This window comes from Xenopus tropicalis, chromosome 7, assembly GCF_000004195.4.
Source record: "Xenopus tropicalis strain Nigerian chromosome 7, UCB_Xtro_10.0, whole genome shotgun sequence".
NCBI classification, from domain to species: domain Eukaryota; kingdom Metazoa; phylum Chordata; class Amphibia; order Anura; family Pipidae; genus Xenopus; species Xenopus tropicalis.
In genome coordinates this window covers 92,182,751-92,321,714 of record NC_030683.2, presented here as the reverse complement: position 1 = coordinate 92,321,714, position 138,964 = coordinate 92,182,751, and the positions used below count along the sequence as shown (strand labels likewise).

The window sequence follows — 138,964 nt, the reverse complement described above, 5'->3', positions numbered from 1 at the left end:
ATTTGTCACTAGAAACTTGTCTCTTGACAAAGAAAATGTACATGGTTGGCAATAACAATAACTATCTTTTTATCTTCTACCAACTAAAATTATACAGAAAGTCAAATGAAATATTATGTCAATGGCTACAAATTCAGTTGTTAACAGAATAATTTTAAGGCAAATGTTTTTTTTTTTTGCTTGTGTCTCTTTTGTTTTTGCTTTTGGTTTTAATAGTTAAGCTGAGAGGTGTTAAATGGTATAAGGCCTATGGGACACACAGCAGGCCTCACATTTTGCCTCTTGAGTTTTCTTCTGCCGAAAAACAGGTCTTTAGAACATCTGCTCCTGCTGCTCTTGTGTTTTAGGATAGCCAGCTGAATGGCATAATCATGCAGAAATATCTGGATAGGGTAAGGCCATTTCAATTCTTCTTAATACAAAGGAGTTTTGTGCATGTGAAATAACAAGTTTGTTAATAAAAAAAAAAGTTTCAATCCCTTTCATTAATAAGTTTAACCTATAAAAACGTAATTATTTTAGCAGTTCAACAAGACTTAATTAAATACGACGGTCTTGTGCTATGTCTGTGAGCACACTATCATTCTCCTGGACTTAAATCTGGCATTGAATGGCGACATAGACTGGAAATGGATGGCACAAGCATGCACACTCAGATTTGCCGGTGAGCAGGGTAAAGTAACATGGCAGAGATGACCCCCCCCCCCATCGATGGATGCACCATACAAAGCTATAAATGAAAGATATGGGGAATGTTACATTTATCAGCAGGGAGTTTTGAAAAGATGCAACTGGCCCTTTGAGGGGTAATTCAGTTTTGCTGAAGCTGAAAAATTCTACCTGTGCACACGCAAATAATGTCACAGAGTCTTTAAAATCAGGTAACTCCTGAAGATATAGGGGGTTGATAGCTCTGTCTAAATGATTGTATTGAGGCCAAGTACAGGACAGGACGGTTACCCTCAGAAGAAAAACATTTTACTGTTACCTTGTTTAACTGAAATTGCCACTAACAGTAAGGTTATTGGATGAGTACAGTAATAGTTACACGTCTAGAAAGAGAGAGTCAGACAGTGAGGTACACTATGTCCAGTACACAATAATAATCCCCAATTATTTCCTTATTCACTGACACTTATAAATAGGGTAAAATAGCAACAAAAAATAAAGACAAGCATTAATTTAGTAGCTGTGAGAGAAAATAATAATGGATATAGGTAAAAGAAAAAGCCAATAAAAACAAGCTAATTTAAGCAATGACTTTATTGAAATAACACACAGTTATGTGGAAAAGCTTTTTAATTTGCTTTTGGCAAATATTCTGTCAGAAGGCTGCCTGCCATCACTGCTACGATAACTCTCTGTAAATAACACATTTCCATTCTACAGCTGCTCAGGCTTAATATACTGTTAGGAAAAATAACAAATGAAGTGTTTCTTTGAAGGGTAAATCACTTTATTAACATTAAATTAGCTGAAGCAATCTTTTTATATAAAAATACATATTTTTTTTACATGGAGAATGGACATATTTTGAAACATCTCTCAGCATGCCCATTATTCAGATACACACAAAATGATATGGAACCTGCTGTAATGTTATCGTCCACCAACACCACCAATAGTTTTCTCCTATTTACTATAAAAAAAAAGGAATAGGGGCCATTTACAAAATCCTGAGCATTGTGCACAATGTGGCATTTTTTTGCACATTGCACACTGCCTTCTGCTATTGCTGCACAGGTACCTGTGGCTACCCTATAAATATAGTGCTGTCTGTGTTCAATGAAGATATAATCATAAAAGGTGGGAGGTACGTAGGTGTCCCCCCTCCTGCCCCCTACCCATCCACTAACTTGCACTTCATTCAGACACACAAGTTAGGGAATGGCAGGGGACCCAGGCTGCAATTGAGCTCTGTTCTTACCAGCTGCCTAGCTCCCACTATCTCTGCACTCTCCATAGCACAGATATGCCCCAGATACAAGTGCTTCTTAAACGGGCACTAAGGGGCATAATTTTTCTCTCCATGCTCTTGCTTTATGGTATTAATAAATATATACAGTATGCTATTATTAATGATGAATATAGTATTAATATATGAATATAATTCATATCAATTATTATTATTATTTATATAGCGCCATCAATTTACGCAGCGATTTACAGAATAGAGGGATACAAAAGACATAACAGTTAACATGTACATATAAACAATACACAAAAATGGTTTGCAGTTACATTGGATGAGGATCGGAGACACTAGGGGGAGGGCCCTGCTCACAAGAGCTTACATTCTTAAAGGGAGGGTTATCAATAGACTACTATGTAGTCCCCGGGCTGCCTTTCAAATTCCAATAGGGCTGTAGGGCCCACATTTGCATAGCAGAAAACAGATGTTTAGAACAAAATATTTAAAGCCCTTAAGGGAGAACCTAAACCATAGGCAAAAGCCCCATAGGCTGCCCTCCATTGGCTTCATGCTCCTGCCCAGCAGAGTCTATTAGATGCAAATATGTCCCTGTCTGATAACCTGACGTATAGATGCTGCATGGCTCAGCGTACTTCACAGGTGCCATCTTCTAAGTCTTCGCATTTTGTTCAACGAGTTTGTGGACAGGGCAGCTTTAAGGTACCAGCAGACCCTGGGAAAAATTTCATTGGTGGGCCCCAACTGCCCCAAGAAATTTGTCATAGAATAATTCTCAAGCACATGAAGTTTAATATAGTAAGATAGGTACTGAAGAAATGTCAATGCTTACTGAAGTAGACATGATCCCCGGCCGGCCAAAACCCACAGGGTCAGGCAGGTTGCTTGCAGGTTGTGGACAGGTTTGGGCTGCGCTGTAACTTACAGCCTCCCCACCTGTGACCCTTCTCTGCCTGACTTTTGCCTCTGGCAGGCTATATTTACAGGTGCACGCCTGTCCACACATCACTTATCCTCAGTTGTAATGCCCAGGACCAATAGCCATGGCAGCAAAAAAAATGACAAAATGGTGATGCTACAAGAAAAAAGGCAAAGGAATTAAAGTCATATTGTAGTGCTCTTCCATTTGATTAAACTGAGGGGTCTGCAATCTAAGTAGGATGTTTCTGCCAAAAGTTATGCCCTTTTTTCCCATTTATTAAAAGGGCCCCGACCTAATGCACCAAAAGTTTGCACCAAGTCTAGTAACCCTCAGCAACCAATGATCATGGAGCAATCATCTCTTTGAACGCAAACACCTCACTGGTTCCTATATAGACTATTAGACTTGGTACAAATTATACTTGGTACAAACTCTTAAACCAATATGTAATTATTGACGCAAAGTTTGCCAAGGTGCAGTAACTAATAACAACCAATAAGATGTTTGCTTTTGAACCAGTGACTTGTAAATGCTACCAGCTGATTGGTGGCTTTAAGTGCACCTTTAATAACATAACCCTGCAAGACCTTTATTTCAGTGCCACAATACAATTGCCATATTTACCTGAAGTTCAGGCCTTAGAAATAAATTACAAGCTCTAATTGTCTCTGGCTCTGTATTCCCGAAATAATTATTATATTATACAAAATGAGCAGTTGAAACTGTAGTATGGGAATATGCTTAAACAAGAACTTAGAGTTTATATAATTACATTTAAAAGGTTTGCTACTAGTAACCTATAGCAATCAATCAGCAGGTAGCATTTACTGGTCATGTGTTTAAAAGCAGATATCACATTGTTTCTCCTCTGTGAAGGAAAGAAATATTTGTTTCTGGAAAATACATCTAAAAGTGAATTACTTATATAACTTGAAACTTTAAAATCCTCAATAAAAAGGTTGTTACTGGAATGCTTGTAATCTGCCTTTTCCTGTGTTTAATCAATTCTTTTAGCAATAACCAACCGGTGCAACCACAGAAGCAGAACAAGGGGTAGGCAGAATAGTAATGTGCCTATGGTGCAGTAATGGGGGCACTAGGCACATACCTCTTCTGCCTTCCCCTATTCTCTGGCTGTCTGCCAGAGAATACATCCATGAATCTCCTGACAAGGGGAGAGTTTCAGAGTCCAGGCAAGTGGGTGGGGGGTGGAGTTTGGATTTGGGGCTTGCCTTGGGCACCCACATCCTTAAGTCTGGCACTGGGAAAGTGAAATGCACATCACGTGTAATTTATTTAATTTTGCCTTTATAGGGAAATCCAATGTTTACCACATGTCTTTACCATTACCTTTACCATTGCCTTTCCTGGTCAAGCCACATATCATTCCAGTGTCCTAAACTGTACCCCGAGCCATTTCGAGTGCAAGGAGATTGCCACAATAGAAGTTTACATGGATGTTTTGCCAGGGGTGGCAAATATCTGCCCCATGCAAATTTAAAGAGCTGAATTCCTATTTTGTCTAATCTATACAGAGAGCTGTGGGACCCCACACTGAAAAGCACTGGCTCCCATGTCTCCCATTCACCTGATTGAGAAACACCTAAAATCTATGCAGCACCACAATATTTATAGTCTTGTAAAATTGGGAACAGATTTAAGATGGTGCTGAAGCAAGGGAGTATTATGCAAACATGCACCATGCTAGCCTCCCTACAGTATCATTTGCATAATGTTTCTCTTTTGGCTATATGTAATTGGTAAGGAAGGAAGTGAAACGTGACGGCTGGAAGCTTTCAGGAGCTATATAGCTCAACACAATAATGATCTTCATTTAGCCACAGCACTACATATGTTTCTGTTAGTTATCCTTGTGGATGAATATTTATTCACACCGGTTGGAAGCAGGATTATATTTTTAATTTATAGAGCCTTCAGTGTATGAGAAAGAGGCGTTTAGATGATAGAATAGGCATTAGTGTAATCACCAGCATAACTGCCTTGTTTTTCAGCAGCGATTCAAAATGAACAATGACATAATCAATTATGGATCAACGAGCATCTTCCCACCTCTTTGTTCAAGGGTCCTTGCACACAAGTGCATTCCTCTTCTGCTCTCAGTATGTTCCTGTTTGTGTCGAATTAAACTATGAGCCAGCGGAAGTCCATTCACAGTGCTGCTTTCTTTCCATTGTGCTTTCTCTAATTCTCTGCAGGGTATTCCTAAATGCCTTTTTTCCTGAATCTACAGAAAAAATAAAGTAAAAAAAATTCTTGTAAAAATGTGGTATTTATAACCCTATTTATTTGTAATCATTGGTGTATTTTTCTATATTATGCAAAAGCCAGTAATAACCTAGATATTATTATAAATGGAGCTTGTTTTACATGGTTTGCTAAAGCTAATGTATTATAATTATAATATATAATTAACATTTTGCTTTGAAATATAAGGATGCCTTTCTTGTATACAAACACTTACCCAACAGCCTCGTCTTAATGCGATCATGGAAGTGACTGGTGACTTCTAATATCCTTATAGTTTACAACAGAGGGGTACATAATTCCCTATACACTACAGGAGTCATTTACTATGCCTTGAAGCACAAGTGCTAGATGGATGAGGGGCACAAGTGCGCACCTTTTAGTGCACTTTGCCCTGGAGAAAGCTGCACTTTGCTCATCATGGTGGATTGAGGAGCAGAGTTCAGTCTCTGAATGACATGCAAGTTAGGGAGTTGGGGGGGTCATGCAGGGGCAGTAGGAATTTGGGGGGGGGGGGGAATCACCCAGGGGCATCCCTTTCTGCTATCTGAAGCTTAATATAAGGGGCATGCCCCAGGAGAACAGAAGTCTTCGGACATTCTTCAACTGCACTGAGCAGTGTGTAAAATGGAAAAGAATTGGCAAAAATTGTAAATGACCCCTTATATATATATGCAGGTACATATACGCACAGCACATGGCTCTCCCTGTCTGGTTGCTGACACTATGGTAACCAGATATCTTTATTTTAGCATTTTAAGTTTCAGATTAGGTTAGAAAGAGACTGAATATAAAGACAATACGTAAATAAAAAATAAAAAAACTGAGACTAATCACTAATTTTCTTCTTCATACTTGGAGTTATTTCTAAGGTGATCATCCCCATATTTAAACATATAAAAATCTGCTAATTTTGCCAGGCTGGCCTTTGTGAGCTGATCTTCACATTTGCCTTTTGGATCAGCAGCTGGATCCCACATGGTGCCCATGTGAGCCTTTACCTAAGGCTGGCCATTATTCAAGTAGATTAATACTGATACTGAGCAAATTAACTTTGAACATTTAAACTATTAACATAGCCTACTGTGTATAAAATGGCATTTCAGATTGGATTACCAAAATTACCAAAGTTTTGGCATATGTTCTTTATTTTCTGTGCATGGCTTTATAAAGGAGAGAGAACCTCAAACAAATGTTGTTGCTTTTTTTTTTTGATAAAGTAAAAACTTGGAACAATAAGGTTGAAGTTAATTTTGCCAAAGCATTTGAGACAATGACTGCTTTCTAAACTAAGGTCTATTGGCCTTAGTTAGGCTGTTGTACATAAATAAAAAAATTCTAATGTAAGCCATTTGCCATCTAAAAGCTTGCAAGTTCACATAGAAATGAATGGGAGTTGTCCTCCAATAACCAATTTCTTCATATTAATTTATATTGATTTTTTTTTTTTTTCAAAGTTTGTAGACCCATTGAAAATAATGAGTAGAATATGAATTCGAGGCATTTGAGTTTTTTTTCTATGGTTTTTTTCAATCAAATTTTTTAAACTTCAAACTTTTTAATCAGCAAACATTCCATTTTTTTAAATTGTAATTTAAATGAAAAAAAACTCAAAAAAAACTCAAAAATTCAAATTCTGAAAAATAAGCCTCCCTGTCTCTAGTGCTCAAATGGAATATTATTGAAACAGAGAAAGTCCAAGGAGGAGTGACTAAGTAAGTAAAGGCATCTCTCAAGCCTTTACATATCCAAAGCTCAATGATGAAATATTAATCCCGACATTACTTAATGTTTGTGTGGCTTTCCCATAAATATTAGTTTGCCACAGACACAACTCACAACATTTCAGTCTAACCAAGGCCCTTTGGCAAGTAATAAGTTAGCTAGGAGTGAATTAGCTTATTTACACATTATCTGCACATCGTTATGAAAGGGAGAGCTCCAGTGTAGCACAAGGGCTATCCAATTGGAGGCCAATGGCCCAGATGTGGCCCTCCAAAGGTTTTTGTTGCCCTCCAGTCTGCTTAAAGGCTCCATAGATTTCAGTGTATGACATCATCATTTTAATTTAATTCAATCCTCAAAAATATTATATGAGAAATAATTGGCCAACTACATGAGATAATTTGGACAACACTGATTTAACATAAAATGGGGCCGATTCACTAAAGGTCGATAACGCTTATAACGCTTATCGCATGCTTCTTTTGCGTTAAAAAGCATGCGATAATTAAGTCAAAATGCACTTTACCTCGCATTGCGTTAATTCTTGCATAGAAATAATACTAAGGCATGATTCACAAATATATATATAAATATCGCATTAGTCTGTGCGAATATTAACACCTACTTGGGGCAGGCGGTACTTAAAGGGGACCTGTCACCCTAAGAAATAACTCCACATTTTTTTCTTATTGTTAGTTGAGCAAAATAAACTTTACTTACTCTATAAAAATAATAAAAATCCTTCTGTATTGGAATTACTCAATCAAAGCAAGCAGGCAGGCACCATTTTGTGGACACTGTTATGAAGGCAAACTTTGTATCATGCCAAAATCTTGTTTATGTGCCAGAATGGGGGGGGCCTTATTGCCATGCCCATGCACTGGCTACACAGTTAGATGAGGAAGGGGAAAAGTGAGATGTGCAGTGACATCTACGTAGTGTTGAACGGAAAGCTAAAGTTATTGTCTGCCCCGCCTCTATGCCTAAGGCATAGAGGCGGGGCAACCAATATATGATTGACAGCTGGGATTTTTAAATTCCTTTACAATGGGTTTGGATGTGTTAATATAAAAATGAATTTGGGTTTCATGTTTAATTTGAAAAGGACTTTTATTATACAGCTTTTTATGTCTGGGTGACAGGTCCACTTTAAAGAAAATTGTGGTTCGTGAGCTTTTGGCAACACAATATGGACTTTGCAGTGGGATTTTTTCAAGTATGTGTTGGCCCTAGAGTGATGCAGCCTCCAGTTTTCAGGGAAATGGTCATTTTCAGAACAGTAGTTTTCTGAAAGTAATGGTTACATGCGTAATATCGTGCGCTAATATAGCAAGCGGTGAAATATACCGAGTGCAGCATGAAATAACGCATGCGGCGGGAAATAATGCAAGAAAAACACTCCTTGTGAGTTAAATAATGCAAACAAAATTGCATCTTAATTATGACGCCTGTCCTTTTAGTGAATCGATCGTTAAGTCGCAAAAAATAAGAAGTGATAAAATTTTTAACGCATGCTATAAATAGCGCTCGTTTTATCGACCTTTAGTGAATCGGCCCCAATCACATTTAACCAAATTTATATGAATAGTCCTCAGAAGTTCACAAAGCAGTACGACATAGTATCCATAAATACAATCTGTTGCAATTCTCCATTCTCATTAGTGTCCATAGTGTCTATAGTGGGACACTATGGCGCAAATGTATCAACATTTCAATTCAACTTTTTAGTGCAGAAATTTGAGTTTCCAAAACTGAAATAGTCAAGATTTATTAAGCGCAATAAAGTTGAAAACTCAGTATAACACTTTGGCATCTAAAAGCTGGTGAGTTCATTTAGAAGTCAATGGGAGTTATATTAGCAGAGTTCACTGCAGTTTTCATTTCGGGTTTATGATATTACTTTGACATTTGGCTGACTCATTAAAAATCATTGTTAGAATGTGATTTCATTGAGTTTTAGTTGTTTTGTCACAATTTTAGGAAATCCAGTTTTTTTTTTTTTTAAATAGATACACATTCAAGACTTTTCATATATCAGCCTCCCTGCATCAGATGGGGATTCTTTCTCTTGAGCATAGGTTGGCTTCTGGGTAAGGAAGAAAATACAGTTCCTGAAATAAATTCTTGCCATAAAATTGATCCAAGAACTGGTCTTATTGCCTATTAGAGTTAGGAAGGGTATTTTTGCCCACTAAGGCAAATTGGATTGGCTTGAGATGCTGTTTTTAACTTTTCTCTGGGTCAATTAGCAGTTACATAGGTATATTTGGACAGAAAGGTTGAACTCGAGGAATTTGTATTTCTTCACCCTAAATTACTATGTTACTATGTGGGAGTAAGGACATGCAACCCATCAGACCGTTCGTTTATTCGACCATAAGGTAAAATAAAGTTTTCCATCTTTATATGGTGTTCATAGTGGAGTCTTCGGGGCAGATTTATCAAATCCATAGAACTCAATGGCACTCTGCAGCTCCAACTTGGCCCAAGGAAAGTCACGATACCGAAGCTTGAACGCTTGAATGTCACAGAAAATACGCAAAAGTTGTAGCCTTTAAAAAGGTTTTTTGTGTTCGGACCTGTCGTACTGATGAATCTGCCCCTTCATATTGCTTTGGCAAAGGTAATCTTCACAGCCTGCAATTAGAAACTGAATTCATGACAACTAGTGGTGCTGCTGGGTTTATAGTCTATAAAAAATATTTGAAAATAAGTGAAAGAGGAATAACTAAGTACCTAACCTGACCTTATATCTGGCTACTTTTGAAAAAGTAAAAATGTAAAAGCTAACCCAAGGCAAGACCACAGTCTTACAATATGGCAATATTAACAGCATACCAACAACAGTTAACAACAGTACCACTTGTTAGCCTTCTAAAAAAGGGTTAAAGAAGAATAACCATACAATTTTGGGGGAAGGGGAGTTGGCCAAGAGTTAAAAGAAACTCCTAACAACAGAGAACAGGAACATTGCTTAATGCAGAAATGGCAACTCCAAAGGACGTTAAGAACCTGTGCAGTAGATGAACATCTCTCCTTAATTTTGGTGCATATCGTAGCCATTTACATTTGAAAAACTGTTGGCCTTCTAGTTGCTCAATATTTATTGTTCATAATATTCCAGAGCCTGCCCCAGAGTTAATATAGGCTGATTCTGAGGAGTAGAGGCTCTATGGGTTCACATTTACTGCTTTCCACGTATCCGCCATAATAAAAAAAAGCTACAAGCCTTGCTGGGACTGCAGGTTGGCTGTTATGGCAATGACACATAGCAAAGTGAATGGTGAACTTACTGTATCTTGTGAAACCTGGGCAAAATTAGCTACATGCAATGATGAAGAAAAAACTTATAACCAGGTTATAACCTTCAAACAACAGCCCACTGCTTTGCTAATTATAGTTTGGCCCAAGGGACTTGAGGAATTAGGTGGCAGTAAAATTACAGTGAACTCAGCATCTCTCTAAAAGAAAACTTAATGTGCTGATCCGACAGACACGGGTAATTAATCTTAGGGACAAGATGTCTTTACTAGAAAGCAAGCTCAAGGAATTTTCCTTCCAGGTAATGATTTGTATCCTTTTCCATGAAACAAGGTAAAAATCGTGGGAAAGTTCTAGAAAGTAAAGGTTTCAGAATTTAAAGGACCACTAAAACTGGGTCTATTTTTTTTCTTTGTCAAATGAAAGTAAACAAACAAAGTGTCCATTGCAAACAAACAAATGTACACTTTATTATCCTACCTCATTGATTGGTTTCTATGGGTTACTGCTCAGAGGCAAAGTGTCCATTATTAGTGAACAAGTTCCAATGACACTTTAGTTCAGAATTAGCAAGAAAAGCCAGGAGCTCATTTAAGAAAGCTAGGGAAGCGCCACATAAAGATTCCTATCGACAACCTGCTTATGAGACCCCGGAATTTCTGCAATGCTAGTGAAGATTCCAGGGATCCTAGCATACAATCATGCATGGAATCATACAATCTTACAGCCTTACAACAAAGATCCCAAATGAAAGTTTGTCAGCATACCTTTTGGGGTGGATTATCATGATCTTCTGCAATACAGTTAAATTTCATTCAACAACATACATTTCATTTTTTTTTTCTAAGGGGCAAAAAATCATAACACAAAAAAAAAAAAGACTTGAAACAATGTAACCAATGTCAGCTGATTAACAAATCGTAAAGAAGCATGCAAGGCATTACTGGAATTAGAGTCTTGACTAGAGCAGAATTGGCATCTGCTAAATTGTTTCAAGAGTCAGAACCAATAATGCAGTAACATAAGAAAGAATGTTACTGGATATGGAATCTAAGAGGTGTAAAGCCCACATAATTAAATGATGACAAGTTTAATGATGAAGAACAGGCATTTTGGCATTTTATTGCCAATACATTAGCCACATTAGTGCCACCTACAACACTATATTTATTCTACAGAAAGCTTTACCATACTTGAGTAACCAGTCCTAGAAGCTCCCTCTGTTTATTTAAGATAGCAGCTGCCATTTTAGCTTGGTCTCAGTAGTTTCCAGATGCTCTGGATGCTGGTAGCTCAGATTACACAGCACAGTTGGAAGGAGGAGAGAGTTGAGATGGGAAGGGGAGGAGGAGAAGGGAGGGGGAGAGAGGAGCAAACTGAGCAGACTCGTTCTATGCCTTGAAGGATTTTTCTGAGAGAAGGAAGCAAATACATGCCTGGCAAAAAATTTGCTCATCGCTAGTGATAAACAGTGAGATAAGTTTTTCTGAATTGAATTGCATCTTGCTCTATCAGAAAATCTGGAAATGAATTAGGAGGAATTATGTTTTTTGTGTAAATATTTACTCAGTTAAATGTAGTACTTCCTACACAAAAGGAAGTTGAACCCAATCCACTCAATGCCAAGAAGCAGCAATGATAACCATTACACCTATCCTTCTCATCCAAGCAAGTCCAAATCAAGTTGGTCTGAGTTCCCAACATTAGTATTTGTTCCATTGAAAGCTAATTAACCTGCCTGTTTGTTCTTGGAGTGTGGGAGGAAAGCAGAGTACCTGGAGAAAACCCACACAGACATGGGGTAACAAACAAAAGAATATATCCGTAAGAATGAGACCCAGGACCCCAGTCCTCCAAGGCAGCAAAACTAGACACAACCTCTAAGGTGCATGCATACAAATAAACCATTATAAACTAGAAATGCACACAAATACTCGTATAATAAATGTCATCTTATACTTTTGTGACTTGTATCCTCTGATGCTCCCTAATTTGAGATTAAGAAATGTCCACGGGGAGTCACTTCCTGGTCATAATTAGTCTAGAGAAGATTATGCTTTACCAGTCATGCAATTTATCCCACAGGGCATAGATTTCTCATGAAATTTCACTCAGTGAAGGAGGGAAGGGACTTGAAAGGAACAGACAACCTCTACTTTATATAACAATTACGTTTACAATTAACTTTAAAGTAAAACCAAAATTTGTTAAAGAGCCACACACAACACAGAAACCCCTAATATACCAACACTGTAATCTGTTCCAAAAAAATAAATAAATACAATTTTTATATGCTGCAATCCTGCTGAAAAACAGTTCTTCTCTTTCTGAATTGTTTGAAATCCTGGCAGGGGAGGAGGGACTAAATCATTGATGTGACAGATTGTAACAACTTCTCCTCAGCTTACCGACAGCATGCAGGCACTACACAACCCACAATGCATTGCATTGATTTTACTTTCCTTATTGAAATTACATAAGTGGAGAATTGTGGCATTTGGAGGATGCAGGCAGGCTGAAGACAGTTGTTACTGTTACATTTTTTTTGAGTCTTAAAGTAGTCAGCCAGATCAGCAGAAGAACAGGGGCCTGGGCTTAGGTAACTTTTTCAAACTATATTATTGCATTAAAAATCATGAAAAGGCTGACTATTTTTTGACAAATATACAGTGTATTGCAAAGTTGCTTGAAATTATGTTTACTTTTCAAAAAGCTTACATTGTGTTTGGGTGGAGTTCCCCTGTATTGGAAACAATTGCACAATGTTATTTACATGCTTAATCAAGGGCCTCAAGGGCTAACATTTAAAAACTATGGAGTAACAAAAGAAATGTTCAGTGCAGTGCCCCCCGACATGTGTTGACCTGTAGAATAAGGTTAATGCCCCAAAAGATAACCCTGTCTGGTATTGGGCTGCAAAAGCTTAGTTGCTGTCCCACTACTAGCCATAAAAACTTACCACTGTGCCACCAGTGCTTGACTGTGGCCATAGAAAAAAAAAAACACCGGAGACAACAGTTTCAGAACAAATAGGCAGGCAGCTTTATAGCTTTATTAAAGCTGGCAGTGAAACTTCATTCTTCCCACCAATGTTTTATATAGCAAACCAGTGCTAAAACTGGAGTTTCTCATGGTGTGAAAATGGGTTCCTGTGTTCAATATTAAAGGCACCTCATGGGTCAGCAGAGCAGGTTCTAGGAATACTATAGGAATATCTAACACACGCAAATCAATAGGCAGTTAAATTACATTATTTTAAAGGAACAGTAACGCAAAAAAATGAAAGCGTATAAAAGTAACTAAAATATAATATGCTGCTGCCCTGCACTGGTAAAAGTTGTGTGTTTATTTCATAAAGTCTACTATAATTTATATAAATAAGCTGCTATGTAGCCATGGAGGCAGCCATTCAAAGGAGAAAAGGCACAGGCACATGGCAGATAACAGATAAAACACTATTGTATTCTACAAAACTTATCTGTTATCTGCTATGTAACCTGTGCCTTTTCTCCTTTTTTCCAGCTTGAATGGCTGCCCCCGTGGCTACACAGCAGCTTATTATATAAATTATAGTAGTGGTACTGTAGCAAACACACCAGTTTTACCAGTGCAGGGCAACAGTGAATTATATTTTTATTACTTTAAAGCTCTTTAATTTTTTGGTGTTACTGTTCCTTTAAAGCCTGCATCCACTATGCTCTTTTCAAACCCTTATTAATTTCAGTTCACATCTAATAAGAAAAGTAATCTCATAGGTTTAGGGATTACATACAGCTGTAAGAACATTGCAGGAACTGGCCTTAATTAGTATCTAAGTGCAACTGGTAATTGGCTGCAAATATGATGTCTCTGCGCAGTTACAGTCTTTCAGTATAAGGACAGAGATGTTCCATCAAAGACGATGGTGGAAAAACAACTGGAATATAGGTAGGTTACACTTTTAAAAACTGAAAAATACTTACTAAGGGTAGTAAATAATTCTACTTTACTTTACTGGATTGTCTCAATTTGGCACATCCTCTCCACTACAGGTGTGTTGCTGGGCTTGAAAATCTTGTGAATATAGCCCACACTATTCCAAGTCATAGGTTTCCCCAAGATTGTGATGCTGCAATGCATCTTGATTATTTCATAATCCAATTCTGAATGCATAACTCTAATGTTGAATTTGTGTTAATAATCTAAAAATTTTATTTCTAAAGCAAAAATTATCTGCAGCTAAATTAATGAGCCCACAAATCAAATAATTCTTATTTTTAAAAATGATTCCTTTTTTCTCTGAACAGGAATGGGACCTGTTACCCAGAATGCTTATAACCTGGGGTTTTCTAGATAAGAGATCTTTCTGTAATTTTGGATCTCATGCCTACTAAAAATCATTTAGACATTAAATGAAGCCAATAGGACTGTTTTGCCTTCTATAGGGAATAATTATATCTTAGTTGGGATGAAGTACAAGGTACTGTTTAATTATTACAGATGAAGGAAAAAGGAAATAATGTCTTAAAATAAGAATTATAAATGGGATGACCTTCTCATAATTCAAAACTTTCTGGATAACAGGTATCCGATCCCATACCTGTACTAATAAAACAGTACATTGTGCTTGAACAAAGCTTCATCAATCCATACTGGTGGCCAGAAAATCCTACCAGGTTTATTTAATGTTCAAATGATTTTAGCAGACTTACAGAAAAATCTGGAAAACCCCAGGTCCCAAGCGTTCTGGATAATGGATCCTATACCTCTACCACAAAGTTCTTATAGTATATAATATAGGAATATAAGTATATGGATTTAAGGACATGGTAAATAATGTAACTCAGATTATTATTTGTCTGTTTGACATTTCTAATGGGGCAGTTATATGTTGCTATTCAAGGTCATGTATGTAGTTATCAGAATAGTTTTATGATGAACAAGTGGATCTTGTGGAGCAGTCAGGATGAACAGTCTTGTTAGATATGTGGTTGACAAATGTCTCTCACCCCAAAGAAGCATTGTCAAGATTTGCTGTCCAGATGGACTAATGACAGGCTATAGAATTTTTGAATGGTAAGAGCTAACGGCCTGACCATTTTAATATACAAATTAATAAAAGGAATGGAGAATTTTAGTTACAGTATAAGGATGGGCTGACAAATTTTGTATTGCTTACACGGTAGAAGAGTCACACTTTAAAGGAAAGTACAATAAGGTATCCAGATACTCTAATGTAAATTGCATGTTTCAGTTGGAACTGCCAAACTCCATACTTTCTCTGGAAATAATGTCAATACATGAACTGTTCTTTAGGAGTATGGGGTTCAGAAAAAAATAGTCCACTTCTACAGAGCAGCACCGAACACAGCCGATACAATGGGCTGAATGCTCAAAGCAGTCAAGCACAATCTGCAGTATTAACATATCTGTCATTCCTGATAAAGGTGTCATTATTTGTTAAAATGTTCCTGACTGTTGGACCATTTTCCTGGAAAGTTATAATAAATACTTAAATTGATGGGCCTGCTGGGAATCTTTCTGGATTCTGCAGTTTAATCTTTTATAAGCCCCTTAACTTTAATCTAAAGTGAAATCTCTTAATAATTCTTGAAATACATTGACTCAATTTTTCTCATTGGACTATCCACAGCAAACCCCACCAAATACTGTGGAACCCCACCTTTTAGTATCATTATTATCGTTTTATTGCAAACAGGTTTTAAATATATACAAATCAAAAGTGCCTACCCCTTAAGTGTGCAATAATCTATATTTCAATATCTATTTACTTTTCAGCTGTTCCTGTAAAATGTAACTAAATCTGAAGAGCCATTGAAAGAGATTGAAGGCTGAAATGACTTCTATATCAACATCAGCTATTATATATGCCACTTTGGTCACGTTAGCTGTATTTGGCAACCTTGCCGTGCTGATAACTGTCACTAGCAATGCGATAAAGGAAAGAGTGCTCCAGGCATCTGATCTAATTCTTGCAAACCTATTGGTTATTAATTTTCTGATCTCCATTCTGAGAAATGTATTCGTTATTACCCAGCAGATTGGCTATGATTTTGTTTTCTCTAACGACTGGTGTAGGGTCTTTATGTTTGTATGGACCCTGCTCAAGTCCATGTGTTTATGGAGCACATTTGCTCTCAGCGTTTACCACTATATATGTATCAGGAATCATCACTTAAAATTCAAAAGGAATACCCTCAGGAACACAGTTAAAGTATTGTGTGGCCTGTGGGTTTTCAACTGCTTTTATTTCATTCCTTCTTTCTTGTATACAGCCCGCGGGGACAGAAATGTGACCTTTACTGTACAGTTAGTAAGCAGTGCAACAAGACCTGCAATGGGCTGCACGTGGAGCTTTCCTAACCCCAATATGAGCCTGGTTTATGTGACAGCTTCCTTGGTTATACATGAGATAGTACCTATTATTCTTATGGTCAGTACAAATATAAGCACATTATACATACTCAGTCGCCATTCCAAAGCAATATCAGCACAGAAGACCATACGCCGGATAGCTTCTGAACGCAGAGCAGCTTTTGTTATCACTATTCTTGTTGTTCTCTTTGTGGCATGCTGGGGAACCAATGTTTCGGCTGTTAATATCTACAACTTTACTATGGGCTCCTCAGTGTTTCTGCTGAGCCTTGCAAATTTTGGATCCAGCATTTTCATGGCACTCAGTCCCTTAGTTTTACTTGGAGGACACAGTAAACTACGTAGAAGACTGATGAGTTTATTTCGCATGCAATGGAAAACTCAAATTGAACCCACAGTGAATATGCCTTCTAAGTGTTATGTTACCACTGTGAAATTTTAGATCCCTTCACAGAAAATACAACTGAAAATATGAAGAGGCTTAAAACAGGGTTTCTCAGCTCCTATCTCATGGTGGTTTTCTCTGACTGTCCTTTTAATTAAAATTGGTCCTTTTTAAAAATATGTTTGTCAAGTGAGTAAACAACTTACAAACCAATAAAGAGACTTAATCAACCCATACAGCAGGGATCTTGGATCCTGGTCACCAATATAAGTTTTGGTTTTTAACTACTAGGCTCCTAGGGGGGCCCTGATAATTTTTTGAACAGGGCCCTATGATTTTTGATAGCAGTCCTGGCTTTAGATGGTAGCTTATGACTTGAACAATGTCTTTCTATGGAGTTTATTGTAACTGCAGATCACTCACAACTAAGTGCAGTAATAGCTCTGCAATATATATTTATATTGTTATTATAACAGTCCATAGATGCCCAATTACATTTTAAAAAAGCCAGTGTTCACTGTTTTTAGGATACCACTTACAATCTTACAGTACTGACATTCTAGCTCTACTCTAAGCTTGCTTTAAAGTTTAGAACCAAATATTCAAATTCAAAAGATGTATCTGAACAAAGGGAAGTATGCGAAAGATGTCAGGAAATTAAAATGGCTAACAAGCAATGGAAATACATAAGGAAAACAATATATGACTAGAATGGAGACTACATTCTATGGTCCATGGCTACTATTGTGTGATTTTACCACTTTTATATTTGTTATATAGTGCAAATAATTCTACACATAATTGAAGTGATTTTCCTGTATAGATCCCTTTGACCAGTTCACATAGACCAATCTGTGGACCAGTTAGCCATATAGGCATTATTTTTTACCAAATATACTGTAACTGCTGTATATATTTCTGTTTTTCTTTGAATTGATGGACACGTAATGCTTTGGTACCATTGTTCATATGAACATTTATTATGTTAACACCTCTTTAAGGAGAAGGAAAGGCTAAGTCATTTGGGGGTGCCAAAATGTTAGGCACCCCAATGACTTTAATCGCTTACCTTGTACCCCAGGCTGGTGCCCCTGTTAGGAAAAAACCGCACCAGCCCGGGGTACATGTAGTGAGCGCTTCCTTGCCCGCCCAGGCAAAATCCCTGGGCGGGCGCATGCACATTAGAGTGAAAATCCGAATTTCTTGTTAAAGTTTGGCTTTTCACTCTACTACGCATGCGCAATGAGCCAATGCGGAAGAAGGAAGTGCTCGCACCTACCCCGGGCTGGTGTGGTCCTCTCTTAACAGGGGCACCAGCCCGGGGTACAAGGTAAGCGATTAAAGTAACTTGGGAGTGCCTAACATTTTGGCACCCCCAAGTGACTTAGGCTTTCATTCTCCTCTAATGCTCACCTGGGATGATTATTATAGACCATTATTTTGTGTCAATGTAAGTATATGTTTCTCTTCACTGTTCTGTATGCATATAAATTGATTACAGCTTATTGGCTATTAGTATCTAACAAAGACCATTGGGTTTGGCTAAATGTATTGCTCTATGTGTCTTGCAGCTAAATAAAATGGGGATCATGCCCTTCATTGAAATGGCATAGGGTTTGTATTTTTTGCAGTTGTATAAAGCCCTTGATGTGGTGCGATGAAAAAATCTATTCTAAACAGGTATCAAACACAGGAATAGCTATAGTACAAAATAAAGTACAAACAGATGAATGTACCACAAACACAGGTTCTTCTGCTGCCGTCATGATATTGATCATGGGATGCCCTTGTATGCCTTTTATTTCTGGAATTCCACATGGATGTGACATCCATTCAACATATGTCTATATGTTTTACAGCTGGCAAACAGATAAAACTGACCATGGAAAGTCAAAGCTAGGAGAGAAGGATATTCCTTAGGGCATGGAATGAAAGGCCTGGTTGGCAAGCTTTAATGATAGTCATACAGCAGTCTTCAGCCAACATATTAAAGAGATAGGGGATCATGGATGATATTTGTTAATTCAGTTGTTTCTAACTTCCCACCACAAACACACTATGGTTTGCTGCAAGAATAGTGCAGTTCACTTGTTTGTGTGTTAAGGGCCAAATGGCACATATTTACAAATGTTGGGAGGCACTTCTTGCCATAAATATCCAGCTGGGCAGCTTTGTTCTAGGCAATTATTATTAAGAGATCAGAATTCCTAAACTGATTGCTAATTTGGCCATTACAGAGATTTAACAAACCTTTTCTCACAATAATGTAATACCTACGCCTGCCAACAATTTATTTTTAGGAAGAAAGTGCTTTCTAAATAATAATATAGCAAACTGTTTAAAACTGGTGTAAATACAGTTACTGCACTTGTTATGTAATTTTTGCCTTGTAAGGTTCAAATTCATATCTATTTCAAGCCCTCACTTCAGGGTGATTTTATTGCTTTGGTCAGAGAGGAATAAAAAGATTAATAACTCACTGAACCTAAAATCCAGCAAAATTATATGATTTAAACAAATTCTTATTTTTCATATTCACACGCTGTATTGCAGATTTAAACTGCTATTGGGAAAGAATCTTTTTAGAATATCAAATACCTGGTTGAAATTGAGAATTACAGAAATGTGTAATGCCCCTGCTCTGTGGCAAAAAAGATAACCCTGCTTATGTTATCTTAATAAAGGACTGACATAAGTGGGGATGAATATTATCCATAATGTGAGCGTACTGTAGCAACGGTCTTGGTGACATCTCTTGTCATGTTATATTGTATATATTTATATTATTATATAAAGAAGGCAAAGCATCACATACCCAAAATTACTTATAGAAATTACTTTTCTGCACTCACCGGCTTATAATTAATTTGCTGTTATTGCTGGGTGCTGTAAACCTCTTACAGCCAGATCAATCTGCATGCAATAGAATAGAGACATGAATGGAATGGCTTTAGGTGGCTGCCATCTCCCTTCCTCATTTGTTGCACTTCGAAGAGGGGGAAGGATGGGAATCCCCCCAAATGTTGTGTATGCCATGAAATGTTTGTACTTTTGTATCCTCTTTAATGGAGGGGTATATTCTCCATGAGAATTGGTGTCCTTGCCTCTACTCTATTGCATGCAAAGTAGAAGTATCCCTCTGCCAGAGGTTAGCATCCATTGAAGTTAATCATGTTATTGCAGGAGGTCCAGTTGCAGGGGTTTCACCAGCAAAGGCCAAATAAAAGCTGTTTTTAATTGATAAAAAGACTTGTACTTGATACATCAGGCATGAGGGTTCTCCTACAAAGAACATGGTTGATATATTCATGCAGATCAAGCCTAGCAAAATAAGAAAGCTAATGAGCCCACCAGACACAATGCCCACTGGCACACAACAATGATAGAAAACAATTGCAGTTATAATGTGAAACATTATGTTCAAAGATAAAGGTAGGGGGTTACATTGTCTGCTTCCTGGCTAAGACCATTTACCTACAGAGCAAGGAGTGCATTTTGTCAAATCCTGGGGTTACTAAAAAGAATAGTATTTTGGTAGAGTGAACAGGGAACCATTTCCAGCAGTTTTATGTAAAAGGCCTATTTTAAGCAACTGAACGCCATTCTGCCCTATGAAACGATAGTGTTCATGCTTGGCAGGATATTGTTACACACAGGAAATCAGATATGGTAGATAAAAACTAAAATAAAACGGTCTTTCAGCTATAACTTGGAAATGAGCTCATCTGTTCTGTAAAGCGCTGCGTAAATTGATGGTGCTATATAAATAATAATAATAGAAATAAAGTAGATGTCTTATTTGACTTATTAACAAAGGGAATGTATGGTAACATGATAAGATGTATAGTAACATGATAAGAGTAAAGCTGTATTGTGTTTGAACATCCTTAGCGTAGGTGTATGTAAACTTTAGCACTCAACTGTAAATTTTTAGGCTCCTGAATTCTGCACAATTTTATTGGCAATGGACACATTAGTTTTAGATGCAACCATTTATTTAAAGTGAAACTCTGACTTTGGAACCAAAAGAGCCCCATAAAATACTAAAGAGCCCCACACGACACAGAAATCCCTAATATATCTATCACTGTAATCTGTTCCTTGAAAAAGTATGCATAAATACCATTTTTATATACTGAAATCCTGCTGAAAAACAGTTCTTCCGTGTCTGCATCATTTCAAATCTGGCAGGGGAGAAGGGACTAAAACATTGATGTTACAAATTTTAAAGGACAATGAAAGGTTAATATAAGTTAAAAGTAAGTCTAAAGGCATTCTTTTTAAGTACTTTTAAGTACTGCATATCTAAATTCCCAGATCCCTGCTTGCTTCTCTGAGATATGGTGCTGGCAGCTTACAGCAGTGTGAAGACTACAGTGACATCACTGAAATCTCTCCCCCCTTCCTGTAGGTGCCAGCGGCAGCCTTCCTATTCTCTGAGCATGTGTGTAACTTGATCCTGTCTCCTGTTCTGAGCTACACATGCCCACCAGCCAATCAGAAGCGGATCTGGCAGAGGGGAGGTGGGGGAGGGAATGAAACACATGTGCAGTATGAAGCAAGGAGGGAAAGGAAGGGAGAATACCTTTTTAGAGATGGCTGCCTGTTCTAGAAAATGTGAAGCAAGTGTGACTGAGTAAATATTTAATTAGGTGAGCCAAAAGTGTGGCGTTTTTACTAAACAATAGGAGGACTATTGGGCAGTATGCTTTTTAAATTTTGACTTGCATTCTCCTTTAACAACTTCTCCACAGTAACTTCACAACCCACAATGCATTGTCCTGAGATGTTCCTTCCTTTATTGACATCAGGTGCATAGGGGATTGTGGGATTTGGAGGTTGCAGGCCAAAGGCAGGCCGGAAACTCATGAAAAGTCATGAAAAGGCTGCATATTTTTTAAATTGATGTATGTTGCAAATGTGCTTGAAATTATGTAAAATTTTCAAAAAGCTTAAGGGGCATGTTTACTAAGACTGAAGATAAATATCATGGATGATGTTGCCCATAGCAACCAATCAGAAACAGATTTGAACAGTCACCTAAAAGTAAGAAATCAAAAGCAAAAATCTGATTGGTTGCTACAGGCAACATCACCAGTGATATTTATCCCCAATCTTAGTAAACACCCCCTAAATTGTATTTGGGTTGAGTTCCCCTTTAATAACCTTTACACCTAAGTAGTATTGCACATTTCTCAACATACCTCTTTTATGAAGTAATAATAAAGCTATAAAACCCAAATCATTAAAAAAAATCTAGGTACAGTTTATTAGTTTTAGATTTATAAGACAGCATTATAATAATATAAACATATAATAGTATAAATACTTGTAAATTTTATAGAGGAAAGCAAAGTTTTTCCAAAATATTAAGAACACATTGCTTACCTATCATGTTATTTCAAGAACACTGTGCTCTCAAGCTATAGATTAGAGTGGCCCCTGCAGTCTACTCTCTGATTAAAATCTAGCCCCATATGGGCACCCATAGGTGCAGGTGTTTATGCTCCAGGATAGAGATCAAATACCTGTGCATCTTCCAATAAACAATGATGCCTGTCTAGTTTGCATGCAGGGTGCAAAGTGCAAACAAATATGGCAGTTTGAACATGGCTGTATTTCTGCTTTGAGTCCTACTGACATCCCCATGTGATTATTCACTTTCAGATAACAGTAGAGCACACAAATAATCAACCTCCAATATGCGTGTGCATTCATTGTAATTTATATATATAATGTCTCAGAACATAAACTCACCAGCATTAGAATATGGTCCAGGCGCCAGTGCCTGAACCCATAGCTTAGGGAATACTTCAGACTTTAGAATGTGTGTCTCACACACAGAAGAAACTTTATTTCATATCAAGGCAAAAAAAAAAAACACCTAGGCATTAATATGACCGCTATTTTTTTCCCTGCATTTGCGGCCTCTTAATCCAGTGTGTGTGCCATGCATTGTCAGTGAGAAATACTACCCATACTCACTGATTTTCTTTTATTTGGGGCTAATTTGATAAAAGATTACTATTTTTCCATGATTTGGCAATTCCAAAATAAACACTATTGAGTTTTAACAACCTTTTTTTAGATTTATCAAATTGCTCACCACCTAAAATCTAACCTAAAAACCTATGGCCACAGTGCCACAGAAGCAAACAGGGTGTGTGTTTTCAGCATTTAGCAAGTTTTTAGCAATGTTTTCTTATCAGCAACTGCATTTTTAAATTGTAATGGCTTTGTTAGTGGTCAATGCTTTCCCACAATTACATTTTGTTGGTACAACAAAACTCAATCTCGATGAACCCATTATAGATTTTTCATAAATATAAAAATCACAACAAAACTTGATTGCAGGAAACGTTGTCTTGTTTACTATTTAAACTTTAAAACTTGCCACGGGAAGGTTGATTTACAGGTATAGAATCTATTATTTAGAAAGCTCAGAATCTGGGGGTTTCCAGATAAGGGATCTTTATGTAATTTGGGACACCGGACCATAACTTTGCTAAAAATCATTTAAACAATAAATAAATCCAATAGGATTTGTTGCCAACAATATGGATCCATGCAGTTTAGTTACTATCAAGTACAAGGCACTGTTTTATTTTTAAATAGAAAAGGGAAATCACCTTCAAAAATTATAATCATTTGCTTGAAATGGACACTATGGGATTGCCTTCCCGTAATTTGCAGCTTTCTAGATAAAAGGTTTCTGTACTAATTTTGTGGTAGAGAAACAGAACCATGATCACAGAAAAAACACAGCAAAACATGCCCAACATTTTTCTCTAAATCACTTTTTTTCCATAAACACTAGCTTAATTAAGAAAATAATTGCTAAGGAATGTTCAAGGTCATGTTGTTTCATTCAAAAGGAACTTGCACACATAATGAGGCTGAAAATCTCAAATGTTTTCATAAACAGGGATTATAAATAAAGAAATAAATTTGTTAGACAAAGTTTACATTGATTGCGATAGAAACTCACCTGCTTTTACTTGCAGAGTTTTTTTCTGGCATTTTATTTTTCTTTAATAAATTCCAACTATTCATGGTTTCGGAAAATACTCTATAAATACTCCTATTTTGTCGCATGTTCCCATTTTTTGTTGCATTTTTTCTAGAAAAAAACTAACATTTAGAATTTTGCTAAATCTGAGCCTTGTGGCATATGTAATGGGCATATGTATTAAAAATCACTATATTTTAAATCACAATTGACCAATGAAAATCTGTCAAGAAACCAAAGACGTCAATGGGAAATGTCTCTCCAACTATTAAACAAAATGATACTTAAGTTTTGTTTGGTTTTTTTTGCAGTTGTGTTGTGTTTTTTCCCATGTACACCTTTTTCATTACTGAGATTAATTCATTCAAGATTTTTCTTAAATACGAAAATCATTGGAAAAAAACTCAAAATAGTTTAGTTTAATTTTCCAAAACCTCAATGCCTCGAAATTCCACTATGTATTATAACTAGGCATACCACATATACCAAACAAGGTTACTGCTTTACTTCTATAGCTCTTACCTAGTTCTGTTCATAATGCACACCCCAATTCAAATAAATAGAAGCACTTAGCCAATAAATGATATAGTGAACTGCAGCTACATTTAAACATTCAACCTGCTGTACTTTTTTCCAAACCAGTGGGTAAAACTCTCCAAGAATTATTTAAGCAATTGTTTTAAACCATCAGAATTTCTACAGAACACTCTGTCCTTTATGGATTTCACTGAGTGGCATAATACTTGATTTACATTTAGAGTGAATTCATGCTGTGTGACATCAAAGAACAATATGATAATTGAGCCTGTAAAATAAATGTTATTTTTATCCACACAGGCAAAATTAGTTGGAAGATAGAATTTTTTTTTCTATTATACCAGGAGTCAAAGGCAAAGGGAAAGACTCTTACCGATTACACACAGTGCTTTCCTTTAGATGCACTTGCCTGTAAATGGAGAACAATCTCCTAAGGTGACTTCCCCTGGCGAATGAAAATTTCTGTGGTGCCATCCAACCCCTTTAGGATGAAGACACACAGAGCTACTTAGTAGCAGCTACTTGTCAGGGCTACTAAACGCCAGAAAATACTCTGCCATAGACAATACTGAGAATTGCCTTATCTAAAATACATGTACAGACAATTATCAGTAAAAGATCAGTATTGTCTATTTTAGTAGCCACAACAAGTAGCTGCTACTAGTAGCTCTGGGTGTCTTCACCCTTAGGGTCTATAAAATAATGACAATTACGGTACTGCAAAATGAAACAGCCACTGGAGCTTGACATTGTAAATGTTAAAAGTGACAGCTCTTTTAACATGGAAATAATCTATTATTTTGTTCAAGTGTATTCTGCTTTCCATCTTGATTGTCTCAATGAACAGGTTTACAAGGAATAGGAGTTTGCAGTGGCTGGTGAGCGGATTAAATGTAAGTATGGTAAGTACAAGCCCTATTCACTGCGCTTGTTGAAAGAGCAGGTATACTGTCCCTTTAAGACAGAACCTCTGGAGAATATTCAGGGAATAACATTTTCATAGTTTAGAGCTGCTGTTGCTCACAATGGAATCCCTGTTCTTATCATAGCCAATATGTGTGTATGGCCCTTTGGAACAATAACTACTAAAACTGCAGGGTCACAAGCATCTTCACATATTGGTAATATATGAGTAGATAAATAAAACAATATAGAGCAATATGTTAAATACAAGATATTACACCATAAGTGTATGTGTGACACTTTAAAACCTTTTTGAAGTGCTTGAGGTGCAGTTTAAATCCCTCCACCTGAATGGTTAGGTAAGTATGCTCACTCACCAGATTTGAACAATTTTTATGCCAAAGGGATATAACAACAGAAGGTCCAACAGTTAGGGGAGAATGAACTCCTCCTCTCCAACAATGCGATAAAAGAGAAAGAAAATATATATAGTGTAACACAATTTATTAAAAAGATAAAATCCTGTATAATACAGGCTACTCACATGTGATAAAATGATGCATATCACAATCCAGGCTCAAGTAGCAATCTTAGTCCAATGTGGCTATAGCTCAGCGCGTTTCACGTGATGTACGTCACGCTTCCTCAGGAGCACAGAAGAAAAGAATATTCTATAACCCATATTGGGTTTAATGTATGACCGTTACTTCACTTCCGCCTATTAAATGGAAGTGAACCTAGGTACTATTGCACATGCTCGTTGCTGCATTGACGCTCTAACATGAATGGGCAGAAAAGGTGCGTGCGTATATATTCGCATTTGCTTACGTCTTAAGCGTTTCGTACCTACATGGTACTTAATCATAGGCTCTCAAAAAGTTTCCCACAGGGACAAATTAAAAGATATTCCACATATATAGTCTGACAATTAATGAAAACCCCCTCTACTACTAATTTTTTGGGTGCCACAAAGACACAAGTGCTGCATCTCTTCTTACCACATCTGTATGTGCCTCGAACCCCTAATTTATTAATAGGTAGATCCTTTTTAAAACAGATAGTCTATGGTGCTATAAAATTTCCCAATCTGGTATAACCCCCAAGGATGGGATCAGCTGATAGAACTTTCCAATGTTTGTGTATGATGTTCCTGATGTTATAGGCCGCTGTATTGTACTTGGTATAGAAGTTAAATCTATAAGGAAAAGGCCCAAAATGTACTTTCTTTGTAAATAACTGTTCTCTATTGACATTACTCGCCTGATTCCTGGCATCAATAACCCATTCTCTTTTATAACCTTTCTCCATAAACCTTTCCTCTAAAGTAGAACATTCATTTATGAAGTCTACTTCTCTGGAACAGTTTCTCTTGGACCTCAAAAATTGGCCCTTTGGGATATTTCCAATGCAACTAAGATGATGATTACTAGTAGTGTGTAACGAACCATTATGGCCACTTATTCTCTCTATTCTACCATCCTCACTAAAAAGTGTCACATCTAAGTAATTAATTTCTCTTTTATCACTCCCTGCTGTAAAGCTCAAACTGTAGATGTTAGAGTTAATATATCAAAGAAAATCCTCAATTTTTTTCTCTCAGACCATCCCAAATGAACAGGAGGTCATCGATATATCTAGTGAAGAACACTACATAATCCTTAAAGGGGTGTGAACCCCAAATAAATTCATCCTCCCATGCCGCCGTATAAATGTTTGCTTCCCATGGCAGTGCCTTGCTTTTGAAGAAATAAACACTATCAAATGTGAAATAATTGTGTGTTAATATAAACTTAATATTATTAAGTAAAAAAATTTGAAGAGTGTCTGAATAATAACGTCAGTGCTCAATTTTAACCTAACTGTTGTATTCATCTTATACTGACTAGTTTACCAGCCTTGATAATGTAGTAAGAACATCCTAAGTTAGCAATTTATTTCCCTTGGGGGAGTCATATGGAAAGGCTACCCCATATAGATACCGTTTAACAGTAAAGATCGATACCATTTTGGTACCTTATATACATTTAGTTTATACAGTTAACTCACAGATTGAGAAACACTTATTCCTTTAGAAATACAGGACACATAATAGTAGGCACAGACTCATTATTACAACTTATATATAAGTTTCCCTTTCCTTTATATTACTGAATAGTGATGAGTGAATCTGTCTCGTTTCGCTTTGTCGGAAAATTCATGAAACAGGAAAATTCAGGAAATGGTGAAAAATCGGCAAAACGCGTTATTTGCATGATTTTTTCGTTGTGCGAATTTTTTGTTGTGCATGGGTTTTTTGCCACACCCGTGTCTATTTTTGACGCTACTGCGCCTATTTTGACTCTCTGATGCACAGCTAATTTTTTTAGCTCCATTTTTATGGAACTTTTGCCATGCCTGGCAAAAAAAATCGCTCACCACTATTACTGAACCATCTGATTTGAAATTAATGTATTATATATTCAAAGAGGGGGACACAGTTTAGTTAGACCTAGTATCATAACTAGTATAGATACTAGGGTTTATTTAGAAAGACCCTGCAGACACAAGTGCTAGAAAACTAAGGGTTCAATATCTGGGGCAAGGTACACAGGGAAGTGCTGGTAGCTGCAGACAACCCTGTCATTATTGCCTTTTGCTAGTACTCTCGCATCCCTGGAGGAACCCAGTTAGAGGGAAGGATGGTGGATGCCAATGCCTCACACCCAGGCTTTCTGAAGTGATCCTTTTGAACATGTTATTGTGTGCTTACAAAAAAGTATGGATACTGAAATTAAAGGCTATTTGATTTTAAGAACCTTGTCTCTGAGTGAGAGTTTTTATACATCAATTTGTGCTGGACTAATAGGCTGAGCTGCATATCTCATCTTTATACTGGAGATGGTGTAACAGGGAGTCTATTGTGTAAAGCTGTTTTGTTCCATCTGCACATTTGCTTTCTTGTTTGTAAATTACATTTCTCTAACTGGTCTGTTCTATAATTAAAGGTAACTGGACTGTAGATAATCTCTCTCTGTGCTGGATGAAAATTACTTTCTAAAGACTAAATGCCTTTATAACGTGAGGATACCATTGTATTAATATTCTGTATGTGCTCTTGTGCTTAGGAACATGTAGCAGGTTATTTGTTCTTTCCTTGCTTTTTTTGCTTTCATTTTGTTACGCTTTATGGGAAGTCTCTTTACACATTACATTACACCACTGGATTTAAAGGAGAAGGTAAAATCACTTGGGGGTGCCACTTACCTTATACGCTGGGTCAGTGCTGCTGTTAGGAGAATACCACATCAGCCTGGGGTAGCTGCGAGCTGTCTGTAAAACAGACGGCTTTTTTGTTAAAGTTTGGATTTCACTCTACTGCACATGGGCAAACAGCGCAAAGACAGAAAAAGTAAGGTAATCACTCTCTCGCAGCTACCCCGGGTATAAGGTAAGCTATTTAAATCACTGGGGGGAGACTAAAATTTTAGTACCCCCCAGTGATTATACAGTTCCTTTTTTAACATTACGAATGTTTTTATAATAATTAGGGTCCACCCTGCCAGTTTTTGACCTGGCCAGCCAGGCAATGTAATTGTGTTTAATTTTTAATACATTATAAATCCCTCCATTCCCTAACCATCACCGCTGCCAGATTCCCCCTTAAAAGGATCATCCCGCCTATGCCACGCTGATTTTTTGTCAATTTCCATGCCTACTCCATCCATTTCCCTGTTCCTGTGTGACATCACCTCCTAGGTAGGTAATTACAGCAGCATGGTCTCTTCTATTTGGCCTTCTCCTAAACTATTTCAGGTCTGATTCAGAAATACGAATTTATCCCAGTATGGGATCTGTTATCCAGAAGGCCTTGAACCTGGAGTTTCCAGATAAGGTATTTTTCACCCTTAATTTGGAACAATATTGTTATCACAAAATATTTCTCTTCTCCAATTCAGTCTACTGCAGGGATTTAAAAGTACATATAACTAGAATATTCTCTAAGGCCTTCCTATAAGGGAGCAGCCCAGGTAGGAAAAGACTTTAGACAACAAATGAAATAAACTATTAGTCTATTAGAGCACATTTATAAAAAATCTGAAAATGTTTTTTTTGAGATATCCATTAGAAGCTTCTGAGCCTCTTCATTAATACAACATAACATCATAGATTTCCAAGCCTTCTGCTATTTACTCTCTGAATGACTCATATAATGAGTTTGTAGGTCTTCTGGGAAAATCCTAATATTTAGTAACTGCTAGGCTTAGTGAGACAAAATGACTGAAAAATTAATATTTGTATAATGAGAAACACAGCGACATTAATGGTGATATGTGATCAATAGTGTTCTTCTTATTTACTGTTCATTCAAGAATTTTGGCTTTTGACAACCTATATTGTATAAGAGGAATATATCATTCAGTCTCAATGTGAGACTATAAAACTGCAGTACAATCAATATTACTTTCACAGTTTCTTGGAAAATATTGTAAAAGCTTTTTGCTTTTCTTGAAACCACCATGACAGCCTATTGTGTGACACAATGACCATGTAATCATCAGGTCATGTCGATGTTGTGAGATAGCTACACTATCTTCTTTCTTGTACCTTTGCAACATGGATTTCTAGCTTTGAACTTCTATCTGTGATTGAATGGTAGCTTCTAGTATTCCCAGAAATCTACTGGATACAATACTGGATACAATAATTGGGTATTCCCACAATTACTAAGCACGTTTCCCCAGGTACGTGCTCCCAAATGTAACTTTCTTTAGCCCTTCAGCTGACTTTCCCCCGCTCCATTTTAATATCTTCCTCTCTGCTCCATTCAACACACTATTGCACTTATACCCTATATAACTTTTTGAAAAATCTAGTACCTCCAACTACTACCTTACAAAAGCTACTACTACCTCTTCTGCAATTACTTGCTGCAGGTGATATCTCGCCGAAACCTGGTCCATGACATATACTTATCTGCTATCGCTTCACTTATGTTCAAACCCCCACAAACTACTAACCTGTCTAGCCTTTTTCAAATTCCCACTCTCTTATCTCTAAATAAATCTCTATCGCTGTTCTACCCTCTCTCTGTGCAGGTGGCAATTATTTACAGACCCCCTTCTACAAAATCCTTGGCTATATTCCTCTCTGACTTTGAATCCTGGCACTCTTTTTCCTATGTTTCCACAGGTGAGTGGTAACGTGATGTTTCCATGTTTGGTGTTTAGAAGAACCAGAAATACATAGTGTGCTCAGAACTTGGTTTACTAAGAAACATAGACAGATGAAAGCGATGAAACAGAAGACTAATGAAAACCAAATCCAAGTAATAGAATAGAGGATACAACCTGAAGATTGTCCCTATAACAAGCCAAAAGTCGGGGGGCAGGCTGCAAGCTGAAGCACTAAATTATTATAGTTGAACACTGAGCAATAAGCATTCAGTAACATCACAAGGGAGCATATGTGCATATCAGTGGCTTCAGGAGTGCATGTGGCCATGCACATATTGTCACTTCTGGGTGACTTCACTTATGATTAGCAGCAAAAATTTTTGGTGCTGCAGGGTCCCCTGAATTCCAATCTACCAGGGCTCTGTTAGCCACCTCAGAGAGGTATCAAGATGAGCCAAGTAGGGAGCTAGGGCTAGATTCATCATGTTGCCACATAGAGGGCAACCCTAATCCAAGCTGTTTCCTGTGCCAGATACCTGTGAGCCACCTGACATAAAGAAATGAGGCAGTAGGAGGAAGCCAAGCAGCCTGGGAATCTTTGTACTGTTTAATATTATTATTATTGGAACTTACGTGAATAACTGCAGTTGGGCATCTGTGCTACTGACTGTGACAAAAGCTGTTACTGTGTTCGTCTGCAAGATTGTGTGGACCTCCAGTTTATTCTAATTTAAGTGTAAAACTACAAGTCTCCTATTTGCTGTAATGACGGTTTGCGCCCTAAAGGGCCAATTCAGCAATGTATAATAAAAGTTACAAGGTGCATTTAAAATACTATAATTTAGAGAAGAATTAAGATATACCTTATACGTATGGGTGACATTTATGGATTTTATATAAGAACTTGTTGGTGTGATAATTTCATATTAGTAGTAAAAGTGCATATGAAGGGGTCTATTAATAAATGGGCAATGTCAATTTTATTCCAGAGAAACCAAGCAGGAATCAAAGCAAATTTGATTACCCATTTCTATAATGCAAGTAAAGAACACAAAGGTTACCTTGCACATAAATGCCAGGGGTAAAAGCTCCCTTGTGCTTACTTGTAAGTGCTGTTCTACCACAAAATACCGCACGTCTGTCTAAATTAAAATCATCATCAAATGTACAATGAGATATAAAGGTGCCTAAAATCAGTTTTACATTGACTGTATCGGGGGAACTGTAGCAAGATCAATTAGAATGCATTTTCTGTTTTGTGCTTCTAGAACATCTTTTTTCTTTTTAAGAATGTAGAATAGCGACATTGCCACTGTTTGAACACAGGCTTCTATGAATTTGCCAGTTAATCTAGGTGATATCCAGTACGAGGACAAAAGACCATATGAAATTTCAGTACTTTCAAATAACAAGGCAAGCCTTATGCATCAATACTTTTTATCAAAGGATATATAAACCCTAGAAAAAAAACTAATTCAAAATTGCTTTGCTTAGAGCTGACCAAAGAATGGTGAGAGGATTCTTCTCTGTATATGCACACTAGAAGCCAAGTATATATGTATGTATAACTTTATTTATAAAGCGCCACAAGGGAACGCAACGCTGTACAATCTAACAGAATACAAAATTACACACAGGGAGGACAAGTGATATAATAAATAAATACAATATATATATATATATATATAGTCCAACAAAAGGTAGCACTCCACTTACATAGAGTCGAATGCCCGGGTGCTAATGCAAAAAAATACAAAATACTGCAAAAGGAGCCAGCACTCACAGGACTTATAAGTAAATCAACCGGAAAAAATAAATAAAATTTTCAAACCCAGTGATGAAGCATGGTTTTTTATTCGTCCGACGTTTCAGTTCCAAACTGGAACTTTCATCAGGGAGAGCAGCACTGTGCATGTACAAACATATTTAAAGGTACAAGATGGCGCCAAAACTCCGTTGCTAGGCAACCACCGAGTTGTGTTACACCTCAAACAAACATATAAACAACATAAACACACCACTAGGGGAGGAAAACAAGAGAAAAAAAAGGGGGGGGGGGGGAATAAGATAGACACATAAGACAAAAGAGAAAATCAAGGGAGAATATTGCACAACTTACTATCTAGGAGACTGCTACAGGGCATGGACATATCGAGTCATTCCAGATACTGTTTAATTTGATCGAGTTTACCACCAGCACAGGCAGGAGATGAAAAGAAAAAATAGATAAAGGCAGAAGGTGGACAGGTCCCGGTTCCCCAGTCTCCAGTAATCCTCAGTGCCAAAAGTGAGCCCCGCACGCACGGGTAGAGTAAGGTTTCAGGCGCGCTGAGTCAGACGCGTTGCCTAGCAACCAAGGGAAGCGGCGGCCCCATTTGCATTACTATCGCTGGGCTCAATATTAGAACCGGCAGGAAGCACTCTGCTCTAAACCTATCGGTAGCACAGAGTGCTTCTGCCAGAAAGACAAAAAATGTTTTCAGCCGCTGGGGTTTAAGGTCAGCCACTACCAGGCTACCACATTGGAGGCACATTTTGAGAGGACCCCCTTGCGCAAGGGGATGGAGTATTCCATGGGGGCCAATAGGGGAACGTCCCAGATAAGCATGAAGTGATGAGGTTAAGAGAGAGAAAAAGTGGTAGTCGGGTCAAGCGCAGTCTGTCCAGCCACTAAATAGAGCTCTAGAATGTGTGCAAAAAATATAAGAAAATAGCCCCAAAAGAAATAGCAAATATGGAAGAGAGTAACAGAATCAATGAGAGGGGAAGACAAGGGAGGCAGGCCAGAGATAACATTAATACAATACGACGGGGGTAAGATAAACACGTAATAAACAATAAAATGTATCTGTCAAGAATCAAATGAATACTACATAATGCCAGAAAAGTGCCAATGGGCAATTAAGGTTATTAGATGAAACACCCAAGTGGTAGTGTTTCGTTAAGGCCCCGGGGGGCCACACAGTCCAATGTGTGGATCCATCTGGATTCACGACGTAGAAGAGCCAAGTCTCTATCTCCACCTCTTTGAAGGGGAAGCTGCTGGTCTATCGCCATACATTTGAATGTAGGAAGTGGATGCCGTTGCTGGGCAAAATGCCTAGCAACGGGTTGGATCGAGGTCCCCTCCTTGAGAGCTTTGCTGATCGCGGAGCGATGATTGCCGATTCTTTCCTTCAGCATGTTCACTGTTTTGCCCACGTAGTACAAACCACACGGGCATGTAATTATGTAAACCACAAAACTGGAAGTGCAGGATAGACGGTGTTTGATCTTAATCCTCTTGCCTGTGTGGGGGTGAGGGAAATCAGGGCCAGAGAGAAGGCAGCGGCATGTAACACAATCCGGGCACCTATAGCATCCCATCTTTTTCTGTGTTGATAGCCAATCCGATGGGCCTATCCTATAGTCCTTATAATCAGTTCGCATCAATAAGTCTCTAAGACTGCTATTTCTCCTGTAGCCCATAAGTGGTTTGTTCGAGAGGTACAAAGAAAGGGATTCATCTTGGTTGATAATTGGCCAATGTTGGTATATACTCTTAGACAGTTGTGCAGATGCAGCTGAAAAGGTCGTTGTAAAAATCAGTGGTGGGTCTACTTTCATCTCCTTGTGTCTCACCAAAAGCTCGCCTTGTGTGTGTTGCAGAGCCCTCTGTAGCTGTTGTTCCAGAATATTTTCAGGGTATCCACGTTCCAGGAACCTGGAAAACATGTCTCTTAATTGTTCCACAGCAGCCTCTGGTCTGCTATTGTTCCTTATGGTGCGTAAAAATTGAGAATAGGGGATCCCCCTAATGGTCCCCCTAAAAGGTCTACGCGTTTCGATCCATATAGGATCGTCATCAGGACGACGATCCTATATGGATCGAAACGCGTAGACCTTTTGATTTAAATAAATTGTTCTATTTTTATATTTTTCCGTGAGTGCTTTCTAAGAGATTATTTTTTATATATTTAAGGTCAGCACCCGGACATTGACTATTAGATTGGTGAGTGCCGATGCTTGGACTGTATATATATATATATATATATATATAAGTGCCATGTGGTATGAGACACAGTAGGAAGGAGGTTCCTGCCCCGTAGAGCTTACAATCTAAGTGGTTGGGTAACATACAGGCACAAACTGGAAGGTAAGAGTGCATCAGGTATGGGCGTTTGCCCTTAAGTGCAGGACTGGGCAAAATAATGTTTTAGTGCTCCAGAAGGTAACAGCTGAGCTTTTTCTTAAAGAGAGTGGGTGAGTTTTCCAAACGGAGGGATTCAGGGATAGAGTTCCAGAGGGAAGGAGCAGCGAAATTGAAAGGTTTAAGATGAGAGAGCGCAGTGGGTGTGGATGGTGTAAAAAGACGGAGGCTCTGAGAGGAGCGGAGGACCAGGAATTTCAGACGTGACATAAGTGTGCCTAGCTGGTACAGAATTTGCCATTCCCATAGGATTAACTATGGAATGGAAGAGAAAGGCATTGCACCACTAAACCCCCCTTAGTATCCCCTATCACTATAAAGCATTCATCACTAGGCATCCCCCCTCTGATTACAAACTCATTGGCCATTCACATCTCATAACTGCTATCTCATAGTCAAGGTGCCAACATCAGGCTATTTCTTCTCTATAAACAGAAAAGCAAGTTTTTGATGCCTGCCTAAATTCTAAAATAAGAACATTTCTACTTTGGGGGTTTAATGGGTTTAATGGGGCATACTTTTTTTTAGACGTCTGCAATAAGAGACAACTCCTGCTTTGACTTTCGTTTTAATTTGATTTTCTAAAATATACTTTTATAATTTTGTAAAATAAAAAATAAATTTAAGTGTATTTCCACTTCACAGTTCAGTGAGGTAAGTAAAGACGAAGCAGCCCCTGTGGTTGCGGGTGGGCCCAGGTTGTGGGGTCTGTTTCCTCTATAGCCTAGAACAGTGCTATCCAACTGGCGGCCCTCCTCTGTGTGGTCCCTCACACACCTCATTTATCCTACTATTAGTAGTCACCAGTTTTAATCCAAAAACTCAATTTTATGATAAGAGAACTGATTATTAATTATTCTTGGTCTTGGAACATTTTAGTTCCACCCTGCCAGATCCAAAGCAAATCATCAATGTATCAAATATATATAGAATTATATTAGTTTTTATATCTGCAGAGAGGTGGGACTCCTTCCACCAACCCATGTAAAGGTTGGCAAAGGAGGGAGCAAATTTTGCCCCTATAGCGGTCCCACATCTCTGCAGGTAAAACTCAACAAAACTACGGTAAAACTCGGTTCGACAAAACCGATAAAATATCCATTCTGTAAAACAACGTCAATCAAATATCTGGGCCAATAAGAAACAAGCATATTCATTATCCAATAATATGCAGGTTTTTACTGAAGTCAGTGACTGGATATGAGGAATGAAGGGCAGGGCAAGAATCCCTAGTGCTTAGGATACTGTCTGGCCTGCTATAGAGGGCGCCCTCTAATGTCTGCTGTGTTGAAGTTTTTTAACTAGAAGAGAAATACAGTGCTGTACTAATGCTGTGCCATAACACTGATGTAATGACATTTCTAAGGATTTTGTTACTGATAATGAGCTTTAAAGAAAACAAAAAACATTAATATGATAACTTAAGGTGAGACGCTATTCCTATTATCTCCCAGCCTAACCCATCATTATAATAGGCCTAATATCCCCTCATTAAAATACAAGTAAAAAAAAACACAATATCTTAATTCTATCATATTAACCCCCTAATATAAGCAGCATAACTACTTAGGGCAGTGACAGACGAGGAGATTAGTTGCCCTGGGACAAATCTTTGTTGCCACGGGTGACTAATCTCCCCACAATGCCATCCCACTGGCAAGGATGTAAATCGCCGGTGGGATGGCATACACGTTGCTACGATTTCCAGAAGTCGCCCGAAGTTTCCTCTCAAGGCAACTTCGGGCGACTTTGGCATATCATAGTGGCGCGAATGCCATCCCACCGGCGATTTACATTCTTGCCGGTGGGATGGCATTGTGGAGACCCCTTCTTCAGGGTATTTCACCTGAAGAAGGGGTCACCCCCGAAAGCTTGTGCTGTTTGTTCATTTCTGCAAATAAATGATTTACTGTAATCAGTAAATGATCAGCATTGTCTATTTTAGTAGCCACTACAAGTAATTTATACTAGTAGCTCCATGTGTCTTCACCCATGGGTTAGGGACCCCTCGGTAAAGTACAATACACCAGATATTTATAGTAGCAATGTAACTTAGTACCATCTAATGTAAGCTCCTCCCTCCAAGCATACCAGCTGATTCACATCATTACACTACAACATGAAATTTCACAACTTATATTAATTAACATAATTTCCCGTGCTGTAGTAGTGACCCTAAAAACATTTGTAGTTGACTGTTAGACTCCAATGTTTGGCTTCCTCCTATCATTATGTAATATTGTACAAGTTAGCTTACAGCAGTCTCTTAATAATGTGCTTATCTATAGTTCACATAGTACTCATTTATGTTGTAGTTGAACTACAGCTCACAAGGCCTACACATCATACTATACAACCAGTTCTGAAGTGGCTGAATCCCATGGCTACGCATATTATGTAGTAGTTGAACTATAGCTAAGCACATTATTAAGAGAGTGCTATCTGCTGCTAACTGGTGCAATATTATGGCTAGGAGGAGGACAGACATTGGAGCCTAACAATCATCTGCAAAGCTTATTAGGGTCACTACTACAGTGGGGAATTATGCAAACTTGTTCAACTTTACATTGCAGTGTAAAGATATGAATCAGTTGGTATCCTTGGAGGGAGGAGCTTATGTTATTTGGGTTTGTGCTCTACTCACTGGTGTATTTATACGTGTCTCACATATACTGAGTTACACTGCTACCAAAAATATCTTTTTGTATATTGTACTATACTGAGGGCACCCACGAGTGGTTATTCTGCTAATGTTAGGGTTTTTTTTATTATATTTTTTTTATTGCCAATACACACAAGGTTTCTGTTGCTCGGCCTTCAACCAGCCCACCTATATTACTGGTCCAACTCCTTCTGCATCACAACTCCTCCCTTTACATTTTTGTCTCACCCCCTCCATGTCACCAATTTGCTCCTCAGGTTCCTACTCCCACTCCCTTAGCTTGAGCAAGAATCTTTCTAAAAAAAAAGGGGGGGGGCAATCATAATGAGGGGATATTAGTCCTATAATAATGATGGGAATAACTAAGGTTATCATACTTATGTTTTGAATGCTTTAATTTCAAATTCATTTTTAGCTGCACAATCCAGAGAAACATCATTAGATCAGTTTTGTACCACAGAATAAGTGCAGCATTATAGCTCTCATCCATCTGTAAGACATTCCATTTAAGAACCTTAGTGTTACAGGGTAACCCTTTTGAAATAAAAAATAAAAAAAGTGGTATAAAGGTGATAAATTTATTGGCTAACTAAGATAACCATGGCAAGCTTTCAGAACAATTTAGTTCCTTTTTCAAGCTGATTACTTTAGTGTTTAACAGCTGTCCTTTTAAGAGTGTTTGTTCTTTGTTTTATGGTGTTTGTTCTTTGTTTTATGGTTATTGCTATGCAGCACAGCCAACATTAGAGGGCGCCCTTTATATCAAGCCACACATCAAGCGTGTGGGGGGGGGGCATATGTGTATATATATATATATACAAATGGTTTTTAGTCTTTGGAGCCTATGACTAAGTGCTGGGTAAGCATGAAACCCATTAGGCCGTATGCATGGAGTTTGAGTAATTTTTAATGGATTGCAAAAAAGGAACGATTTTTTAATTTTGATATTGGTGCAGATCTATATTTGTTTAGCATTTTCCTCTTTGGCCACTAGAGGATATTTTGCATTGATTCTGCATTTATTTTGCATTATATAGTTAGCACTACTTCCTTTTGATTTGGCGTTTATTAGTATTTACAGAGAAATTCCGTCCCTCAGTACCACATCAGTTGGACAGCAATGGCCTAGAAAATCCCCCTTCTCCAGACACTCATTTAAATATCTGTGGCATTATTAAAGCCAGCAGGCAGGGTAGGAGTAGTTAGTGCGGGAGCTCCTGTGCACACCTGGCTTCATGAAGAATTGTTTTTCCAGAGAGGGGAGGGCTGGTGCCCACTTGTTATGCTACTGGCACTGTCTGCAACCCCCAGCACATAATTACACACCTTAGGGACCATATAATAACTATTTCAAAATGCTAACAAACTCCCAGAACAAACCGCTGCCAGGTTCACCTTCTAAAGGCAGCATAGGGCATGCAGAGTATGGCACACACAGGCAGTATAGGGCAGGTATAGTATGGCACACACAGGCAGCATGGGGCAGGCAGAGTATGGCGCACACACAGGCAGCATAGGGCAGGTATAGTATGGCACACATAGGCAGCATACGGCAGGCAGAGTATGGCACACAGGCAGCATAGGGCAGACAGAGTATGGCACACACAGGCAGCATAGGGCAGACAGAGTATGGCACACACAGGCAGCATAGGGCAGGTATAGTATGGCACACATAGGCAGCATAGAGCAGGCAGAGTATGGCACACACAGGCAGCATCGGGCAGGTATAATATGGCACATACAGGCAGCATAGGGCAGGCAGAGTATGGCACACACAGGCAGCATAGGGCAGGTATAGTATGGCACACACAGGCAGCATAGGGCAGACAGAGTATGGCACATACAGGCAGCATAGGGCAGGCAGAGTATGGCACACACAAGCAGGGTACTGTGTACTAGCACAGTCTGTTATACCTTAAAGGGGAAGGAAAGGCTAAGTCACTTGGGGGTGCCAAAATGTTAGGCACCCCCAAGTGACTTAGATCGCTTACCTTGTACCCTGGGCTGGTGCCCCTGTTAGGAGAAAAAAGCACCAGCCCAGGGTACCTGTAGGAAGCGCTTCCTCCTTCCTTTTTCTTCTGCTAGCGAAATACGTTGGCCGGCGCATGCGAAAAGGAAGGAGGAAGCGCTACAGGTACCCCAGGCTGGTGCTGTTCTCTCCGTACAGGGGCACCAGCCAGGGGTAAAAGGTAAGCGATCTAAGTCACTTGGGGGTGCCTAACATTTTGGCACCCCCAAGTGACTTAGCCTTTCCTTCTCCTTTAAAGGAAAATTATACCCCTAGAATGAACACTTAACCAACAGGATGTTTATATCATATTAAATGGCCTATTAAAGAATCAAACCAAACTGGAATATGTTTATTAGTAAATATTGCCTTTTTAACTTGCATTTTATGATGGTCTGGGTGGTTCCTGAGAGATCAACTGACAGGAAATAATATAGCTCTAACTGTAACAGGAAGAAGTCTAGGGAGTAAAAGACAGAACTTTGTCCATTAATTGGCTAATGTGCCTAACATGTATGTGTGCCTTTTGTTTGTGAGCTACTTGAATGATTTGATCCTAGGGGGTGACCTTTAGTACTTAAAATGGCACATAATAAAAAGTATATTTTTATGAAAAAATTTTTTTACATTAAGGAGGATTTTACATATGAGCTGTGTTATGCAGTATATTTTTAGAGACCTACATTGTTCAAGGGTATAGTTTTCCTTTAAAGAATTGGGAGGTGCAATTACAACTGATCACTTTAATCACTTCAGATAGAGAAGTCATAAGGCGTACATCCCCTTTTCACCCAGCAGATGGCACTGCCATTACCAAGATTCCCCTTGGTGGGGGCTAAAGTCCCTATAGGGTAGAGGGGAGGTGAATGGCTTTGCTGCTGGCACACGAATGTATTTAATTAGAACCACAATATACTGAGTGTTTTACAAGGCATATAAACAAAAGCGGTGTATAGTTATAATACATTAGGTTATAATAAATAAATGTTTAAGTAATTTTAGATTTCAATGAGGCCCCTGTCCCGAAAGCTTACAATCTATTATATAGGTTTGCGCAATTGCTAGAAGCTCATGCTTGCTTTGGTAACTGCTCTTTACCCGGCTGTGATAGTGCTGTTAGGTTATGGAGCTGCAGAACACGGACTGGGAGCCGAGCAGGGGTGGGGGTGCTTAGACGCCACAGCTCCGACCTGCAGCAATCACCCGAGCTTTTACTCCAACGTCCAGGTGCCATAAAGTGAAGAGGTCACCGCCACCTTTTTAGAATTCACGTGTTGTCATAATCGTTCAGGTATATAAAGCCCCCTTGCATTTCGTTTTGGTAGGAATACAAGAACCAATACTAAGGCCTCATGGTGGGAAACAGGTACAGAGCCGAGTAGCACCCCACACGCACAGCCCAAGAGCCCATACCATACGCTTTGCAAACAGCCCTGTGACTACAGAGTACATACTGTAGCCGCTAATGAAAGCGACTTATCTGAGCACAGCACTGCAGATAGCAATAGGGGGCGCTGCAACTCCGCTCTGTGCGCGTTATTCTGTTTGTTTATAGGGGATTCTGGATAGTGTAGTTTTGTCCTGCGTTACTGATTATTTCCTCTCTGTCTCTGCGAACTACAACTCCCAGATGTCCTTGCGCTGTTAGCTTAGCCGTTCCATCTGTCAGGAAAAAAAGGGAGCAAGCTGGAAGAGCAGGCACAACTGCTCTGCCCCTAACCACAAGGGATGCGTATCTGCCTGGTGTCTGTTACGCATGAGGAAATAAGGTAAGTAAGTATCCCCTTCTTGCTCAGTTCCCTGCTGGGTGCCTCTGGGCATGGCTTAGAGGTGCCAGACCTAGATAAGGAGCAGAGGGGCAGGGTACTTTTTGGTGGCAATGGCACTTTCCTCTGTCTGCTCAGAACTGATTATTGTCAGCAATTCTTGGAGGGACACATGAAATATTATGCCATGTGAAATATGGCAGCAACCAGCTCTGGGCATTATGCATATAAAAATGGCAGTGATCATGGCAGCTTGAGGCTCTAGAAAATGGCATAGGAAATGTCATGGTAGGGTTAGGAAGCAATGGGTGCTGTGCTTCTATACATGCTACACAACACATAAAGCGCCAATGTATTGTGCAGCACTGTACAATGAAAGGTACATCAGACATACATGAGGTATACATGAGTGATACATGAGGTAAAGAGGGCCTTGCTCTTAGTGCTTACAGTCTGAAAGGGAAAGTGGGTACGAGACACGATTTTACCACTATACCCATGTAGTGGTCATAGATGGACATTTCAGTTGCATATGTTGCAAATTACTTTAATTTGTTTATCTTAGGTCACCACATATATTTACACTGTTGTCACTTCCGTCCGTGCTTATTCATTTAACAGAGATTATTGTAAGTGCCTGGTATTGACAAATCATCTGTAATTTACATTTATCATTGCTTTGTCATGTATTCTAATTTCTAAATTTAGTGAACAATTGTTTAACCTGCCCAGTCCCAGAAACAACGGATGTACTGTGTAGGAGAGCTAACGTGTAATAACTGACAATAGGGCTCATTTATGACTTCAAGTGCAGTTGTGGTTACACTAAGCTGGTCATAGTGGTTGCACAAAAATCCCATTGATTCAGGTAACTGTAAAGTTTGATTCAGGGGGTTAATTGGTCTGGAGCTGTTTTCCATAGTTTGGGCTTAGGCACCTTGTTCCAGTTAAAGCAAAGCCTAAAACTGCATTGTACATAGACATTGCTTAGTTTGTGGTAACAGTTTTGGGAAGGCTTTCTAGTTGCAGCACAATAATGCCCCAGTAAACAAACCAAAGTCTGTACAGAATTGGTGTGCTGAGATGGGAATGAAAGAAACTGACTGGCCAACCTCAACCCAAATGACTGCCTGTTGGATGAATTGGAACTCCGACTACAAGTCAGACCTGATCCCCAACATCAGTGCCCAACCTCAGTAACGTTTTTGTACTGTATGCAAGCCAATCCTACCAACAGTGTTCTTCATCTAGTGTAAAGCCCAGAATGGTAGAGGTTGCTCTGGCAGCAAAGGGTGGAACAACATTATATTTGATATGCTATGCCACATAAATATCAGTTTTCATGACATCGTGATATGGATCAAAATGCAGGCCGTAAACATAATCTACAGCGGTGACACTATGGTCCTTTAAAGCCATCGCCATAGAGTCTGAAACCCATGGCTTTAAAAGGGTTAACATGCTTGGGGGGAACTGATCATTTTATATTGTATATATTTAGTCATTTTTCATACCTAGTAGCATGTGTAGCACCTGCTGAATAATGAAAACTTACATTTTAGTGAAATGTTGGTGCTTGGCAATAAAAAAAAAAATGAACAGCTGAGCTAAAATCATTTTGCAAGCAATGTAGGGTAGACTATGATAAGTTAGCAGGCAGGGACTGATTAATCACTATCCGTTCCTTGTTAAAAGTAAAGGCAGTGATGTAATTCATGAAATCAATCCACTGTCAAATAAACTTTCACCTGCAATCAGTATTCTCTGGATGGCCATTTCCTCTAAAGAGCACATTTTGGTAAATCATGTACGTTCTGCTTTAGTAGACCTAAATAGGTGGTGCTGTTGATTCATGTGTTTAAGAGTCATGGCACCATGCGTATGGTGTATATTTTCAGCAAGCCGAAAAACTCTTCCCGAAAATATGCGCCATACGCTCCTACCTATGCCTGCACCCAAATGAATGGCATAAGCTCGGGGGCAGGCACATGTAGTCAATATCCGCCTAAGAACGTGATAGAATGCAAAGTCTCGCATTTTTATGCAGATTTCAACTACATGTGCCTGCACCCGAGCGTATTCCATTCATTCAGGTGCAGGCACAGGTAGGAGTGTATGACGTGTATTTTGGCATGGTGTGGCATTAGCCTAAGATGTATGCCTCCGCACAGTTAATCAGTATGGTCGTCCTAGCCTTACTCTATACATCCTTGCATACTTAAGAGTTAAGTTCAGTTTTAGCCAGACCACTTTTGCTGATTTTTGAGGCTTACTTTAATCAGGTATGGTACCTAGGGTTTGGAGGAAAGATGATGTAACTGGAAATTATTGGCCCATAATTTTACATTATTGTACATTTTACAAGTCATTTGAAAGGTTGTTAAAGGATCATATTTAACATTCTATTCTAGAGAGTGGCATTATGAGTAGTAATCAGCATGTCACAAAAATTTGATTGGTTTTTTATAATAAAGTAAGTAGGAATTTGAACAGGGTGGTTGCAGGGATCTATTTGGATTTTGCCAAAGCTTTTGATATAGTCCAACACAAAAGACTGTTTTCTAAATTAATTATATCATTTGTACATGGATAAGAAACTTTCTAAAGAATTGTGTACAGAAGGTGATACATGGAAAGGAAACTGGTTAAAGAATTTATGTACAGAAGGTGGTACATGGATTAGAAACTGGCTAAATAATTGTGAACAGAAAGGAAACTGGGTAAAGAATTGTGTACACAAGGTGGTACATGGATAGAAACTGGGCAAAGAATCGTTTACAGAAGATAGAACATGGATATGAAATTTGGTAAAGAACTGTTTACTGAAGTTGGTACATGGATAGGAAAATGACTAAAGAATCTTGTACAGAAGGTGAAGCATGGATAAGAAATTGGGTAAAGAATTGTTTACTAAAGGTGGTACAGGTATGGGACCTGTTATCCAGAATGCTCGGGACCTGGGGTTTTCCGGATAAGGGTTTTTTTTCGTAATTTGGATCTCCTACCTTAAGTCTTCCGAAAAAAAAATATTTAAACAGTAATTAAACCCAGTAGGAGTGTTTTGGCTCCAATAAGGATCAATAATATCTTAGATGGGATCAAGTACAAGGTACTGTTTTATTATTACAGAGATAAAGGAAATAATTTAAAAAAAAATGTAAATTATTTGATTAAAATGGAGCCTATGGGAGATGGCCTTTCCATAATTCTGAACTTTCTGGATGATGGGTTTCTGGATAAGGGGTCCGATACTTGTACTTGGATAGGAAACTGGCCAATGAATTGTGTACAGAAGGTGATACATGCAAATAAAACTAGCTAAAGACTTTCCCTGTATTTAAGGGTGGGTATTGTAAGCAATCTGTCCTGTTTGCTGATGGCACAATACTATGCAGGCCAATTAATTCCATCCAGGATGTCGCATCCTTGCAGCAGGATTTGGACAAACTGGAAATCTGGGGGGCTAAGTGATGAATGAGATTCAGTGTTAAAAAATAAAAGTAAGGTAATTCCTGGGATGTGAAAATATGCAATCACTTATAAGCTTAGTCTTGTGCCACACAGGGCTGTTTCAGCCCCCACACTGCCACAAGCCTCCTTCCTTGCCTGTACCCATGTGGCACTAGCCTTAATGGGACTGCATTAGGATTAGAAATGCTTTTTAGGGAAAGATGTACCTGACTTGTAGATAATAAACTTGCAAACAACTAGCAAACAATGCAGAAACTGCAAGGGCAAACAAGGTTTTGTCCTGTATTAAAAAGTGGTTTCTCTTAAGGGCCATGGCAGATGGGGAGATTAGTCACCCACAAAAAATCTCCCTTGTTGCGGGCGACTAATCTCCCCGATGTAAATCGCTGGTGGGATGGTTTATGCGGCGCCAGGATTTTCCGAAATCACGGAAGTTTAAGGCAACTGAGATTAGTCGCCCACAATAAGGATTTGTTGCGGGTGACTAATCTCCCCATCTACCGCGGCCCTTACAGAGTGTTGGTAAGGCCCCCTCTAAAATATGCAGTTCAGCCTTGCTCTCAGTTTTTCCGCAGGCTGAGAATCAGCCCCGTGTGGCATCAGCCTTAGCACAGATTTGATCCAGAGACTGGTCCAATTGCTGTCTTGGGCTACTGCTACATGGGGCGGATTTTCAGCTGCAGATAAATGCAGGCCAGGAATTTGCCCCCTGTGTTACTAGCCTAATAGTTGGTAAGAAATGTTTCCCCCTCTGAGGCAAATTGAATAGGCTTTATATTCAACATACAGGTTTCATTTAGATCTAAAAGGTTGACATCGATGGACATGTGTCTTTTTGTCAACCTATATTACTGTGTTACTATGTTACTATATATGTACAAATTCAAACAAGGAAATTGCTTGAGTATGTAATTCTATGTGGTTAAAGTGTGTGTACATTGGACTAGCATAAATCAGACTAATCCGATTATTGCCTTCAGGTAATTTCTGTGGAACTTGCAGTTGCTTATACAAATTGATCTGTCTGCCCGATATTTATAAAGCTGTGTATAGAGCTGTACTTCAAAACTGAAGTAGAGTAGTGAAATAGTTCCAGTACCTCCCAGTTAGTCTCAGTTAGTAGGCATAACTGGAGTACAGGCCACTTGGAAGACATATTTCATGTGTGACTTTGAAGTAGAATATTTGGGCCACTGTTTGAGCCATTGAAAGTAGAAAATAATAACATATTGTAATAGGTTTAATGTTGCACCATGTTAAAAGAAAGCATTTACGGAGTGAGGTTTGTAAGCTCTTTATTGTGTAGCTGGATCTTTTATGAGAGTATTACTATTATGAATTGGATGGTAGGCTTAGCAGCAGCAGCTGCCCAGTCCTCACTACAAACCAATTCACAGAATTCATAATGTCACAAGCATCAGCTTTACTAACAGGAACACAGAGGTTAGCAAATACCAGTGAGGTCTTTGGAGGCACAATTGCCCAGAGCCTCTAAAAAAAAGCTGCTGTGTGCAACTTTTAGCTATGGTGTGAATAGCATAGAATGGCCAGGGATCACAGTACTCTGACAACATGGCACATCATCCTCCCATCCAAGCATAACAGAAACACTCATAGGCCGAGAATGAGCATTCTTGCTTCTAGTCATTGGTCACATAGCAACTAGCACGAGCGAGGTGCCACGGCTCTATCTAATTTAAAGAAGTGTTTATATCTTGTGTATAATTATAAATTAGGTAAAAAAATCTGTAGTGTTAGAAAACACTGTGCTACATTGAAAAATTCCAAAATTAAAATTACAAGGCTCAGCTGTGTGTGGCTGTGTAGCTGTTGCCAGCTGCAATTCTGTCTTTGCATTATCGCCAGTGGTTCCTGTGCTGTTTCTGAGATTTGAAGTTTAGCAGCATTTTAAGAACAGATTACACAACAACCAAAGCATGCCAGCAATACAAAGCAGTATGTATTCTGTGCGTTCCATGAAACCTAACCGTGCTATTAATTCAATAGGAACAAAACCTTGAACATTTAACCATACTAGCATTGCAGTGCAAGAAACAGATTGTCCACATTGCAAGCACCAAACTTTTGGTACATGTATAGCCAGCTTTAGGGTGCTTTGATGCAGAAATAGTTAAGAAACAAAAGAAAAAATGATCTTCATTTGGCAAACCAAGGTTGTGTGACACACGGCACACAGCATTTCAGTTTTACTACTGTGTCATATAGTAAAATTGTTTAATTTGGCAGCTCGGATTTCAAATCATATATTTTGAAACCAATAAATGTTTTTTGTATGACTTTTTTTTGCTGCGTACATAAAGCTTACAGGGAATTTTCATTTTCAAAATATATTACTAGTAAATGTCAAGCATTAGCAACTAATTCCAATATGTGTTTATTGACATAATGGTAAGGGATTGTCTCTGGAAACCCATTATCTAGGAATATCTGAAATAAGGAAAGGCACATAATTAAGTTGCATCAATCCATGTTGATGGCTAAATAAGTTTTTGTATTTCATTTTTAATGGAAAATCCCAGGTCCCAAGCATTCCATATAATAAATCCCATACCTGTATAATGAGGTTTAAGGGAAATTCCTTTGATTTTGGGGCAGAAGGTTATTTCAGCAGCTGCAATAAGGTGATTTGTTTTGTTGCCAGGGCAACGTCTTTTCTCGGAGCATCATCTGTCAATAAGGTAGATTGGATCCTTTTAGACAATTGCCATTCAAGTCAATAAGAGACGATTTTGAGAGTTTTGCCCCCTTCTTAAATTCACCCCATATACCATTGACTTTAAAGGTCTGGTGTGAATAACATTGCTAATCAAGAATGGATTAGCCAGCAATAGGACAGAGTCAGATTTGGAAAAACTAAACAAAGACAAGCAAATGGATATATATTGGGCTAAATAGCAGGAAATAGCTATGTGCCGTATAGCACCAGTCAATTCTTGGCCATTAGTTTGTCAAGTTTAATTAAATGTACGGTTAGTGTAGTACAGGTATGGGATCTGTTATCTGGAAACCTGTTATCCAGAAAGCTCCAAATTATTGCATAGATATTTGCCATAGACTATGTTTTACTCAATTAATTCAAATTTTTAAAAATGATTTCCTTTTCTCTGTAATAATAAAACAGTACCTTGTACTTGATGCCAACTAAGATATAATTAATCCTTAGTGGACACAAAGCAATCCTATTGGTATTATTAATGTTTACATTATTTTTTGGTAGACTTATGGTGATACAAATTACAGAAATACCTGAAAAACCCCAGGTCCAGAGCATTCTGGAAAAGAGGTCCCATATCTGTAGTTGCCTTTGTTACCTTTAAACTGTATTTATTGTCTTCTCACAGCTATCGGGCATATAGGAGTTTAGCTTAGAAAGGTCTAAATATTTTAAGCTTTAACTTTCAAGCTAAAAACTCCACATTAATAAATCTACCCAAATCCTATGTCATTTTGTGGAACAGATTTAGCCAGCAGATTTTAAGATTTTCAAGACACTGCAATAAATGTTCTTTGTGATGTAAGAGGATTTGTGTGTACTTGTGTTGGTTTTGCACAGATAATGCAAATTTAAAGAGCCTCAGTAAAAAATGGATGCCAAAAATCTACTAAAAAATAAACATATACACCAACTAGGGTGGTACAAATATACAGATGTGGCAATTTTGTTATGCAGGCTTTCTAAACTGGTTCATTTTTTTTTTTTTTTTATTTAAATGGACTAGGCCCTAGACCAGTCATTGATTGACAGCACTTAATTGCAATTTAATGTAAATTACATTTCTGTTAGAAGTTTCTAACAATAGGTTTTCAGCCATGAGAATTCTTTTATTTACAATCACACTAAATATACAATTACATTTTTGTTACGGGCATCTATTTTTTGTTAGCTAATCTTCAGCAAGCTACCAGCAAAAGTGCTACAAAAAATCTTCAGGTAATATGCACACAATGCACAAAAGCAGTATTTTGTATATTATATACTTATAAATGTTGCTTAGTAATGTAATTTCTATCATGACTCACTGACACTTGTGTATTAGAAAATATATTATCTCCCCAAACTTTTAACCAGTCTCACATTCTTGAATATTCTGAGGTACTTAATTTGAGTAATAATATAGGATTTATATATATATTATATATATATATAATTTTCTACCTGGTCTGAGATATACAGTAATTAGTTCCTGGTAAGAATTATATCCAGTGGCTCTTAGATATCTGGCTGTGTTGGAAACTTGGAATAAAAAATAAAAGCAGTAAAAACAAAAACATGATGTAATAGATAAATAATAAATATGATCAAATGTATTGAAGAATACTCAGCCTCAGGTCATTACATCCATATTTAGTTAGGACTATTTTAAGGGTGGCTTGTCAGCCTACCAATTCATCACACGCATAAATTCAAAAATAATAGACCAAGACCTAGATCAGTTAATTCTTACTTGCACTATGGAAGGTGCCCGTGCTGAACTCATCATATGCATAGTTCTATGGGCTAATATAAATGTTGGTGTTTATGATAATAAACAGACAGCACCTATTGTGCCCATTAACCTACTTTTTTATATGAACCATTTGTGGCAGTTGAATTTAGAAATGAGTTAATCTGTGGTTTGGTGCTATTAATGTATGTGCATGCATTGGTAGTCTGGGCATACACTTTTTAAATATGTGTAAATAAATATGTATTGTTTTTGTCAACCAGCTGTTACTAAACTACAGATCTCCTCATGTAGAATGTAATACTATGACTTCCAGCACACCATGATGGCCTGGCGGGGTTGCTTATAACGTTGACATTTTGTGCTCTTAACTAACTGAGTTCACCATGCAGATCAGCAACAGATGTAGGGCCACAGGTTGACAAGCCTGGATTGAATGTGTTTTCTCATGTTAGTGCTTGGGTTGGAATATTTTTTATATCGACTACTTGATTTTTGGTCTTTTTTCTCAGTTTTGTAATACATTTTGTAAACAGTCCTTTTCTGAGAGGCACAGAATATCTCTGTTAGTCTAATTCAACATAAAATGCTTAAAAACTGTTTTCTTTTAACTGAGCTAATACAAATCTGCATTCCTTACATAGTTTTGTATTTGGAAAGACAACACCAGTGTCAGTCATTTGCCCTGAGTCTTTGTATGAGCTAATTCTCCCTAAAACTAAAGTTGTTTGGTTTAGGCCAGGTTCATGAGCACATGCTATGGAAGTGCAAAAGGGTCAGTATGATTTCATCCATATGATCCACCATGTTGGCTGCATTCTTTCTGTTCACTTCTGAAATGCAGTTTTGTGGTTTTGTAATTTAAATAGCTTTGTGTATTTCACACAAATTATTGTGCTAAATTTAAATGTCTTCTTAACTACAATTAGACTATATTATTGGCATATATCTGATTTTCAGTCCCAATTTTTACATTTCTTTAAAAGTGTATTTTGTTGAGAGAAATGCCTCTGATCTTTAAGCTAACCACCTGTGTCACTTTGCATGCTGTGTTCTGACAATGTATTGGGCCTGTGGGTGGCTGTATGGGCCTCAATATACTTGAATGCTTGGGACTATTTTGAATCTCAGTCTGGACATGCATACAGGAACAGAATTATAACAATGTACTGAGAGCAGTCTGGCTGGCAGTTTGGGCCCTATATTCTCCAGAGCTTTGGTATTACTGTTTTTTTTTTTTTTTTTTTAAAACAATAAAACTGCTGGTGCTCTCATTTCACTTTTAATGTGACATATTTTGCTAAAAAAGCTAATTGGAGCAAGACATTTGCCTAAAGTAATTGCTAATTCTTTTTTCAGCCATTGATCTTGGCTCAGCCAATAGGCAGCCAGAAGATTTTTACAATCCCCTTTAAATCCAATAAAGGATGTATTAATCTTGCTATAGGATTATTTCTTTCCTCTGTCTTGAAACCCTCCATCTCAGCCAGACTGCCTCTGTCAGTGGCAGAAACTCCAAAGCTGCTTATATATTGTTGGACAGCAGAGTTGAAAGGGGCATAGTTCATGTCTGGACCATTAAGCTGTCTGAATAGGAAATTAGTCCAGGAACATGCAACTAGGGGGCTGATGTACTAACCCACGAATCCGACCCGAATTGGAAAAGTTCCGACTTGAAAACGAATATTTTGCGACTTTTTCGTATGTTTTGCGATTTTTTCGGATTCTGTACGAATTTTTCGGATCCAATACGATTTTTGCGTAAAAACGCGAGTTTTTCGTATCCATTACGAAAGTTGCGTAAAAAGTTGCGCATTTTGCGTAGCGTTAAAACTTACGCGAAAAGTTGCGCATTTTTCGTAGCGTTAAAACTTAACGCTACGAAAAATGCGCAACTTTTCGTGTAAGTTTTAACGCTACGCAAAATGCGCAACTTTTTACGCAACTTTCGTAATGGATAGGAAAACTCGCGTTTTTACGCAAAAATCGTATTGGATCCGAAAAATTCGTAAAGAATCCGAAAAAATCGCAAAACATACGAAAAAATCGCAAAGTACCGATCATTACGAAAAAAACGCAATCGGACTCCATTCGACCCGTTCGTGGGTAAGTAAATCAGCCCCTAGGTGTTAGATTTTTACCATTACCATTAAATGTCTGAAAGGAATTTGTACTGTGTACAAAACTAGAAAAGAATGTCACTGTGACGTTACATGTAGGTTCTGGTACACTTACAGTATATGTCTGCCTGACTACCTCTTTCTTTTCTAAACCCGCTGTCTTGATCTGCTTTGGGGCCAAGTCATACCACCAAGTCATAAACATTTCAGGTCATTTGTCCTGTTTCTCACCACTTGAGGATCTTTATAGGGTTAACAGAGTGGAAAAGATAAGAAATAAAGGCAAATATAATATATATATTTTATGACACCAGGATGCCTAAAGTTAATAAAAATAGCACCATGCTGTTTAAGTGCTCTAAGCACTACAGAGTGGAATATGATGGATTGGTCTGCACAGCAATAGTTACAGTAGTGTTGGATTCCAGCATATCCTTGTGTGGGGATCCCCCTTCTCTTTCCCCAAACCAGTTCCACTTGTGAACTTTGCTCTTTGATTATATTGCAATGTTGAAACCAAAGGTGGAGAATTTCTGTTACGGTAACATTTTACGGAAACAAACCTTCTTGTAGTTTTCTTGGCACAGAAGTTTGAGTGGGAGAAAGAAACCTTGAGATGTGTCCCATTTAGACTTTTATGTTGCTTCAGTAGGCATTTTGGGCATCAGTCTGAAGGTTATTCCACAGGAAACCATTAAGGGTCATTTATTACATGTATGGTGCAAAGTGCACTTCATGCTTTCAAAAATGGAGCACTGAGACCTGTTTGCTTGCTGAATGCTGTGTTGCCTGCACTTGGCATTGCTCTAATTATTATGGGTGGTGGGGTGAAAGGAATGAAGGCACCTCTCTTAAGCATACAGTTGTACTGTAACATCTTACATAGAGCCTCCTGCAGTAGCTCACCTGTCAATTCGGCACATTGTCTGGGGGTGATATTTGAATCCTCTCTCTCCTCTGATGATATTAACAACACTGTCAAAACCTTTTCTTGCAATATATTGCCAAAGTCCTTCCCTTTCTTTCACTTGCAACACCCAAGCTCATGCATGCTCTCATCCTATCCCGACTAGACTACTGTAACCTGTTACTAACTGGCCTCCCTAACTCCTATCTTACCCACCTGCTGTCTGTATTAAATACTGCTGCCAGAATTCTCCTTCTCTAATCCAAGAGAGTAGAGGCCCCTCCCCCGCTGATGTCCTTATCACGGTTTCCCTTCTTACAACCTTCAAAGCCCCTAATTCCTCTGCACCTCACTGCATCTCTTCTGTTGTGTCTCCATACATTACTGGCAGACTCCTCTTCTCCTTCTGTCTTGCTGCTAAGTTTCAAGTTTTATTGTCATATACAAATAACAATGAAGCATCATTACCGTAATGAAATTCTTTTGGCCCGTGTTCCCCCCAACTTTACAAATATTAAAAATACAAATATTAAATATAATAAATAAGTCTCATCCTCTTCAGAACTAAACTCCAAGGCTATCTTTTGGAGCACTCACAAGCACAGCACGTGAACTGGGAACTGGCACTTATATTGCAGTATCACCCACTGTAAACCTCAGCACTTAATATCCTCCTATTTGTTTCTGTAAGTTTCCCTTCCACTTAGATTGTAAGCTCTACAGGACAGGGACCTCCGTCCTCTTGTCTTATTGTCACTTAGCCCTGTGGGATCTTTATTGCAACTGTACTTTTTATTTATTTGTATTTATTACTGTAGCTTGTATATATTATTGTAATGACCCCTGTTTGTTTATCAAGTTATTGTTCCGCTGTACAGCACTGCATACATAAGTAGCGTTATATGAATAAAAATATACATACATATAAGCATCGCCATGTCAACCAAATACTGCAAGGTAGCTCTTGAGCAAGACAGGCCTGTGCCTCTCCAACAGGGAATGGAAAGAAATTCATTCCTTACAATAATGCACGTTCTTCAATCCAGATGGATTTCTAGATGCATTAGTTGCCTTCTAAACTTACCCAAATAAAGTCTAATTCATAATGTTACATCCAGGGAAACTGCACTCATATCTCAACATTCTGCCCTCTTCTTCATGTATAAAACTATAAATTCCATTCTCTGTTATTACTTTGAAGGTCAAAGGTAGAAAATGAAAAGGAAAGCTATCTGAAAATCTCTTTCTGCCTAATATCAGGATGCTTCTATTTTTTTTTCTTTTCAAATAAATGAATTGGTCTGTGGCTTTCCACTGTCCTGAATTGTATAAAAGCTCAGAAATGAATATTCCATTAAACAGTCTAGATTAATACTAATGTTTCAGAGGATTGCTTGTTGTTACCAGGCATCTCGTGAAACTGCCCCTATTTATTGTGTGCCAATCAATTACTTTACAAGATGGTTTAATTATATCCTTTTGAATATTCAATCCTTTAAAAGGTTTTAATTCCTTTGTACAGGTATGGGATCCCTTATTCGGAAACCCATTATCCAGAAGGCTCCGAAATATGGAAAGCCCGTCTCCCATAGACTCCATTTTAATCAAGTAATTTAGAATTTTAAAACTGATTTCCTTTTTCTCTGTAGTAATAAAACAGTACCTTGTAATTGATCCCAACTAAGATATAAATAATCCTTATTGGAGGCAAAACAGTCCTATTGGGTTTAATTAATGTTTTATTGATTTTTTTAGTAGACTTATGGAGTTCCAAATTACGGAAAGACCCCTTATCCGGAATACCCTTGGTCCCGAGCAGTCTGGATAACAGGTCCTATACCTGTACTGATTTCTGCTTTCTCCAGCATAAAGGGAAACTATGCCCCCTGAACTCAAAAAATATAAAGCCTATATGTAAAACACTGCTTCATCTAAATAAAGCATTTTCATAAAATTGTACTTTTCTAGTAGTATGTGCCAAAGGAAATGATGTCAAAGGGCAATATCTACTGATAAATATGCCAATGTGGTTAGATTTTTTTTTATAGGTCACGTATTATGATATACATTACCTATAGGTTAAGCATTATATTTGAAACTTACAGCCATAACATATATATATATATATATATATATATATATATATATGTGTGTGTGTGTGTGTTATTAGACATATATGTTATGAGACATTTATATATTATGCATGCATTTTCAGTGGTTTTAAAGATATTTATTAGGCTTATGGCACACAAGTTGTTTTCACCAGCATGACCAGTGTTTCTATCATTCTGAACGACTGTTAAAAAGAAATCTACTTCTTAAATATATAATTATCAGCATCCCCATGTTATTTTTGTTGAATATGTTTTACTATGTTATACAAAATGTGTGTGGTGATTGATCCATTACATTCCTTATATATACACTTGCAATGCAAACCATATTGTGCTTATTCTGTAGGGAAATCGTATTTTTATGGAAATAGCCTATTCCATCTAGAAATCAGTGGGAGTATGAGATAACCCATGAGATAAAACATAATAAGCAATCTGGCAAAAGATCAACTCTGGAAATAAATGAATCAGAAGTGGCATTCACAATTCACAGCATATAAGGAAGGAATGCACAGCTTATAGTATAGAGGTACAGAAAAGGTGAAATTGAGTTTAATAATAAACCAGAACAGCTTAAAATGTTTGTACCTTGCTTGTACTTTACCCAAAGGAGAGGCAAAAGGGACGCATCTGTCATGAATGTGTACAAGTTTTACCCAATGTAGTTTAGAAGACTAAAGAATCTAGGGGCAGTTTCTAAATAGAATGTTTTAGTGCCTAGTACAGCTATGGAATTCATTATCCAGAAACCATTATTCAGAAAACTCTGAAATAAGGGAAGGCCATCTCCCATAGTCTAATCAGAATTTGAAAACATATATCTTTTTTTCCCTGTAATAATAAAACAGTACCTTTTGCTTGATTTTTAAGCAAACCTAAGGTATGGAGATCCAAATTACAGAAAAACCCCTTATCTAGAATACCCCAGATCCCAAGCATTCTGGATAACAGCTCCCATACCTGTACCTCTATCCTCAGATTATTGAGTAAATAAATGGCCTTCTTCCAAACCTACTAAGAAAACATTATATTAGATTTAATATCGCAGATCCTCACTTCGTAGCTCCTGCGATTGTCATAATTTGAACATATATAGCCATGTTCTCACCACTCATCCATCTGACCATGCTCCTTACTAGTAGAAAGGACTGCTGGGAGTTATGCAATGGGAAATAGTATTTCCTAGAACTTGGGGGCATAACTGCAGCAGCAGCAGACTCAGCAGCTGGTAGTTGAAGTTGGAGAATACTGTATCCTTTGAGGGCGTCATTTTAATTTTTTTTGTGGCTAAAGTTATCCTTATCCGCATGCAATTTTCTATAAAACCCAAAATATGAGATTGTGGATAATAGTGAAAAGAAGCATGCATGTTGCTAAGAATCCGTGGATTAATAAGGATCAGTTTGCTGTGTCTTAAGTTGCTCTGTATCCTGCACTGACCTTGCACATTGCTGCACTAATCCCACAAGGACACGCAAAGTGTTAAACTCTACCAAGACACAAAATGTGATATTTTGGGCCCAATAAAAAAAAGAATATATTTTCCCTTCATTAACTGCACATTTGGAGCAAGTAAACATTAATTAGTATCTGAACGCACCAGGGCATGCATGGTAATTATTTTTCACGTTTGTGTGAAGCATGAGGCTGGCGGATTTGTGAGGCGCAGATAAATTACTAAGTGTAGTCTGCTTAATCGCTCCTGCGTATTGTCTCTCTCCTGAGGACAATCGACACTGTAACCTGGTGCTCAGACAATATGCAGCTTTTTAGATTGGAACATTTTTATTTGAAAAGAAAGAAATTGTATAATAAAGGCATTGTGAGCAACATACTAACTGTAGAAAGGAGTGTATCATTTAACATGATTTTGCAAGCTGTATAATCTCAAGATAATTCCTTTGCTCTGTATGTTTATCTCTTTTTTTGAGATGGTGTTAAAGTTGTGTTATAGGATGTGATCCATAAACATATTTATCTATGAGTTGTAATCATGGATGGGATTAAAAGTATATGTACCAAAATTGTTTGATGTATCCTGCATTTCAGTGGGTGCTACTGCACAGCAATATGTTGACTAGACTTATTTTTCCCTTTGGGTCTGAAAAAAATGTCTATCGTGGCAGGCAGAACATAGATTTTCTCCAACCCTTTCTCTTATTTTGCCTAGTCCAGCCTCAAAAGCCACCTGCCTTATTTTACTTGCTGCATTTCATTATATCTGGATATGATACATGTCTTTGTTATGTTGTATCTTATCACCAAAGGGAACAGCAGCCTAGAGCCTGTTTATATAGCCTTCCCTTTTGCTTGGCTAGAGGTAGGTGTAGTGATGCCCCGAAGGTGTCTGTCCCAGCAATGATCTGGTTCAGCAAGTAGTTTGATGGGGACCTGTCACCCACACATAAAAAGCTGTAAAATAAAAATCCTTTAAAAATTAAATGAAACCCAAATTCTTTTTTTTTTTTAATTAAATCATCCATACCTGTTATAAATGTATTTATAAATCTGAGGCAGGCAACTTATGATTGACAGCTCAGATTATTAAATACAATTACTTTAACTTTCCATTCAGCACTTCCTAGATTTCACCCAGATGGCAAATGCATAAGTTTTTGGGGTGATACAAAGCTTGCCTTAATAACAGTGTTCACAAAATGGCACCTGCCTGCCTACCATTTTCAGTCTGTCTGACTGAAGGAAAAAGAAATTTAATAGTTTTTATAGTCCCTTTAAAATGTAGTATAAGCCGAGTTTTTAAGCATCAAAAATGTGCTGAAAAAGTCACCCTCGGCTTATACTCGAGTATATGGATTTGAAGATGATTCCTTCATGGCTTAATGCAAGGAAGCGCATATGTCGCAAATATGATGGGAGCGGACACCATTCATGCAATGGCGTCATTCATGGATGGTTTCATTCATGGAAGTGCACACAGCACAAATACGATGGGAGCGCACACATCACGGCTTCATTCGATGTGAGCGCACACTGCACAGATGCGATTGATGGCTTTTCCATGGCTGCATAAGGCCCCTGTGAACCTGCACAAACTGTAAGTCTACCCTGATGCACTCTCACAAGTAGAAGCTTTGCTGTCAGTTGTGCTGGGAGACATGCTGCATTGCGATGGGAGCGCACACAGCAGGATGGAAAGTACTTGATACTTAGTACGGCAGCTTCCTTAGCCTTCCCAAACTTGCCTGACAGTTAAAAAAAAAACTTAGCAGTAGCTGCTGCATTTCCCACCCTAGGCTTATACTCAAGTCAATAAGTTTTTCCAGTTTTCTTAGGTAAAATTAGGTACCTCGGCTTATATTCGGATTGGCTTATACTCGAGTATATACGGTATGCATACAAATATTCTTTGTCTTATTTCACTGTAAATTTTAGAGGGGGCAGCCTGCCACATGTTCAGGCCTGGATTTGTGGAGAGGCCACAAAGGCCCGGGTCTAGGGCGGCAGAAACCTGGGGGCGGCATGCAGCCCCGCCACACAAAATCTAAAAAGTTTTGTACCCATACGGAGCAATGGGGGGACTTCTCCCCACTGCTCCGTATCCAAGTTTGGGCCACTGCAAATGCGCGCGCAAGGCGCCCCGCCCCCCCCGTTCGCGGGGGGGGGGGGTGCGACCAGGGCCCTGCTCATGTTGTACATACATGATAGCTGCAGCATTTTGTAAAACTGGGTAGAAGGTGAGTTGAGGTTGTGATTTCATATTCGTTAAGCATTGAGCAATCAGCTTATACAACTGTGTCCAGGAATTATATCTGGCTTGAGAGGCATGGTACCTGCATTAGCAGAGATCTGTTGTAGTAAATGAATGAAAATCCATGTAATCTCCCCACATGTACACACACACTTGTCACCTGCAGCTAGTTATTATCTGCCTTCACTACCTTGCTTGTGAGTTTCCAGCACTTCTGTAAAGGATCCCCTGGGGGACACCAAGTAGCATTAAGGAGGTGCACATGCGCATACCAGCCTGTGGCCCTAAAAATCATAGCAGCAGTGTTTTGAGGCATGTGTTGTGTGCTATTTGCTGTTCTCAACATATCTGGCTCCTTGGCTGTTATACAGCTGCCAAGCTCTGAGTGCTAGAGGGGAGGGTAGGATAATGAGATGAAATGTTAGCACTCTTCATCTTTGGGTTTAGAAAAAGACTGTCATGCTGGAGAATCGGATTCAAAGGATTTTCCTCTAAGGCTACCTCAATTTTTAATGAATTTGGTGAGCACAAGTCCAAAACAGATGCAGGTACCCTGAAGCCAGTAACAATTTTATAACGGCCATTAAAGAGACCAAAATGTACCATATAGTGCAAATACTGTAATTACATTTATAGGGTATATAGGTTCATTTAGCACCTGCAAATAAAATATTCTTGGCAGCAACATTTTATCTATGAAAAATCTTCAGTCTATAGGTTGGGTTCTCCACTATGCCATCTATAGATTTATAAATGGCATTTGATCCCAGTGTATTATTATGGTGTGATAAAACCATTGTGTTATAAACAGCTTATCTGATATAGGCTATGCAAATGTGAGTGCTGCAGCCAATGCTGCCTGCATTTTGTACACAGATTAAGGAAAGCAGATCCACTTTCATGCTGTCACTGCTGTAGCTCCATTGGCCTTTGCCTGTGTGGAACTAGATGGAGCAGATATCTGTGTGAATATGCATACTTTCACATTTCTGTGAATCATATTCTTCCACTTTGCATCCTCTTCTGTCACTTTGCTGACATGGAGCTTGCAGGAGAATGCACATTGTAGTGGTTCCAGTTTCCTAGCTTCAACTGTGCATGCTTAGGGGTGTATTTATTAGCATTGGAGACAAACAGCACCAGTGCCCATAGCAACCAGTCAGATCTTTGCTTTTATTTACTAACTTGTAGGTGACTGTTCAAATCTTATTGCTGCTTGCTTGCTATGGGCAACATCCCTGGTGATGTTTGTCTCCGGGGTAATACATACTCCTCTGGTGTCGGAAACTGCAAAAAGGTTCAGATGGCACGTGTCAACTCCATTGTGCAACATGTGCATTTATATGGCAGGTTCATACACAGTGACACTTTTCCATGTTACAGACATTGCAGGGAGGTAGCTTGGAGGGGGGTCAAAGGAAGCTGGTGATGGGGGCTGAGGGTTTAGTTTTCCTGTAAACATTACATAAATCCATTAGGATTGCTCTGCCACCAATATGGAGTTATGCATGTTAGGTGCCATTGAGTATAATTTACTGTTTTATTACAGAGGGAAACAAACTTTTAATCAAAATGGACTCAGTTGGCGATGGCCTTCCCTTAATTCAGAGTTTTCTGGATAATGGGTTTCTGATACAAGGCATCATGTACCCGTAGGGATCTATAATTCTGTGTTTAACCCAGTACTTTGTACAGCGATCCAAAAGTACTGTTAAACTGTGAAAAATGACCAGCTGGTATTTATCAAATTGTCAAATTGTAGAGCAGCCTAAATGTCACAGAAGCTTTATGGTTATGTTCTACAGACGCATGTGAATGTTAATGCAGGCAGACAGAAAATGGTATTTATCTTGTGTGTATGTTAATAACAATGTTTTAGTTTGTCAACGCTTTCAGTTCTCCAATCTATGAAGTTAGGGAAAGTTACAGCTACAGACATGCAATAATGTCCCAATAAAATAACAACAAATGAGCATACAAATCTAGTGATTTCACCAATATTTATGGGCACACGCTGTGGCAATACATAAACTACATAATAAGGCAGCCAGTCATCTGCCTAAGATCTCATCCTTTAGCATGACTAAAGGTGGCCATACACGCACCGATATTATCGTACGAAACCTCGTTTCGTACGATAATCGGTGCGTGTATGGCATGTCGGCGAGTCGACCGATATCGCAGGAAGCTGCCGATATCGGACGACTCGCCGATCGGACAAGTTTGAAAATTTTGATCGGGCGCCATAGAAGGCGCCTGACCAAAATTCTCCCTTCAGAGCTGAATCGGCAGAAGGAGGTAGAAATCCTATTGTTTCTACCTCCTTACCTGCCGATTCAGCCCTGAATGGTGTGTGGCGGATCTTACGATGTTTCATGCGACCGATGGTCGTACGAAACATCGTCGGATCGCCACGTGTATGGCCACCTTTAGTTTCTTGACTGGCCAAGAGCAGTAATTGGCTACAAAAAAGTAAACATGTTGTACAGGTTTATATACTGATATAGCAACAACACATTTCTGCAGTGCTTTTACAGAGATTATTCATCATTCACTGCCCCAGAGGAGCTTGCAATCTAAGGTCCCTATTGCATTCACTATGTTCAATTTAGTCAGAAGCTAATTAAGCTGCCTGTATGTTTTTGGAGTGTGGAAGGAATCTGAAGGGAACCCATGCAGACATGGGAAGAATAAAAGCTCCTTGCAGATACTGCCCTGGCTGGGATTGAATTCAGGACCCCAGCACTGCAAGGCTGCTCAGTGAGGCACTGTGCTACAAAGCTGTGAGACTCATTCCTTAGACCTAGAGCTATACATATTGTCGCCAAACCTGAATCCAATAAAGACAGCTTTTTATTTTAAAGCCCAGAATTAAGCTGCACCCTTCTTTGTTGTGCTTAATGTAATTCAACCTATAGCAGAGTGCCCGATATTATCATTTTATGTGTGTTTGAATGGCCCTTTAACCAAGAACTGTTTTTGAAAATAAAATACAATTTTTTAACCTACGTTTTAATACGTTTGAAAGTTTTCTGTGGTTTTCAAAGTTATTTGTAAATGTTTTTGCTAGTACAAGCAGTATCTGTCTGCCTGTTTGCATTCTCTATACTCCTGGCTCTGTTTCATGAAACAATGTTGCATTGTCGCCAGCTGATTAACTCACTGATAAAAAAAGCCCCAGAGGAGACCTATATTTTGCTACATTGTTTTAGAACGCAGACCTAGAAAAAGGAAGCCACTGAAAATCTGGCCTATGTGGGTGTGTATTGTGTAACCTACATTTTTTTCACTTCTTTCTGTTTTATCTAAAAGAATGTTTAAAAACATTGTAAAAAAAATTCAAATGCCACAGGACTAGTAATATAGACAAAGGCTCATTTACAAATGATGGGGCAGGATCAAAGGGCAAAAAAACAGGAGCATTTTTATAAAAGGAGGTATTTTTATAAAAATACCCTGTCTCCACCATGAGTGCCACAGATGCAGTTCCTTGCACTTTAAAATTGCAGGCAGAAAGTATACGGCTGTCTTGCGTCTGCCTTCTAGCGTGAGGTACAAAGCACATATATGCCAAGAAAGCAAGTGCGCAGTGAGGAGCACTAAGTGGTAGTGATGTGTGGGTTGACCCCCAACCTGCTGGACCCATGGATTTACCCTTAGTTCAGGCAGGTTAAGGTTGAAATTTGGGCAACCATTGCAGGTTTAGGTTGGGCACGGGACAAAATGGGGATGTACATTCTTCCTTTGCTCCTGAAGTTTTCCTGCATTGTAACCTAAGGCGTGTGCAGAAATAGCGCCCAGAGCGTAAAGATGTGGGTAGGGGTTGGGTGAGGGTCCTACAGTGGCAACATTTTGCTGGTAAGGGTCAGTTGCAGTTTAAGGTTTTGTGGGTTAGGGTCAGGTGCGGGTCAAGTTTTTCCTGACCCTCACATCACTACTAAGTAGCTCAGTTTTGTATGTGTACCATGATACATTTTTAGTTGCAGACTGGAGAAAATGCAGGCTAGAACATTGTAATTTAAAAAAAACACAAAAAAAATACAGAATAATGAATGAATGTCAAGTTAAAAGTTGCTTAAAATAGCTCTGTCTTTAACATATAAAAATTTAACGTGAAGATTCTGCCTCATTTGCAGTCAGGTATTCCACTGTAATGACCCCACTGATTGACACTAGACACTTTACATGCTTCTGCTTATGTATCTTGTGCGAGATAAAAGGGCAGACTTTCTGGCTGATGCTAAAGCGGTGCACGTACCGATGCTGGTTTAAGTGAGCCTGTGTCAGCTCTTTCCAGGCCGAGACAAGCCAGTTTGTCTTCTTATTTCTCGGCATCAGAATTGAGTTCAACAGAGCAATGACTCACCAGCCTGGACTTTTCTAGACACAGTCATAAGAAATTGTTCTAAATTTATATGTGTAAACGCAGATTAGATGCACTTAAAGTGATACTGACACCAAAAAAACTGCTCTTCAAAATATTTATGTATATTAGATGTTCCCTATAGGTCATGTTTATTGTTTTTGGCTGATAGGGCTGCTTTTGCAGTTGTAACTTAAAGTTTCTAAACCTGACTGTTTTGCCAACCTGACTGTTCCTTCTCAACCTGTCAGAGTTTCTAATGCTAATAGACTACTGTTGCACAAATATGGCAGCCCCCTCATTAGGGTTGCTACCTGTCTGGTTTTGACCCAGACAGCCTGGTTTTTGGGAGAGCTGTCCAAGTAAAAACTGCCTACCCAGATTCCCCATTTTGGAAAACAGGGCAGGACTATCTGAGATTGAAGTGGCGATTGGTTAATTGCTGATCGCCACCCCTGCAATGTCACATTCCTTCCCATGTTATATAACTGCCCAGTGATGTCACACCCTGCCCCCCTGCCCACAGATAGCGGACGCTAAATGTGGCAACCTACCCCTCATAGAGTAATTTAAAAGCATTGGGCAAATACTTTTAAGGCAAAATAATAAATAGCATTCAAAGACATTGCTATGATAAACATAAAAAAGGTTTAATTTCTGGTGTCATTATTAGTGATAATCAAATCTGTCCCATTTCACTTTGCTGGAAAATTTGCAAAATCCACATCTTTTTTGACGCACACAACTTTTTTTACACAACCACGGCTTACTTGGCGCAAACATGACTTTTTGGATGCGACCGCAACTTTTTTTAATGCGACCGCAACTTTTTTTCTTAGTTGGTGGCAAATTTTCACAGCAGTTTTGCAATAAAAATTACCTAATGGAGACATGCAGAAATTGTCAGCAAATCCATGCCTGGAGAAAAAAATCACTTATAACTAGTCAGTATCTCTTTAACTTCCAGCTTTATGATTGGCACATAAACTTTGAAGCTTTTTAGCTTGAAATCCTACTTTAAACTAGGCACATCTGTGCAAATGTAGCAGCACATCAGGCACTCAATATGCTCTATAGCAGTGTTTATAAAGTTACGAGCCCAGGCCAACTTGCAAATATAGTGAGACTCCTTGTTTCCCATATGTGACAGCACCTACTGGCACTGGTGGGAAAATGCAAAACAATCCTTGGGTTTAATTAATGTTTAAACAATTTTTAAGTAGACATAAGGTATGGAGATCCGTATTACCAAAGACCCCAGGTCCACAGCATTCTGAATTCTAGGTCCCATACCTAGAATTCTTTTGTTCCTATCCTAACAGGTGAAATATTAGTAAATATGTGTGTATTTGTAAAAATGAGAGTCTTGGATTTTTGCATATTGCTGTAATCTTTTCAGTGTTGTTTAAAGGGGTTGTTCACCTTCACAAAAAAGCCTTCCATTCAGTTGTAAATTAATTTATATTTCAAATGTATTGAAATTATGCATTCAAAGCATTACAGCATTCTGTGCATGTGGGTAATTTCTGCCTTCATTTGCATATTTATTTTCCCATTGGCTATTCTGTGTTAAGCCTTTCTACAGTGGTGCTGCTAATAATCATTGGTGGTCAGAGTGGCTTAGGAAGGAGGGTCACATTTCCAGACTGAAATTCATTGTGCCACAGTTTCTGCCTACCTAACCTTCCCATAATAGAAAACCTTTAACTGCAGCTTGGAGTGCACCTTTTCTTCTAAATGCAGAAGTCAGCCGGATGGTGCTGCATTTAGAAAATCGTGCAATTCAAGCTGCAGTCAAAAGTTTTTTATTACGGGCAGGTTAGGCCGGCAGAAACTGTGGCACAATGAGCTTAGAAAACTACCTGATCGAGGCAGTTATGCAGGCAAATACATAATCATTGGTGGTCTGAGTGGCTGCAGGGAAACTTTGAGACTGCCAAGCCTGCCTGCAATAGAAATCTTTTGACCTCAGTTGGGATTGCATAGTTATTCTAACTGCATTGTGTCAGAGTTTGACCGCATAACCTGCCTATAACAAAAGTTTTTGACTGCAGCTCGTGTTATTTTTTAAAGGCAACTCTGAGTAATGTGTTGCTGCATTTAGAAGACTGTGCAATCCAAGCTGCAGTCAAAAGTTTTTTTGTTACAGGCAGGTTAGGCGGGCAGATACAAACACAATGCAGTTAGAATAACTGTGCAATCCGAACTGAGGATTCACAATCTATTTCAGGCAGGATTGTCAGTCTCACATTTTTTCTGCAGCCACTCGGACCACCAATGATTATCTGCTGAGTCGCAAGATATGGGGGCAGTGCCCAAATGTAAAGTGGAGGGGGTGTGGCCAAGAACTTTAGTCAATCAGAAGAAAGTAAGGGCAAAGAATAGAGTAATGTTAACACATATCATGTGACCTACCCAATCGGACCAACTTATGCTCCTCCCTTTCAGATCCATTTAGAGAAGCTAGACACTGAAAGATGTCATTTAGGATAAAGTATAGGTTGGGTTCTTAAGGTCCTAATAGTGCAATTTCTAATGAGATCATAGTCAAACAGGTATAAATGAAGTGCAGAGCCATATAGTGAAACTTGCAGAAAGGTGACCAACCCCTTTAAAATATATGGAGCTACATGACTACCTATTTTGGTGGGATAAATACGTGGCAGTAAAAAGATTTATCCTAGTTTTCAAGGGACTTACAACGGCATTAAAGAATCCTGACTTCCAGTGATTTTGTGATCTCAGAGCACATTATGTAAACAAAGCAATGTAGGGGATATATGGGTAGGTGGCCTGAGCCTACTTAATTCTAATAAGCAGGGTAGCACCCTTATTCCCTACTTTGGATTTGGAAGTCTGATGCCAATTGTACTTACTTCTTACTCAAAATTTAACCTGAAAGGCACTTTTTAATCTTTCATAGAGCTACACAATGCTGGTAAGCATGGTTAGCAGGTCTGGGCAAATTATTTGCTTGAACTATTGTATTATACATCTATGATGCCCATAAGGTGCTTTGATGAGCTTAACAAACATGCTACATATTGTAGCACATCTTAAAAAAGAGGAATGAAAAGCATCTGGGAGTTTATTCCATCTATAACATGTTGAAGGTGGAACATTGCAATCTGCAAAACGAAGAAACATTTTTAAAGGGAATTGTACAGCAATCCCTGAATGCAGTTCAAAAAGTACCTTTCCTTCACCATGTGAGTTTTTTTGGCAAATTTTTTTGCACAGTATTATGTTTTTAAAGAGTAAATGGTAAATGTCTGAGGGATGCATTCCATCCTAGCTTGTATATAACATTGACAGACTGGCATACAGTAGGCCTTCTTTAGGTAACCCATGAACCCAAAGACTGTCCTAAGGTTTTGCCTTAGGAATGTGATATTGTCTAGAGATTTTTCCAACTTGACTGCCACATTTCATAAGCTGCTGAATTGCTATAGCAGCAGGCTCTGTTCCAGCATATTTCACTTCCGCCTTGCTTATCCAGTAAATATTTTTTATACATATTTGCTGGCATTTAAAAATAATAATGTAATTTTGTGCTCTATATGTATATACTGGAAAACAAACCTAATACAGGTAAAGGATCCTTCGTATGGAAACCCTTTATCCAGAAAACTCCAAATTTCAGGAAGGCTCCTTCCATAGATTCCATTTTAATAAAATAATTTGCATTTCTAAAAAGTATTTCCTTTTTCTCTGTAACAATAAAATAGTACTTTGAACTTGATCCCAACTAAGATATAATTAATCATTGAAGGCTAAACCCTACTGGGTTTATTTAACATTTACATGATTTTTTAGAAAACTTAACAAACGGAGACCCTGGAGACCCAGAGAAAACAACCCCGCCCTCGACAGTCTAACCTCATAGTTTAAATCTCCCATCCCCTCTACCAGTTTAGTTGCAGTCTCTGCACTCTCTCCAGCTCATTAATATCCTTCTTAAGGACTGGAGCCCAAAACTGCACTGCATACTCAAGGTGAGGCCTTACCAAATTTATGTTTCATTCCTTGAGTTAATGCCCTTTTTTATACAAGACAGCACTTTATTTGCTTTAGTTGCCACAAAATGACATTGCCTGGAATTAGACAAGTTACTGTACCTACGAAAATCCCCAGATTCTTCTCAATTAAGGGTACCCCCAACACACTACCATTTAGTGAGTAACTCACATTAAATTATTTCTACCAAAGTGCATAACTTTGCACTTTTCAACATTGCTGCTCAGTTTTGTTTTGGCACCCTGCAAGTTTCCGGTGGTGGCATAAAGCCACTTCTGGTAACTTTAAGAACTGAATTACGATTTTTCAATTAAAATTTTCGGCTCTTCTAGTGCAGAGAGCTCTCTCCCATTGCGGGAAGCCTAGCAATGGCGGGGGCTGTATTTTTTTTAAAAAGTCTTTTGTTTTTCCCAACCAGAATGCAGGCCCTATTAGCCCACTCCTCTGGTGGGGGAACCAATTAGTGCACTTTAAGGTAGATGTGCTCCAAAGGAGCATGTGTAAAGTTTATTACTGCATAAATACATGTCAACTACAGTACCATATACTTGGGTTTGTATTCTCCCCTAATTGAATCCTGAATATTGATCACACAGACTTTCTTCTTTGAAAATAGCCTTTGGAAATTCTATTTTTCCCTTGTTTATTTAGGGGACCTGTGACTCACACACACAAAGCTGTATAATAAAAGTAATTTGCAAATAAGCTTAAAACCTAAATTCATATTTTTGTAAACATCTATACCTGCTATAAATGTATTAAGTTGTCTCAGCTGTCAATCATATATTACATTCCCTGCCTCAATGCCTCAGGCATAAAGGAATGGCAGTCAATTACTTTTACTTTCCATTCAGCTCTTAGATGGCTTTGTGTCCACAAAATTGCACTTGCCTGTTGCTGTGATTGTGAATTCCGAGACTGAAACAAAATGTAAATAAATTACATAGTATAAGAAAAGTTTATTTACTTAACATGATATAAAAGGTCCTTTTTAAGAAGCACTAATGCTCATATAGAAATATTCTTAGTGCACTAAGTAGACTCAAACACAAAAGACTGAAAAAAAAACTCAACTGTGCTTCCACTACCCTCAGTGTACAGAAGAGGATGTGAATGTCATACAGTTAATGTGTGATATATCACCCATTTATGTTTTTAACTTCACACCAGCCCTTCATCAAGCCTTTCGGCGTGGTATCGAAAATGTCACTTAGTCTGTGGCAAGAAAAAACATTTTGTCTTCACTAATTCAGAGTGCTGCTTGCATTCTTTTCTGCTCCCTCTTCCTTCCTTAATATTCCTCATCCCTTTTCATTGCCCATTTATTTCCTGTTTATTTTTTTGTGTATTATAATAAAGATATTCTTTGAAGAAAAAGGTAAGTCAGATTATAAATGGCATTGTCCCTAACACCACTTCAGCTAACACATGGCATGGCACATAGTGATCTTAGTTTTGTTTGCCTCGGATCACCTATGAACAGTTCTTGTGCTCACATTGCTTCTGAAGACAGTTTGGAACTTAGCAGTGAATGTTGCCCAGATACCTTTGTCCATGCGATGTACCTAAATTCTGTGTCATAAATGTCATTTTCTCACATATATGCCATTACTTTTTTTTCCCACTGACACCTAGATGGTTTTGCCTCAGATTAAGTAGCAGAAGAAGGAGGGGCAAATAGCCCAAAATGACCCTACTGTCTGAAACCACTAGTGCAAGCTCTTGCAGGCATATCCTGTTTGGAATTTTGAATTTTAAAGCAACACCTGACTTAACAACTTTACAGCAGCAGAAAAAGTAATATCTCAGTAAACATGAGGCAGATGCAATTGTATTGGCAGTTTAACTTGATATGCTAAAAGTATACTTCAATTATTTTTTTTTTGTAGATAAAAGTTTTGTTTTGCTTTAGTATGTGTAACATCTTCTGGTATTAAATTCACTATCATATATCTTTCTGTCTAGGGCTAAATAAACCTGGCTGCTTTGTACACTGTTTGGACATCAGGCCTCTAAGCTTTCTGCTCTATCAGTAAACTTCTTCAATGCCTGCAGTAGTTCAGTTGCTAAGGTGAAATGGACTGGGACAACTCGGCTGCAATGCAAGTGGGAATGCGTGTGGTGAGAGGTATAGACTGGAAATGGTCTAACCAGGACAATGGTGAAGGCAGCATGGGCACTGTGGTAGAGATCGGACGTCAGGGAAGCCCTACCACACCTGACAAAACAGTAGTTGTTCAATGGGATCATGGCACCAGGACTAATTATCGGACTGGCTTCCAAGGAGCTTATGACCTTCTGCTGTATGACAATGCTCAGACAGGTAATGGCATAGACATTTTCAACATAAGTACAGCAAATTAACATTTTAGATCCTAGAATCTTTGTTCAGACTAAAATGACAATTCTTGTTTTTATAAATCTTGTTTTTAGTTAAAAACCTATATTCTATATACAGTTAGTAAACGTAGATGAAAAAGTTCCCATCATACTGCCTTGGGGTCTTACTCTATCACCATTAGTTCAAGCTAACAGTAGTAGTAATAACTTTTAAGATGTGCATGCAATCAATTTTTTATCATTTTTTATCAATCAAAATGTTATCACTTATTTGAAATTCAACTGCTTCAAACGAAGACAGCTTGTTGAAGACTTTACTACATATACAGCTATGGGACCTATTATCCAGAATATTCTGGACCTAAGGTTTTTCTGGATAAGGGGTCTTTCTATAATTTGGATCTTCATAGTTGGTCTACTATAAATAGTAAATAAAGCTAATAGGATTTTTTTGCTTCAATAAGGATTAATTATATATTTGCTGGGGTTAAGTACAATACACTGTTATTATTATTACAGAGAAAAAGGAAATCAATTTTAGAAATATGAATTATTTATGGATGGTTCATTTGGGACATGGTCATCCCATAATTTGAAGCTTTCTAGATAACAGGTTTTTGGATACTGAATCCCATACCTGTAATAGAAAATGCTCACCACATGACATCTCTTAAAGTTCTGTGAATGGTCTCTTTTGGATAGAGTTTTACCTACAACAGAGGGTCAACAGCTTTCAGTGCCCACTCGTAGACTGTACAGTACAAAGCGATTGGTAACCTAGCTAGCTAAAGACTGGCTGTCATCAGACTGCTGGTCATCATTTTTACACTACTGCCTAAGGAAAATCTCGCCTAAAAATATATATTTTTGTGACTATTATAACAAGTCACCTTGAAGAGGCATGTTTATAAGAAAGTGTTTGTTTTTCTCACTTTCCAGCTTACTATTATTACATTGTTTTAAGACACAGAACACGCAGAGCAAAAATGGAAATATAAAAACAGTACTTCTTTCAATTGTAATTATATTTACAAATTATTTTAAAACCGTGAAAAATATTTAATAACTGTTCATTGGAAATTATTTTTTTTTTCATTATGCAACATTTTACTTAAGGGTTTACATTCCCTTTAAGCTTTCATTCCATTTTCCATCTCTCAGCATTTGAAGGTGGAGATGTACAAAAACAATTGATCTATTCATATGTGAATAGAGGAACTTAAGGGATCAATAACATACCCCAATTTCAAGCCACTTGAATATGTAATAGTCCCAGAAGGAGAATAATGATGATAATTTGTAATCTGTCTCCTAATAAACATACACTGCTGCTTTGTGTTGGGTATGCTTGTGGTTTTAGGTAGATGCTAGGGGTTATTTACTGTACATAACATCTTTTGTTTTTGTCTGGTTTTGGAATATCCTTTTTTTCAGCTTTCATTCCATATCCCAGCTAGAAGATGAGAACCTTAAAGCAACATTTTCAGATGAGAACCTGGGCACAGTACATAATATGTAACTGATTCCCAGCAGAGCATGGTTTAGGGGCTGCATCAATGAGTGGATGTGGTCCCCAAACCGACAGAAAAATCAAACCTGACCAGAGGTCGGTCAGGCAGGCCCATCGTTCGTGCCCATACACGGGCAGATAAGCTGCCGAATCAGTCTAAAGGACCAATATCAGCAGCTAGAATCGGCCCATGTGTGACCAGCTTAAGGATATGGACAAATCCTAATCGTACAAAAATTGCTGGTATTTGGCCATATCCTTGATTCGTGCATATTTAATTAAAATAAAACAGATTTTCACTTTTTTAAGAGGAATAGGATTTACCATTAAATAAATGTTGTATGCTAAGCTAAATAGGTGACTGGACACTTTTTGAACAGCTGTTTAGTAAATGTCTGCCTGTAGGCTGAGTGTACGCAATATGTGCCATCTAGTGGCTACAATTAATAGGATGAAATCATGACTCCCAATATTAAGACTTTTAATGAGTAATATTATTACAATCTATATAACAATCTGTGTATCTATACCATATACAGCCATAAAATAAAATTTGCAAACAGTATTAATGTGGAAATGGAGCAAGGATTATGTTGTACATATTTGTGTATGCACCGTAAGTATAAAATAGATTGGTGTGTATATTTATCCCTTAATATTCCCTTATCATAAATCCCCACCCCCTTCTATATCAGCAGCTCCCTCACTTTATCACCACTTTGTAGCAGATTTAACCCCTATAACAGTACCTCATCTTCCCCTTTCTATTAATAGAATGAATTACTTAAAGGATCCCATTTCCCAGTTTGCATTGTTTGTTTTTCTGTGTACGCCCACAGATGCCCTTGCAAGACCTTTCCCATGGCAGAGATGGGCCTGGCTCAATAAAAATGAAAATGGGTGAAAAAAATGCCTTCTGCCCATACACCCAGGTCCCTACCTAATAAAAAGGAGAAGATCTTAAGCCACTGGGGTATTGGATTTAAAATGCAGTCAGAGAAGTATATTCTAACCAGTGGTATCACCCCAAGGTAGTAACACACAAAAAGGCTGGGCAGAGATGGACTCTTCCAGCCTTTTTCTATCTGAATAATATTAGTGTTACCACAAGTAACATGATGACAACTTTAATGCCTTCCATTGGAAAATTGCCTTAACTGTTCAGACAAAACAATATATAGCATAAGGTAACAACACAAAAACACCAATAGCTTTCCTACTTCTCAAGTTATTAGTTAATTATCAAGCATCTGGCCAAAAATAATAAAGTTGAAGGCCAAGGCTGTAAAGCAACCAAGTACATCCAGCATTTTGTATGGAAAGGCATACCTACGCAAGTTATCTGTTTTTATGATCTCTTTTTCACGAAGCAGAACACTTTACAAAAACATCCATGACTTTTACACAATGTTTATTCATAGTTCTTTTACATAACATTTTAGAAAACAGAAGGTCAGCGTAGTATATTAGTTCAGAGTCTATTGAATTTGCATAGCCAGAGATGTATAGGCTTTGCTAACTTGTGCACCAGTTATGTTATCCCTTATGTTATGTTATCCCTTAGGTGTCCGCCATCCCAACATCATCTGTGACTGCTGCAAGAAGCATGGAATCCGTGGCATGCGCTGGAAGTGCAAAGTCTGTTTCGACTATGATCTGTGCACACAGTGCTATATGAATAACAAGCACGATTTGTCCCATATCTTCGAGAGATATGAGACCGCCGATTCCCGACCGTAAGTACCAGACCAAGGGTACATTTGTTTGGAAAGGAATTGTCTCACCAGGCATTGGCCAACCTGCATTTTGCTAGTTAAAGGAAAACTATACCCCCAAACAATGTAGGTCTCTATACAAATATATTGCATAAACAAGCTCATCTAAATTAAACCTTTTTCATAAAAATATACTTTTTTAGTAGTGTGTGCTATTGGGTACTAAATAGAAAATTGCCATCTTAAGAAATAAGGGCATAGGATTCACAGTGCACACAAACAAGCCAAGGCACACATACATGTTAGACCACATCAGCCAATGAATGGACAGAGTTCTGTCTTTTGCTTCCACACTACTTCCTTTTACAGTTAGAGCAGCATTATTCCTGTCAGGTGACTAAATGGTGGCTCAAAGGAAAGGATGCAAAGGGGCAATATTTACCGATATATATATATATATATTTCAGTTTGCCTAGATTCTTTAATAGGTCATTTAACATAATATAATCTATGGGGCACATTTACTAATCCACGAACGTCCAAATGCGTTTATTCGTAATGATCGGTATTTTGCGTTTTTTTCGTAAATTGTCGCAACTTTTTCGTAGCCGTTACGACTTTTTCGCAAATTGTCGCAACTTTTTCGTAGCGTTACGACTTGCGCGAATTTTCGCGACTTTTTCGTAGCCATCGCGCCGAGTACGAAAGTTTCGGCTTCATTCAAGCTTCATTATCGTGACTTTCCTTGGGCCAGGTTAGAGCTGCAGAGTGCCATTATGTCCTATGGGAGGCTTCCAAAATCATGCAAAGTCTGAAAGTTTTGCCTGCCGTTTACGAGCGCTCAATATGAAGACTTTTCGCGCAACGAAAAAATCGTAACGGCGACGAAAAAATCGCAAATAATACGAAAAAGTCGCAAAATGTTCGTTTCCAATTTTTCCCATTCGGATTCGTGGATTAGTAAATCAGCCCCTATCTGTTGGTTAAGTATTTATTCTGGGGGTATAGTCTAATTCTGATAATATATATTTAACACTTAAAGTCAGCCAGTGTTTATTTCTATCAATCTTATTTGTCTTAATTCTGTTAGTGATTTCTTGGTTCCATGTGCTGAAGCCTCTGTTTTCCTGTCCATGTGATGTAGATCCGTATCACAGTTTATTTTTTGTTGTTGTTGTTGCCAATAAATCACAAGGTGTGCCTTTGAATAGTCATTTCTAGAGACTTGCACAATCCTCAGGCTCAGTGCTTGCAGCATTTGCACTCCATATCCCCTAACTTTTTGAAGAGAAACTGTAGTCACCCAAACATGTTGTTCATTGAAAGAGTCATGATAAAACATGTAAATAAACTTGATCCCAGAAATTAACGCACGTCTAGATTGTGGCCACCAATGTATCTGTGTAACTTGTGATGTCTGCTCTTTACTGTATTATACTGAGCACAGATACTGCCAGTGCCAAAAATAGAGGAAAATGCAATGCCTTGAGACACTATAGTGTTACAAAGACAGTATATGTGGGGAAATGTCTAACTGGTAATTTCACAAGTGTATTTAACTGTACAATATTGTGTTTGTACCAAGCACTAATGAGCAGGGTGCGTTTTACATCCAGTTTTGGTCAGTGTTTATGATAATAGTAATCAAAGGGATTGCAAGCATACAAAATAGAGGGGACTGATCAATGCACATTTTCTGGTGCCCTCTTTCACTTGTTATTTAGTATCTATGCAAATGCATATACTTTAAAAAACACTGGTTTCACTTACAAAGCTATGATTATAAAATTGACAAGCCACTATACTACATCAAGGTAAACCCCTTTGGTGGTTTAAACTATTAAAGGAGACATATTGGATTAATGGGAAAAACCCTAATTTTGTAGGCAATTATGAATAATATACGGTGCTGGTTTAAACATTAACCCTATCTGTAACAATGGCCCCTTTATTGGAGCTCCCTATAGATCCTCTCACTTCTCTGTCCAGTGTGAAATGTAGAGTGGGCGTGTCCTAACGGTCCCTGCCAGAAGCACAGTAGGAGGGGGAGAGCCAATCACAGCCCTGCACTCACTCAAGCAAAGACAGGCTTCAGTTCCCTATCAGGTCAGCCTAGCTGCTGATTGGTTCCTATCCTACAGTGCAGGGTACTGAGAGCTGCCGTCTCCCCAGCTCATCCAGAGAATTCAGCCAGCAGGAAGTGGGACAGATGGGCGGGGCTAGTGGGGTTTTTGTGGAATTTCTCAATAAATCAATCTGAAACACAACTTTTTAAAGCACAATCCTTCTATATCTAGAGGAGTATAATTCCCTGGTACATTCTTAATTTTTATAGGATATGTCTCCTTAAAATTTTTTGTAGCCACCTCCCAGCATTGTAGCATTTCTTGGGATAAGTGTCTCCTAACCAAGGGACTAGCCTCACAGGCAGTGCCACCACAAGAAACTTTGGGGGCCTGTACAAGTTTTTTACATGGGGCCCCCATGAACACAGGACCACAGTATCAACATTTTGCCACGCCCCCTTGTTTGTGCAATATAAACAGTTGATATTTAAACCATACACTCCTTCCTGCCCCTGCTGTGCACTGTCATATACCTCAAAGAATTTAAAGATTAAGCACTTTTATATCCTCATATAATCTTAGTGATTTCTAATATTTTGAAAAAATATAAAAGCTACTACCCTGTATGGGATAAAGCTGAGAAATTATATTATGTTCTGCACAGATGACTCTGGGGATAGCCAATCTGCTGTTCTTGGTGCTCGCAGCTGACTAATTCTGTTCATTAATATGCTCTTGGCTTTGGTATGCATGTGCCTCAGGCCTTTCATTATAGGATCATAAAAGCCAAGCCAAAATAAAAGCAGTGATCTAAATCCACATCCAATTATAATTTGATACTGTGGGCTGAGTACAGCACTCAGTTACTGTATGATGAGGATTAAATATTTCTCTGTGGGACTGATAAAAATATTCTTACCTTTTATTCTTATAAACTTTAAGTGCTTAAGTAACATTGACACTTTCAGGGAAAGTGTGTGAAGGTGGCCATACACAGGCCAATAAAAGCTGCCAACTACAAAACCCTGGTATCCTCTGATTCATCCACAAGTGGGCCTGCCGGACTTATTTTTGGTTAAAAGTCATCATCCAGATATCAGTCAGAGGTGTGAAAAACCTTCATAGACACCACTGTACGAGATCAGCCTGATTTGGCCCTGTGCATGGGTAGCCATATTGGGCTGACATGCCAAATAATCAGAGCTGGCAGTTTGCGTTATCTCTATATTGTATAATGCTACAAGCTATCTTCTTTCCTCCATTGAAGCTGGTAGTTGGTGCTGTGAAAACATTTAACCTTAGCCACCTATCTTTGATTTTTTTCTACTTGTAGTAGATTTATAAAAAACTAATGGCAAATTGGTCTATAGCAATAACTGCACTGGCTCACTTTAACCCTGTATAGTAGCAAGCTTATACAGTATCGTACTAGGCACCAAGGGGCCACCAGGGAACCTGATATTAAGGGCAAATTGGCTCTTCTTGATAAGAAAAAACCCTGGGATCCCCAGGTTTAAGAGATTCATTGTTTGACTGTAACTGATAAAACAGTTTGCTAGATTGCCAGTTCTTTGAAATCTTTGGCAAATATTTTCTACAAAAAGAAACATTCAGGGCTAATTCTATGGGGCAGCTTTCCTCTCCTGCATATATTATCTCTTGCCCATTCACACTGTACAAAATCTTATTGAGACTTCCCCCCTGCCAGCCCTTTATAATTAACAGGCTCTGTGGATTCTATTGCTTATCTTTGGCAATAAATTTGGCTTCTGTCTTTCCCTGACTCGCAGGTTAGTTTAGTTCTACACTATTTCCTCTCTTTCTTACTGCTGCAAATAACTGAAACACAAGAAAAACCTGGAAAAGAGTTAATGCTCTGTACTCCACAACATTCCCACTAAGGCCAGGGTCCACTGGGATTCCACTACCCAACAACACAGGGAACTAAACCATTTATGCACTTGGTATGAGTCAGGTGACCTTGGGTCTTCCTATGCCTATTAAAAAATGGTAAATCCATACTGGTGGCAAAAAAATCCTATTGGTTTTATTTAATTTTAGAGTAAGATTGCACTGGTATACTGTCAGCCTGCGGATAAGCACAAGCCGGCAATACGCCCGTAGAAAAAATGTTCTTGTGTTACGTGCACCTGGAAGCATTGAATCCACCCGGGTGCGTGTACTGCAATTTTGAAAAATCTGCACCTTAGTATTTACAGATGTTTTGGTGCAAAAATGGAATTGTTCAGAAGCACTCTTCTATTTGCAGGCACAGAAGGATCTTCTATGAGCTTTCCTTTACTCAGCGGCATATATAAAATATGTCACGTGCCTCTCCAAGAGCACTAGCTCTTTTGGCAGATTTATAGTTGTCTGCTGTAAATCTCAGAAGCCGCATCTGCGCTGTATATTCTCATCAGGTGGTCAAAGAAAGCACAGAAGTATAAATCATCTGGAACTGCACCTAAAAGTGTACAGTCACCCTACAGGCACAATGAAAGGCAGAAATCAGCAGATAAAAAGATCCTTTCTAAAGATGGCCATACATGTTCAGATTTTATTCTTCTTTTCACGAACATTTGGATATGTCAAAAATTAATATTCAGATATTAGAAATTGTAGGATAAAATCCTAAAAATCGGAGGATGTGCTGAAAATAAAATAATTGGCAGACAACAGTCGAACGAAAGTGACATCTCAGAATTGCATTGTAGGTCCCCAAGGATATTGTCTGATACACAATACATACATACATTTTATCATTATCACACCAAAATTTTCTAAACTGTCTGATCAATTAAATGACCAAGCACCATGGTATTAAAAAATTATTGGGACAATAATTCGGAGCCCACACACTGTCCAAAAATCCGTTATATTGGTGCGTGTATGGCCAGCTAATGTGAACAGAATATGTCTGTCTCTGACTTGGGCAAAGTTGTATTCATGAGGGTTGGGAAGTGGGAGGCACATAGATGCACCTGTCATTCAGACACAAATATTAAGGAGTATCAGTGCATGCTGTAGTTTGCACCTTGACACATTTTTTTTTTTCTTTTTTTATCCATTGTGGGGTACAGAGTACATGTAGACTGGGGGAAGAAATGCTGCCTGCATGTACACTAAGGGGCACTGTTCATCAAGTATGTACTTTGAAATGTATTAATTTGCTTACCACTAGAGGGGGCCAATACCTTTTAAATATTATAAGATTTCACTTTCTACTTGTCATGTACTGTTGCAGTATGTTACATTCATCTTCTGTTTTTAAGGCAATCGCATTGGTATTTAGAATCACTTGGCAAAACATAATTTGAGAGGAGACTGCTGCAAAACATATATGGCTAGTTTCATGTGAATAATTAGTAGTCTCATATAGTGCCTCTTGAAATTATGTATCATGGTTGATGATTGTGGATAAAGGTAAAGTTAAGCAGGATAGCATTACCAGCAAGTAACTCAACTGATCCTTTCTGATGGGCCTAGACTGGTAATGGGGCAGTTGACATTGTTTTTTTTGTTTCAACTCTGATGTTTAAAATGAGCTCTGTTATTGTAGAGTACATTATACAATATTGAAATTCTATAAAAAGTTAAAAGGTCCAGCTTCTAATGCACATACAAGAGAATGTTTAGATTTACTAGAGCTAATTTACCAGCATTTCAAAGTAAAAAACCTTGTACACTTATTTGCCTGCTAGGAAAGCCCCTGTACCCATTGGAGCTGTGGTACCTGTGGCACAGACTATACCGCACATGTATAAGTCGCTAATAGGAAATGAGGGATGGCTGAAGTCCGGTGTCTAAGGCAGCACCAGACTTATAAACAGCCCTGACTGCCCTAAGAGACTACCATATTTTGAAATATAACTCACACCATACCCAATTTGTAGCAGACATACTACCTTTATATAGAAATACATACAGTATATATATGTCCTTTATTTCCTTTGTTAAATCTTTGCAGCCTTTTGTTTGTTTATAAGAATTTGTATTACTGGTTGGACTAATAAGTGTTAATAAAATCGGTGTTAAAGATTCAGAGGCTGTGAATGTACAACCAGAGAGTTGTAACAGGTTAACCAACCTTGCTGTGTTCTTGATTATTTACCTTCCTGAAGGAAGGCAATTTATATTGCAGGCATAGACTTCCTGGAATATTGACCAGTTTGCAGATTTTAGGGATTGAAATCAGCTGTTCTGCCACAAAAATCTTGTAAATCATTGTTAGCTGACACCTTCAATCCATGCAGTACTGGTGGGACCAGCAATAAACTTCACACCATGCCATGATATTTTACATATTATATTTGTGTGAATGCAGGATGGTATGGTACAACATAATAATGGGTTTATTTCTGGTTGCCTCTTCTCTTTCTGCCTACTTCTGTATCATATCCAGGGTCATCTTAGCAAAATCTGGGGACTAAGTCAAAGTGGCCATGCCAGGCCCAAATATACATATATTTGACAATGTTTTCAGAGAAAGCTTCTACTTGGATTTAAAGGAGAGGGAAAGGCTAATAAAGAGTTATTCTCAAGCTGCAGGCTTACCTTCAGTTGTCTCAATAGTGCCCTTAAGTCTCCCCATATTTCTCCCGTTCAGATGATCAGAAGCCAAACAGGAAGAAAAAATGCTGAGCTGTGTAAAGAAAGTTCCCATAATGCCTTGCTCCTTCACAGACACCGAGACCAAACTGAACATGCTCAGTTAGTAAGACTGTGAGGAAGCTTCCTGCAGATTGGCTCAGATCCACATTCCTGGGGGGGGGGGGGTAGAGTTCTTAGCATTATTGAGGGAGGGGGGAGCAGGACAGAGGAATTCAGTGCAGCGTTTCTGTGAGTGCTTATGGCTGTATTTACATAGACCTTTCTGATAAAGCTTACTTAGTTTTTGCCTTTCCTTCTCCTTTAAATGTAAAGTTATAGTGATTTTTCTGCCTCTTATTACATACAAGATTGTGAAATTTACTTTCCATAGTATTTAGACAAAGGAGCTTTTTTCTCTGGCTGTCTCCACAGGAACACTTAAGTGCTGAGAGCCTTGATATTCATTGTATCACCTTTTAAAGGCTAGATAACAGCGGCCCTACCATATCTCATAGCAGATTTTATATCTGATAATCACCTTTGCGAATTTTAATGGGGATTTGAGTAATGACACACATCTTTCTATTTTGTTTTTTTTTCCTTTTTTAATGATTAGCAATAAAGGTTAAGTTTTATCATTTCAGTTTAATGGACTACTTGATCTACCTGATAATAATTGGGTTAATGGTGCAGTAATTTGAAGTCTTGATCAGGACCACCTGTGTGGTGTTTCCTCTTCTGTCTTTTATTTCCATAGTATTTCACTGAATGTTTACAATTTCCAGACCAAAGTGGCCTGCCTAATGCTTCACATCGGGCATTTTATAGCTGGTGGCTCATAAAGTCAGGATTGTGAAATTGGGGGACCAGGGGAAGAGGATGAATTTTTATATATAGTGATCTTACTGATATGGCTGGGTGAAATTAAATATTCCTTATATGTTTTGTGCAGCCAAAACCCCTCCATAGCAAGCCCTTCCCACTTTACAAGCCACAAACCCACCTTCCCTTCTCTTGGGGCATCCCTCTGCCACAGGTTCTCTGACTGGAGTAACGCTATACTCCCATGATGATGGCACTACTAACAAATGGGGAGGTAATTAGTGACCTTCGACACTAATTCCTTACTAATCAAGTGGCCTTTGTCCTGTAAGTCCTTAATCCTTATCATGCCCAAACATATAAATAAAAAGCTGCTCACTGGATTTTGTTTTTAGAATAACCTTCTTTGTCTCCCAAGTAATATTACATTTTTGAATACATTTTTTGTGCAGAGTCATACTGAGCACTCGGCAAGGCTTGCCCCGGGTTGTGTTAAAAGGAATCTTCCAAGGTGCAAAAGTGGTGCGTGGTCCTGACTGGGAATGGGGAAACCAAGATGGTATGTACCAACCAGTGCTTAGTACTTATCATTGCAAACCTTTCAAGCAACTAAATAATTACTGTAAAAATACTGTAGTTTACACAGGTGACTTACTGCACCAGCCCAAAAGTGTTGCCAACAGTATCCCCTCATATTTATTTTCTTTATCTCTCTGCTCCTTGTGGCTGGAGAAAAAGCATGTTTCATGTACACTAGGTTTCTGTGATAAGTTATGGTCAGGGTGTGTTGGAAAACATTTACAAAAAGTGAGCTTATCCCTTCAGCCTACCTGCATTTATCTATGCTTCATTTATCTATGTCTGCTGCTGCTGCTGCTGCTGCTTTGGTGATTGGCCTGACTATATAATAAGTCTAGGGCTTCCTTTGCATGTGGTGCCTATTAAATCGGGCAAAGTTGGTTCCATTCAGCTTGCATGCCATTTGCAATCTTTAATAAAGATGAATGGTGAATCGTGCAAGTTTTTTGCAATTTATTTAGTCTGTTTTTAAGACTAAAGGGCAGATTTATCAAAATTTGAGTTTAGAGCTTAACACGTAAAACCTCACCCACATCCTATTCATTCCTATGGGATTTTTAAAATTATATTTATCAATGGGTGAAAGTTAGAACTCACCTTTTGATAAATACACTTCTAAAAATCACATAGGGATGAATAGAATGTTGGTGAGTTTTTATGTATTAAGCGCTAAACTCACATTTTGATAAATGTGCCCCTAAATCTTTAGAGGTTTAAGGGATTATTTACTTATTTACTTATTGTTAAAAAATGTATGCAATCAGTGCCACTTGGCGTGTATAATAAGCCTATAAAATAAAGTATGGTATTTTTCTACCTCTCTACACAACCACTCAAGAAGATATAGTAGCAAAGGGAATTGCAAGAGTGTACCTGTATTTTTAGCAATAGTTGCTGAGTTTTGTTTAGACAAATGACGGATGTGTAATTTTCTCCAGGTGGGGAAGGTAAAGTTGGCCGAGTCGTTGATATCCGTGGATGGGATGTAGAGACTGGCCGCAGTGTGGCTAGTGTAACATGGGCTGATGGAACCACTAATGTGTACAGAGTTGGCCACAAGGGAAAGGTTGATCTTAAGTGCATTACTGATGCTCCGGGAGGTCATTATTACAGGGATCACTTGCCCAAGCTTGGTATGTATGGAGCTGCTCACAGTTTTACATTAACATGTGACATAAACATATATATTCATTTTAATCTGTTCTTTTGCAAATCTTTATTTCAGGTAAACCTGCTGAGTTGCAAAGAAAAGAAAGTTCAGAAAGGCACCCGTTTCAGCATGGAGACAAAGTGAAGTGTCTTTTAGATGTTGAGATATTACGAGAGATGCAAGAAGGACATGGGGGATGGAACCCTAAAATGGCAGAGGTAATGGCCAGAGCGCAACAGAAAGTTGTACTCCACTAAAATATTTGAAATTATTAAGTGGGGGGAACAAAAAGGGTATGACGGCGAATTTCATACAGAAAAAGACAAATAATCCTCATCCATTTCAATATATATTAATTATTAATTATTTTTTTTATTTACATTTTCTTATTTATATACAAGCTGCCCAACTGCTTTAAAGTAATTCCTGACCAGTCCTACACTGGCTATTTCTGGGAGCTGTATGCACAAAATGTCTTGTCCTAAATATATTGTTATCGCTAATTGCAGATGTAACGACCAAGCATAGCTCTGAAAACATCACCTTTTGGTTCCTATTTGTAAATGCAAAACCCACTTCCTATTAAAGTAGCTAAAAGAGGTACTCTAAGATCTCCTCCTTTAAGTATCACTCTAGTAACTAAAGTTTTGCTTAGCAAAATAAATGCAATATTTCAACAAACCATATTCATACAGTATTTTGCATTACAGGTATTGGACCTGTTTTCCAGAAAGTTCCATATTATAGAATGGCCATCTCCCATAGACTCCATTTTAAGGAAATAATTCTAATTTAAAAAATGATTTCCTTTTTTTCCTATAATAATAAAACAATACCTTGTACTTGATCCTAACTAATATATAATTAATCCTTATTGAAGGCAAAACAATCATGTTGGGTTTATTTAATAACTTTTTAGTAGACGTAAGGTATTTCGAAAAGATCCTTTATACAGAAAACCCCAGGTCCCAAGCATTCTGGATAACAGGTCCCATACCTGTATGCCCTAGCCTATACACCGTTAAGGTTAAAAGCCCCTCCTTAAACACCCAAGCCCTAAATCACCACCAGTTTCTTTGTGTCTTAGACTTACACAGGAAGTTAAGCTCCTGTGTAAGTCTAAAGTATTTATTTTTGTCTGTGCAGTTTATAGGTCAGACTGGAACAGTACATAGGATTACAGAGCGAGGTGATGTCAGAGTTCAGTACAACAGTGAGACACGATGGACATTTCATCCCGGGGCTCTAACAAAGGTATGGAACTCAGACTTAGGAAAGGTTTTGTTAAAGCTTTGTTATTTTCGTGTTTGGAAAAATAATTTTATTTAATTTATTTATACAGGCAGGTTAAGACTTCTGGTGATACTGACCTAAATGTGTGAAAGTGATAGAGACTTTAGATTGAAAGCTCCACTGGAGCAGGGACTGATGTGAATGATGTGTAATCTCTGTAATTAAGTCTGCACTATATCAATAAAGTATTAATAAACACAAAACACACTTATTAGATGAAAACAAATATTCTTTAGTATTTGTGACATTTGACAGTTGTAGGGTTTTCTTCAAGTCACTAAAATGATGATTTTAGTGGTACAGATATGACCCTCAAGTTCCTGCCGCAACATGACTCCTATTAGCTTTACTGAAGGCAGTGGGATTTATAGTTCAGCAAAAAAATTAAATATGTCAAAATAAGAGAAATCCTAGTAACTATAATCTGAGAAACTGGCAAAGGAGAGCTTTTGTACGGATTTGGTTACAGTGTCAGAAGAATAAGATCTGCACCACATCTTTTTAATTGGTCTGTTTGTGCTGTCATGGTTGATTACACCTTCATTTCTCACAGCTTATATAAGGGAATGCATGTTAAACGGTATAATTAGCAGTTTGTTTAAAGCCTGGTGACATTATTAACCCTTTGCATTTCAGAGTACCTGGGCTCATTCCCACAAGGGGCCAATTGATGTTGTAATGTACGTAGCCTTGAATATAATAGCATTTGTTTCTTTGGGTTTATGCATTTCTCTTTAATGAAGTAATGTCATGCGAACAATATAATAAGCTTTTGATTTCACTCATAGAGCCTGAAGTTGGTTTTTATTCTCAGATAGCAACCAATGAGCAGGTAGCATTTAGCTGTTTGAAAGCAAACATCTTGGTTGCTATGGGTTACTGCTCCTGGGAAAACGTAGTGCCTATTATTACATAACCCCAATGGGATTTTTAAACCTGTATGGTCAACATCTGGCTGGTTTTTGGCTAGATATTTGTCAGGCAGGCCCATTGGAGGGTGCTACCGACTCGACACAGTTGAAGTCTTTACACAGCTGAAGTCTGCCTACCTTATCCAAATAAAGGATCAACATTGAAGCCCTGGGTTTGTGTATTTGTTTGTTAGAAGAACAAGGGCTTCCAGTTAACCAATACGCTCAGGTACAGACACATGTAGCCGAAATCCGCTGAAAATATGAAGTCTCGCGTTTTTTGGCGGATATCGGCTACATGTGCCTGCACCCGAGCGTATTTTATTCATTCGGGTGCAGGCACAAGGTAGGCTAAATTTACAGTAGCGGGGTGTATTCTCGGCAAGCATTTTTCGGCTTGCCGAGAATATGCCTCTGTGGCATCAGCCTTATACATTGTGGAGCTAATTGGAGCTGAATGTCTTAGACAAGTAATGTGAATCTGGCTGGACTGAGATGCTGTCTATTCTGTAGGAAAAGGGACTAGGAAATAAAAGGTCATGAATGCTTCTTTATTGGATCATTTGACAAGTCATTTTATAAACCATCATTATTAGAATAGATGCCAATCAGCATTTTCTACCCCATTAAAGTAATATTTGTTACAAAAATTCTTGTGACTCTTTGAGTAGAGTTCTAGTTACCAGTTTTATAGATTGATGGCATCAGCATCATTCACAGGGCTTTTCTCTTTGAGTTTGCTTTATGGGATGCCGCTATAAGAGAACACACTGGCCCAGTGTTACTGAATGACTGTACTCTTTGCCAAATCTTACATGCCTTTATATTTTATTTGTTGCTTCCCCTTTGCTTTCTGCATATATTAGGAAATGCTTATTATTTTTTTTTCCTTTTTAGCAAAACAGCTTTTGGGTTGGTGATGTTGTGCGTGTGATGGATAACATGGATGCAGTCAAGAAGCTCCAAGTTGGTCATGGGGAGTGGACAGATGATATGGTTTCTGTGAGTGACAGGAAGCAATTAGCCCTTATACATAAAGCCATGCTATTATAGAGCTGGGTCTTCTAACACCAACATATATTGTTCCATTTGTCTCTTCATTGTACTTGGTAAAACAAATATTTAAATATCCATTTCCAAGTGAAAATTATTTAGAAACCATTATTATTACCATAAGACATATTGCTCACTTCAAGCAGATTTTTCCTGCTTGAAGTCCATAGCTCACCATCATTCTACTGTGAGTTTGGATCAACTAGAAAGACTCTAGATATACCACAGCACAGATATAACTTAAGCCAATGCATCTATTCTAATAACTTTTCTACATACAGCATTTGCCTCACCTTTGTTTTCAGTTATGAATGGCTACATATTTCAAATGCCATAGTACGACAGCATACAGTAAAGATAAAACATTGTACATGGTTAGCCAGTTTGTCTTAATATTACTTGAATGAATCCTGTGCATTAATGTAGATGAGAGGGAGAGTTTTGTTTACAGAGTAAAAAGATGTAATGTAGTAATGTAATTAAATTTCAGCAAAATAGTGTGACAAACTAACATAAAAAGTAGTTATAATATTAGACTCCTATTTAAATGAGATGTGTAACGCCACCCATTGCAACCAATCAGTGCTTTTATATTTGAAGGGTATTTGCTAATTGTTAAAAGAGAACTAAACCCTAAAAATGAATATGACTAATAATGCCATATTTTATAAACTGAACTTACCGCACCAGCCTAAAGTTTCAGCATCACAACAGCAGCAATTATTCAGTACTTCATACTTGTCACAGGGGTTCCCCATCTTGGAAAGTGTCTGTGACACTCACATGCTCAGTAGGCTCTGACCAACTGTTGAGAAGCCGAGCTTAGGGGTTGTCACAAAGTTTCAAGCAGAAAATTAGATTGGCCTGTAATATAAGCTGATGCTACAGGGCTGAATAACCAGTTAACACTGGTTTCTGTGTGTATCTGTATTATCTGTGTTAATTGCCAATTAACCTTATATTATGACATTTATATTCTGTATATGCAGTATATTGTGTGTTGGTTTCCTAAGCCCAGTAACTGACAGCAGCACAGAGCATGTGGAGTGAGAAGATCAGTGAAGATGCAGTGAGCATCAGCAGAAAAGTAGATGGGGACCTAATGGGGGCACAGATCTTCCCAGCTACAGGGCTGTGGTTGCCTTGGGCAACATTTCTAGCTTACGTCTTTAGACTTTAGTTCTCCTTTATTGAGATTATGTCTCAATCAGTCAGAAACCTGCCCTGATTGTGTCCATAATATGTCTAATGGGTAAAACCCAGTATTAACTATAGCAAAAAAGGGGGAAAGTTGTGCTCAACCACTAAATTCTAAACCATTAGGCGGGGGTGCAATTAGGTTGTGACCACAAAATACATATAGACAACAACAAGAGATCCTCTGCACTCACCCTTTATCAATATATATAGGACATTAAGACATTCTGTGCATTAAGCTACTAAGAAATGCCCTCCCCTTTAAACAAAACAGGGATTGTTTGTCCATACATAAAACCAGTATTAGACAAGATCTCTCCAACTCTATTATTACATTGCATATACTCAATTAATCTTGGCCAGACCATTTATTTGCCATCAGCACATTAGTTGCATTTCATTAATGTAATAATTTAAATACTGTCAGTGCAGGTAGAATGGAGGGACCATTTAAGCAGACTGTATGTCTCATGTTTATGAGTCTGAAAATGTCATGGCAGTGGTTACTTGACATGATTTTGAGTGGCAATAACTCAAGCTGCTGGTGCAGGAAGCAACTTCTGATGTTTCTAATGGTCAATGTGAACAGAGGAGCATAAGGAGATGCTTTGTGTATCAGTAACTTAAGCTTTTGCTGTGAATGTAAATTGCAAAAGTGCTCTAATTAGTGTAAGTAAAATAGTATTGGTTTCTTAATAACTTTTATGAGGGCAGGATATCTACTTTCCATAACAAAAATGTGACTTCCTTGACAGGAACTTTTCATTTTGCTATTCACACTTCTGACCACTGAAGAGGAGCCATGAACTTGTTCTATCTGCTTTTTCTCTGATCTTAACTGCAATTCCAACTTTGTCAGTTCTAAAACTCTCCTGTAACTCTCCTGTGTTTTTATAGGCCTGACCTAGAGCGTTGGAGTGTATTAACATATTATGTATTTTCCTTGCATGTGTGCGTCATGTCACTAACTCTGTGTCCTAGCCAGTGTGTGTGTTATTTACTATTATAAGAGTAGGGAATAATGATACTGCTCTGCTTTTGGGAAGAGGAGAACATTCAGTTTGTGCAGTCACATACACACTTCCTTTCCATTTCACCAAAGGAAATGCTTTTAATTGCTGTTGCTAATGCAGCACTAGCATAAGGGAGAATGTTCATCTTGTATGTTAGCCGACAAGATCTTTTTTTCCCTGTGGTTATGAAGGGTTAAATAACACATTCATGAATACCAATAACCAAATTTCCAATATTTTGGGTACCCAGGAATTTCTTTGCTGTCTGATGTACTTCTATCAAGGCATGAAGCAGACCGGTTTATTACATATCTCAGTTTTGTTTAAACAGGCGCTGGGTCAAATTGGCAAGGTGATCAAAGTTTTTGGGGATGGAGACATGCGAGTTTCTGTTGGAGGCCAGTCCTGGACATTCAACCCTGCGTGCCTCACGTCATACCAACGGGAAGAGGATGCTAACCTCATGACCACTGAAAATGCCAAGGAGTCTAAAAGTGAGTATTGGAAAGTGCTGTACATATACCTACAATATACCATGATCTTTCTAAGGCTTTTTTTTCTTAATTCACACTAAAAAAACTTGTCTGAATATGAACTTAGAAGACGTGGTATTGCCAATATATATGAACATATCATTTAATTATCTTGGATGGAAGGATTGAATTATGTACTGCAGTAGAGATATAGACATATTTATTACCCTGCAGATGTGCCATTGTTTGTTGGCACTGTAGCCATGATTTAACACTCCTAAGGGCTCTGGCACACGGGGAGATTAGTCGCCCGCGACAAATCTCCCTGTTCGCGGGCGACTAATCTCCCCGAGTTGCCTTCACCTGCCATCCCACGGGCGACAATGTAAGTCGCTGGTGGGATGGCACACGCAGCGGCGTGATTTCGGGAAATCGCCGAAAAAGACTCACAAGGCTTTTTCGGCGATTTGCGCGAAATCGCGCCGCCGCGGGGAGATTAGTCGCCCGCGAACAGGGAGTTTTGTCGCAGGCGACTAATCTCCCCATGTGCCAGGGCCCTAAAACTTGCAACTGTCACAGCTTATCATCCTCACTGATATATTTGTCTGCCTACGATTTTAGTGACGTGAAATCTAGACTGATATGTTTTGCCAAGCTTCCCAATAAAAGCTTTCTTTCTAGCATAAAGAGCAGAACATTACATCATTTCCCTCCCAATTCCTTAAATATCAGGTTAGCTAACAGACACATATATAAGTTATTTTTTATGCCATAAAAAGTGGCTGGTATTGAGCCTAATAAGTTTTTATATCACTCTGTTAAGATATACCCCAGTTGGCAGTCAGTCTGGCTGGAGTAAAAGCTACTTTTCTTGTTTCTACTTGCTGTGGCAGGGCTGCCATCAACCAGATACAGGGGCTGTTGCAGTAAGGGGCCCTGTGGCAGAGGGTGTCCAAAGAAATGTTAAAACTTGATTTCTAGGTGGCAAAAAGTAGGGCTTGCATAAGAGTAGGTGGGGTTTGTTTGAATTTTGTGGTGTGATATGGGTGGATCATGGGTGGGATTTTAGTATAATGAGTGTGGATTGGTGGGTCAGGGACATGGCAATGCATCTGAGGGTCATTTCTTTCTATTGGAAACGAAATTTTACTGGTTGGTAGGGCTATCTGTCCAAGGGCCTAGGTGACCACTGGGTTAATAATTGGGGCCCCCTTGGGGGGAGGGCCCTGCTAACTTAGTAATATGGGGACCTGTGATTCTTGATGGTGACCTTGAGTATAAAAGCAGATAGCCGTGTTACTGTTCAAATGAGACAATGAATAATTGCCTGTTATTTCCTTTGGCAGACACCCTGGTTTCCATATTAGAAAAGTTGCTTTCTCAGAAGACTGATTGTGAAAGTCCTACTTCCTTGGTTATTGAAGCAGCCCAGGGCAATACAGCCAAAGTCAGGGAGATGCTCCAGAAATACCCCGACAAGGTACCTACTATAACGGTCACATCAAATACTATCAGACCTTTAAATATATATTTGGTAACTTTCATTGTGGAACAAAATAAGTGAGTAAGAGTGCGTAGCCAGCACACTTTCCTTAAATAATGTATTCTGCGGGCTTGCATATCTGTAGCTGAGCTTAGTTGGTTTTTCCTGGCTAGCACCCAGCAGGGTTTCTATTCCTAGAATTTTACTAACCAGAACTCAGGCTGCATTACATTACACAGGCCGTTGTGTTAAAATGAAAATGTTGCAGTTAAAGTCAGTATTATCCTATGATGCCTATTGATGATGATGATCTTCACGTCACTTGAAAAAGAACCTCCTGTGACAAACAGCAGAGCTCAGTATATATGTAATGATTTGAGCTGTAGGATATCAGAGAAAAGGCACACATACACGTCGAAAGCCAATTATACCATCACTTTACCTATATTGTATGACTGTTTCTTTTTTCCATGGTAGGTGGATATTAAGAATCAGGGCAGGACGGCTTTGCAGGTTGCCTCCCATTTAGGCTATATGGAGGTGGTGAAGGTTTTGCTTCAAGCCAATGCAAACATTGACCTCAGGGATGACGAGGGGGACACTGCTTTGCATTATGCTGCTTATGGGTAAGAGGTTTAAGGAAAAGCTAAGTCTGCCGATATACATATCCCCCAGTATTATGCCCAAGATTGTTTTGAAAATGTCGTCCCCGTATTGAGAGCATGCAGGATCTCCTATTCTCTGAGAGCCTTGTTCTGCTAGTATTTATGTCTCCCAGTACCATCTTGAGACAATTTTGTTTTATATACACATCCACCATAACACCTAAAGATAGCTAAGTTCATAAGCTACCAGAGTGCAATATTTCCCTATACTCTTCCCAGCATCTATCCATTCTCTTTAATATCCATGCTGAATACTTCTGGCAGAATTATTCATTTCCATACTTCCTGCCTGTATACCCATATAATAACAACATGCCATTTCCATTCACATAGTTGTTAACAATATATATTTTTATCTTCCCTTGTAATCAGTAGTCTTTTTTAGTTTATTCCACTATTGTGACTAGCCAATGGAACATTCCTGCCATCTATTACTGACATCTATACTCACATTTGCTATACAGAAATGGGAGTCTGTTATCCAGAAACTTAAAGGGATTCTGTCTTGATTTTTATGGAGTATTTTTTATTTCTAAATTACACTGTAACAACAACAACATAGCAAATAATTTACTCTACCAAATGTTATTCTTGAACCAACAAATGTATTTTTTTTAGTTGTAATATTGGTGTGTAGGCAGCCATCTCAGTGCTTTGTGCCTGAGTCTGAGCTTTCAGAAGGAGCCAGCGCTACACATTAGAACTGCTTTCAGATTATCTATTGTTTCTCCTACTCCCATGTTACTGGAGGAGTCCCAAGCCGGACCTGAATTTCTTACTATTGAGTGCTATTCTGATATCTACTGGGACCTCTATCTTGCTCCCTTCCCATTGTTCTGCTGATTGGCTGCTGGTAGGGGAGTAATATCGCTCCAACTTGCAGTGCAGCAGTAAAGTGTATCAGAGCACAAGTCACATGGCTGTGGCACATGGCTAGCCCCATGTGAAATTTCAAAATTGAATATACAAAAAAATCTGTTTCAATGCAAGATTCTCCTGGAGAAACTTTATTAACTGATGTGTTTTGAAAAAAACATGTTTTCTCATGCGTCCTGGGGGACACAGGAACCATGGGGTTAAATCCCCTCCCATCAGGAGGCAGGACACTTAAACAGAGTTGAATTCTCCTCCTCCTCCCCTATATAATGCCCCTCTCCCACCAGGCACTCAGTTTTTTTTGTGTCCTCGCAAAGTCAGGAGGTATCGACAAGGCCTCTAGGTAGGCCCAACAAAGGAAAATGGCAGTCCGGGGACCCAGGGGTAAGACCCGGATCAGTATCCACTGAATTATTGGGTTCACCCACAACGAGGGATCCTCTCTGGACACTGCCAGTGAGAACGGGTCACCAGTACCCAGGGGGATGAGTGTGAGGTTCCCTCTGACCTCTCCCCGTTACACCCCACTACGGCAGTTAATACCGCCAGTAGTATGAGGGATGCGACGCTGCCCCAGCACCACACAGTAGCACACGCTCCGCTCACCACACTCCTCTCCCCAACCCCCTACTTATGGGGCAGGGACAAGAGAAGTGGCTACGGTGAGTGGGGCGGCCGCAAATGTACAGAGCACGACGCGCGCGCCTTACAGAGATTCGCGCCACAGCTGTGTGCGCATCACACCTTCGCGCCGAACAGGAGGAACTTCCGGTAAGGTACTTCCGGGTTAGCGTTGCGCTGCATACGCACCAAGCCCGAGACCACGCTTCACCCTGCTCATTAGCGCCAAGGACACAGACGGAGACGGACGCAGCGCTTGTTCCTCTCCAACTATACCAGCACACAGAAGTACTGGCTGACTCTCCTCTTCCCCTACTATCCGCTCCTACTCACACCAGGTATTAGGGTTTTTAGGAGGGATCGAGAAGGATAAAATAAAAATGGCTAAGGGGAAGAGTGACTCAATATTCCTCAGGGGGTAGAAGCAGAACACTAGGGTAATGTTCTTTGCGTGTTCTAATTGCAAGACAAAATTTAAGTCTGGGCAGAAGGATCCAGTCTGTGCATCCTGTAGCACGGCCAACTCAGCAGAGGCCTCTGCTCCTGCACATAACCTGGCCTTGCCGGTAACACCAAACATAAGGGGAAATATGCCTGAACACTCCTCAGGTCCCTCTGCATCTGTGGACACGGGTAACCCTGCCGCGCCAGCATGGGCAATATCCTTATCCCAATCACTGTCAGCACTACAGGGGATACCACTTTTGGCATCATCTCTAGACAAGGTACTAGAGAAGCTTTCATCCCTGGTCACCCTCAAAAGACAGCTCAAGCGCAAAGCAGCCGCAACTAGTGATTCACACACCATACCAGGCTCACCCTCAGATTCTGAGGAAGAACCCCTCAGTGAAGGGGAACTCTCACCCTCAGCATCTGAAGGCGAGGATTCCTCAGTCACGACAGATCATTCAACAAAGGTTGATGACCTGAACACAGCAGTAATGGAAATTCTGAAGGTTGAAGAAACCACTTCAACCACCAAAAAAAGCAATGGCCTATTTCGCAGGTCGGCTGACCATTCCATCGCTTTTCCGGTACAAGGATGCGACTGATAAAAAACTAGAGGGTTTTCTTAAGGCCATTTATATAGCATCAGGTGCAGCACTCCGCCCTACCATAGCTATGGCGTGGGTAGGTAGAGCACTGGAGGCTTGGTCTGAACTTATCCTAACAGGCATTCGAGAGGAAATACCTGTGGAGGATATAGAAGCCTTAGTCTTACACATCCAGGAAGCAAGCTCTTATCTAAGCGATGCTTCTTTGGATGTCCTCAAAACAATAGCACGCTCTTCGGCGCTGTCAGTGGCAGCGCGCCGCGCACTGTGGTTGCGTCTCTGGTCGGCGGACTTGAGTTCAAAAAAGTCACTTCTCTACCCTTTAAGGGTTCGCGCTTATTCGGTGAAGAACTGGAGAAAATTATTTCTCAAGCTACCGGGGGTAAAAGTACCCTACTGCCGCAAACGAAAGCCAAACACAATACCTTGACGGGAAAGAGGAGGTTTTTTCGAGGTCAAGGATTTCGCAGCTCCAAGAGTTCGTCACCAACCAGACAATTTCCTCACAAGGGAAGATACAGCCCAAAAGGCAAGCCCACATGGCAACCTAGAAAGTCCTCAAACAAGACTCCCAATGATAAACAGTCATCTGCATGACTGGCCGACCAGATCACGAACAGATCTGCCAGTAGGGGGAAAGCTCCAACACTTTACGGTAATTTGGGCAAGAAACATAACAGACCCCTGGGTGATCAAAACCATCTCGTCAGGGTACAAACTCGAGCTTCGGCGTCTTCCCCCAGCACGTTTCTTCATGTCCAGGGTCCCAAAGGAACCCATAAAACAAGCTGCTTTTCTGTCAATCGTAGAGGAACTACTCCAATCCAACGTGATTATACCAGTCGCACCATCTCAACAATTCACAGGTTTTTATTCAAATCTGTTCATAGTTCCGAAAAAGAAAGGAACATTCTGTCCAGTTCTCGACCTCAAACATCTAAACAAATGGATTGTTTATCAGAGATTCAAGATGGAGTCGGTGCGCTCAGTGATCCGAGTGATGGAACCAGGGGAATTCTTGACATCTCTGGACATGAAGGGCGCGTACCTTCATGTTCCCATATTCCCTCCTCATCAAACATATCTTCGATTTGCCTTCCAGGGTCAGCACTTTCAGTTTACTGCCTTACCCTTCGGGCTCTCATCAGCTCCCCGAATTTTCACAAAGATCATGTCCACAATGGCAGCCCACCTCCGAGTCCAAGGAGTGTGTATCACTCCATATTTGGACGATCTCTTGATAAAGGCCCGATCGATCCATCAAGTGGAGAGGGACCTAGTACAAACCATACAGACCCTGCAAGAGTTTGGATGGACGATCAACAGACAAAAATCATTCCTGATCCCGTCTCAGAGAATGCCCTTTCTGGGGTTTATATTCGATACCCATCAGGGGAAGGTACTTCTCCCAGAAGAGAAGGTACAGAAACTCATATCACTGGCTCAAGAACTAAAGACAACTCAAAGACCATCGATTCGCCACTGCATGAAGGTGCTGGGCGTGATGGTCTCGTCAACAGAGGCTGTTCGATTCGCACAGTTTCATACCAGGTCACTTCAACAATGCATAATATCAGAGTGGAAGAGGCACAAGTGCTTGTCCCACAAGATAGACCTCAATGCCATGACAAGAAGTTCACTGGAGTGGTGGACAATACCAGCACACCTTTCCCAGGGACGGTCGCTGAAGGAACCAATGTGGCAGGTGATAACGACGGACGCCAGTTTATCGGGCTGGGGAGCGACTTTCAAGACTCAGATTGCCCAGGGACTATGGTCCGAATCGGAAAGGACACTCCCGATAAATATACTGGAAATCAGGGCAATTTTCAGAGCGGTTGTTCACTGGGAGGAGCAACTAGTGAACCAAGACGTAAGAATCCAGTCGGACAATGCTACGGCGGTAGCATATCTGAACCGACAAGGAGGGACAAAGAGCGTTGCAGCAGCAAGCGAGATAAGCAAGATATTTTGATGGGCGGAGACAAGGGTAACCCAGATCTCAGCAGTTCACATTCCAGGAGTGGTAAACTGGGAAGCGGATTATCTAAGTCGGCACTATGTGGATCCAGCAGAATGGGAACTGAACACAGAGGTCTTCGACTACATCACGACAAACTGGGGTCAACCAGACCTGGACCTCATGGCGTCTCGCCACAACCGCAAGTTAGACAGATTCATAGCAAAGGCAAGGGATCCGCTAGCAGAGGACGCGGATGCGATGACAGCGAAATGGGTGTTCTCTCTAGCATATGTGTTCCCACCAATAGCGATGTTACCTCGCATTCTAAAGAGAATAAGACAAGAAAGGGGTACATTCATTGTAATAGCACCACACTGGCCAAGGAGGTCGTGGTTCACACCTCTAATGAATCTATCAGTAGAATCTCCCATAAGATTACCACAACGACCAGATCTTCTGCCTCAGGGTCCCATACTACACCCCAATCCAGAAATGTTCAATTTGATGGCGTGGAAATTGAAAAACTAATCTGGACCAGGAAGGGTTTTTCGTCTGAAGTGGCACAGACCATGCTAGAAGCCAGAAAGAAGGTATCTTCCAAAGCATACCATAGGATTTGGAAACTGTTCATGGAATGGTGTGTAGATAGGGACATTTTTTACCAAAGGCGAAGATTCCTATAGTTCTTCAGTTTTTGCAGGACGGTCTGCAGAAAGGACTAAGTCTGGGGACTCTTAAGTCCAAGTATCTGCTCTTTCTGTGCTACTACAATCGCGACTTACTCTTCAGGAAGACTTAAGGACATTTCTTCAAGGGGTAGCTCACATCGTACCACCAGTGAAATCACCAGTTCCACCTTGGGATCTTAATGTGGTCCTCTCGGCTCTGATTAATCCCCCCTTTGAACCATTATCTATCGTGGAATTACGATGGCTTACTTGGAAGGTGGTGTTCTTGATGGGGATTTCCTCCGCTCTCAGAATTTCGGAACTGAGTGCATTGTCATGTGAATCTCCATACCTAATCTTTCATGAAGAAAAGGCAGTTTTGAGAACGGTACCCTCCTTCTTACCGAAGGTAGTATCATCCTTTCATCTGAACGAGGAAATAGTGATTCCCTCATTCTGTAGCTCTCCTAAGAATGATAAGGAGACCAAGCTACACAATCTGGATGTAGTAAGAGCTCTGCATACATGTGTAGACCGCACAGCACATTTTCGCAAGTCAAAATATCTTTTTGTCATCCCGTCTGGCAGCAGAAAAGGGCTACCGGCGTCTAAGGCCACGATTGGATTAAGGAGACAGTACGTCAGGCATATATTTCCCTGAACAAATCTCCTCCATTTCGAATCACAGCCCACTCTACAAGAGCAGTCAGTGCTTCATGGGCTTGCAGGAACATGGCGTCTGCTAAACAGCTGTGCAAGGCGGCAACCTGGTCCTCTGCACATACTTTTACGAAGTTCTATAGATTTGATACATTTGCCTCCGCTCAGGCGGCATTTGGACGTAAGGTACTACAAGCTGTAGTATCTTATAAAAGGGTTATTGACCTATCTTACCTTAGTTATCTGTTTTCTCCCTCACAGTTAGGGGGACTCTTTGGTATGTCCCCATGGTTCCTGTGTCCCCCAGGACGTATGAGAAAAAGGGATTTTTTACTTACCGTAAAATCCTTTTCTCTCTAGTCCTATGGGGGACACAGGACCTCCCTCCCAGAAAACAAGGGGGAGGTTCTCGTTCTTCTCAGCCAAAGTTTATTATGGTTATGTTAGTTTGCTCGGTTCTTGTTACATAACTGAGTGCCTGGTGGGAGAAGGGCATTATATAGGGGAGGAGGAGGAGAATTCAACTCTGTTTAAGTGTCCTGCCTCCTGATGGGAGGGGATTTAACCCCATGGTTCCTGTGTCCCCCATAGGACTAGAGAGAAAAGGATTTTACGGTAAGTAAAAAATCCCTTTTTCCCATGACAGTAATGGTTAATAACAGTAAAAGGAATATAGGAATGCCATTCCCATAGGGTCCTGTTTTTCTGTATAAGACAGTAAAAAATGCTTGATGCTTTTTTTTTGTGTGAAAACATCCCTTATCTGGAAAACCTTCCAGGCGTTCTGGATCATAGATTTTCACACTTTTTTACATGGGGCTGGCGAATGCCTATTGTAATCAGTTTTCCTCTCTATGGCTGCAGCTTGAGCCTATCTTTCCGATGGTGGTTAGTGACATGTAGGACTGCTTCCCTATAAGGGAAATGCAGTTTACAATCTGTGTAAGAGAGTGCTCCAGTTGGTCAGCAGCATCAAAAAATACTACAGCCACAGTACCTCATGTAAATAATACACTGGCTGTTTTTAACCTGAGAAAGAAGGAGGGGGAAAGTACACTTTTTGACACTTACTCAACAGGTGTGCCTGGTGGTCCTTGTTCATATTTGGTAAAGGTGATATTTTGGCCATTCAACATTAGATTTGGTTAGGACAGTGGTCCCCAACCAATGGCTTGTGAGCAACAGGTTGGGTAATCCTGGGCTAAGAGTTAAATCAAGCCCACCAATTATTTTTTGGCTTTTGTGTTTGTACATCAGTCAATTTCATCAGTCAAATGTACCAGCCTGCATTAACCCTTGTTTCCATCTTGTGATGTAATTATCACTGGGGCACCAACTTGTTGCCATATTGCACTCTGCCCAATCATCCCATGGAATTATAAGTTAAATATCCTGCACACCAGCCCATGGATAGCTAGTCTCAGTAGAAGCATTAGAAAGGATTACAGTAAATGTACTACATTTGCTTATGGGCATATTTCATGTGCTGCAGTAAAACTTTATGAAAATAATCTGTGTTTATCAGGAGTTAGCATGTGCCTAACATTGTTTCTCCCTTTCTCTAGAAACCAGGCTGGTGTGGTTAGAGTTTTGCTATCTAAAGGAGCCAATGCAGAACTTCTAAACAATGCCAAGTGTACAGCGCTCTACATTGCAGTTAACAAAGGGTTCACAGAAGTAGTCCAAGTCCTCTGCAACCCAAATTGTGCCATCAACATGCAGGTAAGGAATACTGAATATTAACATTACAGCTGGTAAAGCAGTTAGAAAACACAGATCCTACAGTTCACCATGATTTTAAGTTGAAAATAAAAATAAATGAATTAGATAATACTTAATTTCTGCAGAATACTTTGTCTCCATATGTACAAAATTAGTTACAGTGCTCTGCGCCATATATGAGCTGTAGATGGTGAGAGGAATTTATTGTATATGTAGAAATGTCATTCTGTACTTAGAGTCTGGTCTATGGATCACAGCTCAGGCTAATAAGCGTGCAATGATTCACACACTGCAAGAAATAGTTATCAATCAAGTTACTTATGTATTAAAAGGCCTTATTTAAAAAAGTGAGCAGAATACATATATATGCGTACATTTTGGATTATGTCATTGAACCTAATATTTAGCCAAGGAAGGAAACAATTTCCTCTAGCAATTCCATATGACAGATTTGTGGTGTTCCCAAAATTAGGAGGTCCTGCACCTAGAGATCCTAATGCAGTGGAAGGAGGAGCCCATCTGGGTTACAAGGGCCTCACATGATTTTGGGGACTTAACACAAACAGTCTGACTAATCTCTGGGTTCAGTTAAAATATTATTTTCATAGTTTGCAGCAGTTAAAATAATAATGATCAGTCGGCATAAGCTATTGCCCCATCTGTTTATGATTATCACATAGTGAATAGTGTGTGGCTAATATGAATTAAGTGGTGCCTCTGCTTGCAGGATTCCTTTGGGGACACACCTCTGCATTATGCAATCACCGCAGACTTTAGAAGCATCATTGAGATCCTCACTGAAGTACCCAATATAGATTTCACTGTGCAGAACAATCAAGGGTTTAATCTACTGCATCACTCAGCTCTCAAGGGAAATGTCCTGTAAGTATCTGACATCATCTGAAACCAACTCTGCATTGCCTTGTGTATAGTGTGACTATCATGGAGAGGAGAGTGTGTATGCAGGCCAGGATAAGCGATGATTAAGCCCAGGGCAATACAGGTACTGGATCACTTTTATGGAAACCTGCTATCCAGAAAGCTTCAAATTACAGGAAGGCTATCCCCCATAGAGTGTCCATTTTAAGCAAATAATGCTCATTTATAAAATGATTTCTTTTTTTCTCTGTAATAATAAAACAGTACCTTGTACTTGATGGTAACTGAGCTGTATGAATTCATATTGGAGGCAAAACAATTGGGGTTATTTAATGTTTAATGATTTTTAGAGACTTGTGGTATGGATATCCAAATTACAGAAAGACCCCTATTCTAGAAACCCCCAGGTCCAGAGCATGCCAGTGCCATATTTTGACACTTTATTTTACAGAGGGAAAAAAATTGGTGCCCTGGCATTAGCGAAACAGCAGTATGTTTGTCATAGGCATAGAGTACTACTATGTTTGACTACAGGAAGTCTCTGTATGCCATTGAGTGATACCAAGTGTAGCTTAAGATAGAATGAATGGCTCTGTTCTGGGTGCTCAGTGCATCTTACAAGCTGGTAGAAGGCCAGCAGTAACACAGTTCACAAAAAAAAGGTTTTTTGGCAGGTCAAGTTACCAGTTAGATTGTAAGCTCTACAGGCCATGGATCACCTTTCATGTCTTTTGACATGTGCCACTTAGTCTTTGTTACTATGTATTTATGTACTTGATGGCATTGTGAAATATATAAGCTATTTAAAACATTCAAATTGTACCATGTTATTTTAAGATAGAATAATTGGGAAAGGTGCAATTTATTTAGTCAGCTGTCATTTTTTTTCCTCTCCTTAATTGGCGTAGCCAGCCTGGTACTACTGAACTGGTGGTCTTGTTAAAAGTTATAAGTTAAATCGGGCGCAGTTGCGCCACTTATTTTCTAAGTCTGCCTGGTGTCACTTACAGTGTTCAGTGCCTATTGGCAAGTTATCCTATGTGTCAGTAGGCACAACAGTGCCTGATTCGGAAGGGAACGCAGAAAGGACTGAGCAGCTTCGAGTGCAGCTATACAGAAGAGCAAGGAGCACATTTTAATGTACACCCTTTCTCGCAACTGACTGCAGGGAAAAGTGCAAGTTGGCCACTGCGCATATGGACATAAAGGAGCCCTGTAGTCTAGGAGCCACTAGTTCGGCATCCCTCAAAAAGCTTCTTGGTTCTCCCGTGAAAACGTAGCGCATGAGTAAATACAGAATATCTGTGACTGGGAGCAGCAACATCGATACAGTGTGTGTGTGTGTCTCCAGACTATGATTCAGTCAATTCATTCTTCCTGGAGCAGAGCTTATCACTGCCCATCCTCTGGAGTTAGTCCAAATGCTGAGTGATTGCTGCATGACATGAATGTACAGCAATAGCAGTGCCCTATTGGAGACAGCTCAGACGCATGAACAGCTGGTCAGACTTTTTTGCTTTTCACAGACATATAAATAGCTTCATTGTAAAATCTTAATTCTTCATCAGAGTTTCCACAGAATGTTTTAGGAGCCCAGTCGTTAGCTGCTCTTACAGATGTAATGCTGTGCCTATTGCCAAAATCCTATTGTATGCTTTGGGCCTTATTTACTAGAATTCAAAGAAATATTTTTCTCCCTGATAGTAAATGAGCCCTGTTTTATGGTTGTTCGAGAGCAATAGCTAGTTGGGTACATTATCTTCTGGTACAGGTATAGGATCTATTATCCGTTATCTTTTCATAATTTGGATGACCATACCTTAATTCTGTTAAAAATGTATTTAATTGTTAATTAAACCCAGTTGGATTGTTTTGCCTCCAGTAAGGGTTAATTATATTGTAGCTGGTATCACAAACAGAGCGCTGTTTTATTTTTACAGAGAAAAAGGAAATGGTTTATAAAAGTGTTAATTATTTGATAAATATGTAGTTTGTGGGGATGGCCTTCCTGTTATTTGGTGCTTTCTGGATAATGGGTTTCCGGATAACAGATCCCATACCTGAACTGTACAAGCAAAGCCACTATTTGCGCTGCTGATTGCACAGGTCCATTATCTTCTAGTGCTGCTGAAACAAGTCCATTATCTACTAACTCCATCTCCATAATAGTACAATACAAAATTGCAAGTGGGTCAGGATCATAATACCATTGGGCCTGTACTTTCTATTTGCCAAATTGTTGTTATGCTGTTTTATAGTTGCATTTCTTAAAATGGGAATGGAGTTCTGGGTTTTTTTTGTGTTGCAATAAATCCTGTTGTAATAGTTAATGTAAGGGTAAGTTTCCTACAATTATGGATCATTTCCATTCATATTCATTTCTCACACTTTTTACCCATCACTGAGCACCGTCACTGCCAGTTCACTATTTATGATGGATTTGGTTATTAGGAATACTTTAGTTGTGCAGTCCTTCCATTATTTTTATGGGCCCATTGCCTTCCACTGCTCACTTGGCCGTCTTTCCAGTATTGTGCAAGCAGGCCCATTGTGGGTGGCGTGTCCGGACTGGCAATCAGAGAATTCTGGCTAGTGCCAGATGGGCTGCTGTAAGATGCCATAGACAGTCATTCTTTATTGGCTGGTGGGGGGCTGTTTGGGCCTCTGTGTTATAAAAATGCCAGGGCCTGTATTGAATCCCAGTCCAGACTTGGTGGGTGGCATACTTTGCTAATGCACTGGATGCAATATGTTTTTAAGCACAATAAAGGGGAAGTTAATTGTTTAATTTGGACCATAAGACAACATGTTTTTGTAGGAAAAATAAGGTAATGTTCTTGGCAGAAAAATGCAGCATATGTTTCTACTTTATATGTTGGTACTTTATGTGTGCAAGCTAAATGGACAAGTCAGGCTTATAGCAGGCTTCAGTCATCCTCTTGTGGATCTGTCACCACCTCTAATGAAAACACAGAGCCGCTAGCACTGTAACATTTATGTACAATCCCCAGCTCCAACAGGTGGCTTTTCACTTATAAACACTGGGTGCACCGTCTGGGGCTGCCAAGCGAAAGGAACCAGATTAATGTTTAAAGGGTTTTTTCACCTTCAATGTCCAAATCATTTTAAACCAACAGCAATGCTCTCAGCATGTATGATTCCATACATGTATGTAATGTACATGTCATGTGGTGCATTGGTGACTTTTTCAGATAATGCTACTGTAGCTCATTTACTAACAATATGCAAGTTTGGACTAGTGTAGTAGGTCACAGCAGCCAATCAAATGTTTACTTTCATTGTTCTTCATGCAGCTGTCTTAAAGGAAAACTATACCCCCAGAATGAATACTTGACCAACAGATAGATAGTTTATAATCATATTAAGTGGCCCATTAAAGAATCTGACCAAACTGGAATATATATATATTGGTCAGATTCTTTAATGATAATCATATTAAGTGGGCCATTAAAGAATCTGACCAAACTGGAATATGTATGTACAGTGGCTTGCAAAAGTATTCAGTACTTTATTGGAATTCCACGTGAAAGACCAATACAAGTGGTATTGAAAGTGTATTGAAAATTATGATTTAATAGGTATCACCGAGACCTGGTGGGATGATAAATGCGACTGGGCTGTGAATTTAAATGGTTATACACTTTTTAGGAGGGACAGAGAGATTAAAAAGGGTGGAGGGGTTTGTCTTTACGTAAAGTCAGATTTAAAGCCATGCAATAAAGACATTACCAATGAAAACGTCGAATCTCTTTGGGTAGAAATTTCAGTAGGGCTGAAGGTCACAAAGAAAATGGTCATTGGTGTATGCTATAAACCACCCCGTATAGATGAGGGGGATGAGGCCCAGCTATTGTTGCAAATGGAGGAGGCTTCAAAACTGGGTCAAGTTGTTATTATGGGGGACTTTAATTATCCGGACATTGACTGGAGTAATGGGGTGGCTAAGTCAGAAAAAGCTAGTAGGTTTGTAAATATGCTAAATGACAACTTTTTATTTCAGGCAGTTCAATAACCTACTAGGAATGACTCTATTTTGGACCTGGTGATTTCTAATAATAATTAACTCATCTCTAACATTTGTGTGGGTGAGCATCTGGGGAACAGTGATCAAAACATGGTCTCCTTTGAGATAATGCTGCAGAGACAGCTCTATAAGGGAGTAACTAAAACGCTCAATTTTAGACGTGCAGACTTTGCCAGTATAAGGGCATCTCTGCAATGTGTCAACTGGGAAAGGCTTTTCATGGGGTTAGACACAGAAGGAAAATGGAACATCTTTAAAACATTGCTTTGCAGGTATACGCAACAGTATATCCCCCTTGTAAGCAAGGAGAGGCATCGCAAAGCAAAACCCTTATGGCTGAATAAAGGTGTTAGTGTTGAGGTTGGTAAGAAAAGACGTGCTTTTAGGGCATTCAAGTTAGCTGGGACAGCAGAAACTTTCATCAGGTACAAGGAAGCAAATAAAGCATGCAAAAAAGCTATCAAGCAAGCTAAAATAGAAATGGAAAGGGATATTGCAGCTAGGAGTAAAAAGAATCCAAAATTATTTTTTAATTATGTGAATAGTAAAAAAATGAAGCAAGAAGGGGTGGGAACCTTATTATCATGGGGGGGTAAGTTGGTTGATGAGAACGGGGAAAAAGCTGAAATTTTGAACTCTTGTTTTTCATCTGTCTATACATCTGAGGAGCCAGCTAATGAAGGCTTCCCTTTAAATATGCCCAGTTCTAGTAATTTAGCTACTGATGCGTGGGTCACTCGGGAGGAAATTTAAAAGAGACTTGAACATGTAAAGGTAAACAAAGGTCCAGGGCCGGATGGGATTCATCCCAGGGTATTAAATGAGCTGAGCGCTGTGATTGCCAAACCTCTTCACTTAATTTTTCAGGATTCATTAAGGTCTGGCATGGTGCCGAGAGACTGGCGGATTGCTAATGTGGTGCCGTTATTTAAAAAGGGATCCCGTTCTCAGCCTGAAAACTATAGGCCTGTTAGTCTGACATCAGTAGTAGGAAAAATTTTGGAAGGGGTAATAAGGGATAGGGTACTTGAATACATTGCAGTTCACAATACTATTAGTTTGTGCCAGCATGGTTTTATGCGTAACAGATCTTGCCAGACTAATTTAGTCGCCTTTTATGAGGAGGTGAGTAGGAACCTCGATGCTGGAATGGCAGTTGATGTCATCTACTTGGACTTTGCTAAAGCGTTTGATACAGTACCTCACAGAAGGTTAATGATCAAATTAAGGAATATTGGCCTAGAACATAATATTTGTAATTGGATAGAGAACTGGCTGAAGGATAGATTACAAAGAGTGGTGGTAAATGGAACATTTTCTAATTGGACCAGTGTGGTTAGTGGAGTACCGCAGGGGTCAGTCCTTGGTCCTTTGCTTTTTAACTTGTTTATTAATGACCTGGAGGAGGGCATAGACAGTACTGTTTCTATTTTTGCTGATGACACAAAATTGTGCAAAACTATAAGTTCCATGCAGGATGCTGCAGCTTTGCAGAGCGATTTGACAAAATTGGAAAACTGGGCAGCAAACTGGAAAATGAGGTTCAATGTTGATAAGTGCAAAGTTATGCATTTTGGTAGGAATAATATAAACGTGAACTATCTACTGAATGGTAGTGTGTTGGGGGTTTCCTTAATGGAGAAGGATCTAGGGGTTTTTGTTGATAACAAATTGTCTAATTCCAGGCAGTGTCATTCTGTGGCTACTAAAGCAAATAAAGTGCTGTCTTGTATAAAAAAGGGCATTGACTCAAGGGATGAGAACATAATTTTGCCCCTTTATAGGTCCCTGGTAAGGCCTCACCTTGAGTATGCAGTGCAGTTTTGGGCTCCAGTCCTTAAGAAGGATATTAATGAGCTGGAGAGAGACTGTTGAGGTTGAGGTTGTTTTCTCTGGAAAAGAGGCGCTTGCGAGGGGACATGATTACTCTGTACAAGTACATTAGAGGGGATTATAGGCAGATGGGGGATGTTCTTTTTTCCCATAAAAACAATCAACGCACCAGAGGTCACCCCTTTAGATTAGAGGAACGGAGCTTCCATTTGAAGCAGCGTAGGTGGTTTTTCACAGTGAGGGCACTGAGGTTGGGGAATGCCCTTCCTAGTGATGTGGTAATGGCAGATTCTGTTAATGCCTTAAAGAGGGGCCTTGATGAGTTCTTGAACAATCAGAATATCCAAGGCTATTGTGATACTAATATCTACAGTTAGTACTAGTGGTTGTATTTATAGTTTATGTATGTGAGTGTATAGATTGGTAGGTGTGGGTTAGGTGTGCTGGGTTTACTTGGATGGGTTGAACTTGATGGACACTGGTCTTTTTTCAACCCTATGTAACTATGTAACTAAGTGGTGTACACGTGAGAAGTGGAACGAAAATCATACATGATTCCAAACATTTTTCCAAACATTTTTTACAAATAAATAACTGCAAAGTGGGGTGTGCGTAATTATTCAGCCCCCTTTGGCCTGAGTGCAGTCAGTTGCCCATAGACATTGCCTGATGAGTGCTAATGACTAAATAGAGTGCACCTGTGTGTAATCTAATGTCAGTACAAATACAGCTGCTCTGTGATGGCCTCAGAGGTTGTCTAAGAGAATATTGGGAGCAACAACACCATGAAGTCCAAAGAACACACCAGACAGGTCAGGGATAAAGTTATTGAGAAATTTAAAGCAGGCTTAGGCTACAAAAAGGTTTCCAAAGCCTTGAACATCCCACGGAGCACTGTTCAAGCGATCATTCAGAAATGGAAGGAGTAGTGCACAACTGTAAACCTACCAAGACAAGGCCGTCCACCTAAACTCACAGGCCGAACAAGGAGAGCGCTGATCAGAAATGCAGCCAAGAGGCCCATGGTGACTCTGGACGAGCTGCAGAGATCTACAGCTCAGGTGGGGGAATCTGTCCATAGGACAACTATTAGTCGTGCACTGCACAAAGTTGGCCTTTATGGAAGAGTGGCAAGAAGAAAGCCATTGTTAACAGAAAACCATAAGAAGTCCCGTTTGCAGTTTGCCACAAGCCATGTGGGGGACACAGCAAACATGTGAAAGAAGGTGCTCTGGTCAGATGAGACCAAAATGGAACTTTTTGGCCAAAATGCAAAACGCTATGTGTGTCGGAAAACTAACACTGCACATCACTCTGAACACACCATCCCCACTGTCAAATATGGTGGTGGCAGCATCATGCTCTGGGGGGGCTTCTCTTCAGCAGGGACAGGGAAGCTGGTCAGAGTTGATGGGAAGATGGATGGAGCCAAATACAGGGCAATCTTGGAAGAAAACCTCTTAGAGTCTGCAAAAGACTTGAGACTGGGGCGGAGGTTCACCTTCCAGCAGGACAACGACCCTAAACATAAAGCCAGGGCAACAATGGAAAGGTTTAAAACAAAACATATCCATGTGTTAGAATGGCCCAGTCAAAGTCCAGATCTAAATCCAATCGAGAATCTGTGGCAAGATCTGAAAACTGCTGTTCACAAACGCTGTCCATCTAATCTGACTGAGCTGGAGCTGTTTTGCAAAGAATGGGCAAGGATTTCAGACTCTAGATGTGCAAAGCTGGTTGAGACATACCCTAAAAGCCTGGCAGCTGTAATTGCAGCAAAAGGTGGTTCTACAAAGCATTGACTCAGGGGGCTGAATAATTACGCACACCCCACTTTGCAGTTATTTATTTGTAAAAAATGTTTGGAATCATGTATGATTTTCGTTCCACTTCTCACGTGTACACCACTTTGTATTGGTCTTTCACGTGGAATTCCAGTAAAACTGATTCATGTTTGTGACTGTAATGTGACAAAATGTGGAAAAGTGCAAGGGGGCCAAATACTTTTGCAAGCCACTGTATGTATATCTTTATTTATAATGCAGCTCTAACTGTAACAGGAAGTAGTGTGGGAGCAAAAGGCAGAACTCTGTTCATTCATTTTTAATTATGTGAATAGTAAAAAAATGAAGCAAGAAGGGGTGGGAACTTTATTATCACGGGGGGGTAAGTTGGTTGATGAGAATGGGGAAAAAGCTGAAATTTTGAACTCTTATTTTTCATCTGTCTATACATCTGAGGAGCCAGATAATGAAGGCTTCCCTTGTAATATACCCAGTTCTAGTAATTTAGCTACTGATGCATGGGTCACTCGGGAGGAAATTCAAAAGAGACTTGAACATGTAAAGGTAAACAAAGGTCCAGGGCCGGATGGGATTCATCCCAGGGTATTAAATGAGCTGAGCGCTGTGATTGCCAAACCTCTTCACTTAATTTTTCAGGATTCATTGAGGTCTGGCAGGGTGCCAAGAGACTGGCGGATTGCTAATGTGGTGCCGTTATTTAAAAAGGGATCCCGTTCTCAGCCTGAAAACTATAGGCCTGTTAGTCTGACATCAGTAGTAGGAAAAATTTTGGAAGGGGTAATAAGGGATAGGGTACTTGAATACATTGCAGTTCACAATACTATTAGTTTGTGCCAGCATGGTTTTATACGTAACAGATCTTGCCAGACTAATTTAGTCGCCTTTTATGAGGAGGTGAGCAGGAACCTTGATGCTGGAATGGCAGTTGATGTCATCTACTTGGACTTTGCTAAAGCGTTTGATACAGTACCTCACAGAAGGTTAATGATCAAATTGAGGAATATTGGCCTAGAACATAATATTTGTAATTGGATAGAGAATTGGCTGAAGGATAGAGTACAAAGAGTGGTTGTAAATGGAACATTTTCTAATTGGACCAGTGTGGTTAGTGGAGTACCGCAGGGGTCAGTCCTTGGGCCTTTGCTTTTTAACTTGTTTATTAATGACCTGGAGGAGGGCATAGACAGTACTGTTTCTATTTTTGCTGATGACACAAAATTGTGCAAAACTATAAGTTCCATGCAGGATGCTGCCGCTTTGCAGAGCGATTTGACAAAATTAGATAACTGGGCAGCAAACTGGAAAATGAGGTTCAATGTTGATAAGTGCAAAGTTATGCACTTTGGTAGAAATAATATAAACGCAAACTATCTACTGAATGGTAGTGTGTTGGGGGTTTCCTTAATGGAGAAGGATCTAGGGGTTTTTGTTGATAACAAGTTGTCTAATGCCAGGCAGTGTCATTCTGTGGCTACTAAAGCAAATAAAGTGCTGTCTTGTATAAAAAAGGGCATTGACTCAAGGGATGAGAACATAATTTTGCCCCTTTATAGGTCCCTGGTAAGGCCTCACATTGAGTATGCAGTGCAGTTTTGGGCTCCAGTCCTTAAGAAGGATATTAATGAGCTGGAGAAAGTGCAGAGACATGCAACTAAACTGGTTAAGGGGATGGAAGACTTAAACTATGAGGTGAGACTGTCGAGGTTGGGGTTGTTTTCTCTGGAAAAGAGGCGCTTGCGAGGGGACATGATTACTCTGTACAAGTACATTAGAGGGGATTATAGGCAGTTGGGGGATGTTCTTTTTTCCCATAAAAACATTCAGCGCACCAGAGGTCACCCCTTTAGATTAGAGGAAAGGAGCTTCCATTTGAAGCAGCGTAGGTGGTTTTTCACGGTGAGGGCAGTGAGGTTATGGAATGCCCTTCCTAGTGATGTGGTAATGGCAGATTCTGTTAATGCCTTTAAGAGGGGCCTGGATGAGTTCTTGATCAATCAGAATATCCAAGGCTATTGTGATACTAATATCTACAGTTAGTACTAGTGGTTGTATATATAGTGTATGTATGTGAGTGTATAGATTGGTAGGTGTGGGTTAAGTGTGCTGGGTTTACTTGGATGGGTTGAACTTGATGGACACTGGTCTTTTTTCAACCCTATGTAACTATGTAACTATTGGCTGATGGGGCCCAGCATGTATGTGTGCCTTGGCTTGTTTGTGTGCACTGTTGAATTCTGTGATCCCAGGAGGCGGCTCTTAATTTTTAAACAGCAATTTTCTATTTAGAATTACCCAATGGCACATACTACTTAAAAAGTATATTGTTATGAAAATTAATTATATACAGTAGATGGAGCAGGGTTTTATATATGAGCTGTTTTTATGGCTTAGGAAATGAGTTTTCTTCACTCTTAATGTGAAATGAGAGCAGTATTGCAGATGTTGTAATTAGAATTGTTAATTAACAGTTTTGTTAATCAGTGATAAAACACCATTAAGTGCTACTTGCATGTTACTGCAGTATCTGTTAATGCCACTGGGTGCCTCAGTACACCAGAAAGCTTTCTTTACAGGGAGTCTGTGGAATGGCAATAAAAACACTACATTTATGGGCAGCATTTTTGTTTTATTTTTTTTTTTTTTTTTTTTAGGGGACCGTAATTAAGATTTATGTTTTTTTTTTTACTGTAGTAGGAACTTGCATTGTATTATGAACCGCCATAATAAGCATGGCATGGGGCTCATTTTTGGGTTCCAACCCATTGTTTTGTAATTTCTCTCTTAGTAAGCAGCTTTTCTCAGACACACAGGACCAAATGCCCTAAGCAGCTGTATCCCTGATCATTCATATTTTAGATTCTAGTAGCAACAGCTGTTTGACCTCGTACATCTGTGGCACTAAAGTCACATTAGAATGGGTTCCAGACTTAGTTGAATTATCCTGACGGCTTCTACTGAATTGAAACTTCATTAATTGCATTCAGGTCAATATCATATTTTTTGAGCTGACAATATAAGCACTGCATGCAGAATTGTACCTCGCCAAGCACATGACACCTTCACTTGTGGTTACCATTACACGGCCAGCGCTGAGTTCTCCACTGGAACTAAATGAAGAAAGAAAATATTTCTTTTTCTGAGATGATGCCAAGTATAGCAGTACTTGGGTGCATTTTATCTGATATATATCAGACATACTAGAAGTGTTAATAACTGTTACATTTTTTATACTGCTGGGGGTCCTTCGGGACTCTTTTGTATAAATTTAAACCTGCCTTAAGTGTTGCAACCTGCTCTGTCAAAGTAATAGCAGTAGGAATTTCTACTACAGATGCATTTTAACTGCCATTCATGCACTAGCCAGTTATTGTATCTTTATAACTTGTCTTAAAACATCTCCCCAGGGCTGTAAGCAAGATCCTGGAGAGAGCAAGACAGCTTGTGGACTCTAAAAAAGAAGATGGTTTCACTGCCCTTCATCTTGCAACACTGAACAACCACCAGGAGGTGGTAGAAATATTGATCAAAGAGGTAACTTTGCTCTAGAATTCCTTGCCCCTTCTCATTTGCGCTTTCTCCTGCCTCCTCTTTGTTATCAGCAAAGATGTAAAAAACAGTCATAGGAAGTCTAAGGGCAGTGGCAGACAGGAAGATTAGTCGCCCCGCGACAAATCTTTGTTACCGCGGGCAACTAATCTTCCCGCAATGCTTTCCCACCGGCAAGAATGTAAATCACCGATGGCATGGCATAAGCATCACTACAATTGCCCGAAGTATCCTCTCAAGGCAACTTTAGGAAATCGTAGCGCGTATTTCTTTATATTTTGCTCAGTTTTCTACAGTAGCTGCTTTTTGTGGTAGTTTGCGGCTTCCAGTGTGGATATCTTTATGTCATATCGGTTTATTATATCTTTATGTCATATGGGTTTATTTGAGGTTGTCTTAGTTTAGGGCTGAATGCCTACATTATGTCATTTATGTACCTCCAAAATGGGGAAGTGCAGTGATGGGTGAGAGGTTAGGCACTTTACCCACAAACATAGTACCAATGTTAGGGTCCATGTAGTGTCACCACTGTAAAACAGAACTCCAGCATTAGTAAATCAAAGGCCTCAGTCTTCAGAGGCACTGAAATGCCATAAATTATAAATAATGATGGTATCTAGAATTATTCCAGTATTCCTCTGCCTGGCAAGCAGAACTGCAGCTCCTACCACTACAAATATAAATCAAATGAACTCTGCACAAGCCATTCCCTTGCCTGTAATGGAGGAAATGCATGATAAATCATCCATACATATGAAAACAAAATCATTTTCTCATAACATAATGAGATTTGATCTCAAAGGAAGCAAAAGTTACAGAAAGTGATAAATTTGAGCCTGTACAGTATGTGCTAGCACTTCTCTGAATCCTCTGTTGCAGGAGCAATAAGATATGTGCATGCTTAGTGTCTTTCTGTACTTTGCCTCTTTCATCTCCTTTCCACAAAGTAATACTTGTGGCTGTTGGCACAGGGCCGCTGTGATGTCAATCTCAGGAATAACAGAAACCAGACCCCTCTGCATTTGGCTGTCGCCCAGGGCCACATCAGCTTGGTGCATCTCTTGGTGACTGAGGGTGCCGATGTGAATGCAGAGGATGAGGATGGAGATACCCCAATGCACATAGTATTTGTGCGACAGCATCTCAAATCCATTGACTCTCAGCAAGAAGGCAATGGGTCATCACTACTCACAAAGGTAAGTGAACAAGAATTCAGCATGAAAGACTGTAGGGCCATTTTAAACTTCTATGTAATGAATTACATAGCCTAAAAACAAATATTTATATTTTTTATGATTACATTTAACAGTTGTGTGTGTTTAATTTAAGATTTTCAAGGTATTTTAAACTTTTTCACTTTTTTCACTTTCATACCATGGATAAGAGAATATGCATTTTTGAGCAGTCTTAAAGAACTTCATATCCTTATTTTATTCATTTCTGCAGTTGGAGGCCTCTGGGTTGCCGGGAAATATAGAGTTAAATGTTGGTTCAGCCATGGCTTGCTTTTTAGCTCTGTCTGGAGCTGACATTAACTATGCCAATCACCGTGGGAAGTCTCCCCTGGACCTGATCGCAGATGGAAGGATAACGCACCTTGTGAAAAACTTTGCACAGAAATTCAGGTACCAAAGGGCCATTTTACCATACAGTAAACTTAAAGGCACAGTAACACCAAAAAAATATATATATATTATGTATTTTTGCTCTAGACTGGTAAAAGCTGTGTTTCCTACAATAGTTTATATAAACAAGCTGCTGTGTAGCCTTTGGGGCAGTCATTCAAGGTGAAGTAGCACTAAATGGCAAAGGTTATATAGCCTATAACAGATAAGCTCTGTAGAACACCAATATATTCCAAAGAGCTTATCTGTATATAACTTGTGTTATCTCCATTTTCTATCATCTACACTGGCTGCCCCAACTGCTACACAGAAGGTTTTTCCAGTGCAGGACCTCTTATGTTTCCATGTATCACATGCAATAATATCAGCTCACTGTACAGAGAGTTACACTTATTGCAGATTATTGCCAGTTATACGGCTAATGGCACATATGAATTTTGGGGAAATCCAAAAGATCACTGCTGATCACATCCCATTATTATCAACCAGAGTCTCACAGTTTATTATTTCAATGAGACAAAAAAATACTAAAGAAGGTTCTCCTTTGACTTATCATTGCTTTAAACAACTGACAATGTTCCAGCAATGGATCATTTACAGCCATGTATGCAATTCAGCTGTAGCCATGATTTGGTTTAGTTTTTTATACTATCACACAGCTGGGAGGGATACTTTCTACCACCACCCTCTGTTTTAAAATAAAATATTCTTAATAATCCTTTCTTTCTTTAGAGAACAAGTGGAGTTAGACTCACCAACCGTCAGTTGCAGCCTCCGCAGAGTCCACACTACACCTAATACTATGACTAACCTTAGCCCCTGTAGTGCCGCCAGTCCTGCAGAGTGTCTAGTATGCTCTGAGCTGGCCGTACTAGTCAGTTTCTTCCCCTGCCAACACAGCATAGTATGTGAAGGTAAGAGAAACTTCCAGGTATCATCAATGTAAGTAATTGTGCTGTCATGACTTAATAAGGATGTCTTGGTTTCCTAGTTTTGTCTTTTGCCAGAACTGCCATGTTATAATATACCATATAATATTGTTTTACAACTTCTATATTGGCAGCTAAAAAAAATCACTCCCAAAGAAACACCAGAAATCACGCTGCTGCTCATTGTGCCCTATAGAATTGCACAGAAACCCAGCCGCGTAAAGAGTTCCTTATATGTTTATGTCTTTATTTTAGTTCTGATGCAACCTCCAACGCTTAGGGAAAAAGAGACATGCCCAAGATATTAGGTCCTGCAGATGGCACTGCTGCATTATGTAAAATAAGATTGTTCTCATTAAATGGGATGTAAACCTAGACATTTTGCATAATGAAAAACATATATAAATATAAACAACATTCAAATTTACATTCATTAAACATTTTGTGTAGTAAATGTAACTGCAAATGAAAGCAGTGTCTATCTGTCCTGTTCTGCACTGACTTCTATTATCTCACTGCCTTGCATGTTCCCAGGGTTGTTATAATCTGGCTTCTGCTACATTGTTTCAATAGTCCAAACTACTAGTGCAGACAATAGCAAAGGGCACAGATACTGTTCTCAGGTGCAATTACATTTACAAATAATTTTAAAACCACTGAAAAACTTGTACAGTATATTGGCAAGTACCTTTGAATTACATTTTCTTTTATAATTTTATTTTTGAGTGTAAAAGACAACAGTCTAAAATTTAGTCAGTCTTAAAATCTTGTCTCTTTCACAAATGTTTGAAGTCGTTCCAATACAGCCTTGGGAATAATGTAATAAAAGTCATAAGGTTTTGTCCAGGTTAAGTTCAGCCAATCAGCAGGTAGCATGTTCCAGTCACCTGTTTCAAACCAAACAGCAGTGCTATTGTATACTAGACCTGGTTCCATAGTATTATAGTTTTACCCATTGCAGTCTCATTGCCCACTATTCTCTTCACTAGACATATGGGTGGATGGTCTGTTCTGCACAGATAAACATTTGTTAACTTTGCTCTGTTTTTTTTATCTAAAACATTCTTGAAACATTAAAATATATGTTTAAGAAGTCCGTCAGTACAATGCATCTCACATGTTGGCTTTGTTAATCCTTTAAATAACCTGCCTCTTATCAAGTGTAATAGCAATGTTGTTTTGAGCCATTTTAGTCTGTTTTTTTCACTCACAGAATGTTCCAGACGAATGAAGAAGTGCATCAAATGTCAAGTGTGCATAGCAAGAAAGCTTAGGCAAGGTGGGTAATTTCAAGCCATTTAGATGGTACAGTAGTCACAGGGCAAACATGTAGTTCTATTAAAACAGTGCTGTCCTACTTTTTCCATGTAGTGGATGATTTGAATAATGCTCTATTAAAGGAACAGTAACACCATAAAATGAAAGTAATTAAAATATAACATACTGTTGCCCTGCACTGGTAAAGGTTGTTTGTTGGCTGCAGAAAAATTCCTGTAGTTTATATTAAAAAAAAAATGCTGCTGTGTAGCCATAGGGGCTGCCAATTAAGCTGGAAAAAAAGAAAAAGCACAGGTTACATAACAGATAAGCTCTGTAAAATACAATTGTGTTTTACAGACCTTATCTGTTACTTGCTACGTAACCTGTGCTATTTAGCACTATTTCAATTTAAATGGCTGCCCCCATTACTACAAAGCAGCTTTGTTTATATAAACTAGTCTTTCTGTAGCAAACACACAACTTTTACCAGTGCAGGGCAACAATACATTATAGTTTCATTACTTTGATACATATTAATTGTGTTCCTTTTCCTTTAATAATACTGCGCGTCTTTGAACCAAAGTTCCCACTTCCTCACCCTTATACACTCATATTCATAGTCCTACACTTACATTAACTTGTCTTGTATGCACATGCACCAAAATGTATTCTATTCCATTCTACAGTCACTTAAGTCTAATGAATGCAGGTTCTGTGTGCTAGAATGGATATGAATGATTTTATTTGTTATTGGGACAAAATATATAACCAGTTAATACTTTAATCCCAGTGGAATAGATCATATTCATTTCAGAAGCTTCAGAAGTTGCTCTGGGCCAGTTCCAACAGTTCTTTGGTGCTGGTAAGAAATGGGGAATCCCTAAGTGTAATTATTTTCTATTGCTCTTTATTCTCTTATCCTGTGTGCTTGTGAGGCTTATGATATAGCAAAAATTTATCTCAGGTTCTACTCATTTTTAATTAAATCAATCCCTGCTTTATTTTGTATCAAAATGCCATAAGGGGTCATTTACAATGCTCATTCAGGGAGTAAGTCTGTGGTCTGGCTACACTCCACACCCCGCTGTGGATGAATAATTCCGCCATCACTAATTTCTTGTTTTCTCTGCAATTGTTTTTTAAGTCACATGGGCCATCACACAATGCAAATAATATTCCTTCTTTTCCCAACTCTAGACAGTACTGAAGTTGAATGCAGTCCCAGTTTAGAAGTGTCAGACCAGAAGAAAGTAATGGAGGAGCTCCAGAATCGATACCGCCAAATGGAGGAAAGGATCACCTGTCCTATTTGTATCGACAATCACATCAAGCTGGTGTTCCAGTGTGGACATGGGTCTTGTACTGAATGCAGCACTTCCCTGACTGCCTGTCCCATATGCAGGCAGCTTATCAGAGAGAGGATACAGATATTTGTCTGAGTAGGAAAGAAAGTGCATCTTCTGGATCTGAGACGTAACTGTGGATTTAGTAGACACAAGCAACATGTCTGTGCCAAGCATGGCTGTGTATACCCTCTTCATGGCAAGACTTTCTGTATGGGAAAAAAGGGATGACTCTGCTTATGACGAATATGGCTGCAGTGTGCGTCTGACACTGTACAAACAAAGTTCTATCTGTATTATCTGCACTGGAAGGGCTAATCAATACTGCAGTCTTCCTGAAGGATTTTATTTTAAAGAGCGGCAAATAAGTTTCCCTAAATCATCTTGTTACTGAAATGAGGATTTCATCTCTGCCAATGCCACCCTAAGATTTCTTTGCTGGTTCTTATCTTATTTGTGTTTCTGCAATACAACCTGATCCACTGTCTTCCAAATGTCTTTCATACAGGTTCATCAGGTCACATGAAATAAAGCAATACATATGGGCTTATTTATCAATTTTCGAGTTTGTGAATTCGAGTTTGTTTTTCTAAATCGTATTAACTCACATATTCGAATAAAAAAAATAGGAATTTTTGAGTTTCTAATAAAACTCCCAATACCTCAAATTGAAAATATGGCTTGACCTTGCCTAGGCCAACTCCCATTGACTTCTATCGAGACTTGCAAGCTTTTAGATGGCAAAGTTATACATTTGAGTTTTCAGGTATTTTGCACTTAATAAATACCAGACATTCAAGTTTTTGAACCATAATTCGAATTCGGGTTTTTTAATGTAAAAAACTGGAATTGTGAAAATAAAACAAACTCGAACGTCGATAAATCTCCCCAATAGAGTATGTCACAATGAACTTCAATGGACTGCTGTCTTTTATAGTTTTACTAATGAGACAGTAGAACAATAGCAAGAGTATTTATTAAGATTTGGTTTGAGTTCTTTAGTTGTAATAGTTCTTGATTATAGGGGCATTAATGCATTATGAACAGGTTACCTAGAGTGTTTGTAAATTCAATGAAATGTATATCTATTTATGCCTAAATTATATATAAATATATTTACTTAAGTTATTCATATATTATAAAACTTGTATAATCTTACAAATTAATTGTGATTTATTTTCTTTTCTATTTTAGAGAAGGCAAAATATAGGAAATTATCAGTGACATTTTGCAGATGTATGTGGGGGACCATTCACCCCCATCCCTTTCTTTCCTTTATGGCCAATCGCTGCAGAGAGTGTTGCAATGTGACCGCTTGAAAGCAGCCTGACAAATGTGCTATTCTACTTTACTATATCACACTGACAGAGAAGGGAAAGAGGAACCATGGTTAGAATGATAAAATGTGCTTTTTGGGCCAGTTTTAACCAAAAAAATCACTCAGAAGCTATAGTGTTAATATTCATTTTAATGCATTAGTGCCCCATTAATAAGCAAGACTGTAGCACAGTGGGAATAAAAGCTCTTGCCAAGGTCTCCACACTGACGTTTGGTGCAGGTATGTAGAGAAAATGTAGCATTTCTGCAGCCAGAGTACCCAGCAGCATCTCTTGTAGCAGGTCTGCCTGTGGCTCTAGCCCGCAGCTGGTTTACATAGACGCCATCTTAAACTGGTGGCTGACAGAGTCGTCTAGCAAATCCATCTTTGCTTGTTTTACTCTGTGTATAAAGTTTGAAACGTGTATAGTGCTGAAATAAAAGCAGTCTGATTAATACAATATTGTATTGTTGGTGGACTGTTTGAATACTATTCTCTAACATGACTATGAAGAAAAATGATAAAAACCATAGAGCCTTCTAAACAGGTATGTGTTTTGAACATATATAACCGGTGTAATATCCCTTTAATCTTGAAGTGTTTTTTGCACAATAATGAGATTATACTGGCAAGGATATGTGAAGTTGTTTTGGGGAGTTTCATTGCCTACAGGGCTCTCAGTTTCCTTCATGCAACAAAATGCCCCATGTGCCCTTGCCCTAAGAATGCTTATATGACCAGTAACACCAAAAAATGTTTCAAATTCATTAAAATATGTACTGTTAGTCTGCACTGGTAAAGGTTGTGTGTTTGCTTCAGAAAGAATACCTTAGTTAATATAAATAAGTTGCTGTGTAGCCACGGGGGCAGCTATTCAAGGTGGAAAAAAGGAGCCAAGACACAAATTACATAGCAGGTTACATCAGAGTATAGGTGATATATCCCTTGTAGCCTTGTGTATGGGTTCATCAAACAGAATAGAGGTTATGACAAACCATCCAGACTTAAGAAATCCTTAAACAAATGTCACTGTATAGATCCATGCATCTCATCCAGTAATCATCTTTATTATATAGCATACAAAGGACATAGCAGCGTAAAGATATGCCCTGTAGAATCTTATCTGCTATGTTACCTGTGCCATTTAGCCCCCATGGCTACACAGCAGCTTTGTTTATATAAACTACAGTATAGTAGTCTTTCTGAAGCAAATGCACAACTTTAAGGCTGATAGAACATGGGGTTAAATCTCAGCTACCACGGGTGACTTCATTTTCCATAGTCAAATGGAGTTTCCTACAGAGGGAACTTTGGACGACTTCAGAAAACAAGGCACCGCGTATGACTTTCCATCGGCGATTCACTTTATGGCTGGTGGGAAGGCATTTTGGGAAGATTAGCCCCCTGCGGTAGCTGCGATTTAACCACAAGCAATAATCTTCCTGTGTGCGTTGTCCCTTACCAGTGCAAGGCAACAGTGCATCATATTTTACTTTATAGCACTTTCATATTTTAGTGTTACTGTTTCTTTAAATAGACAGTGGAATAATCCAATTAATATATTTGTAAAAAATCCTATTTTCATTAAAAGGGTTCTGTACATGAAAGAGTGTTTTAAATAAGGACTGTTTTATGTGATATATTTTATAGAGCTTTTGAATTATATTGCCAGATCTGCAGCAAATGCAGCATTTCCATAAGTGCAGGGTAACAGTTCAGTATATTTGAAATAATATGCCCTTCATGTTTGAGTATTAGGGCTCTGGCACACGGGGGAGATTAGTCGCCCGCGATTAACTCCCTGTTCGCGGGCGACTAATCTCCCCGAGTTGCCTACCCCTGCCATCCCACCGGCGAACATGTAAGTCGCCGGCGGGATGGCAGACGCGGCGGGGCGATTTCCGGAAATCGCCGAAAAAGACTAGATTAGTTAAATCCACGGTTAAATCTCTGCTACAGCGGGTAACTAATCTCCCTGAAATGCCTTTCCACCAGCAATAAAGTGTATCACTGGTGGAAAGGCATACAGAAAATTAAGCGGCGTATATGCATTCTCACCAGCGATTCACTTTATTGCTAGTGGAAAGGCATTTCAGGGAGATTGGTTACCAGTAGCAGAGATTTAACCATGGGTGACTAATCCCTATGGGCCATCAGCCCTAAGGGCTCTGGCACACGGAGAGATTAGTTGCCCGCAACAAAACTCCCTGTTCGCGGGCGACTAATCTCCCCGAGTTGCCATCACCTGCCATCCCACCGGCGAAAATGTAAGTCGCTGGTGGAATGGCACACACGGCGGCGCGATTTTGGCAAATCGGCGAAAAAGCCTCGCAAGGCAACTTTGTTGATTTCCCGAAATCGCGCCGCCGCGTGTGCCATTCCACCAGCGACTTACATTTTCGCCGGTGGGATGGCAGGTGATGGCAACTCGGGAAGATTAGTTGCCCGCGAACAGGGAGTTTTGTCGCAGGCGACTAATCTCCCTGTGTGCCAGAGCCCTAAAGGAACAGTAACACCAAAAAAATGGTTTAAAATATAATGTACTGTTGCCCTACACTGGTACAACTGGTGTGTTTGCTCTAGAATTGCTACTATAGTTTATATAAATAAACTGCTGTGTAGCCATGGGGGCAACCATTCAAATTGGGGAAAAAGGAGAAAAGGCACAGGTTACATAGCCGATAACAGATAAGCTCTGTAGAATATAAAGGTGTTTTATCAGTTATCTGCTAAGTAACTTGTGTCTTTTCTCTTTTTAATGGCTGCAGCTTTGTTTATATAAACTATAGTAGTCTTTCTGAAGCAAACACACACTTTTTACCAGTGAGCGCAAGAGTACATTATACTGTAATTACTTTATACACTTTCATTATTTAGTGTTACTGTTCCTTTAATAGTGCACCTTTGTCAGCATCAAGCTTCAACAGCATCCACAGTTACCTCATTAAGCTTTATTCTTTTATGGTTTGAAGCTCATTGCAGCCACTGATCTGCACACTTCCTGCAGAGTTGGGCACACCCTTTACCTGTGCTATGCTGCCAGTGGGGGATTCCAACAGCCTTGGAGGTTGGCCTTCCTTCATATTTAATCCCATTCTGCTATATGAATATAAGAAGCAGGAGGGGGAGGATTCAAAATTGTTGCTATGTGGTGTGCTGCTGATACAAAGCGGTCATGACATTTTTCAGGGAGCAGAATGTAAAGCCGGGAGAACGTGAAGGCCCACAAAATCCTCATCCTATTGAGGGTCTGGGTTTCCTGATAAACTCTTGGATGATGTCACTATATGCCAGCCATGTGTAGTCACAACTGCCTATGGAACAGTTAGGAGTAAAAGCTTTAAGCTGTATTATGTGCAAAATAAGAAATACAGGGTAATAGGGAAGCAAAATTATGTGATTGTTAGGAATAAACTCATTAAATGAATATAAGAGAATAACAAGAGGAAAACCACACTAGTTGGCATTGGATCTGTTGTAACCAGGCAGTGTTTCCAACTGAAGTCTGAGAGAAAACTGAAAGATAATTCATAATACAAATCATTCACTTCTTTGTTTTGATATAAATAGAGGGGTCTGTTTAAGTAGTTGAACAAAATATTATACATGTAAACCCCCCACAAAACATTTAATCAGTGAACAGCCTCTTTGAAATCTTTAAATACCTGCCACTCCGGCTGTTTAAAGGTTAATAGTAAGGCTGCAATAACTCCTTAATCACTTAGGATTCCTTCTTCTCCTCTAACTCACTCGGCCTCCTCCCTTAGAAATTGACTTTGGCTCTTGGCTTACAGAACATGCTCATTTCTTCTCAACTCAAGTTATTAAAGGAGAAGGAAAGGCTAAATCGCTTACCTTGTACCCTGGGCTGGTGCCCCTGTTAGGAGAAAACCGCACCAGCCCGGGGTACCGGCAGCAGACGCTACCTTCTTCTGCAGCGAAATCCCTGGGCCGGCGCATGCGTTGTTAAAGTTCGGCTCTTCACTCTAATGCCCATGTGCAGCACGCCAACGCAAAAGAAGGAAGTGCTCGCAGCTACCCCTGGCTGGTGCTGTTTTCTCTTAACAGGGGCACTGGCCTGGGGACGAGGTAAGCGATTTAAGTCACTTGGGGGTGCCTAACATTTTGGCACCCCCAAGTGACTTAGGCTTTCCTTCTCCTTTAAATACACCCTCCAGTCTAACTGCCAGTGAGGAGATGGCACTACTGGTTCTCATAGAAACATGTTTCTTCCCCTGTCCTCAGTTCAGATTAACCAAGCAAGACTTTTTATCAAAGTAAGTTCTGCCTGTGTAAGCCTGCATTCTTCATTGTATAAACTTTAAAGTGCACATGTGCTGTTTGCAGATGTTAATATTACTAATGATGTCATAGGGAAAATGGCACTGTGTAAAAGCTGCTACTTGTTTTTGGAAAATGTGATGGTGCTGGAGAATGACAAATGGTGTGGTTTGGGTGGGGGAGATGTGCCCAACTTATATAGATGGTAAGAAAATGTAGGGTTTACATGTCTCTTAAGGAACAACTAAGAAGCACAGTCAAAATTGCTATAGCCAGACATTCACATTAAGCTGGGCTCCCACAGATCACAAAGTCTTGGGAAATCCACGTGGTGTCAGCTGGAGGCCCATGCACATTCAGACTCATATATTAGCTGGTGGTCCATGCCCTATGCAGAAGATCCATTTGCAGTCAACACTGGCAATAGCTGGGGGTCTGCAGTCATTGGGGAGAGTTTACTAAGATTGGAGATAAATATCAGCAGTGATATTGTCCAAAGCAACCAATAAGATCTTTGCTTTTGATTTATAACTTAAAGGAGAAGGAAAGTGAAAAAATGCTATAGGTATATTTGTTTAGGGCATCAGCCCCCCTCCTGAACCGCCGCATTACCAACTTACTTGCTGCTTGTGGATCGGTGCACCATCCAGCCGAAGAATCTCCTGTCTTCATTCCTTCGTGCCGACATTTTAAACCTGCTGACGTCACTTCCCCCTTGCGCCTGCTTCTAATGCGCATGCGCCACTTAATGACCCCGGTACAGGCCGGCTCAGAGGGAGATGAATGGGGAGCGGATCATAGACATGCGCATGCACCGCCTCAGTTCCTAAGTCCTTAAGTCTGCTTCTGAACTTCTAAACCATTGCTATATGGGGAGACTAAAGGGCACTATTGAGACAACGGATGGTATGCCTGCAGCTTGAGATTAACTCTTATGTAGCCTTTCCTTCTCCTTTAAAGTTGACTGTTCAAATCTAATTGCTAATTGGTTGATACGGCAACATCACCAGTGAAATTTATCTCCAGTCTTAGTAAACACGCCCCCATAGTCCTGGCAGCTGGATGTCTGGAATCTCAGCATGCTTCAGTCCAGGGCTTGAGCCCAGGTGTTTAGCTCAGTTATAAAATTCAAGAAGTTTCAGCTCCTCTGACTATATTACCAAGCCTTTGCACATTCATTGCACATTTGCACATTCAGGCGGAGGCCCATGAAAAGATTTACATTAGCTGGAGTCATCCACACAGAGTGTAGAGACCTTAAAATTTTATATACAATGAAATGGAGTCAAGCAAGGAGGACAAGCAAGCATGTAACTGTTAATAGAATTCCTGGTTTCCAGACCTCCATGTGCTTAATAACTTGCAATACAAAGAGCAACCCCCTGACCAGCCTTGCTACCGCAAAAGAAATCTTTCATGTTGAACCTCCCCATAAACTACATGTCCTTTCTCTACATCTGCATCCCTCTGCCCCTAGTTTCAGGATATACCATCAATCTCTTTAGCTACCCAGCTCCTTCCTTACCCAGTTATGGCTCATTTCCTTATGTTCCTGCCAGTAGGAACCCAATCACGTACAATCATGTACATTTATAGGAAAGGTCCATACACTCTAGAGAAGAGCCTTCATTCATGCAGCACTCCGCTATTGTGAAATCCAATTATCAGATGGAATGCTTCTAGATTTCCTTGCCCTGGCTACATTCTTCCTCCTAGCCTGAAATTTGGGGTTGACCTCATATAAGCAGTATATTACACCATTGCCGAGTATTTGACTAGCATCTGTTCACATTAATCACACTTTGATCTGGCCACAAGCTTATAGTTCCTGGTAATTTTGCCGGATGTGATTGCGAAAGATTCTTCCATCAAAGATGCCTGAACAGAACCTTGCCAAGAGCAGCAAATGGAATTTGTTCATGTCTATGTTCTCACTGATGCCACTGACAAACTATTTTTCAGCAATCTCTGAAAACTTTTGTTATCCTGGCAGGATTGGCCCTTCTGGAGATGAAAACTTCTAATCAACATTGAAGCCTAAGCCTAGAAATTATGATAGAATAACCCTCAAGCCCATAAAGTTTAATACAGTAAAGCTAGCAGTGAAGATCTAGTCTGCGCTTACTGAAGTATACATGATCCCCAGGTGTGTCTCCCTGAACTCCTCTCCCTAGGAGCAGAACAATTACAAAATCGTGATGCCACAAGACAAAGCTATTAAAATATCCATACAAAAGAGCAATGTCAGTTGAAGGAGAAGGAAAGGTAAAAACTAAGTAAGCTTTATCAGAAAGGTCTACGTATATACAACTACAGTGTCCTCTGTCTAAAGAAACACAGGATTTCTTGTCTCCTTTTTTGTAAACATGTTCTTAGGGTATCTGACTTCCTCTATTAGAAAAGCCCTACATTCCTGGGGCCAGAGTCTGCACAGTTCTCCCCTGTCTCCCTTCTCCTGCTCCCCCCTCCCATAAGAATTTATAAAACCCACTCTGCCCACCCTTAGTAATGTGTGATCTGAGCTATAAAAGCTAGACTGCAAGCAGGAAGCTATGAACCCAAGCTAAAATGGCAGCTGCAATCTTAAAAAACAGAGAAAGCTTCTAGGGCTCTTTACTCAGGTATGGTAATGCTTTCTGGAGAATAAATATAGTGTTCTAGGTGGCACTAATGTGGCAAATCTATTGGCAGTAAAATGCCCAAATGACTTGTCTGCCATCTCTGCAGGATGCTTCTGCCAAAAGTTATCCCAGAAGATTGGTGTGCTAGTAAGTCCCCTATCCTGGTTGGCCCTGGGCAAATGCCCCTTGTGCTCATTTATTAAAACAGCTGTTCAACTTACTACATGTAGTCAGCTAAGTTCTTATACAGCATGTTCGAGGGTAGGGATATATTAAAATAATGATGCCATAAAGTGAAGTCTATGACACCCTAAAGCAGACAAAGGACCAAAAAAATTCTTAAGAGGGCTACATCTGGCTTGCAAGCCTTAGTTGCACAGCCCTGAAATATGTGCAGTAAATTCAAAAAAGTGTCCACATTAGTAACACAAAACTACCAATGAAATTGGACAATAAATGGATGTATGTTGAGGGATGTATTATTCCTGGCATAAAGAAGCCGGGACTGACGTAGAGCTGGGCAAACACAGAGAGATTTGTTGTTACCAAACGTGCGTATCTATGTACCACACACATGCTAGGCTAATTTGGGCTGATCAGATTGTTGGCCCTCTTGTAAGGCTCCACACATGGGCCCTTTTTCTGAGTTGGCTGCTTTTAGTGATTCTTGTATAGTCAACTTAAGGGTAGGAAATAATGATTAGCACAATTTACTTTGGCATAAAATTCACAAAACCGCAAAAAAAAAAAAATCACAAAACTTTGCTGTAGGAAGGTGTTATTTTGTGTATTTTTCTGGTGAAACGAAATGCATGGCAAAATGCTAATAATGACAGGTGTTTTCCCAGCTCAATAAAACATTCTAATGACAGCTCAAAATAAACCACATTTTTATTTCCTTGAGACAAAATAAATTTGAGATTTGCAAAAATGTTCACAACTGGCAAAAATGCAAATCTCACTGCAACACTGCCAGGCACGAAAGTTTATTTATCCCTATGCAAGTGATAGCACATCCCTACTTTCAGCGCCGGATTTCTTCTGGGGGCGCCCCGAGGCCGCCCCCTAACCCCCCCCTGCGCGAACACGCATTCGCGAACACACACCACCCCCCCTTGCGCGCATGCTCATTGCTCAATATGGGAGCAAAATTTGTAAATTTGCCTGCCATGGCCGCCCCTGTGTTTGTGCCACCCTAGGCCCAGGCCTTTGTGCCTCGCCACAAATCCAGGCCTGCCTACTTTGTATACACAGACACATATATATCTATATAAATTAAAATTAAGAAAATGGCACAGAGGGGACTGTTACTTCCCTGACATAATAGTGCTTTTTTATGCTTATTGTCTAAAGTGGAGTTCCTCTGAGGTGGCAGGATTTCCTGAATATATATGCTGTGTGTATAAATATATAGTACAATACATACTAGCAAAGGTAGTGACTGTAGGGCAATCATTGATCCACATGGGTTATTTTTTTATATTTGAAACTGACAAAATCCATGAGTGCCCAACGGGGCATTCCTGAAGAAATAGGGTGGGATTTGTGGTAAGAAGGACACACCCCTGTGTATGGGGGTTCCCTGCCTAAGGTGTTATGGAGTTCTGTAAACTATGTTACATATTATGTTACTGACACATCTCTTTGGATGCAGAAACACTTCCTGTTTCCCAAGATGCAATAGTTTATACCTACTGAGTAGTTTAGGGTCCAACAATCAAACAGCCACTCTTTGCCAGAATAATGAATGAATTTCACTGTTCCCACACTCACCTGCACCCTAGAAGGAAACTGCCCCATACATGACTTGTACATAACATTTCTCCAGCTAAGGTCAAACCCTTTTATATACCTGTGGGTGAGTATAACCCCATCTCTGCCCACTAATCAGGCTAAGGAACAGGAAGGAAGGCCACAGCTAAAACCCCCCATGCCAGGCAAGTGGGGGGAAGGCTGGGTGTATATTTCAGAGGACATAGTAGTGTAATTACCAAAGGATGGAAGGGGTCCCTTTTGCTAAGGGAGCCAGGGCAATTCTGCTATGTCTATTATGGGACATCAGAATTAAAGGAGGAGTAATTGATGTTTTAGTACTGATGGATTGTGTCTGGAAGTGATACTAACCCCTTATATGTGATCTACCCCTGATATGTGGTCTTTGGGGCATTTTTATTTAGAGAAATTCCCTACTATGAGTTGTATAGCTATTGGGAGTTTGGTTTTACACAGGTTGGTGCTGTAGGCCAAAACTTCTTATAATGGAATAATAAGACAGTACCTGGTACTTATCAGAGCCTATAGCCATCAAGTACCTGGGGTGCTTTTTGTCCCTCAGTGTACCAAAATATTTTAAAGGGTAAATCTTACTGTATATACTACATATACTGTATACCGCTTTCCCCAATACTGTTCATTGCAAGGTAATGCAGGAGCTATTGACACCACAAATGCATGCATATGTAACACTGTACTTTTCTTTTCCCTTTTTCCCTCTGCTCAAAGGCTTTGGGACCAAATTTCAATACTGTGGCAAAGCAGTAGGAGCTGGAAGAAGTATGTATTATACACATGACTATTTTCTTACTGTGTTTATGACACATAAGAGCAAGATAAAGAAATATGTTTCAGCTGCCACTCCTGCTTTTTGCTAACCACCTACATTGTAAGGGTTTTTGGTAATTCTGAAGTAGGCAATCATAGAACAATCCTGTAACTGAAGTCTTAAAAATTCCCTACAGCAGAGCTTGTAACTTATAGGGAATTTAGCTCAGTAGTTACCCACCTTTGGCACAGTGGACACAGTTTATTGCAGGTATAATAGTAATACTGTGCTAAAAGGCTAAAAGTATATTATGTCATCATTAATAATGTTTCTAGTATAAAACAAAATAAAACATTTGCTAATTTTTACATTAGCAGCACCAAACAAGAAGACAAAGAAGAAGAGCCCCCTGCAGTGGAGGTGCCCAGGCTGAGCACCAGGAAAAGGGTGATGGATCTATTCCAGGATTTTTCCATTTTATTCCAGGAATTTCCAGGATTTGGGTAATGGATCTATTTAAAAATATTACCTTTTAAACAATCCTAATTATACTATGTAATTCCCTCAGGACTGAATAAAAGTCTAGCCCCACTTATGTAAAAAAAGGCATTCGTAGCAACCAATAAGATGTTTGCTTTTAAACAGGTGACCAGTAAATTCTGCCTGCTGATTGGTTGCCATGGGTTACTGCTCCTGGGAAAACTTTTATTACATAACCCCATAAATGTGCAGCCATAATCCCTTCTATGGTACTTGCCGTTGACTGTTTATATACAGTATTGCCAAATCTCCAAGTTGTTTATATGTTTTTGTGTAGTATTGTTGGCCCCCTCCTGTGACATAATTGGGCAGGCAAGTAGGAAGTTAGACACGAGGCTTATGTACACTTATTGCTGACATTGTTCTTTAATAGAATATGGTTGTATGAGGTTCCTGGCGTAGAATTGAGTTCTGTCCAAATTGAGATTATAGATGTTGTTGCCCAGAGTGGGGTGAAGTATATTAACTCTCATAGGGCTGCTTTAGCTTTGGCTTTTTAGCAGTTCTGTTACTTGGATATTCACATTTTTTAAATTGGTTTTCTAAAATGTTAGTTTTCCTTCAATGTCTCAATCATATAATTATGTGCTTCCAGCCATAGTAAACAACAAGATTATAAAGTAGGCTGAGTTTTATTGCCATTGACCCATCCCCTGGGAATTAGGCTGTACCTAAAATGAGCTGTAGGCCCAGACTAAGTATTTTATATCCTAAAAAACCGAATGCACATCTGTAATTCACTTTTTAAATATTTTAATCATTTTTTCTTTTATTTTCAGCATTCCACTGGAAGACAACTTCCAGGTTCTTCCCAATCTCTGAAACCCTCTGAATCCCTGATCCTCCCCCCTCTCCCCCCTATCCTTCTTCCTGACGCCATCCCTGATCATCTTCCCTGTCTTCCTTCATGTGTTTCTGTATTTGTGTGTGTGATGTGTGCGTAACATAGTTATATAGTTACATAGTTACATAGTTAAAGAGTTCCATAGTATGTACACATAGCCATAATAATCCAGGGTGTAAAACCAATGGTCTGCACATAGTGAAGTAGACATGATCCCCAGCAATGATGTGCGGGCTAGCTGAAACCAGCAGGACCCACAGGTCTGGGCCAACCTTAGCACAGTGCTTGCAGGTTGTGGATTAGTTTGGGCTGAGCTGTGAACTTCTGCCTGGCTTCTACCACTGGCAGCAGAAGGTGTGCACCCTTCCGCACATCACTAATCCCTAGGTGTGTCGCCCCGGACCAACAGCCATGATAACAGAAAAATTACAAAATGGTGATGCCACAAAAAAAAAACCAAAGACATAAAAATAACCATATTGTAGAACTTTTCCATTTGATTAAAATGAGGGGTCTGCCATCAGGATGCTTCTGCCAAAATTATCCCAGATGAAATGTGTGCTAGTGGGCTCCTACCCTGGTGGGCCCTGGGCAAATGCTCCTTTTGTTCATAAAACAGCCCTGCATGGCACACAGAGCTTATTCACTGCCCGAATGTTCCACCCTGCTGTCCAGCCTGTCATTTATATGTGTTGTTTCTGTCTAAGCCAGGTTATGGAGGAGGTGCAATTTTTGTTTGGGCAGGCTAGCAATATACTAGCTTATAACTGCATTATATACAGTAGCTGGTTTCTTTTGGGGGAAGCTAAGCCTGACTAAATCTTCATTTTTCCCACCTGGATTCCATTCAAGTAAATAACAGGCTGCACAACCACATTCGACTGCTTTTCTGCCAGCTAAAAAGCTCCAGCAGAGAATATGCCCCATGCGCCAAGGGGTTACATTCCTTTTTATGTCCTATGGTGTTTCTAAAGACTATTCATTCTTGACTATACTTTTAACCATAATAATACTTTGCTATGTATTTCCTAGGGTATAAATAACTGGCACCCCTAACCCTTCTATGCTACACACCTGCCAAAAGAATAGGATGATTTAATCTGACCCTCTAGTATAGCTCCCTTAGCTGCCAGAACCAGGGAGATACATTTCAGGCATTATTGCCATGCGTAAAGGAAGCATTGCATGAAAAGTTTCCTGTCTACATCTGGGGTGTGCCTGCTACAGTCTGCTACAGTAATAGGAAATGGCTCTAGTGATGTCAAATTCTGCCTAAGCCCTAGGTTTTTCTTACTGAACCATAAACAGCTGACTTTTCCTAGCAGATGCCCACACCCCTCCTTGATATTCATAACCAAATGTGATCACTGTATTTACTGATAGGGGAATTTAAAGGGATACTGTTGCCTTCAATAAAGACCAACCAGCAACAAAGTCACCAGGAAGGCTGCTCATAGTCTTACCTCTGGTGATACCATCATTTATGATGATCATGCCAAGAGACCAGACCAGTCAATCTTACCCAGGGCTGGGCTGGTAATCTCTAGATTTTGGCAAATGCCATAGGGTCTCCTAAAAGATGCCATTGACATCACTATTTATTGGGCCTGTGATTTCCCTCATCTTAGTGTAATTAATAATATTTGCTTTGTACTGTGTATTCCCAATGCATCATGAAAGTCTGGTCCATCTGTATAATAGGAGCAAGCCACTGGCCAAATAACAATACCCTTGGTCATTTATAAAACAATTTCCAACTGGTTACTCTCCCTAGCAACCAAGGGATGTAAAATATAAAGAGACTAAGGGGCATATTTATTAAGCTGCGTAAAACGAATTTGCTGTAAAAACATCATAAAAAGCCATGTAAAATAAACAGAGAAGTTAGCCGCCCCAATGCCAGATTTTACGCTGTTATGTTACGTAAGTTCTGGCAGAACAAAAAAAATTACGCAGATTTTACGCCATTTTTTACACAGCTAAGACTGGCCATGTGTGGCTAATTTTCTCACCATTTTTTACACAGCATAATAAATATGCCCCTTAATCTGCTTGCTGGGTGCCAGTTGTTTTTTGTAAGGGTACCATGCTTATTCTGAGTGGCAGGAAAAATTCCCTTTTTATCCTACCTTAAAAATTAATCCTAATAAACTATGCCCCTAAAGCTTCTAAGATAAATTCAAGAAAGGACTAAATATGGTTAACACCCTTATACTGTAAAATGAATGTGGCCAGTAGTGGGTTTTACACACTTATTTCTGCCCTCCTCGCCTCGGCATGCTGATTTTCTATATTTGGGAAAAGCATTTGTAGCTCAGAAAATTCTCTTCTGTACTTTTCAGCCCCAAATCTATTTCCTGAGAGGAACAACAACAACTTGAGGAATGAACTGCTCAGAATGTTGCCACAAGTTTATATATTCCCATAAGTTGACTGTCAGTATGCGTTGTGTTCATTCCCCAGTTCTGAGGTTTAGTGGGAAATGTATCTACGCAGATCTGGGACATGGGAGCTTTTAGTTGTACATGGGATTTACAAAGTAATTTACAAAGGAATGCCACAGCCAGATCCTATGTAGGTCCAGCCTGCGCCCAGCTGTTGTTGATTGCTGTTTGACTGGAAGGCTTGGAAGCTGTAGGTTAAGGTTCACTGCCACAGACTGACAGAGTAGGACCTGTCTTGTATTGTCAGACCAATATTAAATAGAACATATATGTCCTGCATTTTTTATTTTAAATACAATTCACATTAAGTTGTGTTCCGTTAGGGTTCCAATCCAAGTTGGTGGAGCCAAGTTGAAAGTGCCTGGCTATGGCTACTTTATATACATTATATATAACCAAAGCATTAGGTGTGAGGTGCAAGATCTAATGCACAAAATCCTGAATGTGCCAGTTACCAGAAGTAAAGAACAGGGTTCCCTTTGCCAGAATTGGACTGGCATGCCATAGTACTTGTGGATTCCCTTCCCATATCTAATCTGAAGTTTTTCTGCATGTCTCACCTAAATATTTCCATATGTTTCAGTAATGTAAGCCAGCCAGATTTATTACTAGGGTTGCCACACAGCCAGTATTTGACTGGCCTAGCTGGCAAATCGCCAGCTAGGGCCTGTATTACAAATGTACTGGCAAATTTGTAGGGCTGGCAACCCTCCCTATAAATCCCTCTTCTCCCTTCCTTGTCTGATCAGCCCCTTTTAAATAGATACAGTGTCTGCTCCACCCATTTACCTGTCCCACAACCCATTCCCCACCCCATATGTCAATTCCCCTGCCTAGCACGCCCATTTCCCCACCCTGTGACATCATCACCTGCCCCAAAGTGATGTCACTGCCCACCCTCTAAACCCAAAGGCAAGTATTTTAAAGAAAATAGGTGTCAACCCTATTTGTTACAATAGCAACTAAAAATATTTCAAGCCAAATATAGTGATGGGGGAAACGGACAGTCTTAAATGGACTTGTTTCACATACTAAAATAACTAAAATATCTAAAATATATACAAAAGAAAATCTCGAGAAATACTAATGCTTTACATATAATTTAAAAACAAAAATAACATTTTAAAAAAGCATTTTGCCATATAATACTTCATATTTGTTGGCTTGTGTTTTTAAATGGGTGGTGACACCCGGAAAGTCTGTCTGGCCTTGAGAGCCTCATTCTGGCACCAGATGTCCTGTGACTCTGACATCATGACTGACAGCGAGTGGCGCAGGGGAGCGGCAGTGATGTCACAGCAGCACTAATCTCTAAAATTACTCATTTACCTCAACATTTCTCCAAAACAGCGTGAAAGGGCCTACTAAAAAGGTAATTTGTGCAATAACAAACAGGAATGAGCGAATGGAAATGGCCTTTGAATAATTCACTGACCAAGTTCTTTGATGGTTGCCTCTCCTTCTCTGGTGTACACGACTATAGTGAAACTGCTGTATTTGCCTTTATTCTGGAGTGTTTATGTAAGAAATTCCATATTCTCTGCCAGCTGGAAAGTCTCCTGTTTATTGAAAAATTCTCCCTAAACTTAGAGAGTAATGAAATCTTTCTAGGCCCTTAAGCGCAAGTTGACAGGTACAGTTTTACTCTAGCCACAGAGGACCTAGTACAGAGATATTACAGCTCTCCAGCACTACTCCCTGTGGCTTTTCTGCTGGCTAAAGTGTCTTGTAGTTATACAACAGCTGGATGGTCAATGGTCAAACCAACACTGAATTTGCTGCAACAAAAAGGATAGAGATATAAGATTAGCACTGCATTTATCCTGCCATGTGTTCTGGGCTTTTATACATGAAATTCATGCTGTATTTAAACTGCCAGTTGTCCTGGGGGAAATAAATATTGTACTGGAATTGTATGACCATAAGTTTTTGTCTAAGGTATTACTTTAAGTGGATTCCCACTGATTTCCGTATCTCAATCACAAATGGTCTCTTCTTACTTTTCAGCATTAGTGGAGGTTCCCACTCCATATTATATTTCAAATGGCATTTTGCTGGCAATGTATAGATTTAGAAAATCACGATATTTCATGCCAGTTAAAACAAAGGGACTCCATTTATATTATAAGAACATATTTTCATTGTTTGTGAAAGAAGTTTAATCAAAAGTGGATTATCCTCAAATTCTGAGAAGCACAGGGGCAAAGCACTAACACAGATGTATAACTGCACATACTTCAGTGCTATTCACAAAGGTTTTTGCACGTTACACTCCTTTGCATCTTGTAGCAAGTGCCTTATTATTTTGAAGTTGACATGCCTGAGGTTGTTCTTTGGGCACTCCAGACCCTCCAATGAGATCTTTGCCCTGGGCCCACTGGTACCTTAAAGAAAAAGTAACACCAACAAATTAATATGTTTTAAAGTATTTAATATATTATGTACTGTTGCCCTGCTCCAGTAAAAATTTTATGTTTGCTTCAGAAACACTACTATAGTTTATATAAACAAAGCTGCTGTGTAGCCATGGGGGCAGCCATTCAAACTGACAAATGGAGAAAAGGCACAGGTTAAATAGCAGAAAACAGATAAGCTCTGTAGAATATAATGGGAATCTACACATCCTATCTGTTATCTGCTATGTAACCTGTGCCTTTTTTCTTTTCTCCAGTTTGAATGGCTGCTCCCCATAGCTACACAGCAGCTTTGCTTATATAAACTATAGTAGTGTTTTGGAGGTAAACACAAACATTTTACCAGTGCAGGGCAACATTACATAATATATGCACTCAACAAGACCTGCCTTTTTCAATAATGCTATTGGATTGAGAGGTCTCCTACTGTGGAGGAACAGACACCTAGGAAATTAAAGAAATATGCCATAGAGGGAATTTATTGAAGCACTGTTTCCCATTGCCCTGCATCACTAACGGAATGCAGATTTCTTTGTGACCATCAATCAAAATCCTGTAGTCTGGGAACCAGTCATAAACATATGCTTGGCATCCAGTCCTTTCATTACACACTAACACAAAAGTGTATTTTTAACCCCCTCTTGCCCTACACAGATGTTACATAGTTAGCGAGGTGGACAAACAGCAGTTGCCCATTGTGCCTTATCACATACATCGTTACAGTATTGAACCAAGGGAAAACCACTTGGAATCCCTGTACACATAGGGAAGCTCCACCATAGACACAGACGAAGCCTACTGCCTGTTACTTAAGGCCATTAAACTGTTTGGGGTCTAACATCCTCCCTGCTAATCCCTGCCCCCTTGTGTAAACATGAAGCCATTACATTAATCCTATAGTGCAGGACCCTGTTACCACCAGAGATGGCCCCACCCCATTCTAACATGATAAATTTATCTCTAAATGAATCTGCCATTTGAGGTAATGAATTCATATCAAGCCATGAGTGGCCACCTTTACCCTGGTCACAAGTATGTGGTAATTACTGGGCACCACTGCCAGGAGTCTTTATGTGATCTTCTTCTATTATTAACTTAGTGGTTGTGTCTCCTCTTCTTGCAGACAGCAGAAATAAAGTTTTATTACATAACCGTCTAGCCGTAGTAGATGAGAGGAACACAATGCCTTTCAATGTATTACAGGTCTCCAACAGTAAAGGCTTTATAGGAGCTGAACTTCCCTAAAAATGGACAATGGCCAGTGGAAAATCTCTTCTTGGACATAAGCAACTCAGAACACAGAACTGAGAAAATGAATATACCTCATACAAAGCAGATGCAGAAAATATTCCCTTTTTAAAAGACAAGAAAAGTGACATTTATATTAACAGGACAGCCCTGCTCAACTAAGTCACTAAGCTGACTAAGAGCAAACACCCCTGAAACTTGTGATTCCTGGCTGGAGCCCTGCTGTGGCTGTATCTGATGGTGCAGCCATATTTGCAAGCTGTGTTCAGAAAAGGTCTGTGGTCCATGACACCTTGCATTTAAAAGAGGTGCTAATGCACATGCCTTTCTTTATGCAATCCAGAAAGCACTAATTCCAACCTACAATTTTCAGACCTGCCCATTCGAGATCTGGTCATTAGTGCCCATACACGGGCCGATAAGCTGCCGCATCTGTCTAAGGGACAGATATAGGCAGCTAGAATCAGCTATGGCCACCTTAAGTTTTTAAAAGGAGTACCCCTATCCCTAGTAAATGGATCTTTTCTAGTCCTTTAATGTATAGATATTTATTATTGCTCAGCATGGTACATGATCGTTTGCTAACATGAAGTCATGGTCATGGTGCACCATTAAAGGACAAGGAAAGTCAAAATCTATGAAGCACACTATCAAATAGTACTACTATTGTTGTGTAAAAACGCGATATTTCTGGCTTGCCATACTGAAAGATTTACAGAGATACACATACTACAAACTACATACTTGTTTCAGTGAACGGCGCCGCCATCTTGTCAGCACCCCCCCCGCCCTCCGCTCAATCTCTCTCTCTGGTCCGCTCCCTCCTTGCCTCTCCCCCCACCAGCACCCTCTTGCTTCGTTTCGTCAGGACCGTACCCCCCCCGTCCGATCTCTCTCTCTACGGTCCGCTCCCCCTTTGCCTCTCCCCCCACCAGCATCTGCTTGCCGCTGCCACACACCACCCGATCGCCGCTTGCCTCTCCCCCCTTGCCTCTCCCCCCACCAGCACCTGCTTGCCGGCTGTCTGTTCTTCTGTGCCGCTGCCGCTTCTGTTCTGTGCCGCTGCCATGGCAACCGGACGCTAGGGGGGGTGCGCATGCGCCGCCTAAGGTCTCAAGTCGCCAAGTCTGGGAAGGAGCAAGGCATTATGGGAATCTTCTCTACCCAGCTCAGCGTTTTTTCTTACTATTTGGCTTCAGATCTTCTGAATGGGAGAAATATGGGGAGACTTAAGACAATTGAGACAACTGAAGGTATGCCTGCATTTTGAGATTAACTCTTTACTAGCCTTTCCTTCTCCTTTAAAGCCAGATTCATCTGTATGTATATACCTATTTATGTCCTTTATTGCCTTCTGCCTTGTTATAAAGAAAACATATTTGAATAAACAGTGTCGGACTGGGCCACCAGGATACCAGGAAAACTCCCGGTGGGCCCAGGTGTCAGTGGGCCCTCCTGCTCCTGACCATTTGGCCTGTTTCATTGTCATTCCCTATTTCTGAATGGGAACAAAGAGGAGAAATAGATGGAAGAATAGATGTTTGGAAAGCGGACCTAGGGTCTAAGGTTTTCTGGTTGGCCCCTGGGTTCCCAGTCCGACACAGTGAATAAATACATCTAACAAGCTGGAAAAGTGATCAGCAGCTTCCATGTGGCGACAGGAGCATGAGGCTACAGACACGGCTTGTGTAGCCCATATGGTGTTAATAATAAATTGCCTTTATTGTGGCTCAGGTATCTTTGATCTGTTGGCAGTTGCATTGCATGAACCTGACCTGGCTGCTAAGGTCACTGCTATGACAACAAGAGCATTTGGCCTTATTCACCCTTTTTCCCTACAAACCAAATGTTTAGCGACTGTGTAAAAAGTTCCACTCAGCACACTTAGTAATGCTTTGCCCAGTTACATAAGGACTCTGCTCTCTCCAAGTCCTAATTCAGGATGAAAAAGCCAGTGTATTCTTTCCAAGAACTCAGCAATGAGCAGGATGGTTTGTTTTGGGACTTTCCCCCTGTTCTTCATTTGTTTGCACTCAGCCAGTATGTGCCATTTCTAACAGGGGGGAAGGGCCATATGGGGCCATTGAGAAAGTCAACTCCCAAAAGGTGAGAGGGAGCCAAACAATCAGATCAGCCCAGTTCAGCCCAGTTCAGCTCACCAACTGGGTGGCCAAATAGTACAAAAGGGCTGCTTCTTAGGTGACACTGTCAGGTGCTAAATGAATAGTTATTTTTATATACTTGCATCTGCTTACATAAATAAAATGATATACTGTACATTTAAATATTTATACATATATATATATTTCTATATTTTAGGTGAATGTGACCTAAACATCATTTGCTTTTCAAACAAGTCCTAAATGTAGATGACGATGAAGAAAATCTAGTTAAACAAACAAAACAAAAATTATTGTATTCGCTTGTATATTTATTAAAAAAAATGATCCAATAATAATCTGCTTGTGACTCCACCAGTCAGCAGATTGTGTACAAATGGAGGAAATTCTAGACTGTTGTTACCCTACCCAAAAGCGGTTGACCATCAAAGATAACTCAACTCCAAGATGTCTTATAGTCTGAGAGATAACAAAGGAACCCAGGGTAACTTATAAGCAACTAAAGGTCTCACATTGGCAAATGTTGATGTTCATGGTGGCATCACGACAACACTGAAAAGCAATGGTGTGTGTGGCAGGGTAGCAAGGAAAAGCCACTGCTCTCCCCCCAAAATATTTCTGACCATCTACAGTTTGCTAAAGATCATATGGACAAACCAAAAGGATACTGGAAGAATGTTTTGTGGACAGATGAAGCCAAAATATACATTTTTGTCTTAAATGAGGAGCATTATATTTGGAGAAATGAAAACACTGCATTCCAGCATAAGAACCATATCCCATCTGTGAAACATGGTGGTGGGAATGTTCTGGTTTGGGCCTGTTTTGCAGCATCTGGGCCTGGATGGCTTGCCATCATTGATGGAACAATGATTTCTAAACTAGAAAGAGAATTCTAAAGGACACCAGAGACAACGGATAAGACAATGCAGCAAGATAATGATTCTAAACACAAAAGTCGTTCTAGTAAAGAATGATTCAAGAAGAATAAAGTGAATGTTCTGAAATGGCCAAGTTAAAGTCCTAACCTTAATCCAATTGAATTGTTGTGGAAAGACCTAAAGTAAGCGGTTCATGTGAGGAGACCCACCATCATGCAAAAGCTAAAACTGTTCTGTATAAAGCAGTGCTGTCCAACTGGCGGCCCGCGGGCCGCATGCTGCCCGCGACCCCCCTCTGTGTGGCCCCCCACCTGTCTGGCTGCTTTGATGGCTTACTCTTGTGTAAGCTTTAAATGGTATCAGTACTGTGATTAACTGGCCCCCTCAATGGTTCTCACCTCAGATTCAGGCTGTGATCAGGCTGTATTGTTTAAATATGTAATCCCCTGTGTTGTTCACACATTTTAATCCCTACATTGTTCACCCCCTGCAGTGTTCACACCTCAGGCGCAGACTGTAATCACCCACATTGTTCACTTCTTCACACCTCAGGAGCAGTAGAAACCAACAAATAATCCCTGCACACTACAAAAAGAACATATACTGAGGTGGTACTTCAATTAAAAAGTTTTTTAATATATAGTTATTTTGCAGACTGTAGGAGCAGTGCCAGCATTGTGTCACTGTAGGCTGCCTGTGTGTGCCATACACACAGGCATACAACAGAGACCTTCCTCGCACACCCTTAACTCTCCAAAATGAGTTAAACGCCCGGTGTTCACTGCCAAAGGGATCGGCACCCTCCAAAAGTCCAGAATTGTCAAGTAATGCAATGGCACTCAAGGCTACAAACGGGACAAGCCCTTAATTCAAACTTTATTGCGGTAGTGCAACGTTTCGGGGCAAAACAACCCCTTTATCAAGCTTGATAAAGGGGTTGTTTTGCCCCGAAACGTTGCACTATCGCAATAAAGTTTGAATTAAGGGCTTGTCCCGTTTGTAGCCTTGAGTGCCATTGCATTACTTGACCATACACACAGGCATCATAGGGCAAGCAGAGTATGGCACACACAGGCAGGGTAGGGAAGGCAGAGTATGGCACACACAGGCAGAGTATGGCACACACAGGCCAAGTATGGCACAAACCAGCCAAGAATGGCAAACACAGTGAGAGTATGGCACACGCAGGCAGGGTAGGGAAGGCAGAGTATGGCACACGCAGGCAGGGTAGGGCAGGCAGAGTATGGCACACACAGGCCAAGTATGGCACAAACCAGCCAAGAATGGCACACACAGTGAAAGTATGGCACACAGACAGGGTAGGGAAGGCAGAGTATGGCACACACAGGCAGGGTAGGGAAGGCAGAGTATGGCACACACAGGCAGGGTAGGGCAGGCAGAGTATGGCACACACAGGCAGGGTAGGGCAGGTAGAGTATGGCACACACAGGCCAAGTATGGCACAAACCAGCCAAGAATGGCACACACAGTGAAAGTATGGCACACAGACAGGGTAGGGAAGGCAGAGTATGGCACACACAGAGTATGGCACCCATTAATATGGGTATGGTCATGTGATAAAATGGGTGTGGTTTCAAGTGGGTGCGGTTTCAAAAAGGGGAGTGGTGAAAACTGGCTTCCATTATCGTCCCTCCACCACGTAGGTCGGAAAAATTCCGGCCCTCGGTACCACAGAAGTTGGACAGCACTGGTATAAAGGAATGGGCTAAAAGTGCAGGACAGCAAACGTTTAGCTGCAGTTATTGATGCACAAGGCAGTGAGAGCACAATTCACTTACTCTTGCTACATGCAGGTACTTTATTGGGTCATTGTTTTTACAATAAATACATGACCAAATATAATAATTTTTGTTTAATTTGTTTAACTAGGTTTTCTTCATCTACTTTTAAGACCTGTTTGAAAATCAGATGATGTTTTAGGTCACATTCATATAGTAACATAGTAACATAGTAAGTTGGGTTGAAAAAAGACATACGTCCATCAAGTTCAACCATAATGCCTATACCTAACCTGCCTAACTACAAGTTGATCCAGAGGAAGGCAAAAAACCCCATCTGAAGCCTCTCTAATTTGCCGCAGAGGGGAAAAAATTCCTTCCTGACTCCAAGATGGCAATCGGACCAGTCCCTGGATCAACTTGTACTAAGAGCTATCTCCCATAACCGTGTATTCCCTCACTTGCTAAGAATCCATCCAGCCCCTTCTTAAAGCTATATAATGTATCAGCCAGTACGACTGATTCGGGGAGGGAATTCCACAACTTCACAGCTCTCACTGTAAAAAATCCTTTCCGAATATTTAAATGGAACCTCCCTTCTTCTAAACGGAGTGGGTGCCCTCGTGTCCGTTGGAAGGACCTACTGGTAAATAAAACATTAGAAAGGTTATTATATGATCCCCTTATATATTTATACATAGTTATCATGTCACCTCTTAAGCGCCTCTTCTCCAGTGTAAACAGACCCAACTTGGCCAGTCTTTCTTCATAACTGAGACTTTCCATACCCTTTACCAGCTTAGTTGCCCTTCTCTGGACCCTCTCTAACTCAATAATGTCCCGTTTGAGCACTGGAGACCAAAACTGAACAGCATATTCTAGATGGGGCCTTACCAGTGCTCTGTAAAGGGGAAGAATAACCCCCTCCTCCCGTGAATCTATACCCCTTTTAATACAGCTCAAAACCTTGTTTGCCCTTGCAGCTGCTGCCTGGCATTGCTTGCTACAGCCAAGTTTATTATCTACAAGGACTCCAAGGTCCTTCTCCATTATGGATTTGCCTAGTGCAGTCCCATTAAGGTTATACGGGGCTTGTATATTTTTACATCCCAGGTGCATGACCTTACATTTATCCACATTAAATCTCATCTGCCACTTAGCTGCCCAGATTGCCAGTTGGTCAAGATCCTGCTGCAGGGATGTCACATCCTGGATAGAATTGACTGGTCTGCAGAGTTTTGTGTCATCTGCAAACACTGATACATTACTCATAATACCCTCCCCTAAGTCATTTATGAACAAATTAAACAAAAGTGGACCCAGTACAGAACCCTGAGGGACCCCACTGAGAACCTTACTCCAAGTAGAGAATGTGCCATTAACAACCACCCTCTGTACCCGATCCTGTAGCCAGTTTTCTATCCATGTGCAAACGACTTCACTAAGACCAATAGACCTTAGCTTAGAAAGCAGTCGTTTGTGGGGAACGGTAAAATATAAAAATATAAAACATTTTAAATGGTTCACAAACTTTTAAGTTCCACTGTATATATATATACACACAAATGGTGAAAGACTACATAACCTGCATCAGGTGCATAGTAAATGGTCGCAATACTGCAGAAAAGACCAGCACAACCAAGATTCTTTTTATATGTATATATATATATATATATAAACACATATTTCAGACCCAAGCTGCAGGTATGAAATGTGGGACGATCCTGCGAAAACCAAGTCTTATGGGAGCCATACCCACTTCTAAAATATCAAAAAAGCCAAAGCTAAATCCAACTCCAGCTTATTAATGTGCTTTTGTCTGTGTAAGTCATCAGCTGGCTATGTATAATAATGGCTGTATAATAATGGCGGTGTCCAATGGAAACCTCAGGTCTGTGGACAAAATATTTTCTCACACCTTCCCCCATTTCTGCCTCTACTGTCGGTAAAGCCCCACTATGAATGAGCAGGAGCTACATTAGGATAGGAAGAAATAATAGGAATAGGAAGAAAGTATATACGTAA

The 138,964-nt window shown here is 39.5% G+C and overlaps 1 protein-coding gene across 4 annotated transcripts; it reads left to right on the top strand.

The window, feature by feature from the left end:
- The first annotated feature begins 40,473 nt into the window (after positions 1-40,473).
- On the top strand, positions 40,474-115,725 carry mib2 (mindbomb E3 ubiquitin protein ligase 2). Of its 4 annotated transcripts, none has more exons than XM_012966027.3 (19): positions 40,474-40,615; positions 68,223-68,580; positions 71,672-71,843; positions 79,753-79,859; positions 80,818-81,012; positions 81,105-81,247; positions 82,176-82,283; positions 84,131-84,235; positions 86,828-86,990; positions 88,316-88,449; positions 88,930-89,078; positions 96,526-96,682; positions 97,410-97,564; positions 108,649-108,775; positions 109,762-109,986; positions 110,237-110,415; positions 111,148-111,329; positions 112,558-112,623; positions 113,802-115,725. In XM_012966027.3, exons 2-19 carry the CDS (start codon positions 68,334-68,336, stop codon positions 114,041-114,043), a joined length of 2,856 nt encoding a protein of 951 aa, XP_012821481.1. In that variant the 5' UTR covers positions 40,474-40,615; positions 68,223-68,333; the 3' UTR covers positions 114,044-115,725.
- The last annotated feature ends 23,239 nt before the right edge of the window (positions 115,726-138,964 follow it).

Bases quoted from the DNA above. Each gene is read 5' to 3' on its own strand.
- mib2 (XM_012966027.3), top strand. From the start codon at position 68,334: ATGGACTGGGACAACTCGGCTGCAATGCAAGTGGGAATGCGTGTGGTG. The intron at 110,416-111,147 runs GTACCAAAGGGC...TTCTTTCTTTAG, and splicing joins AACTTTGCACAGAAATTCAG to AGAACAAGTGGAGTTAGACT. The intron at 111,330-112,557 runs GTAAGAGAAACT...TTTCACTCACAG, and splicing joins ACACAGCATAGTATGTGAAG to AATGTTCCAGACGAATGAAG.